The sequence below is a fragment of the Oratosquilla oratoria genome, chromosome 36 (genome assembly GCF_046742065.1).
Source record: "Oratosquilla oratoria isolate Oo_2021 chromosome 36, ASM4674206v1, whole genome shotgun sequence".
Classification (NCBI taxonomy): Eukaryota; Metazoa; Arthropoda; class Malacostraca; order Stomatopoda; family Squillidae; genus Oratosquilla; species Oratosquilla oratoria.
The window spans coordinates 18,173,500-18,280,992 of record NC_134812.1 but is presented as its reverse complement, the minus strand read 5'-3'; the positions used below and the strand labels follow the sequence as shown (position 1 = coordinate 18,280,992).

The following is a 107,493-nucleotide window of genomic DNA, read 5'->3' as shown; positions in this document are numbered from 1 at the left end:
CTTCCTACTGTTAGTGCTCCGATCCCATCCAAAACTGACGACGGTGACTGTGAATCCATCCCCCAATTATAAGATGATAAAGGAATCGCGGCTGCACTACGTATTCAGTCATAGGAGGACGTGGAATTGAAGAAAATGAAGAAGGAGAAAAAGAAGAAGAAAAATAGAACGAAAAAGAAGATGAAAAAGAAGTAGATGAAGAAGAAAAAGACGAAGAAGAATATGAAGAACTTTGTGTGTGTGTGTTTGTGCGTGTGTGCGACTTTATAAACACTCATACTATTACAAACTCCTCCCCTATCACTGCAATATTCATTCACCATTCCAACTACCTTCCACCACCACCATATTTTCCCTACTAAGACAGGTTCTCCTACCACCACAGTCTCCTCCATCACTACGAGTCTCACCCCGCCTCCCATATCACCTCTCGAATATCACAAGCCTCATTGAAGACTATCCAACCTCGACCAGCAATGACTTGATATTGCAACTCCCGTTAATGGACATTTGTAGCCGTTCAGTAAAATAGCCAAGATGACATGCTCATACGTCATCCATAGATCGGTGAATATTGACAATTTGTTGCTGTTTACGGGTGAAGATATGATTAAATGGCTTCACAGACTGTTTTCACGAGTCTGGAAGGAAGGAAAAACGCCTGGGGAATGGGGAAGGCAATTATTTGTCCCATATATAAAAGGGATAACAGAAATGAGTGTAAGAACTCCCGCGGAATCTATTTGCTTTCACCAAGGAACTCTGTTGAGGATATACTGGAAGTGTCAATGTGGCTTCAGACCAAACAGAGACGCGATGGCTTTAATATTTACAACGAAAATTATAATGGAAAAGAACTGGAAATGAGCAAAAGACCTGTATATGGTTTTTATTCGTCTAGAGAAAGCGTTTGATAATGTCCCAAAAGTTAAACTCTGGGAAGCACTGAGAGGTCCAATTTATAGAATGCTACCACCATTGACCATTGATGATAACTGATTGATGATGACCACCATTGACAAGAACTATAACAAGTTTATAAAAAAATGTTCGAGTGAGGGCAGGTCTGAAGGAATTGAAAAATTGTTCACAGCATATTTAGATGCGAGGCAAGGTGAGGTACTTTCATCCCTTTTGTTGATTATGTGCATAGAATCATAAGGCGAATAAATGTGAGAGAGAGAGGCATTGGCACGTAGCATTAGTCAAAAAACAGTCACAAAATTGCAAGAGGTATTTGATAAATGGAACTCTGAACTAGAAGACGCGGGTATGAAGATTAATAAGAAAAAGATTGAAGTAATGATGGTGAGTAGACAAAGAGACGAAACAGAGGTGAAATTGGGTGATCCTGTACTAGAACTGATAAGGAAGAAATGCAATATGAAATATGAAATAAACAATCGAATAGCTAAGTTCTCACAAAACGTCGGGCTAATGTACCCTCTATTTAAAAAAAAACATATATCTACCAGGTAAAACATTTACTTACAAGACCATACTGAAACCACAACTAACCCATGGATATGAGTGCTTGGTGTTGACGATAAAATTGAGAAGAAGAGTGAAGGCAACAAAGATGAAAGTGCTCAGAGACAGAAATGAGAGAAGAGTTGGACGTGGATCCGATACAGGGTTTCACAGAAAAATCCCAGTTGAAATGGTATGTTCATGTCATGCGTATAGATGAAAATAGAGCACCAGTGAAACACTACAAATGGACTCCAGCTGCTAAGAGACTCATCGGACGACCATGAAAGTGATGGAAAGAAGGAACACATAAAGAAGCTGCAACCCGAGGGGAGACACAAGTGACAAGAGCATATACCTACAAACATGATTTAATGGGCCAACATTGGCCCTAAGTTGGCCCATTTGCTACCAATATACGCCAACCTAGGGCCAATGTTGGCCCACTAAATCATGTTTGCAGGGATATATATATATATATATTGTATGCTGACAGTGGAGAGTGGAGGACATTCTCAAGGCACCACGACTGACAGGAAAACTTTATTTGGTGTATGGTGAGAATGATATGTATTTACCTAGTTGTATTTACCTAGTTGTATTTTGCGGGAAGGGGAGCTATGCTCGTGTTGTCCCGCCATTGTATCTCTCAGTGTCTAGTTTGCTTTTAAACTCGTGAATGGTTTTTGCGCATACTATTTCATTATCCAGTTTGTTCCAAGTGTCCAAAACTCTATGTGGAAAACTGTTTTTCTTCAGTTCTCTTCTATAGCTATGTTTTCTTAATTTCTTTCCATGTCCTCTTGTGTTTCTCTTGTCCCAGTTAAGTAATTCCTCTCTATCAAGTATCTCTGTGCCTTTCATGATTCTGTAGATGGTCAGTAGGTCTCCTCTCTCTCTTCTTTGCTCCAGTGTCGGTAACTCCAGTTTAGCCAATCCCTCCTCGTATGATAGGTTTGCAAGTGCAGGTGCCATTTTTGTAGCTGATCTTTGGATTCTTTCTATTTTCTTTATATTCTTTTTTGTACTGGGGGACCACAATGTTGGCGCATACTCTAGTCTAGGCCTTATCAATGTAACCATTTTTTTTTTATCATGTCTTAGTCCAAGTAAGCAAATGCCACTTTTATTGATCTTAGCAAGTTGTAAGTCTCCCCGACAATTTTGTTAATCTGTTTATCATAGGACAAGTCGTTTGTGATAATTACTCCCAAGTCTTTTTCGGATCCTACTTTCTTTACTTCCTTGGCTCCAATTGTATATTTTCCTGATATTCTGTTTTTGCTTTTTCCAAACTCCATTATGCTACGCTTCTTAGTATTAAAATCCACTTCCCATTTCTGACTCCAGTTCCATACCCTATTCAGGTCTTCTTGCAGTGCTTCACAGTCCTTATCAGTTTCTACTTTCCTTAATAGTTTGGCGTCATCAGCAAAGAAGCTCATGTAACAGTTCACGCCCTCGTCCATATCATTCATATAAATAGCAAACATTATTGGTGCCAGTACAGATCCTTGCGGTACTCCACTGATCACCTCTTTCCAATCTGAATATTTTTCTCTGAGCACTACTCTCATCTTTCTACCAGTTAGGAAGTCCTCCATCCATTTTAGTAGGTTCCCTTGTATTCCTCCTATGTGTTTCAGTTTTTTTTAGTAATTTTCTGTGTGGTACTTTGTCAAAGGCTTTTTGCAAGTCTAGGAATGCACAATCAGCCCATCCATTTCTTTCTTGCACTATGTCTATTAGTCTTGAGTAGAAGCATACTAAGTTTGTGGTGCATGATCTTTCTTGTCTGAACCCGAATTGTCTTGGGTTTAATATGTTGTTACCTTCCAGATGATAAACCCATCTATTCTTGATGATTTTCTCACAAATTTTGGCTATAGTGCTTGTTAGTGATACTGGCCTATAATTGGTGGGTTCTTCCTTGTTTCCTCCTTTATATATTGGTACAATGTTAGCATTTTTCCAGTCATTAGGTATCTTTCCTTCCTTGAGTGATCTATTTATTATGATGTGTATTTTGTCCGTTAGTTCTTCTTTGCATTCTTTTAGAATCCAATTTGCAATTCCATCCGGGCCATGTGATTTTCTGACGTCTAGTTTTGATAGATGTTCTGATATTTCTTTTTGTGATGTTGTAAATTCACTCATGTGGGGAGAATGTTTGTTATTATCTACGTCCCAATTTTGTATTTTCTCTCCGGTGAAGACAGATTTAAAGTGGTTGTTCATGACTTCGGCCATCTCTAATTCTTCTGTGTATTCTATATTTCCTTGGCGTAGTTTCACTAGTTCCTGTTTGGTTTTAAGTTTACCATTCACATACCGGTAGAATAGCTTGGGCTGTGAGAGAGAGAGAGAGAGAGAGAGAGAGAGAGAGAGAGAGAGAGAGAGAGAGAGAGAGAGAGAGAGAGAGAGAGAGAGAGAGAGAGAGAGAGAGAGAGAGAGAGAGAGAGAGAGTGAGAGTGAGAGAGAGAGAGAGAGAGAGAGAGAGAGAGAGAGAGAGAGAGAGAGAGAGAGAGAGAGAGAGAGAGTGAGAGAGAGAGAGAGAGAGAGAGAGAGAGAGAGAGAGAGAGAGAGAGAGAGAGAGAGAGAGAGAGAGAGAGAGAGAGAGAGAGAGAGAGAGAGAGAGAGAGAGAGAGAGAGAGAGAGAGAGAGAGAGAGAGAGAGAGAGAGAGAGAGAGAGAGAGAGAGAAAAGAAATATCCACAATTTGGATAACTACAAAATAAATGTCACCCCTAAATTATTCATACTCTCACATGTGCTAAAACTTCAAAGAAAATGAACCCGAAAACACAATTATTGTGTTTGCGGGTTCATTTTCTTTGAAGTTTTAGCATATGTGAGAATATGAATAATTTAGGGGTATTGTATTGTATTGGTATTGTAGGGGTATTGTAAAGGTATTGTGACAATACCTTGAGAGATGAAAGGAGAAAAAATTGTAACCAGCAGAGACAGTTACTGAACTGCAAGCCTTTAAAAAGACAGTATACAAAAATAGATAAATACACACATAAGAAAATAGAAAATAGAATCACAGAGAAATGGAATAAAGATGGAAAACAAAAATGAAAGGGTAATTATATGATGCATTATAACATGCGTGAGGACCACAAAAAAGACAAATACATGCTTTTTTGTGTTATCCTCGGCAATTGTAATTGATATTTCGAATTATGTGTTCTTTTCATTATCTCCACTTCACGTATATTGATTCAATGTCAAATAAACTTACACGAAAGACTACTTACTAAATTAGCTTTGCATGGAATAAGTGGTAGCCTATTAGGTTGGACTAGTAATTGGTTGAAAGGTCGAAAACAGAGAGTTGTTTTAAATGGAAAAACTTCTGGATGGAAAAGTGTTGCAAGTGGAGTTCCTCAGGGTTCCGTTCTTGGGCCACTTCTATTCATAGTATATATGAATGATATAGACCATGGACTAAAATCTACTGTTTCCAAATTTGCTGATGATACAAAACTGTGCGGAGTGGCAAATGATCACTCAAACCAATTAGATATTCAAGAAGATTTAGATAAATTACAGCAATGGTCTGAAAAGTGGCTAATGAAATTTAACACAAGTAAATGCAAGGTAATGCACATAGGTAAAAATAACAGCAAGTACGATTACAAGTTATTTGGAAATTCGTTAACAAAAGTGGATAGTGAAAAAGATCTCGGCGTAATTATCAGTAACGACCTCAAATCATCCAAGCAGTGTATTTCAGCCTCTGAGAAAGCAAATAAGATTCTAGGATTGATTGCGCGATCTTTTGATTTCAAAAGTCCATCACTCATTAACAAGCTATATAAATCGTTAGTTCGTCCACATTTGGAATATGCTGTTTCCGTATGGTCACCGAATCTCATTAAAGACATTGACAGACTGGAAAAAGTACAACGGCGAGCCACAAAACTGATTCCAAATATCAAAAATAAATCATACGAAAATCGACTTAAGCACATGAATCTGTTTTCCCTAAAAAAGCGTAGACTCAGAGGTGACTTGATACAGGTCTTTAAGATTTTAAAGGGAATTGACAACATCAAAAGTGACCAAATTTTCACATTGAATGAGAATCAGACAAGAAACAATGGTCTCAAACTGTCCGGAAATAGATTCAATTTGGAAGTAGGTAGAAACAACTTTGCCAACCGTGTAGTTAATGAATGGAATAAACTTCCTGCACAGGTAGTGCAATGTAGTTCAGTTCGAAGCTTTAAGAATCATTTAGATAAATACCTAAGTAAGATGCTGTAATTATTATAATTTATGTTATATTATTTGTTTTTGTTTTGTTATAATTTGTCTGTCTGATTTTCATTTATTATTAGTTATATGTCAATTTATTATCATTTACTATTTACCTGTTTGTTTGTTATTCAACTATACCAATGCATTTATTTATGTATTTTAATTGTTATTTACATTGTTATAGTTTTAATTTATAATTAATATTTTTTTTTTTTTTTTTTTTTTTTTTTTTTTTTGCTGCATCCGACCTAGATATGGATCAAAAGGTCTCCTGTCGGCATGCTTTGCCTTTGTAAAAAAACTACAGAATACCGTATGAATTAAGATATATAGACATGATATACACCATGAAAACTATGAAAGAGGAAATATTTTTTTGAAAATTGTTGTTACTGATCAGTGAAAAATGAAAATAAAAGTTTGCACATACTTTTTTCTATAAACACACACCACCCAGGACTGAAATAATTTCAGTATCGCTGCGCTGCGGGTTGTTACTCCAATTCTCGTGGGCGGGGAGTTCAGGGTGTGTGTGCGTGTAAAGTCACAGAATTACCCATAGATCGGTCATTTTCGAGCTCTGGGCTATTTTCCGTGTGTGTGTGTATGTGTGTTCACCTTGGTCTTTGGATCACGTGTTGGACTCGTGATCGACAGCTATTTCCCTTCCGTAAGAGAGCTCAGAGCTCATATGACCGATCTATGGGTAATGCACACACACATCCAACTCCCCGCCCACGAGAGTTGGAGTAACGACTCGAAGCGCAGCGATACTGAAATAATTTCAGCCCTGGGCAGGATTCGAACCAGGTACCTCCGGTACCTACATACTGACAGTCTTGGACCCTACCAACCGCGCCACCATATATATATGTGTGTGTGTGTGTGTGTGTGTGTGTGTGTGTGTGTGTGTGTGTGTGTGTGTGTGTGTGTGTGTGTGTGTGTGTGTGTGTGTGTGAACAAAAGAATGAAGGAGACTGCAAGAGACCATAAGGCCAACGCTAGGCAGTTCTATATCCATTACCACGTGTCATCCTCATCCATAAAGTTGTCTAACCGTTTTTTAAAATAATCGATAGTTTCAGTGCTCACTATATGGTTACTAAGTCTATTCCATCCGTTGACCACCTTATTAGTAAACCAATTCTCGCCTATTTACTTCTACAATCTAAAGTTTTCAATTTAAATCAATTACTGCGAGTCCTGCCCTGTTGTCTTAATATGATGACCTTGTTTGCGTCACCCTTTTTAAAGCCTTTGATCCACTTGAACACCTCTATTGGATCACCCCGGGTTCTGCGTCTTTCCAGAGGATGTAAGTTATGATGTCTAAGCCTCTCTTGGTAAGGTAAATTTCTGAGCCCATGTATCAAATTGGTCATTATCGGCTGAGAAGAAACCTGCACAGCGAAGCTATAGCGGTAATCCCCTACCACACTCCTGGCCAAATGGCCACTTCCGGAAGGGAGTGTGTGGTTGGACATTCCGCATAAATCATCGGAAATTTAAAATTCCCGGCTCTGTGCAGGTGGCGCAAGCGTCTACAACCCCACCTCCCCTCCCTTCTTACTCGGTTGCACGGATTGAGCCGTCACTTAGCATCGCGGAACCAGACGAGTCGGTCACTCAACAACCCACCTTCTTTCCATGCAGGTAAGTCTGGTTCCTGCTCGTGCTCGTGTTCTCGTAGGCAGTTCTACCTGTTCTCCTGCAGTTTTTCCCCTTCGGTGTTGTGTCCAGACACCTTTGGGACACCCCGTCTATGATTACCATTATTCTATTTTCAGACCAAACGCTTGTGTGTGGAATCCGGCTGCACAGCCAGGATCTCGTCAGACGGCCACCACGACCTCTGCTCCCGCCATACCCCTTGTTTCTCACAAGCTGGCGTTGTGTGCAAAGCGCGGGTTGAGGAGATTCGTGCTGCTCCTCCCAAAACCCGTTCCAAGCTAGCTGCCCTCGAACCCCTTCGGGAGGCATGGCGCAGAGCTCGGAAATTGAAATCCGCTGACGACCCCCCCCCTAGTGTGGGCGGATCCGGCGTTAGGCGTGGAATTGGGCCTCGTTCGCCCTCGCCATCCGTCTCCCTATGTCTCCGAGACTTCCGTTGGTGCACAACCTGGGCCTCTCGGAGTACAAGGGGACGAGTCTGATGTTGCGGAGTATGGTGTCCCCGAGCGTCCTCAGGCCTCTCGGCAGCCCCATACATCCGACCATCAAGGGTCCTTAAAACCCTTACGGCTTGCTTTGTCAAGCATCGCCACGAACTCGTCTTCCTCCCTAGTTCACTCGCGTGAACCCGGCAGGAAATCTCGCTCGAAAAAGAGGTCTGCCTCACCGAGGTCCAGGACGCTCAGCTTGTCCCCACCCTCCACAGCCTCTCCCCCCAACTCACCCTCCCTTCCTCGCTCTCCTTTTCCTCGCCGTAAATCCCACAAGGGCAGGGAGCCGGAGGACGAAACGAGGGGAGAGGGAACTCTGGCTGCCCAAGTGGCTGCCCTCCTTCCGTCCCTGATAGGCCCCGTCCTTGAATCGGCCCTATCACATTATCCGGCCTTTCAGGCCGCGCAAATCATAACGCACCCCTCTCCAGAGCAACCTCCTATTGAACCTACGGCTCTAGCCCCCCCTCCCACTCTCCCTCCTGGTCCTTCCCTCCGCCCCTCCGTGCCGGCGACAGGTATAGGACTACAAGGCCCCTCTCAGGAGGAACCCCCCAATCAGACGTCCGTCGGGTTGGACGGGGTGGAGGACCACTACAGTTCTTCTTTACCTTATCCTCCTACCATGACGGACTCTTTTGAGTTCCGCCCCTTCTCATGGTGTGACCTTCCCCGGTCCTGGGAGTACTCGTTTGGAGAAGGCCACAAGCTAGTGGCCTGGTCTCCCGACTACTCGCTACCGGAGGGCTGGAGGATATTTCTTATGTATTTATGTTGAATGTCCTTTTATCACCCTGTCAATTGTCATCCTTATGTATTTATGCTGAGTGACATTTTATCACCTGTTTCAATTTTCACCCATTTTATTCATTGTTTTTATTTATATTTTTGTTTCTTTGTAAGATAATCCTTACGTATTTACGTTGAGTGACCTCTCCTGTTTTCTATACTATTGTATTTAAGTTATACTTTGTTGTGACACTATGTACTTTGAAAATGTCTTAATAGACGAAAACGTTCAATATTCCGATCTTTAATTTCCTCGTGGTTACAAGCAAAAAAAAAAAAAAAAGATATATATATATACATACTGTATATATATATATATATATATATATATATATATATATGTGTGTGTGTGTGCGTGTGTGTGTGTGTAAACAACAACAACAGCAATAATAATAATAGTAGTAATAATAATAATAATAATAATAATAATAAATATGATAATAATAATAATAATAATAATAATAATAACAATAATAATAACAATAATTAAAAGAGGAAGAGGAGGCGAATCAAGTAGAGAAGAAAAGGTAAAAGGTGCAGATGGAGAGATGGTAATGGAAGAGAAGGCAGTGAGAGGAAGATGGGCAGAATATTTTACGGAGTTGCTAAATGCGAAGGGCGATAGGGAGGGAAAGGTAGTTGCAGTGGGAAGCGCTAAGAAAATGAGAGTGATGAGTGAGGAAAATGGAGGAGAAATAAGGAAAGATGAAGTGAAAGCAGCTGTTAAGATGATGAGAGCAGGTAAGGCACCTGGGTTGGATGGATGCTATGCAGAATGTCTGAAGAAAGGAGGTACAGTGATGGTGGACTGGCTGGTGAGGTTATTTAATGTTTGTTTAAGAGAGGGTAGAGTGCCGGAAGACTGGAGGAATGCCTGTATAGTTCCGCTTTACAAGGGAAAGGGGGACAAGTGTGGTTGTAGTAGTTTCAGAGGGATCAGCTTGTTGAGTGTAGCTGGGAAGGCTTATGGGAGGATCTTGATTGAGAGGATTAGGAGAGGAACAGAGGGAATGATTGGTGAGGAACAGTGTGGTTTTAGGAAGGGTAGGGGTTGTGTAGATCAGATTTTTGTGGTAAGGTAGATAAGTGAGAAAGCTATAGGAAAAAGTAAGGATGTTTTTTAGGCTTTTATGGATCTGGAAAAGGCTTATGACAGGATAGACAGGAAGGCACTGTGGGAGGTACTGCAGATGTATGGGATAGGAGGAAAGCTGCTGAGGGCGGTCAAGAATTTTTAAGAGAGTAGTAGATCTTGTGTCAGGATTAGAAATGGAGAGAGTGAATGGTTTGAGGTAAAAGGAGGACTTCGTCAGGGATGTGTTATGTCGCCCTGGCTGTTCAATCTATACATGGATGGGGTGGTGCGAGAGGTAAATGCAAGGGTAGTGGGTCAGGGGTTGGAGATGGTTAAAGAAAATGGAGAAAAGTAGGAAATAAGCCAGCTGTTGTTTGCTGACGACACTGCGCTCGTAGCAGGATCAGAGGAGGGATTGAGGAAGTTAGTGAGAGTTTGAGAAGATGTGTGAAAGAAAGAAGCTGAAGATAAATGTGGGCAAAAGGAAGGTGATGAGATGTACAAGGGGAGAGAGTGACAGCAGGCTGGAGGTGAGCATAAAGGGTGAAAGACTGGAGGAAGTGGATAGTTTTAGATACTTGGGTGCGAATGTGGCAGGAAAGGGAAGAATGGGGGTGGAGGTAGAATGTAGATTGAGAGAAGCAAGTAAATGGCTTGGTGAATTAAAAAGTGTAATGAGAAATAAACATCTGGGAATGGATGCTAAGAGGAGGTCATATGGAGGAGTGATTGTGGCAACAGCAGTGTATGGGGCAGAAACATGGAACATAAGAGAGGAAGAGAGAAGGAGTTTGAATGTGTTTGAGATGAAATGTCTGAGAAGGGTAGGGGTTACTAGGCTAGATAGAGTGAGAAATGAGGAGGAGAACAGGGATGGAAAGGGAGATGGGAGATAGGGTTGATGAAAGAGTATTGGGATGGTTTGGACACATTGAAAGAATGAGTGAAGAAAGATTAGTAAAAGAAGTGTGGAAGGAAGAGGTGGAAGGAGTGAATATGATCGAGGGGGCGTCCCAAGATGAGATGGATGGATGGGGTGAAAGGGGCATTACAAAAGAGAGGAAAGTGTGTTGAGGAAGGACGGGAGAGGACAGACGATAGGGGTGAATAGAGAAGGGTTGTGTATGAATGATGCTGTGATGCATGAAGGGGATGGGGGTGAGAAAGTATGTATGAGAAAAAAAAAAAATTGACGCAGCCCGAAGGGTTTTCTCCCCGTCTTCTCCTTTTCTGCATGAGGGGAAGGAGAGGGTCGCCGAATTTATGAAGCGGCCTTGCTGTGGATGTGCTGTGTCTTGCGATACTGTCTCTGACCCAAGGCAGTGGATAGGATGCAGGGATGACCCGTCATCCAGGAGGTGCCAAGATAAGAGGGAGGGAGGGGGGTGGAATATGTAGGGAATGGAATGGGTGGGAGTGGTTCCTATGCCTTTTTCTTTTTGGCTACCCCCCGTGTAAGGGGAAAAAGCATTTGGTATATGTTTGTATCAACAACAACAATTGGGACAACTGTACAAAATAATTGTCACCCCTAGGTTGTTCATACTCTTACTTGTGCTAAAACTTCAAAGAAAATGGACTAGTAAACAAAATTCCATTATCAAAGAAAAACTGAAAAAAAACCACCTCCACCACGTCCAAAACCTATTTGAAACACAAAATGCTTTCACAACTAAAAGAAGGACAGCAGACTACATCTTCATGCTACGATACAGCATCACAAAAAGTTATGTGAAACAAAAATCCTCTGATCGTCAATGCTTTTGATACTGTGAGAAGGGAAACCCTTATAAAAACACTAACAAATTCAAACATCCACCCAGACATCATATCTACAATAGCCAACATATAGAAAATGAGATGACACTATGATAATGATAAATAACGAGGAAACGTGCAAAATACAAATCACTAGTAGTATCAGACAAGGTTGCAACGGCTCCATCACACTTTTCCTATTGAAAACATATCTGATCATAATCAACTACTTAGACCTCCGTCTAGAAGGCTTTAAAAAACCATATCACACAAATTACATAAATTTTCCTTGCTGATGACGGACTCCTACTAACAAGTTTTGTAGAAGAAGCGGTACAAGCAGTCACATTACTAACTGAAATTGGAGAAGAATGTGGTTTAAAAATAAACAAGGCAAAGAGCAGTAGCGACGTCTAAAAATGCATGGAGACTGATTTCGCAGTTGAGGAACGGACTAAATTTTTTTATTAGTCTTATCATGTTATCAAGTGATAGGTAAAAAGAAAAACACTGAGCACAATTTCCTGTTGGTTAATGGAAGAATATTGGAAAGGTTTGAGCACATGGAAAGAATGAGCGAGGAAGGATGAGCAAAAAGAGTATGGAAGGCAGAGGTGGATGGGGTGAATTTGAGGGGAAGAACGAGAATGAGATAAATGGATGGGGTGAAGGGGCTTTGAGTGAAGAGGAATGTCTGTTGAACAAGGAAGAGAGAAAGCAAAGAATACTTGTTAGTGGAGAATGGTTGTGAGATGATGTTAATTTGACGCGGATCTAAGTAACATTAGAGCTCACTTTCTGTATTTTTGCATGAGAGGACGAGGAGGGAAGGGTCGCCATGTACATGGAATGGCTGGGGCTACCTTGACTGGCCACTTCCCGTTCATAGATGTAGAGGACTTTGGCATGTGGATAAAACATAAAAAATATCCCACTTCTTTCGTTAATATTCAAACTTCCCTTATCCAAACCTTCACTCGAACATATGTATTCTGTGATATTCTCATTTCTTATAATTTACATTCTAATGTTCTATGATGACTGTATTTCAACTAAGTTTGTGTAAATTCAACACTGCTTCGAATTTATTCTGGCCAATAAAAATATATATGATAGACCTGTATACTAAATTGAAATACTATGAAACTATTGTTATCGATGTACTTAATCGTATTGTCACAACAAATCATTTTATATAATTTCTTATAGGTACATCCAGGTCTGACTTTAACCCGATTCACATGTGTGTCGCTGGTACAATCACCTGTTCTTGACGTTCTACCTACGACAATAAGATAATATCATCTATATAAGCACCTCTCAGTACGAATGGTACCCTTTCTCGGCGAACCAACGAGAACCCTTTTTTCAGAGCTAGATTTTGAATACGAACATAATTGAATGAGAATGAGAGTCAATTATTCAAAATGTCGGACTTGTACATAACTTGTTATGCATAGCGATACGGTCAGTGTACCATGAAAGTTACAATAAAAACAACAACAACAACAAGTCAATTCATCAAGAAGTAGTAAGAAATGTAATGCAATATATATATATATATATATATATATTATATATATATATATATATATTATATATATATATATGTATATATATATATATATATATAAACGAGAGTAAAGTGTATCCCTCCGCGTCCTCTCGATTGTCAATGTCCGCATCTGAGGTTGGCGCGAAAGGGTGTCCACGTGCCTCTCCTACATGGCATAAAAAGATAAGAGTATAAGAATGAAGGACACTGTAAGAGACCATAAGGCCTACACTAGGCAGTTCCACGTCCATTACTACCTGTCATCCCCATTCATAAAGTTGTCTAATCCTTTTTTAAAACAACCGAGAGTTTCAGCGCTCATTACATGATTACTAAGTCTGTTCCATTCCATGGTGGAGAGCAAGCTCCCCTGTCACTACAGGTTCTCCCCACCACTACAAATACGAAATATACCCCTACTACCACAAGCTCACCTACCACCAGGCGCGGGTACGGTACACGTTCATAATCAGTCAGTACTTGTATGTGATGGGGTATGTTGTTTTCGTCAAACATTTGATTCATTTGTGAAGGCAGCCGCGAATTATATTTGTGAATTATATATGATTTTACATACAATTACGAGCAAAACAGACATAGGTTTCTGAATCAATCTCTAAGCCAACAGCATTATTCTTGGGGTTAAAATATCGGCGCGTTTCAAGTATCGGTTATCGGTTCGGCCCCCCCCCCCCCAATAACATTTCTGGATCCGCGCCTGCCAACCACCACCACAAGCTTCCTACTATTACTACCAACCTCTCCACCAGTAAAAGCTCCACTGTACCTCAAGGTTTCCCACCATCCCCGCCAAAAAAGCTCCCCATCTCTATAAGCTATCCAACCACCACAAACTCCTATCAATACAAGCTATACCACAGTCACAAGCTCCCATCACTACGAGTTGCACTACCACAACAAGCTCACCCAGCGGCGGAGCCAGGAATTTTTAGTTGGGGAGGCTAAGGGGGGGGCTGAGTAAATTTTTGGGGGGGCTAATAGTAATATGATAATACACATATTTTATCCTCATTTCAGAAGGGGAGGGGGTTAATGGTTGGGCTAGCACTGATGGCTGACAAATCTTTAGCCCTGGCAATTAAAAATTCCACTTAATAAAATTATTTCAGTGAGTGTTTTAAATTTTCAATTTGCTCATTTCAGTTGTGGGGGGCTAATGGGGGGGCTGGCCACTTTTTTGGGGGGCTAAAGCCCCCCCCCCTGGCGCCGCCACTGAGCTCACCCCATCAACATTAGGTTTTTCCGCCATCACAAGCTACTCCGGCCACAAGGTCTACCCACCACAAACCCCATCTGCCCATCACAAGTTGCTCCACCACCATTGCAAGTTTCCCTCACCATCACAACTACCTCCCACCACCACAAGTTCCCCCCACCATCACAGGCTCTCCCACCACGATAAGCTCCCCAACAGCACAAACTCCCCCATTATCATAAGCTCCCCAACACCACAAACTCCCCCACCACCATAAGCTCCCTGACAACACAAACTTCCCGACAACTACAAGCCTCCATTGAAGGCTCCCCAACCTCGACTGCTACTTAAAACCGCAAGAACTTACGTTAATGGATATTTGTAGCTGTTTGATATCAGATAGTCAAGATGACATTCATGGATCATCCATACGTTCCTGGTTATCGATAACGTTTTCAGAGAAACACGAGTCTTTTGTAAATAACTGAATTTTGGCCACACGACTATACACTATGCCCGTCACATGTTTGTATAATAGATTAATTAAATAGAATAAATAGTTAAATATGGTGGAGAGGGAGAGTCAACGGGATTATTCGTAGACGCACAAATATGGCCGTATCAGGACAATTGCCCCCGGAGGACAATTGCCCCCTGGAACAATTGCCCCCTAGGACAATTGCCCTCTAGGACAATTTCCCCCGTTGTCAATTGCCCCCTGGGACAATTGCCCCCTAGGACATTTACCCCCGGAAGACAATTTCCCCCGTTGACAATTCAACTAAACTTGTAAACCTACTGTAAACCTTGTAAACTTGTAAACCTACTGAATACCTCCTACGAAGTTTATTACTTCAAGTGATCTTTATTACTTCGAATAGTGATTGTGTCGTGTTGTGTACGTAATTGAACGTAATTGTACGTAATTACTAGAGCCCGGATTTCTAGCATTTATTCTATTATTGCTATTACGACTATAAATGCAAATAAAAAATTCCATTCATTGCAAAAAATGCTACTTTACTATATACGCTATTTTGACCAGACACAAAGGCAAAAAGTAGTCTGGAAGAACAGTATAAAAGAGCCCTCGATGGGCAAAGTTTTCTTCTTTATCATTCTGACAACTCTGTTGGTGAGCGCAGGCCAAGAATTCTAATTTTCGGAACTTATAGAAATGTAGAAATGCTATCTTCTTCTCTTCATTGGTTTATAGACGGAACATTTAAAACAGTTCCTCAGATTTTTGCCCAACTATATACTATTGATGCTTTGCAAGATAGTCGTACAGTACCTCTGATTTATGCTCTCCTCCCCGATAAAAGCCAAGCCACATATACAACTTTTTTTTACAAGAGCTGAAGAAATTAAATCCTAATTTATCTCCAGTCAGCATAATGGTCGACTTTGAGAGAACCATGATCAATAGTTTGCATGCGGTGTTTAACCGTACAAAAATAAAAGGCTGTTTTTTTTTTCCAGAAAGAGCAGTCACTTCAAGAGTTTAGTATCAGTTAGAGTGCAGCCGGCATTGCAAATGAAGGATCACGGAAAAGGTATAAAGATTGCTCCCAGCGAATAGTCGGTTTAGTGAACGATTACAACAACAGAGAGATTTTTGATTACTTAAGAGGAATTGCGTATAATCTAAGTTTTTAAACAAAACTAAGCTTATTTTCATTCTTTGCAACTAAATGTATTTTTACTCTTTGACTTTATAAATAAAGTTTTGAACAAAATTAACTTTGTATTTGTATTTATTTCAATTGTCCACGGGGGAAATTGCAACTAAAAGTATTTTCACTCTTTGACTTTATAAATAAAGTTTTGGATAAAATTAACAGGGTACAGTCTGCGTTGAGTCACAGTTTAGTTGAATTGTCAACGGGGGAAATTGTCTTCCGGGGGTAAATGTCCTAGGGGGCAATTGACAACGGGGGAAATTGTCCTAGGGGGCAATTGATTACGGGGGGCAATTGTCCTCCGGGGGAAATTGTCCTGGAACCAAATATGGCAACTGCTTCGTCCAATTTATAGTTCTCTCGCCTATTGGCTGAGCGGACTACGCGATATTTCATAGGTAACCGACTGTTTCGAGTTACTGAAAATATCAATATCGCATTTTATATAGATTTAGCATTTCACAGTACTAGAACGTTTACTAGTCCGATTCAGAATGTATTGAATTGATTTGTACATATATACATACATACACCAAGGTTTTTCCCCCTTACAAGAGAGGTAGTCAAAGGCATACTCGTAAATCCACTCCCACGTATCATCGCCACGTACTCAACTCCCATTCACCAGCCTTCCCTCCCTCTGTTCTTGGCTCCTCGTGGATGACGGGCCATCACTGCATCCAGGGCCGTTTCTAGTTCACCAGGCGCCCCAGGCAAGAATTCGTTATGGCGCCCCCCCCCTCCCTCCCTCCTTCCCCCCTCCGGGCTGGAAATAATAACCTAAACAATTTCGAACAGAACTAGCATCACAAGTTCCACAACAAAAACAACATACTTTATTAATAAATTATCTCCACGTATATGTATACACAGCAAGGAAAAGTATAGACTCAAAAGTGTACTAACGATTTTTGTCAATTTTAATAGAATAACACCATTATACATTTTTATTGCAAATTCTGCCTAAGATAAACTGAAAAGGTAATCTTGCCAATCTAAAACCATAGAACTCAATGCATATATGTTGAGGTCTATGCTAAAACTATTAAATAAAAGTTTTCTTCACTTTTTTCATATTTAAACCTGACTCTTCTTGACTTCCTTGCAGCAAAATCATCTATAGTGTCATCATACGAAACCTGTTTGGATATTTCTTTATTAATACTAATTATTGCCAGCCCATTTAGGCGCTCCTGTGACATAGTAGACCTTAAATATGTTTTAATGAGCTTAAGTTTAGAGAAGCTTCTCTCTGCAGATGCCACAGTCTCAGGTGTAGTGACAGCAATTCTTAAGATAGATCTCTTTCAGGCCTTTCTCCTCCAGAAAAACGAGAAGGTCTAATGTTGTCATATTTTGTTTTGGCCATTGTTTTGGAAATGACTGCATCTCTACAATCAGTTCATCATAATTTAAGTCAGCCAGATCCCCAGATGTGAGCGTATTACACAATCCTTTTGCCTGCTTTTCTAGCTCACTAGCTGGCAGATCAGGGAAGTTTATGAGAACACTGAATTTCTTTGCAACATCACTCATCATTCCAGTTCTCTCTCTCAGAGATTCAATGGCCACATCCACAACTACATTGAAAAATGAAAACTCCATTTTCTTCAAGGCATCGGTAATAGGTTCATCAGAGGCCTCATAGGAGAACTGCCTTTTAGTAGTTCTGAGTCTTTTCTGCTTTAGTGCAGCTTCCACATTCATCTCTTCACACACCTCTTTGGCAGATGTCTGGGCATCAGCAAACCCAGTGTCTCTGTAGCTAACAAGGGAGGTTTCAGCCTTCTTGAGAATGTCAACAGCTACATCCAGATGCATGCATTGTGATTGCAGAAGTTTATTCACAGTTTGGACTTTTCCAAGGATATCATACCACACCACCGTACAAATAGAGAACCGGTATGATCCCACCTCTTCTGCTAAGGCTTGTGCTTCAATTTTAATAGCTGGATCTGCAGTGCTTGCTCTCACCTATAAAAGAGCATCTTTCACTTTTGCAGCCTGGAATCTTACAACCTCAACACTGTTGATTCGACTCTCCCACCGTGTGTCTGCCCAGGATTTCAAAGTTATGTCCACATGTTTTTTTAGGGTCGACCACCTTTGAGTGGAGGCAGAAAAGAGATTAAATAGTTTTTACAGGTAGCTAAAGTAGCCAGTTGCATCTGAGGAGCTCTTTGCTGCATCACACACAACCAGATTAACAGTGTGTGCTCCACATGGCACAAATAAAACCCTGGGGTTTAACTGAAGAAGTCTAGCCTGGACTCCCTTGTTTTTTCCTTTCATATTTGCCCCATTGTCATATGACTGTCCTCTGCAGTCTTCAAAGGGGATATTAAGCTCTTTAAGTTTTTTGAGGATGAGTGTTGAGAGGCCTTCTCTTGTTGTCTGCTCGGCCTCAAGGAACCCCATAAAATATTCCTTAATTTGTGCAGTGCCTTCAGCTGCAACTATTCGAATTATCACAGATAATTGCTCCTTGTGACTTAAATCTGGAGTGCAATCTAAAATAATTGAAAAATATTTGGACTGTCTAATTTCGGTCACCATGCACTCCAGAACCCTCTCACTGATGCAGTCAATAAGCTCATTTTGAGTAATATTGCCTAGGTAGGATGTATGACTGGCACCTCCTTGCACCTTCGCAATATGTTCTTTGAGAACAGGGTCAAACTGAGCCATGAGTTCAACTTCTTTCAGAAAGTTCCTATTATTGGGCTGGTAAAGTGTGTCTGTAGACCCTCTGAGAGGAACATTTCGTTCTGGCAGACTATGAATTATAGCCACGAACCTGGTAAGTACCTCTCGCCACCTTCGCCGTTCAGTGTTTATTAGTGCCAGCTCAACTTTGACAATTGTTTGCCCCTTTTTAATACGGCTCTCCAGTTCTTTCCATGACCCCATATTCTTTGTATGTTCTGGACTGTTCTCATACATTTTGAGTGAGTCACTGCAGTTTTTCCAGTCATTAAAGCCATCTCTGCTTAGTCTAAATGTTTTCTGGGAAAAGAGTTTGCAACAAAAACAGTATAAACTATCTTTTTTCTTGGAATATGTCAGCCATGTTCTTTTGATTTTCTCACCGTTCACTAGCTGTCTGTAGAAGTAGTGGTGATGACTACTTCTTCCATCCTGTTTCTTTGGGAATGGGAACTCTGATTTGATTACATATGGCCCTCGACTTACCAACTCGATCCTCTCTCCATCAGACAACTCGGGTGACCAGTCAGCGGGATCAATGGGTGCTGCTGTAACAGACTCACTGCACTCACATCATACTGACGACATCTACCTATACAGTGTTGACAACTTTTCTGAAACCGCCAGATTGAGTCCATTAGTTAGCTAAATTCGACCGAAAACCGGCTAAAATGTGAAATGTGCTTTCAAACAAACACCGTTGCATCAAGTATCAACACTTTCATTATTCATTTATTTTCGCGTTTGCACTTGTATTTATTTTTTATTTGAATTATTCACGTACAAAAATACTTGTCTCTCATTTATTTCTATATTAATATTGGATGGCAATTTCGCGCCCCCACCCCACAGCAAATGGAGCCCCAGGCGACCGCCTGTGTCGCCTGTGCCTAGAAACGGCCCTGACTGCATCTCACCCACTGCCTTGGGTCAAAAGCAATGCAACAAGACAAAGGACATCCACAGCAAGGCCACTTCATTTAATCGGCGACACCCCTCGTCTCCGTCCCCTAATGCAGAAAAAAACGGCCTGCGTCAAAATATCATTCACACATACTCCCCCCGACTCCCTTTCATGCATCACAGCATCATCCATACACAACCATTATCCACTCCTATCTTCTGTATTTTCCTTTTCTTCCTCAACAGACATTCCCTTCTTTCCCAATGTCCCTTTTTATCCCATATACATCTCATCCAGCGGCGGCGCCAGGAATTTTTAGTTGGGGAGGCTAAGGGGGGGCTGAGCAAATTTTGGGGGGGGGCTAATAGTAATATGATAATACACATATATTATCCTCACTTCAGAAGGGGAGGGGGTTAATGGTAGGGCTAGCACTGATGGCTGACAAATCTTTAGCCCTGGCAATTAAAAATTCCACTTAATAAAATTATTTCAATGAGTGTTTTAAATTTTAAATTTGCTCATCTCAGTTGGGGGGCTAATGGGGGGGCTGACCACTTTAATGGGGGGCTAAAGCCCCCCCCAAGCCTCCCCCCCCCTAGCGCCGCCACTGATATCATCCTTTGTCGCCCCCTCATGTTCACTCCTTCCATCTCTGCCTTTCACACCTCTTTTAATAATCTTTCTTCACTCACCTTTTCCCATGTGTCCAAACCATCCCAATACTCTTTCATCAACCCTATCTCCCAACTCCCTCTCTACCCCCGCTCTCCTCATAAGATCATAAGACTGAAACAGTAATAAATACTATATATTCTCTTGTAGGCCATCATCTCGAATGCTCCGTTCAGTTCTGATCCCCAGATCTAATAATGCATAGACAAATTAGAAAGAGTATAACGTAGAATCACTAGAATTAGCCCAACTTTATGTAAAAAACCCTATGAATAGCGTCTAACTTGAACTCGTTAATTTAGATTATCCAAAAGTAGAATGCGGAGCAATTGAAATGAAGCCTTTAAAATGTTCCACGGATTCGTTGATATGGGCATATATAATTATTTTTTGTAGACCGTAGTAATATCATATGAAATTATTACAAAATAGTCTATAAGAGATCAAACACCAATGACTTTTTTTATTATTACTAAACCGTATGGTAAAGTTTTGGAACAAACAACCTATTCATGTTGAGTTAACATGCAATTGACACTTAAAAAAAAAAATAGATAAATATATGGAGTCCAGCCCCAAGTTAACTTAATTATCAGCATTGTGGGCTCATTCGCTTAGATTAAGTCAGTGATTCTCCGTTTTCACTGTTTATATCCACTTTTAATTCACAATAGCCTCATAAGTCTGCTGCTAATTGTATTCCTTTGTATTGCGCCATTTAGAATAAAGTAGTTCCATGTATGGAATTATTTTATTTATATACGCTAATTCCATACAAATACTACTAGTGTAAAATTAAAGTAAAAATGACCTGTGTTTTATTTACCAATTAAAGTTATCTAAAAATGTATACTATACAAAATTAAGATATCCAAATCGGCGAGTTGGGAGGCAGTGTCAACATAACACGCGAGGAGTATACTCGAATCAGCTAGTGGTGCAAGAGAGATGTGTGAATAGAGACCGTGAACATACCGCATTGAAAGGATACTCCAAAAAGAATTGGTCTTCTGCATTATCAACGAGTAAAGTCAATGGCAGAATCAGAGGTAAGCATACCTCTACAGTCAACTCCCTGCTTAAATTTGGAAATGACTCGAGAATTTGTGAAAAAAATGTACAGTTTGTGACAACAATGCTTGTCTTGTTTTATTAGGTCTGTCGTTATTATAGTTTAAAACAGGGGTGTATCTGTCAATTTTTCCAGGACTGAGCAATGTTAGGACCTACTAATTCGCAATTTCGAGTGCCGTAGTTTTCAAATCCACTGACTAGTCAAGTTTTGCGGTAACGGCGAACAAGATTGTTCGAGATTGCTTTTTGATCAAGGTGTTGAAGATTTAAGGTATTGAATGAATGACATGTCATGGAAATGTGACTGATTGATTGACATTTTAAGAATGGGTGAATGTGCCGAGTAGCTCCGGAGTAGCTAACATTCGGAACGGTTAGGTAGGTGCCCTGGAGGTAGCTGCCATTCGTTGTTTGTGTTCAGTATTTTTTCTAGTTTGTGCCATGCGCAATTTGTTAAAAATGGATTTTGTTCAGATTTGTATTCCTACTCGATGTTAACGTGGTCCATCAGAACTATCACCAAAATGTTGAACACAAGGTTGCAATTTTGGATTTGCTTGCAAGCGTCGCTCTCTGTTCCTGCAGGGTGCAAATAGCTTGTTTCTATCGTGACCGTCGCTGCTAGTCTGTCATCGGTAGTTCGGACTGCCGATTACGGGCGTTTTCCCCTATCGTTTAGGGCTACGGTATTACTAAGGTGACAATAATTTTCTTACGTATGTCAAAATGTATGCAGGTCTTGCTAATAAAAAAATATTAGCGAAAGTGTTTGGTACCTGTTGGCTTGAGCCGATGCTTGAGGGGTTGCGTGGTTGGATCGACGGTCCCGTATGGGCCGGGCCCGTAGACAGGATTTTGGGGGTTGGGAAAGTAGCGCCCAACCCCGCACCCAAGGGCATGTGGACTAGGTTTAACGTGTATATACGAGGGTGGAGGTAGCTTTTACGGTGGTAGGAGGGGGTATAGGCCGAGTTTGTTGCCTACTGCAGGAGTCTCCAAACTTTTCAATGTAAGGGCCACATTATATATTTCCCACATTTATGCGGGCCAAAGAAAAAAACAACAACAACTGTGCCAGTAATTTAATTTCCTCAATATTAGAGTATAAACATGGCAAAATAAAAACGTATCTTGTTGGAAAAAATCAGGGTAAACTAAATAGATTCCTGCCTGTAGTTTTATGCAACCAAATTAGTGACGAATGATACTGTCGTTTTGACTTCAAGATTTCATTGAAATCAGGTTCCAGATTAGATGAGCCAATTGTAAGAATTGATTTCAAATGATCATCAGACAAATTTGCTCGATAGTTAGATTTCACATACTTCATTTTGGAAAATGTTTGTTCACACAAGTATGTTGTACCAAAAATGGACACAAAACTACAAGCAAACTTTTTCAAATTTGGAAACTGATCTGGCTTCAGGCATTTATAAAACTCAATCAGATTTCCTTCTCTATACTTATCTTTGTCTGTCATCTGCCTGGAGATCAATAATTTCCATTTGAAATAGAGTTGGAAGATTTTCAGCATTGCAGTCAAATGGATTATGAAAGAGCCTGATTTCATTTGCTTTGGCATCAAGGTCAGCAAATCGCTCCTGAAACTTTTTTCAAATCTGAAATTATTTCATTTGCAAATGAGGAAGGATATTCAACTTTACTTTCTGCATGAAATTTTTCACAACATGGAAAATGAGCAAAATTCTTAAATTTCACCTGGTCTTCAAGTACCGCGAGTTTTGCTGAATGCCTTGACATGAATGAAGTAGTCACTGATCAAATTTGTTTTGCCTTGCAACTTCAGATTCAATTGATTCATATGACCTGTCATATCTGCAAAAAAGGCCAATTTCCAAATCCATTCACATTCTGATAATAATGGCTGAGGTTTATTTTTCTTTGTGAGAAATGAATAAATTTCTAATCTGAGCTCAAGGAAATGCAGCAAAACCTTTCCACAACTAAGCCATCTAACTGCTGTATAATAAGGCAAGTCAACAAACTCGGCATCAATTTCTTTCAAGAAATCACGAAACTGGCGATGGTTGAGTGCATGAGATCTAGTGAAATGAACCACAGAAACAGGTTTCATGACACAATACATATCAACATATTTTAGGCACAATGCTTGTTGATGGATAAGGCAATGCAGAAAAATGGGATTTGAGAATCCTCCAACCTCACAAGCTGTTGTAATTTGTCCAACCAAACCCTTCTTTGTCCCAGACATATTCTTTCCTCCATCAATTGTCACACACTGCACTTGTTTCCATTCCAGGTTATATTGTCATAGTTTTACTTGCTTCATTGAAAATGTCCTCTCCAGTTGTTGTGTGCATGCTGTGAACTGATGCTAATTCTTGGGTCACGTTAAATTCACTATCAACACCATGAATGAATACTAAGAGCTGAGAGGTATCACACACATCAGTTGATTCATCCAATGCAAGAGAATACCAACAAAATCTTTTTGCTTTTTCCTTTATTTGCCGAATTATGTTGCCACCTAAATCTTCAGTTCTACGAGCAACAGTTTTTGACCCAAGACTTGTCATTTTGAAGAGGTTTACTTTTTCTAGACATAACTCTCCCGCTGCTTCCACTATACACTCTTTTATGATACTACCATCAGTGAAAGGTTTTCCATTTTTGGCTAACACATAGGCAACTTTGTAACTGGCTCTAGTTGAAGTTTCATTTTCAGATTTTTTCTTGCTGAAAAAAGCTTGAGAATGCAGACTGTGCTGAAATGATTCAAACTTTAGTGCGTTCTGCTCCTGTGATGTGGGAATAACTTGAGCCATGTTTAGATTCATAGTGCCGATGAATATTGTATTCTTTCAGAACAGCAACACTGTCTTTACATGAGGCATAAAGCTTTATCATTTGCTTTCACAAAAAAGTACTTTATATTCCGTTCGTCATTGAACTGACGACACTCACTGTCCACTTTTCTTTTTTCTTTTCCATATCTGAAAACATAAGGGTATTTTAGGAATTTAAACGGATACAGAAAATTAATTGGCTTTATTAAAGTTCGGGTTTACCATGATTGCTTAACCCTGGCATGTTACCTATGAGCGCGCGAATTTGCACTATCTTGAAAAGCACCGTAGCATTCCATGGTTAATAAGCCTACTTATGAAATTAGGCCAAGACGAACTCGTTTAGATTCATAGTCCCTACGAATAATGCACTCCTTCATAACAGCAACAGTCTCTACATATGAGACATTAAGCTTAATCATTATGCTTTCATGAAAAAGTACTTTATTTTCCATTTGTCACTGAACTGACACTCGCTGTCCAATTTTCTTTTCTCCTTTCCATATCTGAAAACATAAGGGTATTTTAGGGATTTAAAGGTACTGGCTTGTCAACTGGTTATTAAAATTAAAGTTCGGAGCTAACTCCAATGTGCTTAACCATGGAATGCTATCTATGAGCGGGCGAATTTGCACTTCCTTGAAAACCACCATAGTATTCCACGGTTAATAGGCCTACATACAAAATTAGGCTACGTTGATCTTGTTTACTCGAAAATAAACTAGTCGAGGTGAAGTAATTTTTTTTTTCGTATCTACTTAAACATTTCAGTTACTCCAAAGTTTGTCTTAAACTTTGGAGTAACTGAAATGTTCAATATTTATATTATGATAGCCTAGTTTCTTAAACTTTAAGAAACTGGGCTATCATAATAAATACAAGTTCATGAACAGTACTAGTATCTGTGCGTCACACTATCGAGAGAGAGGGAAACTGACTCGGGCTGAGCACCGCCAGTAAGCAGCCTCAGCTTTGAATTCAGCGATGCCAGTCATGCAATAATTATCTTACAAATATGAAAATTTGAATGTGTGTACAATGTACAATAGTTTAGCAGCAGTACAATAATACAATAATTATTCATGAGTGTGCAGCATTTTGGGTTTAAATATATAATTAATAGATTTCAGTTTAATTATTGCAAATAGAGCAATCGGTAATAAAATATTTTTGATTTCTGCAAGGCCTGTCGCTCGTCTCCCTGCGTCTATCACTACCCCTCCTTCCAACCAACACCACCCACCCCCTCAAGACCCTCCCCTCCCTGACGACTGAGGCAGCGAGGCTATCCTTGTCAGTTGGAAACAGTTTGAGTTTTCATTACATTTTAATTGGTAGTCACAGCAATTAAACCGTGACAGAATTCTTGCCACTGCCTTGGTTAATAATAGATAGGTTGGTATGATAGTTTGGACAAATCCAACTGGCAACGCTGGCTTAGATCAGCAACACTGCAGCGTGCTCATTTTCAAGGCCACCACACAGGGATTTGTTTGGCGGGCCGGATGAAATCGTGCGGCGGGCCATAGTTTTATTATTATTATTATAGGTTTATTCAACAATATTAAATACAATTAGACATACATATATACATTTTTTTTTTTATAAAATTGGTAGTTGAAAAGGGAGAGCGAGAAGCAAAGCTTATGGGGAGTTGCTCTCCCTTAAGGAAAAATTTTTAATTTAGAGAGCCCTGGCCTACTGGTTTCTTCCTGCAAATGTCCTCGGATTCCTTTAGGCTTAGTGTTAGGAAATAAATAGTACAGTACTTGGTTTTAGTCCTTTTCTGGAAGAAGGGTCTACTGACCTGACTCTAGTTCAAAAGCCACTATATTAAGTGGTTGTGTGAGGTGGTCTTCATTCGTTACTTTTTATATTTTAGTTGTTGATTTTCCCAGAATTTGTTTGAACTTGGACCTCTTCTGTGGTCTGGAAACGTTCATACTTGAACAGAGGAAACTGTCCACGGCCACTGTAGTGACAATACCCGGAGGAAACTAGTGTATCACAGCAATATCACGAGGTCATCTAAGGCCCTAGGTGAGTTGCGGTCAAGCGGCAGTACGAGTCCATTCCTTTCCTAACCTCTGCGCCTTGGGCAGGTTTCTGATTCCTAAATCGCGCGGTTACCAGATTCGCTCTCTACCAACTGAGTCACGGCGGGTCTCGTTCCAAGGGTTGGTTACATGTAGTGGGGAACGAGTTTTCTTAAATTCTCTCTCGCTTCAAGATCTCCCAATCGATCCCTTTGGTGGGTACATATAAAAATGGAGACCTTCACAACATTCCTCATGTATCCCATTGATAATTAAAAATCGATCGTCTGTTTTATATGCTAATGTGGGCAGATTTGGCTTCCTGAGCCTTTCTTTGTAAGGAAATTGGTATTTTTAGAAGTTAACACCTATGCGATATAGTATTAAGATGTTATTTTGTAAATTATAATACATGAACATAATACAGTATACGTTTTTCTTGGAGGAAAGCAATAACTGAATGTTGTTAAAAAAATGATACCCAAACAGTCATGGCGACTCGTGACGCCATCTTTTTGATAGATTCGGAGGACGAAGACAATGACCCTGATGACCTAGAATTACAGGTACCGTATTACTAAATGAAGGTTAGGTAGGTTATATTAGACGAATTTATTATACTTTAATTTCTTCGACCTCGTTAAAAAAAGTTGAGCAGTCGCATAGGCCACGTTCGTTTGAAATAGCTTGTAGCAACTTTTTGTAATTTATTTCCGCCATGAAAAACTTGTATTACGTTGATGTATTATAATTTACAATATTTGTATTTTTTCTGTTGCTATATCACGTAGGTGTGTACTTCTAAAAATTACCGGAAATTTCTTCAGCTGTTGTACTCCTGCACTTCAGACTTCAGTACATATCCTTTTCAAGATGAGGATTCCATGTAGTTTGCGTATTTTATGTATCGATCGTGATTTTTTTACCCTAGTGGCTCGTACTGGCATGTTAATTTTATGCGGCACTGCCTTCGTTTGCGTATGGGCATACTTTTAGTGCCAAGATTCTTGCACAAGTAGGGTCAGGAGAAAGACGTCTCACGTGAAGGGTGCGGCGAGGGTGGCTCCACGTTGTCTAGCTGGTGGGGATGGGCAGCTGCACAACACTTGTGTAAAGGGACAAGAATGTTTAATTGTTGGGCGAGGGTCATCGTGGTTGCCAGGGTGATGCCAAGACGATGGCCAGTGACTAGCTTACCCCCCCCATTCATCCCTGATTGTGGGTGTTCCTGTCCCGAACTTCATCGGGGCATGGACTATTTTGAGCGATTGAGAATGGGCTTCATGGTGGTACATACATACACCAAAGGCTTTTTTCCCCCTTATAAGGGAGGTAGCAAAAAAAAAAAAAAGCCTAAAAACCACTCCCACACATTCCATCCCTATCACACTCCACTCCCCTCCACTGTCTTCCCTCCATCTTATCTTAGCACCTCCTGGATGATGGGTCATCCCTGTATCTTGTCCACTGCCCTGGGTCAGGAGCAATGTCGCAAGACACAGCACACCCACAGCAAGGCCACATCATTAAATCGGTGACCCCCCCCCCTCTCTGTCCCTTCATGGAGAAAAGGAGAAGACGGGGAGAAATCCCTTCGGGCTGTCAAATTTTTCTCGCACATACTCTCTCACCCCCTATCCTGCACCCATTCCACCTCATGGATCACAACATCCATATACAACCATTCTCCATTCACCTCTGTCTTCTGTCCTCCCGTCCCTCCTCAACAGACATTCCCTTCTTCCCCAAAGCCCCTTTTACTCCATCCATCCATCCATCTCATCATAGGTCACCCCCTCATGTTTACTCCTACATCTGCCTTCCACACCTCTTTTAATAGTCTTTCTTCATTCATTCTTTCCATGTGTCCAAACCATCCTAATACTTTCATCCACTGTTTCCCAACTCCCTTTCCTCCCCCGTTCTCCTCACTTTCTCATTTCTCACTCTATCCAGCCTAGTAACCCCTATCATACTTCTTGGACACCTCGTCTCACTTTCAAACTCCTCTCTTCCTCTTATGTTCCATGTTTCTGCCCCGTACAGTGCTGTCGGCACAATCACTCCTTCATACAATCTCCTCTTCGCATCCATTCCCAAATGTCTATTTCTCGTTACTTTTTAATCCACCAAGGCATTTACTCTCTCTCAATCTACATTCTACCTCCACCTCTACTCCATTTCCTGCCACATTCGCACCCACCCTACAGCGCTGACCTAGCCCCTTGTGACTTCTTCCTGTTCCCATGCATGGAAGACAGCCTTAGGGGAATCAGATTCCAGTCATCAGAGGAGCTGAAAGAGGCATTGGAAAGTTACCTGAAGGGACTACTGAAAAAGGACTTTGAGGAGGTCTTCCTGGATTGGGAGAGACTCATGCAGACGTGTGTAGATGCGAGAGGCAATTATTTTGAAGGAGACAAAGTTTTGTAAGCTTATGAAAATAGTTTCTCCTGACATTTTCTCATTACTTATTGATTTTAGGGGTATTTACCTCTCATACCACCCTATCCATGTATAAATTGAACAACCAGGGTGATATAATACATCCCTGATGAAGTCCCACCTTTACCTCAAACCACTCTCCATTTCTAATCTTGACACATGCTCTACTAATCTCGTAAAAACTCTTTACAACTCCTAAAAGCTTTCCTCCTATCCCATATATCTGCAATACCTCCCACATTGCCTTCCTGTCTACCCTATCATAAGCCTTTTCCAAATCCATAAGCCCAAAAAATGTCCTTACCTTTTCCTATAGCTTTATCACATGTCTTGCCACAAAAATCTGATCTATGCAGCCTCTACCTGTCCTAAACCCATACTGTTCCTCACCAATTACTCGGTTCCTTTCTTAATCCTCTCAATCAAGACCCATAAGCCTTCCCAACTACACTTAACAAGCTAATCCCTCTGAAACTACTACTCACACTTGTCCCCTTTTCCCTTGTAAAGTGGAACTATACAGGCACTCCTCCAGTCCTCCGGCACTTTACCCTCTTCAACAAATGTTGAATAAGCACCAGCCAGTCCACCATCACTGTACCTCCTTTTTTCAGACATTCTGCATGACATCGATCCAGACCAGTTGCCTTACCTGTTCTCATCTTAACTGCCTTCACTTTATCCTTCCTTATTTCTCCCATTTTCCCCACTCGTCGGTCATTTTCTTAGCACTGCTGCAGGATAACGCCCAAGCACATCCCCTCGACATGCAGACACATCTTCCCCAAGACCTGGATTTCGTCGTAATTAAATTCCTGCCTCCGAACACCACTTCCATTCTGCAACTGATGGACCAGCAGGTAGCTTCTAATTTCAAGAAGCTGTGCACGCATGCTCTGTTTGAACACTGCTTCAACGCTACCACCAACATGGACCCCTGCAAGAATTTTGGAAGTCGCATTTCAACATCTTGCACTGTCAAGATGATTAGCAAGAGCTGGGAGCAGGTTACCATCAGGACTCTACAGGCAGCGTGGAAAAAGCTTTGACAATCATTTGACAGGGAGTGGGACTTCCAGGGCTTTGAGTCTGCTGATCCATTGGTCATCTTGGACATTGTTGCACTAGGGAGGGACTTGGGCCTGGAGATGGAGGACGGGGATGTTGAGGAGATAGTAGGGGAGCACAAAGATGAACTGACCACCAAGGAGCTGAAGGAGCTGCATAAGGAGCAGGTTGCCAAATTGGCCCAGGAACAGCAAGAGGTTGAGGGAGATGATGGTAGTGTTCAGGGCCCCTCCATGGAGGTGAAGGTCTCTGTGTAATGTGGAGGAAGCTCTTAAGATTTCGTTGAGGTCACACACCTGGACCAGACATTAGTGAGCTGTGTTGCAGGCCAGTTCAATGAACTGGTCATGCCTCACTACCTCTAAATCCTGTACACGATGCCGTCAAGCAACCATCACAGTTCTTCCAGCTTTGTGCCAAACGACAGCATCCTGATGAGGGTGCCACTCCTGCTGAAGGAGAACCTCCTCCTTCAGAGGGGGCTCAGTAAGCCCCCACCACTCCACCACCTCACTCCCATCCCCCTACACCAGCTACAAGCCTTACCATCAGTAGGTACAAAAAATTGCTTTTTGAATTATTTTTTACCTTGTAAATGGCCTTTAACATTGATTTTTTTTTGGCATTGATGGTGCAGGAACATCAGAATCCCTATATATGTCCATTTGGTGACAGGCTTTATCCTATCAGAGGGGGGAAAAAAGTAGACTTTTTCAAGGTCTGGAATGGATTAATTGAATTAACATTGATTTCAATGGGAAATAGTTTCAATTATGAATTTCTATTTATGCGGAGGTGTACAGAAGGGATTAATCACGTAAATAGAGGTACCACTGTACTCTAAAAAAAAAACTTGCTTTTTTTTCAGTCTTCTCTAGTTTCCTTCATTAGCTTCATTTCTTAGTGCCCTATCTTTCTCTATTTCTTCATCTTTCATTTCCTTTTTTATCCACATTTTTGTAATTTTTATTGTTTGCTAGTTTTGTCACTTTTGATAGTATCTCTTCAGCTGTCATACGAGTCCTTAGTTTGATTTTCATTGGTTTATAGTTTTTTCTTTAGTGTACCCATCCTATGCACATCGTTGATTTCCTTCTCCAACTTTTCTTTTATACACTCGCCCAATTTTCCTTTTTTGATTAACTTAATCACTGTTTCTTTTGCATTCCCCTCTACCAGCTGTTGTATTATTATTTTTTTTTTTTATCTTTTCACAATCCTTTTTCCATTGAATTTTTATTTCGGTGAGATCACTCTTTGATTCTCCCATCTTTTTGGTCACTGCTTGTAATTGATCTTTGATCTTTCTTTAGTTCCTAGTTTTTTTTCTATCCTGGTTTTCCTTTCATTTTCTTTCAATCATATTTAGTTCACATTTTGGATCATTTAACTCTGATTATCTCGTAGTTTGCTCTGTAAGTTTGATATCTATATTTGCAAAGCTCTATGGTCTATCTTTAAATCAATTCATCTACCAAGTCGTTGATGTCGGGATTCTTTGGTGCCCCGCCAACCCTAGTTTCTCATTCTGTGTCCATAATTTTTCCTATTGCTCCTCTTTCCCTCTGAGATCCCCCAAAAAACCTTACTTTCATACATACGAGTTGTCTTCAGTGGCACTTGTACATGTTCTCTTTGGGATCACTCCCAGTGGTGACTCCACTCCACTTGTATCTAATCATCTTTGTTGATTCTTTTCTTTTATTTTCCTCCATTTTGTGCTAAAAACTATTTCAAATACCGGATTAGATACCTTACCGGTCACTTGAGAACACAACAACACTACATCCCAAAAAATGGGAGTTTTATCTGATTCAAACAACAGTGCCAATTCGGAGCTTAATTGCTGGACGTCCTTCCTCTCTGATGTGTATGTACCTAGTTGTATTTTGCGGGAGGAGAGCTATGCTCGTAGTGACCCACAGTTGTATATCTGCATCCAGTTCTTTCTTAAAATCATGTATAGTTTTAGCACTTGCTGTTTTTTTTTCCAATTTGTTCCATGTATCTATTACTTTGGAAAGCTTTTTTCAAATTTCTTCTTACTGTCCTTAAGTTTCTTTTAGTGTCCTCTTGTATTTCTTCTGTCCCATTTAAGTAGATCATCCCTATCAATGATTTCCATCCCTTTCATAATTCTGTAGATGGTTATCAAATCACCTCTTTCTCTTTGTTCGAGTTAGTAAGTTTAGTTTGTCCAATCTTTGTATGTCAACTTGCTAAGTGTTAGTGCCATCTTTGTCAATGCTCTTTGAATTCTTTGTAGTTTCTTTGTTTTTTATTGTACTGGGTGTCCATAGTGACGCTGCATGTTCTAATTTTGATCTTATCAGTGTAACTAGTGTTTTCTTTACCATTTCCTCATCCACTTAGTCAAAGGCCACTTTCATTGATCTTGTTAAATTGTAAGTTTCTTCAACTATTGCTTACATGTTTGTCTGGTGTCATGTCATTTGAGATAATTACTCCTAGGTCTCATTCTTAGTTTACTTTTGTAGCTTCCTTTGTACCAATTTTGTATTGACCAGATATTCTATTTTTACTTTTTCCAAATTACATTATACTACATTTCTTAATGTTGAAATTCACTTCGTCTTATATACTCAATTTCCAGACTTTGTCCAGGTCTTCTTGAAAATATTTGCAATCTTTACTTTCTTCAATAGTTTCACATCATCGGCAAAGAAGTTTATATAACATTAGATTCCTTCATCCATGTTATTTATATAAATGGCAAACATTATCGGAGCCAATATGGAGCTTTGGGGGACTCCACTTATGTTTACCCAATTTGAGTTAATTTCTCTTAAGTACCACTCATTTTTCTTCAGTTCAAGAAGTTGTTCATCCATTCAAATTTTCCCTGTATTCCACCTATTGTTTCAATTTTTCTTGGTCGCTTTTTGTGTGGTACTTTGTCAAAAGCCTTTTGCAAGTCCAGGAAGGCACAGTCTGCCCAGCCATATTTCTTGTATTATTTCTACCAATCTTGAGTAAAAGCGTTTGAAGTTTGTAGTACATGATCTTCCACTTCTAAATCCAAATTGGTTTAGGTTTAGTATGTTGTTCTCTTCCAAGTGTTTATTCCATTTATTTTTAATTTTTGCATATTTTTGCAATTGTGCTTGTAATGCCGCGTCCACACGGTCGACCTGTGCCTGGCAGACTTTGCCCTTACCGGGCAAAGTCCGCAGACTCTGCCCACAAAGTGTCCACATGGCTGACGATGGTGGTTGGAGGTTAGTTGGCTGCAAGCAGAGGTTGGGAGGGAGTGATTCAGTGTGGTACGATAACCATGGTTCCCGCCATACTTGGAAAGAAGGTAGCACTTTACAGCATTATAATTGCTGCCTGCATTAAAAAGAAAAACAAGAAATCACGGAGACATGCCTGATGCCGGGAGTGGTTACAAAGATGTGATTTAATGGGAAGCTTGGTGACAACCCTACGTGAATTGCAGGATGAAAATGAACAATGGTTTTGCAGTTACATGAGAATGAACATAAGCAGCTTTTCTTTTCTCCTTTCGAAAGTGGAGCCATATATACAAAGGCAAGAGACAAATAGGAGGAAAAACATAGCACCAATAGCACGTCTTGTCGAGACCAGTACACACTAGTACTAGGTGCGGACATGGTAGTAAGGTAACTTCGGTCTGTACTGAGCGGGTTTGCTAACTTTGCTCGCACCTCACCTCATGTGTTTGGCAGCGATGTCAGCCCTCCATCCAGTGCCTGCAAATGGCGCTGGGAACGGACAGTTTGATGGTTTGCCCGATGAAATTGCCCGTTGTCAAGCAAAGCCCTCGTGCCCGGCGGACAGTGCTCGACCGTGTGGGCGTGGCTTAAGGGATACCTGTCTATAGTTTGTTGGATTTGCTTTTTCCTCCTTTGTATATTGGTACAATATTTGTTTTTCCAATTTTGTGGTACTTTTCCTTTGAGTGAGAAGTCAATTATCTTGTATTTTATCTGAGTTTATCTATACATTCTTTTAATATCCAGTTTGCTGTTTCGTCTGGCCCATGTTACTTTCTGACATCAAGTTTCTTTATTTGGTCCCTTATTTCTTTGTCAGTTATTTCTTTCATTTTGGGGGGGATCCTTCTTGGTGACCATCATCCCACTTTTGAGCTTTCAACTGTAAATACAGACTTGAAATGTCTGGTCATTACTTCAGCCATTCATCTTCTGTTTATTCTTTATTTCCTTCATGCAGTTTCACTATTTCATGTTTCTTTTAGTTTATCGTTTACATATCTGTAAAATAGTTTAGGTTGATCTGTTTTTCTATTACAGTGAGACCCCTCATTAACGGACGTTAATTAGCTGTGTTTGCGGCGTTTTCGCTGTGTTTTGGAGTGGTTTTTGGGTGGCATAGTGATTGCACGCATTAAACAACAGCACCAAAAACACCAAAAACAGTGAAAACACAGCAAACACGGCTAATTAACGTCCGTTAATGAGAGATCTCGCTGTATGTCTATTTCATAATTTTTTTCCTCTCTGCATATGTCTACATATTCATTTTTCAGTTTGATGCATGTTTGCCATTTAGTCACTTTTTTGTTTTCCATCTTTACCAAGCTTTGTCTCGTCTATCATTAGCCTTGCTACACTTTTTATTATACCAGCACTTTAAGTACACCCTTTTCCGTTTCTGCTTAGGCACATGTTTATCTGTACCATCCTTATATATTTCTTTAAAAATGTTTTATTTCTCTCCATCTTTGTTTCATTATTTGCAAATTTTTCTCAACTAGCATTTTGAACATTTTTTCCAAGTTTTACAAAGTCAGTTTTGTTGTACATTAATGCTCCTTCTGTTTCTTGTTCCTTAAGCTCAATCTCTATTAGTATGTGGTCACTTTCCAATTGGTATCTTATAGTTTATTTCTTCCACAATTTCAGGCTCAGAGGTGAATATAGTCTAGTCTCAATGTTTTTTTTGTTTTGTCTGTATCTAGGGTTTTCTTTGACCCATTGAGTCAATGTGTAGTCAGTGGTCATATCCAGTAGGATGTTGCCCCAGTGTTCCTCTCCACCTCCCATTGTCAATTCTTCCCAACTTGTTTCCCTTGCGTTAAAGTCGCCCACAATTACGATTTTCTCCCTATTTCAGTGTCTCGGTTCATTCTTTGTGTCTTCTAGTAATTCTGTGTTCACTGTCAGTCCAAGTTTTAGTTTTTGGGGGCACAAATATAACTGAACTTTCTACTTTCCATACTACTATTTTTTACTTTGTGATCAATTCCACATTATCCTTTCCTTCTGTTGCCTTTATTGCATTTAGATCCTTTCTAGTCAATAGCATGACTCCTCCCCCTTGTTAGTCCATACTATTTTTGACCAAAGGTTGTATAAACCTTGTCCCACCATACTTGATTGTATAGGACATTTTAGTTTTGTCCCCACAATTCCCATTGTCTGGTGTCTCTATTGACAAATAGTTGTTTAATTTATTCCAGAAATCATACCGTCCATGTTTGTATATGCCATTATTAATTTTTTCTTATATTTTTTGGTTTTTACATTTTTCTGGTGTACCATTTTCTCAATCTCGTTTTTTCCTTGGCTTCACTTCTCAGTGCCCTATCTTTATTTCCTCTTCATTTCCTTTTTTATCCACATTTTTGTATTTTTCACTGTTTGCTGGTTTTGCGGCTTTTGATAGTATTTCTTCCGCTATCATTTGAGTTCTTAGTTTGATTTCATTGTTCTGTAGTTTTCTTTTGAGTATGTACCCATCCTATGCACGTCATCGATTTCCTTTTACAGATTCTGTCCCTTGTCTTGAACTGCTTTTAGTATCTCCTTCACAATTATTCTCTTCCCTTCTTTGGTATTTGTGCACATTGTTTTTCGTTGGTACCGTAAACCACAATGCATTTCTTTTTGTCCACTGTGTGTCTCACCCAATTTTCCTTTTCTTTGATCACCTTGATCAGTTTCCCTTGCATTCTCTTCTACCTGCTGCTGGACTATTTCTTTGAGTTTTTGATTTTCACATTCCTGTTTCCACTGATTTTTTATTTCATTCAGATTGGTCTGTTCAATTGATTCTTCCATCTTTTTAGTTACTGCTTGTAATTGTTCTGTAACCTCTTTCTTCAGTTCTTCGTTTGTATTTCTAACCTCATTTTCCTTTCATTTTCTCTTTATTGGGCTTGGTTCACATTTTAGATCGTTTAATTGCCTTAGTATCACATTTGTTGTGCGTCAGTTGGGTACCTCTAGTTGTAAAGCTTTATGGTCTAATTTTAAATCAATCAATTCTTCTGCTAAGTTATTATTTTCTATATTCCGTATTGCTCTGCTAATCCTAATATATCTATTAATGTCCATAGTTTTATCCATTGATTCCCCTTGCCTCCTAAACCCCAAAAATTAATCAGTGATGTACCTGCTAGTCATCCTCTGAGTATTGTTTATTTTTTTATTTTATTTTTTTTTTAACTCCCAATGGGGACTCGACTGAATACAGGTAAACGTCGACTTACGATGGCCGCGACTTACGATTGTTCGACTTTACGATGACGACGACATGATAATTTAACCCCTTCCATACGGTGCCGCACACGTATGCGTCATGAGGAGCAAGTGGATTCGCGACGATGCCATATCGGCGTCTTGATTATATTTATTGTAGTCGCCCCTGTGTTTTTACATTCTCTCAAATGATTCATTCTCTGTGGTTTTCAAAATTCGCGGGTGAAAGAGAGAACGATCAATATAAGCGGTGACTATATTTTATGATGCGAGTATTATTACGTCACGTCGTACGGCTGGCATTGGCTGCTGCCCGCGAGATTTAAGTTCCGTACTGAAAATACATATTATAGTGTTTGAATATGGTAAAAAGGATAAAAATAATTAAATAAACTACTGTACATGTTTAATAGGCTATATTCAGTATCTCTGGTGGTTAATATACAGGTAGGCTAGGTACAGTGACCACGGAACAGAGTGGGGATCGACTTACGATGAGATCGTCTTACGATGGCTCTATCGAAACCTAATGCCATCGTAAGTCGACGTTTACCTGTATATCCAATCCCCTCTTGGTTGATTTGCTGATCTTTATTTCTTTACTTCCATTTTGTGCTAAAACTATAATTCAAAGAACTGGACTGGATACGTACCTTGCTGGTCACACACAAACATTGTTGTATCCCAAAAATGACGAGGCATTTATCTTGTGTGTGATTCACTATGGTCTTGGATCATTTGTTTGACTCGTGATCGACAGTCATTAACCTGCCAGACCCCCTGCTGGGGCTAGGGGGTATATAGAATATAGCCCCCGCACAGGGCTTCCTCTTGGACTTCCTTTTCCACTCTTCTCTCCTCTTCCGCTTGCTGTCCCCTCCCTCCGACCTAATTTTCAGCCGCCCCTCTCAGTAGCGGTGCTACACCCATCCTACGGTAATGTGTCCCTGCCAATAGGTTCGTTGGTGGCAGGGTATCATGTCACCTCGAAGGGCGCCTGCATTGCAGCATGGTAAGCCGGTGCAGTAGGATTTCGATCCAAGTCCTAGCCCAGGCGTGAGGCTCCGCCTGGTGCCGTCCTCCCTATCCTCATTTACAACCTGGCCTTGGCAGCCAATCATGAAAAGGTCCCCTTTTAGTGGGGTGGCCGGCCCCCTAAATCTGGCTCCAGCTGACGCAGCTGGTAAGACAACGTCGTCTACCCCGAATAAGACTCCTTGGGATCGAACATGCCCCAAGGCGCCTAAGCTTTTTCGAACTCGTGAAGCTAGTTACCCCTTTTGGTACTGTCGAATGTATCTCTCCGTGTTAAGTCAAATTATAACAACTTTTATGTGTTTCTTAGCTCCATCAGAATGCATTGCAGCCAGCGTTGCCCTCAATGGTAATAAAATTGTGGATTAGATCTTAAAATGTTCCATCCTAAAAATATCAAATATTGAAGAACAAGACGATGATTTCGTCCCTAATGATACATACCTTACCCCCGAGCTCCCTGAACGTCCCCATCCTTATGCTTTAGCCCCCGTGTATAACCTGGTGACTGTTGAGGAGGGCAGTAATGATGTCCTAATATTTAATATGATCAACAATGATCGCCAACCCTCCACTCACTCCAGAAACCTTCACGTGCTTTGGTCGCAACACCTACCTAGTGAAGGTAAGACCCCACCAGGGATTTATGCTCCAGGGTTCGTCCGGAGATTTTTATGGCAGCGGAATCCTCAAGATTTCTCCATATGATGACTATAATGGCTCAAAGGGTAAGATTTTTAACTCTTCCCTTAGTAGCCTTCCAACCACTATCCTCCTTAACATGTGCCCCCAGAACGTTTTGGATACCCACGTAGTGTCCAAGTACAGCCCAGAAGAACAAAAGTTTGTCCCAACGCCACTAATAATATTAAAGTTCTCCGACCTGAATCCCCCAGACGTGATCGTGATTGGACCCCACCGCTGTACGGTTAGATCCTACGTTCAATCGCCAAGGACGTGCACCCACTGCCTGCGATACGGTCACTCCTCCAAGATCTGTGGTTCTCCTACCCTCTGCCGCAACTGCGCCAAACCATCCCACGTCACTGAGGGGGAATGCTGCGATCTTGCGCCAACCTACGCTGCTTGTAATGGTGCTCACCACACATTCTCGAAGGAGTGTGAAGAACACTCCCGGCAGAGACTGGTCTCGGAAACTGCGTACAATAACCGAACCAGCTTTCGCGGTGCGGCAGCCATCCTACAGTGGGGTCAGTGCCCCGCGTCTTGCGCGTCGGAAACAAAGACTTCAGTAAAGGCTAACCCATCGCTCCATCCCTCATCATCACATCCGGATGCCACATCATCCGCTGCGACCGTCCCTGTGCAACCTTCTCAATCTTCACACCAGTTGACCTTCCAGCGTATCATATCTCGCGTCACCGATGGTAATCTTATGCTTGTTTCTCCCCCTCCACATCTGACAAATACATCCGATCTTGGCACTCTGGATCCAATTAATCCTTCTTCTCGACCCGTGATGTCTTCTGATAGATCACCGAAGAAGCGCCCTGAAACCAGTAAGTCACGATCGCCCCGGAACAACTCTAAACCCAGCAAGTCATCTTCTCCTACCAAGGTCTATAGATTGCCCACACCATCCTTTGAAAAAAAAAAAAAGTCCCCCTCTTTGGGGCAATTGAGCTCTCGGCCCCCAATGGCGCAATCTAGCGCCAACTCTTCATCAATGAGTGACTTCCCCCAGATGACATCCATCTCTACCCCATCGTCTGTGCAGGATGGGGAGATTCCTGGTACCGAAGATGTTGTGATGAAGAGCCCAAGCAACTCCACAACTTTGCTTTTGGACCTTCCATCACTCCCGCTGTTACCTAAACATCCCCCTGCCCTTTCCGGCAAGAAGCTTCCCCAGAAACGACCTCTGCCTGATGGTGACTCGAGCGACCGCCCGTCCAAGACCGCGCCCTCCAACACCTCCCTTCAACCTCCTCCTTTAGTGTCCCCCAGATCCAATAAAACGTTTACACAGCCTCACCCTATCAAAGCCACGCCAGATCTGTCGAAGAAACAACCGCCTTCTAATCCTGATCCATCTTCTAAATCTCCAGAACAAAGACCGAAAGAAAGAGACCAGAGAGCAAAGATCTTGCCTCAAAAAACTACTATGGGACGCGAATCTCGTGAACCCCATGATGGCCAACATAAGCCGTCCCCCATCAGGGGGCAGCACTCTAATTAATCCCTCAAATTCTCGCCTCCCACGACACTCCTTCAATGGAACATCCGAGGTCTCCGTGCGAACGGGGAGAAGTTGAAGTGCCTCCTCCGTGAGCACAACCCCAGAGTTGTCTGTCTTCAAGAAACTATGCTTCCCTCCAGTCACTATAATCCAGGTATGAACTACAGGTTTTATGGTACCGTTCCTGCAGCTGGTTCTCCAAGCAGGGGTGGTGCTGCGATAGTCGTCCACGCAAGCGTTCAACACACTACCATCCCTTTGCGCACAACTCTCCAGCTGGCCGCTGTATGGGCCATCCTTAGTAAGAGCTACACAATCTGCTCCCTATACCTGCCGCCAAGCTCTAGTGTTCGTGCTTCCGATATTCAAGAACTTGTCGATGCACTCCCACCCCCATTTATTATTCTTGGTGATCTGAATGCACACAGTCCTTTGTGGCATAGCTCTTCCCGTAACGAGAAGGGCCGTGCCATTGAAAAACTTTTAGAGGGGAACGAGGTCTCCCTCATGAACGATGAAAACCCGACTTATCATAACATCTTCCTCGACACTACTTCTGTCCTGGATCTTGGGATCTGCACTTCAGCGGTCCTCGTGGACTTCTCCTGGAGGGTGTGTGCGGATTTACACAGCAGCGACCACTACCTGGTAGTAGTTTCTCGTGTTTCTCCTCCCCCTATCTCCCAGCCCCAAAGGTGGAAGTTGAAAGCGGCAAATTGGCCACTCTTTGGGGAGCTGTGCTCCGAACTAAGTGACTTGCACATGGATTCAAGCTTGTAAGCAATTTGTCTCGATTGTTCTTAACGCCGCTGGTGGTTCTATACCGGTTAGCCGCCTGCCGATTGGCAGGCCGCCTATTCCTTGGTGGGACACCACCTGCTGGAACCTTCGTGACACCGCTTGTTCCTGCTACCGGCGTTTCCGTCACCTCTGACGTAGACCAATAAGATGGTGTACCAGAAAGCGGTTGCGAACAAACGAAAGTATATGAAGGGAGGTGAAGTGCATGTCATGGCAGAACTACGTATCGACCATTAAAATGACGCCTTTGGCGTCGGTTTGGAACAGAGTGAAGAAGCTTTCCGGCAGGTACATACCATCTCCTCAGCCGTCCCTCCTTATAAATGACACCGTTGTCTCGGACCCGTGCGAGGTAGCTGAGGAACTTGCCACACACTTCTCCCGTGTTTCCAGCTCTACTGCCCTACATCGAGAACTCCAGCTACTGGATCACATGACGAATTTTGATGACCACGCTCCCACTGACACTGAAGCTTACAATCTGCCCTTCTCCCTCCGCGAACTCGAGCACGCCATTGACCAGACGCTGAATACTAGCCCAGGCGATGACACGATTAGTGTCGACATGATCAACCACCTTCCTTCGGAGGCTCTCGCAACCCTTCTGGCGATATATAACAGGATTTGGTACTCTGGTCTCTTACCATTATCTTGGTGATCGTCTACGTGATCGTCCCCATAGCCAAACCAGGCAAGGATCACCAGATCCCTTCTAGTTACCGGTCGATCACCCTGAGGAGTGTTATGCAAGGTGTTTGAGAGGATGGTCAACCTTCAACTTACCCAGTACCTGGAGAGTAGAGACCACCTCACCCCTTACAAGTTCGGCTTTCGCCAACACCGCTCCACCTTAGATCCTCTGCTCCATTTTTCGACACGTGCAGGATGCCCTAGTGCGCAACATGAATACCATCGCCGTTTTCTTCGACCTGGAGAAGGCGTATGACACGACTTGGAGAGGGGGTATCTTGATGAGCCTCCTTGAGATGGGAGTGCGGGGTAGGATGTTTTCCTTCCTTCGAGCTTTCATGTCAGATAGGACTCTGAGAGTGAAGATCGGCAGAGCATATTCGTCGCCCAAGCCCCAGGAGCAAGGTGTCCCCCAAGGCAGCAGCAGCAGCCCCACCTTGTTCTTGGTCAGCATCAATGGGATAGTCCAGGTGGTTGCTGAGGCAGACACCTCACTCCAGTGCTCACTCTGCTGATGACTTCCTTGTGTACTTCTCCTCCATAAACCTTTTCACGGCAATTACACACACTCAGCACGGTGTGAATGCTGCTACTTCCTGGGCCTCTCGCAGAGGCTGCCAATTCTCCTCATCGAAGACGGTGGCGATGCACTTTTGCAGGCCTTGACAACGACCACGCCAGAATGTTCCTCCACATATTATCCTGGGAGGCATTCCAATACCCTATGAACAGTTGACTAAGTTTCTTGGGGTAATTTTTGACCAGCACCTTACGTGGAACAGCCACATCCTCAGTCTTGGACGATCTTCCCTCTCCGACCTCAACATCTTAAAGGCGGTTTCTGGATGAGACTGGGGAGTGGATCAGCCTCGTAAGATCACGGCTGGATTACGCATGCCAGGTCTATTCCTTGGCAAGTGGGATGTCCCTCTGCTCCCTTGATACAGTACGCCACCAGGCTTTGCGACTGTGCACTGGTGCCCACTGTACCTCTCCTGTCGAATCCCTCTACATCCTCTCTGGCGATTTGCCGCTCTCTAACCGAAGGGAGCAACTGTTACTCTCCTTTTACTTCAAGTGCAAATCATTCGGAAATATACCATCTTTTGATGTGGTTAATAACGCGAGACTCTGGGATACATACAACACCAAAAGATCAGCTTTAGTCCCACTGCACCTACACACACTCCGTCTACTTGAGGAGGGAAGCAGCTGTTCCCTTAAGGTGTTCGAGTCCAGGAACTTTGATACCCCGCCTTGGTGCAGGCCCATTCCTGAGTTCTGCCCCATGGAACGGTAAAAAAGTGGGCACCTGCCCTACATTGTTGCTGCCTTGTTTGAGGAGAATAAAAAATTACATGCAGACTCCATCATGGTCTTTACTGACAGGTCAAAATCTCCCACTGATGTGGGCTGTGCAGCCGTTACATCTCAAACTTTCACGGCAAAATTACCCTTCACCTCGTCTGTTTTTATGGCTGAACTTTACGCAATTTTACTCGCTTTGAAGCATTTTATTTTTAAATCGGATTTTAATGATTTTACCATCTATAGCGACTCTCAATCATCAATTTTAGCACTTACTAATTTTATTCCGTCCCACCCCGTGATATTTGAGATCCAAGAGTGGCTAACGAGAACAGCGGCCAGGGAAAAAACTGTCCGATAATGCTGGTCCCCTGGACACGTTGGTATCATTGGCAGTGAGAAGGCGGACAGGGTGGCCAAATTGGCGGCAGCCTGTCCCTTGCCATCGTGCGGGGACTCTCCCTTTTCCGACATCCACACTATAATCTCCCGCGTGCATAGAAATTTTGACACCACCTGGGACAATATTAGAATGAACCAAAAGCTACGGAGCATGAAATGTTCTGCAGATCGCTGGCCATTCCTTTCCCACCACAACCGTTTCTATCCGAAACTTTTAAACTGTTTACTTGTTGGACATACAAAGGTAACTCATGAATTTTTATTCTCTTCTGGATTCCACCTTCAAGCAAGAAGTGTGGCTCCCCCTTTTCCGTCCGTCATTTCCTGCTCGAGTGCAGATACTACGAGCCTTGGCGGCGGAAGTGGGGCCTTCCTCCTGACCTCCGTAAGATGCTGGGTGCTACACCCATGATACAACCCCTTGTAGGATTTTTAAAAGATGTTAATTTGTTTTATTATATTTAATTTTAATTGTGTTGTACCTATTTATTGGTAGTCTTACTTCTTGTGTAGTTCGCTGCTTAATGTCTAGGTTTTGTATATATTTCGTAGGTTATTTTAATAATTAATCAGGCGGTAACATTGTAGTAGTTTTAATTTTTAGAATTTAATATTTTAACCTCATTATCTATTTTATCTGGTGGCACGAATGGTCTAATGACCCTGTGCTGGGCTTTTGCCCACTCTAATTAATCAATCAAAACCAATTTTATATTGTCCTGATATTCTATTTTTACTTTTTCCAAACTCCATTATGCTACACGTGTATTTACCTAGTTATATTTACCTAGTTGTATTTTGTGGGAAGGGGAGCTATGCTCGTGATGTCCCGCCATTGTACCTCGCAGTGTCTAGTTTGTTTTTAAACTCATGAATGGTTTTTGCACTTACTATTTCATTATCCAGTTTGTTCCAAGTGTCCAAAACTCTATGTGGAAAACGGTTTTTCTTCAGTTCTCTTCTATAGCTGTTTTTTTATTTTCTTAAGTTCTCTATCAAGTATCTGTGCCTTTCATGATTCTGTAGATGGTCAATAGGTCACCTCTCTCTTCTTTGCTCCAGTGTCGGAAACTCCAGTTTAGCCAATCTCTCCTCATATGATAGGTTTGCAAGTGCAGGTGCAATTTTTGTAGCTGCTCTTTGGATTCTTTCTATTTTCTTTATATTCTTTTTGGTACTGGGGGACCACAATGTCGCCGCATACTCTAATCTAGGCCTTATCAATGTAACCAATATTTTTTTTATCATGTCTTCGTCCAAGTATGTAAATGCCACTTTTATTGATCTTGGCACGTGTGTGTGTATGTGTGCGTGTGCGTGTGCGTGTGCGTGTGTGTGTGTGCGTGTGTGTGTGCGTGTGTGTGTGCGTGTGTGTGTGCGTGTGTGTGTGCGTGTGTGTGCGTGTGTGTGTGCGTGTGTGTGTGCGTGTGCGTGTGTGTGTGCGTGTGCGTGTGTGTGCGTGTGTGTGTGTGTGTGTATTTACCTAGTTGTATTTACCTAGTTGTATTTACCTAGTTGTATTTACCTAGTTGTATTTACCTAGTTGTATTTACCTAGTTGTATTTTATGGGAAGGGGAGCTATGCTCGTGGGGTCCCGTCTTCATATCTCATTTTATCTAAACTATTTTTAAATTCGTGTATTGTTTTTGCACACACCACTTTCTCATCTAACTTGTTCCAACTGTCTATTGCTCTGTGAGGAAAGCTGTTCTTTTTCAAATCTCTTCTATAGCTGTCTTTTTTTATTTTCTTTCCGTGTCCTCTTGTATTTCTGTCATCCCATTTTATCAGATTCTCTCTATCAGTAATTTCTATGCCTTTCATGATTCTGTAAATAGTTATCAAATCTCCTCTCTCTCATCTTTGCTCTAGTGTCTGTAGTTTAAGTTTTTGTAGTCTCTCTTCATATGATAGTTTTGAGAGTGTTGGTGCCAATTTTGTAATTGCTCTTTGTATTCTTTCAAGTTTTTTTATACATTTTTTTGTACTTGGTGACCATATCGTTGCTGCATATTCCAATCTTGGTCTTATCAGGGTGATTAGGATTTTCCTCACCATTTCTTCATCCAGGTATGTAAATGCCACTTTGATTGTTCTTATTAAATTATAGGTTTCTCCAAAAATCTTATGTTTCTCAGGTGACATATTATTCATAACAATGACTCCCAGGTCCTTCTCGTTTTCTACTCTTTTTATTCCTTCTTCTCCCAAATTATATGATCCTGTTATTCTGTTTTTGCTTTTTCCAAATTCCATTATACTACACTTTTTTGTATTGAACTCCATCTCCCACTTCCTACTCCATTCCTGTACTTTATTTAGATCTCTCTGTAGTGATTCACAATCTTCTTCAGTTTTCATTCTTTCAGTAGTTTTGCATCATCTGCAAAGAAGCTCATATAGCTTTCAATTCCTTCATCCATATCATTAATATATATAGCAAACATTATTGGGGCCAGAACTGTTCCCTGCGGGACACCGCTTATTACTTCATTCCATTTTGAGTGCTGATCTCTTATCACTACTCTCATTTTTCTGTCTTGCAAAAAGTCTTCCATCCAATTTAGCAATTTACCTTGTATTCCTCCTTCATATTCTAATTTCTTAAGCAGCTTCTTATGTGGTACTTTGTCAAAAGCTTTTTTTAGGTCTAGAAATGCACAATCAGCCCATCCATCTCTTTCTTGTATTATATCTATTAGCCTTGAATAGAAACATATTAAATTGGTGACGCATGATCGCCCTTGTCTGAATCCAAATTGCCTTGGATTTAGTACGTTGTTTTTTTCCAAGTATTTTACCCATCTACTTTTGATAATTCTTTCACATATTTTTGCTATTGTACTTGTTAGAGAGACTGGTCTATAGTTGGTAGGTTCTTCTTTATTTCCTCCTTTATATATAGGTACTATATTTGCTTTTTTCCAATCTTCTGGAACTTTTCCTTCTTTTAAGGAACTGCTTATTATGCTATGTATTTTGTCTGCCAGTTCATTCCTGCATTCTTTCAGAATCCAGTTTGCTATTTCATCTGGCCCATGCGATTTTCTGACATCAAAATTACCCAAGTGTGTCAATATTTCATTCTTTGTTACTTCTATTTCTTCCATAGGGGGGACTTTTTCCTTCCACTCAATCTCTTCAGGTTGTATATTTTCCCTTGTAAACACTGATTTAAAATGTTTGTTCATAATTTCTGCCATTTCCATTTCCTCAGTGTATTCAACTCCTCCTTGTCTTAATTTCTCCAAGTCTTGTTTGTTTTTCAGTTTATTGTTTACAAATCTGTAGAATAGTTTTGGTTGATCTTTACACTTTTCTATAACATCTTTTTCATATTTTCTTTTTTCCTCTCTGCACTTTTGTACATATTCATTTCTATAACCAGTATATATTTTCCATTTTTCAGGTCTTCTGTCTTTTTTCCATCTGGTCCAGGCTTTGTCTCTTTTGTCTTTTAACTCCCTACAACTTTTGTTGTACCAGCATTTTACATATTCTTTTTCTTGTTTTTGTCTTGGGACATACTTTTCCACTCCTTTTTTGTAAATTTTTGTCAAGATATTCCATTTCTCTTCCACTGATGTTTCTTCTTTGTATATTTCTTCCCAGTTTTCTTGTTGGAAGAATTCTCTTATTTTATCAAAGTTTGTTTTTTCATACATCATTCTTCCTTTTCTATATTGTTCATTTCTTTTCATATATTTTTCTTCATCAAGTTCCAGTTCAATCAATATGTGGTCACTTTTACCTATTGGTGTTTTATATTCAATCTTGTCCACTATTCTAGGTTCAGATGTAATTATTAAGTCTAGCCTCGATGGTTCTTCTTCATTTCTATACCTAGTGTTCTCTTGTATCCATTGTGTCATTGAATGGTCAGTAATCATCTCAAGTAGAGCATTTCCCCATGAGTCATCACCACTCTTTACTGTCATTTCTTCCCAGCAGATTTCTTTGCAATTAAAGTCGCCCATCATAACTATTCTTCCTCCGTCTTCCATTATTTTAGTTAATGCTATCTTTGTGTCCTCTAACATACTTTTATGTTCACTCTCCTCCCATGAGGCTGTTTTCGGAGGCACATAATTGATCACAAATTTTCTGCTCTTCTTATCTCGGTCTTCCACTTCTATCATAATCATCTCTACTGTATTCTTTCCATATATGACACCTTTCACGTTTATATCCTTCTTAGTCAGGAACATAACTCCACCCCCTTGTTTTTTCTCTCTGTTTCTAATCCAATAATTGTAAGTATCATGTCCTACACTGTTGGGTGGTAGTGGGCCTTTTAATTTTGTTTCTACAATTCCCATTATGTCCGGTTCTTTTTCTTTCAAATAATCATTCAGTTCATTCAATCCTGTTATCAATCCATCTATATTTGTGTAAGACACTCTTAGTTTTCTGCCACTTCCATTGTGTTCTCTGTTTCCCTTATGTTTTTCTTTAGTATGTCGAACTGCTTTATTTTCATGTTCACTACTCTCCAATAGAATCTCTCTTTCTCTGACTCCGTTCTTTCCTCGTTTTTTGCCTTAGCTTCAATTCTTTTCTTCTTTTCTGCCTCTCTTTCCTCCTTATTCATTTCTCTTTTTATCCATACCTTTTTATATTGATCATTTGTTGCTAGTTTCCCCGTCTTGGATAGAATTTTCTCTGCCGTTGTTTGTGACCTGAATTTAATCTTAATTGGTCTGGTCTTATCTGTACTACATTTTCCTAGTCTAAATTTTTCCTCAATTTCCTTTATAATTTCTGGTTCATCTTCCTGGACTAATTTTAATAAACTGCTTACTCTTTCATTTTCCTCCTTGATTCTTGCGGTTCTATCTGGGTTATGTTTCTCTTCCATTCCTAATATAATTATACATTTCTTTTTGTCAGCTAATTCTCTTACTATATTCTCCTTCTGTCTCATCACTTTAATAACTGAGTCTTCATTATGTTCTTTCAATTGCTGTTTGACTATGTCAGTGAATGAAACCTTATTCCCTTCTTGAGTTATTCTCCAATTTTTAACTTCTGTAGCTATTTTCTCTCTATTTTCATTACTATTCTTCTTCAATTTCTCATTCTCCTCCTTTACATTTCCTAACTGTCTTTTTAGGTCCTCTATTTCTTCAGTTAAGTTTCTGTTAGCCTTCTCTAGTTGTTCCAACCTTTCAATTCTCTGGAAAATGGAGTCTACATTACCTAACTTGCGTTCCAAGTCCTCGATCACCTTATCAACTCTCTCCTCTAGTCTTATCAGTCGGGGGGGGGGGGTTGTGTCCCCCCCACCCTCTTTAAATCCCTGGAACATATTCTCGTCACTTTCTTCTGTATTGCTCCTCTCTATACTTCTAATCTTTACATTTTTATTAGACATTTGATCTTCGCTAAGTCTTTTGTTTACCTTCCGCTTGTCTGGCTGGGCAAAGTCTACTCCCTCCTCATTTCCTTCCATTTCCCTCAGTAATCCCTCCCCTTTTCCTCTTTCCCTACGTTCCCACTACTCCACGAGCAATTTCCCCCCCACCCTGCAAAAACACTAGGCACTTCTCTTTGCGTTGGGATCCACAGACTTCAATTTTCTTCAGAACGTCTTCTAAGCCGTCCATTCGTTGAAGTGTGTGTGTGTGTGTGTGTGTGTGTGTGTGTGTGTGTGTGTGTGTGTGTGTGTGTGTGTGTGTGTGTGTGTGTGTGTGTGTGTGGTTTAAGAGTTTTACTTTTTGCTGTTAAGTGCGTGTGTACCCTGGGGGTGGAGAGATATGGATGGCCTAGTTTGATGCTATGGTTCTTCTTTCCAGGATCAACAACGCAAGAGCAGTCCACAGGCTGCTCCTACGCCACAAGCACAGTCACCCTCTGCCTTTGCTCCTGTGGATGGCACTGCCTTAGGCCCCTTTGACAAAAGGTACAATATGCATGGTATTCTACAAAAGGGTGGCTTTGGTACTGTGTACTATGGGTATCGGATTAAAGACAGTGCCCCCATCGCCATCAAGCAAGTGGCCAAGGCAAAAGTTGTGGCGTGGGACGATGTAAGTACCCTTTGTATCATTTGCAATTTTGAGAGCGTGTTTTGACTATTTAAATGTGCATGAGTAAGCTTAAGCTTACATGTCCAGAATTCTGTTTGGTATACACTCCTCCCTCTATTTACGAACTAGTTACATTCTTGAAAAACCGTTCGTATATCGAATATACTTAAATCGAGCACTTAACCATATAAACCCATTATATTATGTGAGATGGGTTCTTGCAAACAAATTTCATGTCCCACAGACAACTTAGTATCCAGAGATATTGCTTTCCTAGCCCTCTTAGGCTTGTCACCATCCTTAATAGGGCTTCCTGGATGCTTAGGAGGCATAATGTCACTTGAAATAATGCTAATAATCCATGATTAACTGAGACTGAGTGAGTAGACCGAGCAGTACACAGCGTTGTTTTGAAAACAATAGTACGTATCTATTTTCCCTTTTTTTTTTTTACCTGGACTTATGGCAGTTTTTATTTATGATGTAGAAATAATTTTCTTTTTAATAATCGATTTAAAAAAAAAATTCAACAGGATTTTATTCGTTATGGCAAATTTTTAGTTTGTATTTCGATTTTTGGGACAATTTGTTATAGCGAAAATTCGTATATGGAGCATTCTTAAATTGAGGGAGGAGTGTACATGTTTGTGTAAGCGATGTATCCATCTTGAATTTACGAAATTGTAGTATACAGGAAAGGACCAATGCTCGTTGGGTCCAGTCTCCTGTTCTTCAATTTATCAAATGTGTGTGAATGTATGTGCATATTGTGTATACATGTGCACAAATGTGTGCCTTGTGCACCTTGTGCTTGCATGCATGAGTACTGGTGTTCTAGAGTGGATATGTAGTGCATTGAAATGCACAAGTGTCTTTTGCATCTTACGTTTCTGGGGCTGTCGACCCACGGACCCTAACCTTGTTGCGGTTCGGAACAGTTCACACGCAAAACTGGTGGTGTCCATGTGATGCCAGGGTCAGGAGTGATGGTCCCCAGGAGATCATGAAGCGAGGGTGTGTGTACCCAACCTCTGGTGATGCCAGGGGGAAGGTGTGCCCCCCCCCCCCAAAAAAAAAAAAAAAAAAGTGCTGCCCCTAAGGGGAGACTGTAAGGTGCCGAGCTGCCCCTGCCACTGCAGCCCCACAGAGTCTGCAGCACTCTTGATTCTTTCCCTGCACATAACACTTGCAACCCACAATGTCCAAGGCAGATCCCTTGGATATAGATTCCTCCCTTCTGCCAGGAGACAGGTGGACTTCTTCCTACCTAGTGATGAGGTAGAGCCACATCACTGATTCTGAAGTATGACGATTGCTGCTGTGGTTGTCCCTAGTCATCAATCTGGCCTTTTTGTTGGTGATGCCCTTGATCTTTGTGATTGTGGGTCCCAGGGGCAGCGTGATCCTGCTGAACCTCATTACTATCTTGGCATAATCATCCTTGGTAGTGTTCCCTAGAATCCCAATATGGCTGGGGATCCAGTGAAACTTGGAGACCTGGATAGCTCAGGCACTGGGGCAGCTTGTAGATGTACAAGTGTGTCGGCCTAGCTGGTGGCATTGGAACTGGCCATTTGCCTCGGCATGGTTGGAGGGGCGTCTTGTTTAGTACGTGGTCAGGAGAGTGCAGTATTATTTTCGATTCTGACTTCCTCTTCTGATGTACTATGTCTGGAGGACTATTTTCAGATAGTATTGTAAAGTTGTGAATGTGTTGTTGTTGTTCCCTAGACTCTGTCCGAGCAGTCCCGTCTCCCCAAGGAATGCCATAGCCGAAACTGGGTTTTCCCACAAATCCTTTATAGAGTGTATGTTGTGTTTGCGTGCATGATTGTGTATAATGCAGTCTTCCATTATGTGTTGTATGGTATGGGGTGAAGTGTTACATCCTTGGCAGCTGTTCACAATGTGGTCATCCAGCCTCTTCTGGTAGCTTAGAAGTGCTGGGTGGTGACCGCATCGCAGTCTGGCCAAGTGGACTCTGTCCTTTCGTGGGAGAGAGGATTCAGAAGGGTGGATATCGGGGGGGGTCTGGCATGCAGCAGTGTGTTGTCTTTCAGTGTGTTAATGGAGCGGTGAGTGATATGATTATGAATATGTTTCCGGAGGCTGGTATTTGGTGGTTGTGGAGGAAGAGAAGAGAGTATGTGCGTGATAAAGGTCTTTGGGTGTTGTTTTAATGTTTCTTGGTGTGTGTGGGTGTTCTGCTATGTAGTGTAGCGGGTGTAATGTGTTTGTGGTGGCTGCGGCAAGTGTTTGTGTGCCTCATGTCGAGGTGGTCCTTGACTTTGAGGACTTTTGTTTCATGGTGTAAATGGTCTGTAGGTGTTGTATTTGTGCAGCCTGTAATTGTTTTTAGGGCTTTGTTTTGTATGATTTGAAGGGTGTTGTGTTGTCTCACTGAGATTAGGAGCCCATGCAGGACTCGCATAATTCAACACTGAGCGTATGCATTGTTTGTATATTGTTATATTAGTTTCTTTTTGTCCAAATGTTGTTCCAGTGATTGACTTGAGTGCATTAAGTCTGGGTGTGCATTTGTTTTTTATGTTTGTGATTTGTTTGAAAGACATGGATGTATCGTATGTTACACCAAGAATTTTCGGTGTGTTTGTGTGTGGTATTAGTGTTGATGTAGAGATGAGGTATGTATTTGTGTTCTTTTGTCCAGTTTGTGAGAAGTGTTGCTGTAGATTTGGTTGGAGCTATTTTGAGTCTTTGTGATGAACCATGTGTTGAGTGTGTCAAGGTATGGCTGGATTATTTCTGCAGCTTTGTGTTACGATGTGTGCATGTGATTATGTTGTCTGCGTAGGAAGAGATTTGTATTTCTGAGGTGTCTGGCGTGGGTAAGTCATGCATGTATAGATTAAATAGTGTGGGGGATAGAACTGAGCCCTGTGGTACTCCGTTCTTAATGTTTCTGATGTGCGATGATTGGCCATCATATGACACGTAAGCATTCCTACCTGCCAGATAATTGGCCAGCCATCTTTTGGTGTTATTGTGCATGTCTGTGTTATATATTTTATTTGTTAGGTTGTGGCAGGGGATAGCATCAAAAGCTTTACTAATGTCTAATGTTATAAGAAGTGTTCTTTGGTGGGGCCTATCTGAATTGATGCCATCTAAAATTCTTTGTGAGGTTTGACAGAAGAGTGTTTGTGGAGTGTAGTGGCCTAAAACCGTGTTGTGAGTCAGCAAGGGGAATATGTGGTGTGACGAGTTTAAGTATTAGGCGTTCAATGACTTTAGAGGGGGTGCAGAGAAGTGTGATTGGGCGGTGCGATGTTGGGATTGTTGGGTCTTTGTTCGGTTTTGGAATGGTGATTATTTTACCATGCTTCCAGATGTCGGGTATAGTGTTGTGTGAATAGCTGTAGTTTGCAATGTTTGTGAGTGCGTGTATACCTTGTGGTCCAATGTGTTTTAGGTGGATGTTGCTTATGTTATCAGGGCCACAGGCAGATGAGTGCTTGAGACTATGTATTATGAGTTTTGTCTGACAGTCTATGAAGGGTGTATAGTCTGAGTCTGTGGGAAAGTCTTTCTTACGTCGATTGGTGAGTCGGTCGTCAGGGTGAGAAGTGAGATGGCTTGTCTGTGCAAAATGACGTATGAGTGCGTTTGCTTGTCTGTTTGAGGGTAGATTATCTGTTGTGATTATTGCTGCGTGAGAGCGTGTAGTGTTACTGTTGGATAGTGTAATGCTGTTGAGTGTTTTGTACAATTTGCTGGTGTTTGTTTTGTAATCAAGTGTATTGATAAAGTTTTGCCAATTTTGTGTTTTTTGTTCATGTATTTTATTGGCAATCAGTGTTTAGTGTTTGTATTTGGTCTGCTATGTTTTGAGGGATAGGTGTGGGGGTACTGTGTTTAAGTGTGTCACGTTGTCTGATGAGGCTTTGGATTTCTGGTGTGAAGTTGGGGTTGTGTGATTTTCTGTTGCCTCTAGGTAATGAGAAATAGACATCTGGGAATGGATGCTAAAACGATGTTATATGAAGGAGTGATTGTGCCAACAGCACTGTATGGGGCAGAAACATGGAACATGAGAGAGGAAAAGAGGAGTTTGAATGTGTTTGAGATGAAATGTCTGAGAAGTATGATAGGGTTTACTAGGCTAGATAGTGAGAAATGAGGTGTTGAGGAGGATAACAGGGGTGGAAAGGGAGCTGGGAGATGGGGTTGATGAAAGAGTATTAGGATAGTTTGGACACATGGAAAGTGAGTGAAGAAAGATTAGTAAAAAGTGTGGAAGGCAGAGGTGGAAGGAGTGAATATGAGGGGGCATCCTAGGATGAGATGGATGGGTGTGATGAAAGGGGCATTACAAAAGAGGAATGTCTGTGGAGGAAGGGCAGGAGAGGACAAGATAGGGGTGAATGGAGAGGGGTTGTGTATAGACGATTGTGATGCATGAGGGGGAGTGGGTGGGGGAGTGTTGGTGCCATCTTTGTTGGTGCTCTTTGAATTCTTTCTAGTTTTTCTTTTGTACAGGGTGTCCATAGTGCTGCTGCATACTCTAATTTTGGTCATATCAGTGTAACTAGGATTTTCTTCATCTCTTCGTCAATGTAGTCAAAGGCCACTTTCATTGATCTTGTTAAGTTGTAGTTTCTCCAACTATTTTGTTTACATGCTTGTCTGGTGTCATGTCATTTGAAATGATCACTCCTAGGTCTCTTCCTGAATTTACTTTTGTGTGTGTACCTAATTTTCTTAATTGTATTTAACTAATTGCATACAGGAAAGGAGCAATACTTGTTGGGTCCAGCCTCGTATTCTATAATTTTCTAACACACTCGTGTAGCCTATGGTTCCAACGTAATCTATAACTGATTTCCAATCCTTTTTTTCTTAGTTTTTTCTTTTTCAGTTTTTTTCTTTTTGTTTTGTTTCTTTCGTCTTTTCTCTTTGCCTTTTCTTTTCGGTCGCTCTATTTTTGTCTGTCATCTTGTCTTCTGTCTTTTGTCTGTCTTTTGACTTTTTCTCTTGTCTATCTTTGCGCGTCTCCTTTTGTGGGTCTTTTTGTCTATTTTTGTTCTTCTTGTCTTTTTCTTCTTGTTTTGTTCTTCTTGTCTTGTTCTTCTTGTCTTGTTCTTCTTGTCTTGTTCTTCTTGTCTTGTTCTTGTCTTGTTCTTGTCTTGTTCTTGTCTTCATGTCATCTTGTCTTCATGTCTTGTTCTGGTCTTCTTGTCTTGTTCTGGTCTTTTCTGCCTTTTCTGTCTTGTTCCTGCCTTTTCTGTCTTGTTCCTGCCTTTTCTGTCTTGTTCCTGCCTTTTCTGTCTTGTTCCTGCCTTTTCTGTCTTGTTCCTGCATCTTCTGTCTTGTTCCTGCCTTTTCTGTCTTGTTCCTGCCTTTTCTGTCTTGTTCCTGCCTTTTCTGTCTTGTTCCTGCCTTTTCTGTCTTGTTCCTGCCTTTTCTGTCTTGTTCCTGCCTCTTCTGTCTTGTTCCTGCCTCTTCTGTCTTGTTCCTGCCTTTTCTGTCTTGTTCCTGCCTTTTCTGTCTTGTTCCTGCCTTTTCTGTCTTGTTCCTGCCTTTTCTGTCTTGTTCCTGCCTTTTCTGTCTTGTTCCTGCCTTTTCTGTCTTGTTCCTGCCTTTTCTGTCTTGTTCCTGCCTTTTCTGTCTTGTTCCTGCCTCTTCTGTCTTGTTCCTGCCTCTTCTGTCTTGTTCCTGCCTCTTCTGTCTTGTTCCTGCCTCTTCTGTCTTGTTCCTGCCTCTTCTGTCTTGTTCCTGCCTCTTCTGTCTTGTTCCTGCCTCTTCTGTCTTGTTCCTGCCTCTTCTGTCTTGTTCCTGCCTCTTCTGTCTTGTTCCTGCCTCTTGTGTCTTGTTCCTGCCTCTTGTGTCTTGTTCCTGCCTCTTGTGTCTTGTTCCTGCCTCTTGTGTCTTGTTCCTGCCTCTTGTGTCTTGTTCCTGCCTCTTGTGTCTTGTTCGTGCCTCTTGTGTCTTGTTCCTGCCTCTTGTGTCTTGTTCGTGCCTCTTGTGTCTTGTTCGTGCCTCTTGTGTCTTGTTCGTGCCTCTTGTGTCTTGTTCGTGCCTCTTGTGTCTTGTTCGTGCCTCTTGTGTCTTGTTCGTGCCTCTTGTGTCTTGTTCCTGCCTCTTGTGTCTTGTTCGTGCCTCTTGTGTCTTGTTCGTGCCTCTTGTGTCTTGTTCGTGCCTCTTGTGTCTTGTTCGTGCCTCTTGTGTCTTGTTCGTGCCTCTTGTGTCTTGTTCGTGCCTCTTGTGTCTTGTTCGTGCCTCTTGTGTCTTGTTCGTGCCTCTTGTGTCTTGTTCGTGCCTCTTGTGTCTTGTTCCTGCCTCTTGTGTCTTGTTCCTGCCTCTTGTGTCTTGTTCCTGCCTCTTGTGTCTTGTTCGTGCCTCTTGTGTCTTGTTCCTGCCTCTTGTGTCTTGTTCCTGCCTCTTGTGTCTTGTTCCTGCCTCTTGTGTCTTGTTCCTGCCTCTTGTGTCTTGTTCCTGCCTCTTGTGTCTTGTTCCTGCCTCTTGTGTCTTGTTCCTGCCTCTTGTGTCTTGTTCCTGCCTCTTGTGTCTTGTTCCTGCCTCTTGTGTCTTGTTCCTGCCTCTTGTGTCTTGTTCCTGCCTCTTGTGTCTTGTTCCTGCCTCTTGTGTCTTGTTCCTGCCTCTTGTGTCTTGTTCCTGCCTCTTGTGTCTTGTTCCTGCCTCTTGTGTCTTGTTCCTGCCTCTTGTGTCTTGTTCCTGCCTCTTGTGTCTTGTTCCTGCCTCTTGTGTCTTGTTCGTGCCTCTTGTGTCTTGTTCCTGCCTCTTGTGTCTTGTTCCTGCCTCTTGTGTCTTGTTCCTGCCTCTTGTGTCTTGTTCCTGCCTCTTGTGTCTTGTTCCTGCCTCTTGTGTCTTGTTCCTGCCTCTTGTGTCTTGTTCCTGCCTCTTGTGTCTTGTTCCTGCCTCTTGTGTCTTGTTCCTGCCTCTTGTGTCTTGTTCCTGCCTCTTGTGTCTTGTTCCTGCCTCTTGTGTCTTGTTCCTGCCTCTTGTGTCTTGTTCCTGCCTCTTGTGTCTTGTTCCTGCCTCTTGTGTCTTGTTCCTGCCTCTTGTGTCTTGTTCCTGCCTCTTGTGTCTTGTTCCTGCCTCTTGTGTCTTGTTCCTGCCTCTTGTGTCTTGTTCCTGCCTCTTGTGTCTTGTTCCTGCCTCTTGTGTCTTGTTCGTGCCTCTTGTGTCTTGTTCGTGCCTCTTGTGTCTTGTTCGTGCCTCTTGTGTCTTGTTCGTGCCTCTTGTGTCTTGTTCGTGCCTCTTGTGTCTTGTTCGTGCCTCTTGTGTCTTGTTCGTGCCTCTTGTGTCTTGTTCGTGCCTCTTGTGTCTTGTTCGTGCCTCTTGTGTCTTGTTCGTGCCTCTTGTGTCTTGTTCGTGCCTCTTGTGTCTTGTTCGTGCCTCTTGTGTCTTGTTCCTGCCTCTTGTGTCTTGTTCCTGCCTCTTGTGTCTTGTTCCTGCCTCTTGTGTCTTGTTCCTGCCTCTTGTGTCTTGTTCCTGCCTCTTGTGTCTTGTTCCTGCCTCTTGTGTCTTGTTCCTGCCTCTTGTGTCTTGTTCCTGCCTCTTGTGTCTTGTTCCTGCCTCTTGTGTCTTGTTCGTGCCTCTTGTGTCTTGTTCGTGCCTCTTGTGTCTTGTTCGTGCCTCTTGTGTCTTGTTCGTGCCTCTTGTGTCTTGTTCGTGCCTCTTGTGTCTTGTTCGTGCCTCTTGTGTCTTGTTCGTGCCTCTTGTGTCTTGTTCGTGCCTCTTGTGTCTTGTTCGTGCCTCTTGTGTCTTGTTCGTGCCTCTTGTGTCTTGTTCGTGCCTCTTGTGTCTTGTTCGTGCCTCTTGTGTCTTGTTCGTGCCTCTTGTGTCTTGTTCCTGCCTCTTGTGTCTTGTTCCTGCCTCTTGTGTCTTGTTCCTGCCTCTTGTGTCTTGTTCCTGCCTCTTGTGTCTTGTTCCTGCCTCTTGTGTCTTGTTCCTGCCTCTTGTGTCTTGTTCCTGCCTCTTGTGTCTTGTTCCTGCCTCTTGTGTCTTGTTCGTGCCTCTTGTGTCTTGTTCGTGCCTCTTGTGTCTTGTTCGTGCCTCTTGTGTCTTGTTCCTGCCTCTTGTGTCTTGTTCCTGCCTCTTGTGTCTTGTTCCTGCCTCTTGTGTCTTGTTCCTGCCTCTTGTGTCTTGTTCCTGCCTCTTGTGTCTTGTTCCTGCCTCTTGTGTCTTGTTCCTGCCTCTTGTGTCTTGTTCCTGCCTCTTGTGTCTTGTTCCTGCCTCTTGTGTCTTGTTCCTGCCTCTTGTGTCTTGTTCCTGCCTCTTGTGTCTTGTTCCTGCCTCTTGTGTCTTGTTCCTGCCTCTTGTGTCTTGTTCCTGCCTCTTGTGTCTTGTTCCTGCCTCTTGTGTCTTGTTCGTGCCTCTTGTGTCTTGTTCCTGCCTCTTGTGTCTTGTTCCTGCCTCTTCTGTCTTGTTCCTGCCTCTTCTGTCTTGTTCCTGCCTCTTCTGTCTTGTTCGTGCCTCTTCTGTCTTGTTCGTGCCTCTTCTGTCTTGTTCCTGCCTCTTAAGAACATAAGAAATAACATAAGAAATAAAGGAGACTGCAAAAGACCATAAGGCCTACACTAGGCAGCTCCGTATCCATCACCACCTGTCGTCCCCATCCATAAAGTTGTCTAATCGTTTTTTAAAACAACTGATAGTTTCAGCGCTTACTACGTGGTTACTAAGTTTATTCCATTCATCGACCACCCTATTTGTAAACCAATTCTTGCCTATTTCCTTCTTAAATCTAAATTTGTCCAGTTTATACCCATTACTGCGAGTCCTGCCCTGTTGTTTTATTATGATGACCTTGTTTGCATCACCCTTGTTATAGCCTTTGATCCACTTGAACACTTCTATTAGATCACCCCTCACTCTGCGTCTTTCCAGAGAGTGTAAGTTTAGGTGCCTAAGCCTCTCTTCGTAAGGCAAATTTCCGAGTCCTTGTATCATTTTGGTCATTCTTCTCTGTACTGATTCTAGTGAATTTATGTCCATTCTGTAGGACGGAGACTAAAACTGTACTGCATAGTCAAGGATGGGTCTAACTATCGCTAGATAGAGTTTAATAATTACCTCTGCACTTCTATTCGTTACCGTCCTAGCAATGAAGCCTAATGCTCTGTTTGCTTTATTTCTGGCGCTAATGCACTGCTTCCTGGTTTTAAGGTCCGGACTCACCAGAACTCCCAAGTCACTCTCGCACTCAGATTTTTCTAAAAACGTGTCATCTAAGTTGTATCTATTTTCGGGGTTGTGTAGCCCTACGTTTAACACGCTACACTTAGAGATATTGAAGTTCATTTGACATTTCACCGACCATGTTAACAGTTTATTAAGATCATCCTGCAGAATCTGGGCGTCTTCTCCTGACCTAATTAGGCGTCCTATTTTAGTGTCGTCCGCAAACTTACTAACATCACTATTTAACCCATCGTCTAAGTCGTTTATATACATAATGAACAATAAGGGATCCAAAACCGAGCCCTGGGGGACCCCGCTAGTAACATTGCCCCACCTAGATTTTATTCCATTTATGGTGACCCGCTGTTTTCTGTTACTAATCCAAGCTCTAATCCATTCTAACACTTTTCCTCCTATGCCATGGGCTTTGATTTTATTTAGTCTCTGGTGTGGCACTTTGTCGAACGCTTTGCTAAAGTCGAGGTAAATAACATCGTAATTTTCATTGTTGTCTGACGCCTTGTATACCTTAGTGTAAAAGGATAGAAGATTAGTCACGCATGACTTACCTTTGGAGAAACCATGCTGTGAATCACGAATTAAATTATGCCCTTCAATGTGTTCTCTGAGTCTATTTACTATTATTGATTCAAGCATTTTTCCTATAACCGATGTCAAACTGATTGGCCTGTAGTTGCATATGGTCGATCTATCTCCCTTCTTAAAAACAGGAACAACGTTTGCCTGCCTCCAAGCAGTTGGAACAGAACCAGTGTCTACCGATTTATTGAATATTTCAGTTAACTGGTCGCAGATTTCAAATTTACACTCTTTAAGCATTCTTGGAAAAATTTCGTCCGGACCCGGAGATTTTGTAGCTTTAAGTCTGTCAATCTGCTTGATAACTTCTTCTTTACTAATGCTGATATTAGTTAGGCTATTTTCTTCATCCCCTATGAAAATCGGATCGCAGTCAGGTACTTTATCTAACCTCTCATTAGTAAACACCGATAGAAAATAATTGTTAAACTCCTCACTCATTTTTTCTTCCGATTCTATCATGACATTTTCATCGTTTTTAATTGGTCCTATTCTTTCTTTATTTTTTGTTCTATAGAGGTGAAAGAAACCCTTTGGGTTGGATTTTGCTTGAGTGGCAACCTTGATTTCATAATTACGTTTCGCTGAACGTGTATTCCTTTTAACCAGCTTTGCCATTTCGTTATATCTTGATCTAAGGTGTGATTCCCCGTTTTTTATTTTTACGTAAAGTCCTCTTTTAATTCCGATCTCATGTTTCAATCTGTCCGTCATCCATTTGGGAGTATTACTATTTTTCCGTATTGACTTTAGGGGGATAAATGTGTTTTGTGCATTAATAATTAGATCTGCCAGATTGCTATACATCTCATCCAAAGTACTGACCTGATTTTTGGGCCGTCGCCCCGAATCGACCTGACCCAAGGCACGCGCATCACTCTTTGACCCAGACCTGACCTAAGGTATGCGTATTTCTCTCCTTGACCCAGACCTGACCCAAGGTACGCGTCTCCTCCTTGACCCACTTCTGACTATCAGCCCCGCAACGAGAATCAAGAATGTTTGAAACGTCCGGATTGTTTTTCGTATTCAATTTCAAATAGGTTTTTATATTGTCAAAGTTTGCTTTCCTGAAGTCTGGTACTTGAACGTTATTTGTACTTTTTATTTTTTCCCAAATAATATTAAATCTTATTTCTTGATGATCGCTAAAGCCTAGACTATCGCCCACTATTATGCTGCTAATTTGGTGCTCATTATTTGTTAGAATTAAGTCCAGGGTATTTTGTCCCCTCGTAGGATCGGTAATCATTTGTTTTAGGAAATTATCCTGCACCACATCTAGGAATTTTTTCGCTTCATGATCTCCTATTAAAGTTTCCCAGTCAATGTTTCTATAGTTAAAATCTCCCATGATTACAACGTTTTTGTACTGGGACGCTCTGTGAATTTCATGAATTAGGGAATCGGTCTGCTCAATGCTAAGGTTAGGAGGTCTATACAAGACGCCAATAATAACTTTATTATTCTTGCCTATAATCTCTACCCAAATAGATTCCGTACAGTCCTCTTCCTTAATCGAATTGTTGATAATACAGTTTAATGTATTTTTAACGAAAAGTGCTACACCTCCCCCATTCCTGCCGACCCTATCCTTATGAAAAAACTTATATCCTTCTATTTCGATTTCCGGAAGGAAATGTTTATCAGCCATGTTGATCCAGGATTCAGTAATGGCTATAATATCGAAATTTTCTACGCATGCTTTACCTCGCAGCAAATCAATTTTGTTAATTATGCTCCTACTATTTGTATAGTAAACTTTAAGTTTATCTTCCCTCCACCTGCTTTGGTGATTTTTTGTACAGTCCTCTAAGTTGTTTCTATTTCCTAAACTATATTCCGATACTTCCCCCCCTACTCCCACATAATCTACCCGAAAAAACCCTGTAGGATGCCTACTTCTAGCTCAAGGGATTCAGCAAGGAGCCGAAATCCTTTGGGAGACAAGTGCACTCCGTCCCTTGTGTATAGGTGATTCTTACCATAAAAGCGGTCCCAGTTGTCGACAAATGCCCATCCATTAGCCTTACAATGTTTTGCCAGCCTGCAATTCATTGCAATAGCCCTGGAATGCCACATGCCTCCAACTCTACGCCTCGGAAGGATTCCACATACTACAGGAACACCTCCCCTATTTCTGATCTTGTCTAGCGCATCTCGGTACCGCGCAAATAATTCCTCACTCCCTACCTTACCTATATCATTTCCTCCGGCACTTAAGCAAACTACTGGGTCCTTACCTTCCCCTACTAGACACTCTTCAATCCTATCTCTAACATCACCTATGCCCGCGCCGGGGAAACACACCTGCGTCCTATGCTTCCTATCTTTGTCGCAGAAAACCCTGTCTAAATACCTCACTTGACTGTCTCCTACTACCAAAATCTTACCTGTGGGCAGGGATCCAGCGTCTGGCCTTTCCTTCTTCTCTTGGATTTCATTAGTTCCTTCTTCCTGCAGATTTGCCAGCACTTGAAACGGGTTATTGCATTTCAGTGGGGCTGGTGAGGACTTTTTTCCACTTTTCCGCATCTTATTTCTCACCGTATTCCATCCATGCTCATCGCTAATATTGCCTTCTGTATCTGTCTTGTTCCTGCCTCTTCTGTCTTGTTCCTGCCTCTTCTGTCTTGTTCCTGCCTCTTCTGTCTTGTTCGTGCCTCTTCTGTCTTGTTCGTGCCTCTTCTGTCTTGTTCGTGCCTCTTCTGTCTTGTTCGTGCCTCTTCTGTCTTGTTCCTGCCTCTTCTGTCTTGTTCCTGCCTCTTCTGTCTTGTTCGTGCCTCTTCTGTCTTGTTCGTGCCTCTTCTGTCTTGTTCCTGCCTCTTGTGTCTTGTTCCTGCCTCTTGTGTCTTGTTCCTGCCTCTTGTGTCTTGTTCCTGCCTCTTGTGTCTTGTTCCTGCCTCTTGTGTCTTGTTCCTGCCTCTTGTGTCTTGTTCCTGCCTCTTGTGTCTTGTTCCTGCCTCTTGTGTCTTGTTCCTGCCTCTTGTGTCTTGTTCCTGCCTCTTGTGTCTTGTTCCTGCCTCTTGTGTCTTGTTCCTGCCTCTTGTGTCTTGTTCCTGCCTCTTGTGTCTTGTTCCTGCCTCTTGTGTCTTGTTCCTGCCTCTTGTGTCTTGTTCCTGCCTCTTGTGTCTTGTTCCTGCCTCTTGTGTCTTGTTCCTGCCTCTTGTGTCTTGTTCCTGCCTCTTGTGTCTTGTTCCTGCCTCTTGTGTCTTGTTCCTGCCTCTTGTGTCTTGTTCCTGCCTCTTGTGTCTTGTTCGTGCCTCTTGTGTCTTGTTCGTGCCTCTTGTGTCTTGTTCGTGCCTCTTGTGTCTTGTTCGTGCCTCTTGTGTCTTGTTCCTGCCTCTTGTGTCTTGTTCCTGCCTCTTGTGTCTTGTTCCTGCCTCTTGTGTCTTGTTCCTGCCTCTTGTGTCTTGTTCCTGCCTCTTGTGTCTTGTTCCTGCCTCTTGTGTCTTGTTCCTGCCTCTTGTGTCTTGTTCCTGCCTCTTGTGTCTTGTTCCTGCCTCTTGTGTCTTGTTCCTGCCTCTTGTGTCTTGTTCCTGCCTCTTGTGTCTTGTTCCTGCCTCTTGTGTCTTGTTCCTGCCTCTTGTGTCTTGTTCCTGCCTCTTGTGTCTTGTTCCTGCCTCTTGTGTCTTGTTCCTGCCTCTTCTGTCTTGTTCCTGCCTCTTCTGTCTTGTTCCTGCCTCTTCTGTCTTGTTCCTGCCTCTTCTGTCTTGTTCCTGCCCCTTCTGTCTTGTTCCTGCCCCTTCTGTCTTGTTCCTGCCCCTTCTGTCTTGTTCCTGCCCCTTCTGTCTTGTTCCTGCCCCTTCTGTCTTGTTCCTGCCCCTTCTGTCTTGTTCCTGCCCCTTCTGTCTTGTTCCCGCCTCTTCTGTCTTGTTTCCGCCTCTTCTGTCTCTTGTTCCTGCCTCTTCTGTCTCTTGTTCCTGCCTCTTCTGTCTCTTGTTCCTGCCTCTTCTGTCTCTTGTTCCTGCCTCTTCTGTCTCTTGTTCCTGCCTCTTCTGTCTCTTGTTCCTGCCTCTTCTGTCTCTTGTTCCTGCCTCTTCTGTCTCTTGTTCCTGCCTCTTCTGTCTCTTGTTCCTGCCTCTTGTTCCTGCCCCTTCTGTCACTTGTTCCTGCCCCTTCTGTCACTTGTTCCTGCCCCTTCTGTCACTTGTTCCTGCCCCTTCTGTCACTTGTTCCTGCCCCTTCTGTCACTTGTTCCTGCCCCTTCTGTCACTTGTTCCTGCCTCTTCTGTCACTTGTTCCTGCCTCTTCTGTCTCTTGTTCCTGAAACAACTTAATCTTGTTCCTGCCTCTTCTGTCTCTTGTTCCTGCCTCTTCTGTCTCTTGTTCCTGCCTCTTCTGTCTCTTGTTCCTGCCTCTTCTGTCTCTTGTTCCTGCCTCTTCTGTCTCTTGTTCCTGCCTCTTCTGTCTCTTGTTCCTGCCTCTTCTGTCTCTTGTTCCTGCCTCTTCTGTCTCTTGTTCCTGCCTCTTCTGTCTCTTGTTCCTGCCTCTTCTGTCTCTTGTTCCTGCCTCTTCTGTCTCTTGTTCCTGCCTCTTCTGTCTCTTGTTCCTGCCTCTTCTGTCTCTTGTTCCTGCCTCTTCTGTCTCTTGTTCCTGCCTCTTCTGTCTCTTGTTCCTGCCTCTTCTGTCTCTTGTTCCTGCCTCTTCTGTCTCTTGTTCCTGCCTCTTCTGTCTCTTGTTCCTGCCTCTTCTGTCTCTTGTTCCTGCCTCTTCTGTCTCTTGTTCCTGCCTCTTCTGTCTCTTGTTCCTGCCTCTTCTGTCTCTTGTTCCTGCCTCTTCTGTCTCTTGTTCCTGCCTCTTCTGTCTCTTGTTCCTGCCTCTTCTGTCTCTTGTTCCTGCCTCTTCTGTCTCTTGTTCCTGGTTCTTGTCTCTCTTGTTCCTGCCTCTTCTGTCTCTTGTTCCTGCCTCTTCTGTCTCTTGTTCCTGCCTCTTCTGTCTCTTGTTCCTGCCTCTTCTGTCTCTTGTTCCTGCCTCTTCTGTCTCTTGTTCCTGCCTCTTCTGTCTCTTGTTCCTGCCTCTTCTGTCTCTTGTTCCTGCCTCTTCTGTCTCTTGTTCCTGCCTCTTCTGTCTCTTGTTCCTGCCTCTTCTGTCTTGTTTCCGCCTCTTCTGTCTCTTGTTCCTGCCTCTTCTGTCTCTTGTTCCTGCCTCTTCTGTCTCTTGTTCCTGCCTCTTCTGTCTCTTGTTCCTGCCTCTTCTGTCTCTTGTTCCTGCCTCTTCTGTCTCTTGTTCCTGCCTCTTCTGTCTCTTGTTCCTGCCTCTTCTGTCTCTTGTTCCTGCCTCTTCTGTCTCTTGTTCCTGCCTCTTCTGTCTCTTGTTCCTGCCTCTTCTGTCTCTTGTTCCTGCCTCTTCTGTCTCTTGTTCCTGCCTCTTCTGTCTCTTGTTCCTGCCTCTTCTGTCTCTTGTTCCTGCCTCTTCTGTCTCTTGTTCCTGCCTCTTCTGTCTCTTGTTCCTGCCTCTTCTGTCTCTTGTTCCTGCCTCTTCTGTCTCTTGTTCCTGCCTCTTCTGTCTCTTGTTCCTGCCTCTTCTGTCTCTTGTTCCTGCCTCTTCTGTCTCTTGTTCCTGCCTCTTCTGTCTCTTGTTCCTGCCTCTTCTGTCTCTTGTTCCTGCCTCTTCTGTCTCTTGTTCCTGCCTCTTCTGTCTCTTGTTCCTGCCTCTTCTGTCTCTTGTTCCTGCCTCTTCTGTCTCTTGTTCCTGCCTCTTCTGTCTCTTGTTCCTGCCTCTTCTGTCTCTTGTTCCTGCCTCTTCTGTCTCTTGTTCCTGCCTCTTCTGTCTCTTGTTCCTGCCTCTTCTGTCTCTTGTTCCTGCCTCTTCTGTCTCTTGTTCCTGCCTCTTCTGTCTCTTGTTCCTGCCTCTTCTGTCTCTTGTTCCTGCCTCTTCTGTCTCTTGTTCCTGCCTCTTCTGTCTCTTGTTCCTGCCTCTTCTGTCTCTTGTTCCTGCCTCTTCTGTCTCTTGTTCCTGCCTCTTCTGTCTCTTGTTCCTGCCTCTTCTGTCTCTTGTTCCTGCCTCTTCTGTCTCTTGTTCCTGCCTCTTCTGTCTCTTGTTCCTGCCTCTTCTGTCTCTTGTTCCTGCCTCTTCTGTCTCTTGTTCCTGCCTCTTCTGTCTCTTGTTCCTGCCTCTTCTGTCTCTTGTTCCTGCCTCTTCTGTCTCTTGTTCCTGCCTCTTCTGTCTCTTGTTCCTGCCTCTTCTGTCTCTTGTTCCTGCCTCTTCTGTCTCTTGTTCCTGCCTCTTCTGTCTCTTGTTCCTGCCTCTTCTGTCTCTTGTTCCTGCCTCTTCTGTCTCTTGTTCCTGCCTCTTCTGTCTCTTGTTCCTGCCTCTTCTGTCTCTTGTTCCTGCCTCTTCTGTCTCTTGTTCCTGCCTCTTCTGTCTCTTGTTCCTGCCTCTTCTGTCTCTTGTTCCTGCCTCTTCTGTCTCTTGTTCCTGCCTCTTCTGTCTCTTGTTCCTGCCTCTTCTGTCTCTTGTTCCTGCCTCTTCTGTCTCTTGTTCCTGCCTCTTCTGTCTCTTGTTCCTGCCTCTTCTGTCTCTTGTTCCTGCCTCTTCTGTCTCTTGTTCCTGCCTCTTCTGTCTCTTGTTCCTGCCTCTTCTGTCTCTTGTTCCTGCCTCTTCTGTCTCTTGTTCCTGCCTCTTCTGTCTCTTGTTCCTGCCTCTTCTGTCTCTTGTTCCTGCCTCTTCTGTCTCTTGTTCCTGCCTCTTCTGTCTCTTGTTCCTGCCTCTTCTGTCTCTTGTTCCTGCCTCTTCTGTCTCTTGTTCCTGCCTCTTCTGTCTCTTGTTCCTGCCTCTTCTGTCTCTTGTTCCTGCCTCTTCTGTCTCTTGTTCCTGCCTCTTCTGTCTCTTGTTCCTGCCTCTTCTGTCTCTTGTTCCTGCCTCTTCTGTCTCTTGTTCCTGCCTCTTCTGTCTCTTGTTCCTGCCTCTTCTGTCTCTTGTTCCTGCCTCTTCTGTCTCTTGTTCCTGCCTCTTCTGTCTCTTGTTCCTGCCTCTTCTGTCTCTTGTTCCTGCCTCTTCTGTCTCTTGTTCCTGCCTCTTCTGTCTCTTGTTCCTGCCTCTTCTGTCTCTTGTTCCTGCCTCTTCTGTCTCTTGTTCCTGCCTCTTCTGTCTCTTGTTCCTGCCTCTTCTGTCTCTTGTTCCTGCCTCTTCTGTCTCTTGTTCCTGCCTCTTCTGTCTCTTGTTCCTGCCTCTTCTGTCTCTTGTTCCTGCCTCTTCTGTCTCTTGTTCCTGCCTCTTCTGTCTCTTGTTCCTGCCTCTTCTGTCTCTTGTTCCTGCCTCTTCTGTCTCTTGTTCCTGCCTCTTCTGTCTCTTGTTCCTGCCTCTTCTGTCTCTTGTTCCTGCCTCTTCTGTCTCTTGTTCCTGCCTCTTCTGTCTCTTGTTCCTGCCTCTTCTGTCTCTTGTTCCTGCCTCTTCTGTCTCTTGTTCCTGCCTCTTCTGTCTCTTGTTCCTGCCTCTTCTGTCTCTTGTTCCTGCCTCTTCTGTCTCTTGTTCCTGCCTCTTCTGTCTCTTGTTCCTGCCTCTTCTGTCTCTTGTTCCTGCCTCTTCTGTCTCTTGTTCCTGCCTCTTCTGTCTCTTGTTCCTGCCTCTTCTGTCTCTTGTTCCTGCCTCTTCTGTCTCTTGTTCCTGCCTCTTCTGTCTCTTGTTCCTGCCTCTTCTGTCTCTTGTTCCTGCCTCTTCTGTCTCTTGTTCCTGCCTCTTCTGTCTCTTGTTCCTGCCTCTTCTGTCTCTTGTTCCTGCCTCTTCTGTCTCTTGTTCCTGCCTCTTCTGTCTCTTGTTCCTGCCTCTTCTGTCTCTTGTTCCTGCCTCTTCTGTCTCTTGTTCCTGCCTCTTCTGTCTCTTGTTCCTGCCTCTTCTGTCTCTTGTTCCTGCCTCTTCTGTCTCTTGTTCCTGCCTCTTCTGTCTCTTGTTCCTGCCTCTTCTGTCTCTTGTTCCTGCCTCTTCTGTCTCTTGTTCCTGCCTCTTCTGTCTCTTGTTCCTGCCTCTTCTGTCTCTTGTTCCTGCCTCTTCTGTCTCTTGTTCCTGCCTCTTCTGTCTCTTGTTCCTGCCTCTTCTGTCTCTTGTTCCTGCCTCTTCTGTCTCTTGTTCCTGCCTCTTCTGTCTCTTGTTCCTGCCTCTTCTGTCTCTTGTTCCTGCCTCTTCTGTCTCTTGTTCCTGCCTCTTCTGTCTCTTGTTCCTGCCTCTTCTGTCTCTTGTTCCTGCCTCTTCTGTCTCTTGTTCCTGCCTCTTCTGTCTCTTGTTCCTGCCTCTTCTGTCTCTTGTTCCTGCCTCTTCTGTCTCTTGTTCCTGCCTCTTCTGTCTCTTGTTCCTGCCTCTTCTGTCTCTTGTTCCTGCCTCTTCTGTCTCTTGTTCCTGCCTCTTCTGTCTCTTGTTCCTGCCTCTTCTGTCTCTTGTTCCTGCCTCTTCTGTCTCTTGTTCCTGCCTCTTCTGTCTCTTGTTCCTGCCTCTTCTGTCTCTTGTTCCTGCCTCTTCTGTCTCTTGTTCCTGCCTCTTCTGTCTCTTGTTCCTGCCTCTTCTGTCTCTTGTTCCTGCCTCTTCTGTCTCTTGTTCCTGCCTCTTCTGTCTCTTGTTCCTGCCTCTTCTGTCTCTTGTTCCTGCCTCTTCTGTCTCTTGTTCCTGCCTCTTCTGTCTCTTGTTCCTGCCTCTTCTGTCTCTTGTTCCTGCCTCTTCTGTCTCTTGTTCCTGCCTCTTCTGTCTCTTGTTCCTGCCTCTTCTGTCTCTTGTTCCTGCCTCTTCTGTCTCTTGTTCCTGCCTCTTCTGTCTCTTGTTCCTGCCTCTTCTGTCTCTTGTTCCTGCCTCTTCTGTCTCTTGTTCCTGCCTCTTCTGTCTCTTGTTCCTGCCTCTTCTGTCTCTTGTTCCTGCCTCTTCTGTCTCTTGTTCCTGCCTCTTCTGTCTCTTGTTCCTGCCTCTTCTGTCTCTTGTTCCTGCCTCTTCTGTCTCTTGTTCCTGCCTCTTCTGTCTCTTGTTCCTGCCTCTTCTGTCTCTTGTTCCTGCCTCTTCTGTCTCTTGTTCCTGCCTCTTCTGTCTCTTGTTCCTGCCTCTTCTGTCTCTTGTTCCTGCCTCTTCTGTCTCTTGTTCCTGCCTCTTCTGTCTCTTGTTCCTGCCTCTTCTGTCTCTTGTTCCTGCCTCTTCTGTCTCTTGTTCCTGCCTCTTCTGTCTCTTGTTCCTGCCTCTTCTGTCTCTTGTTCCTGCCTCTTCTGTCTCTTGTTCCTGCCTCTTCTGTCTCTTGTTCCTGCCTCTTCTGTCTCTTGTTCCTGCCTCTTCTGTCTCTTGTTCCTGCCTCTTCTGTCTCTTGTTCCTGCCTCTTCTGTCTCTTGTTCCTGCCTCTTCTGTCTCTTGTTCCTGCCTCTTCTGTCTCTTGTTCCTGCCTCTTCTGTCTCTTGTTCCTGCCTCTTCTGTCTCTTGTTCCTGCCTCTTCTGTCTCTTGTTCCTGCCTCTTCTGTCTCTTGTTCCTGCCTCTTCTGTCTCTTGTTCCTGCCTCTTCTGTCTCTTGTTCCTGCCTCTTCTGTCTCTTGTTCCTGCCTCTTCTGTCTCTTGTTCCTGCCTCTTCTGTCTCTTGTTCCTGCCTCTTCTGTCTCTTGTTCCTGCCTCTTCTGTCTCTTGTTCCTGCCTCTTCTGTCTCTTGTTCCTGCCTCTTCTGTCTCTTGTTCCTGCCTCTTCTGTCTCTTGTTCCTGCCTCTTCTGTCTCTTGTTCCTGCCTCTTCTGTCTCTTGTTCCTGCCTCTTCTGTCTCTTGTTCCTGCCTCTTCTGTCTCTTGTTCCTGCCTCTTCTGTCTCTTGTTCCTGCCTCTTCTGTCTCTTGTTCCTGCCTCTTCTGTCTCTTGTTCCTGCCTCTTCTGTCTCTTGTTCCTGCCTCTTCTGTCTCTTGTTCCTGCCTCTTCTGTCTCTTGTTCCTGCCTCTTCTGTCTCTTGTTCCTGCCTCTTCTGTCTCTTGTTCCTGCCTCTTCTGTCTCTTGTTCCTGCCTCTTCTGTCTCTTGTTCCTGCCTCTTCTGTCTCTTGTTCCTGCCTCTTCTGTCTCTTGTTCCTGCCTCTTCTGTCTCTTGTTCCTGCCTCTTCTGTCTCTTGTTCCTGCCTCTTCTGTCTCTTGTTCCTGCCTCTTCTGTCTCTTGTTCCTGCCTCTTCTGTCTCTTGTTCCTGCCTCTTCTGTCTCTTGTTCCTGCCTCTTCTGTCTCTTGTTCCTGCCTCTTCTGTCTCTTGTTCCTGCCTCTTCTGTCTCTTGTTCCTGCCTCTTCTGTCTCTTGTTCCTGCCTCTTCTGTCTCTTGTTCCTGCCTCTTCTGTCTCTTGTTCCTGCCTCTTCTGTCTCTTGTTCCTGCCTCTTCTGTCTCTTGTTCCTGCCTCTTCTGTCTCTTGTTCCTGCCTCTTCTGTCTCTTGTTCCTGCCTCTTCTGTCTCTTGTTCCTGCCTCTTCTGTCTCTTGTTCCTGCCTCTTCTGTCTCTTGTTCCTGCCTCTTCTGTCTCTTGTTCCTGCCTCTTCTGTCTCTTGTTCCTGCCTCTTCTGTCTCTTGTTCCTGCCTCTTCTGTCTCTTGTTCCTGCCTCTTCTGTCTCTTGTTCCTGCCTCTTCTGTCTCTTGTTCCTGCCTCTTCTGTCTCTTGTTCCTGCCTCTTCTGTCTCTTGTTCCTGCCTCTTCTGTCTCTTGTTCCTGCCTCTTCTGTCTCTTGTTCCTGCCTCTTCTGTCTCTTGTTCCTGCCTCTTCTGTCTCTTGTTCCTGCCTCTTCTGTCTCTTGTTCCTGCCTCTTCTGTCTCTTGTTCCTGCCTCTTCTGTCTCTTGTTCCTGCCTCTTCTGTCTCTTGTTCCTGCCTCTTCTGTCTCTTGTTCCTGCCTCTTCTGTCTCTTGTTCCTGTCTCTTGTTCCTGTCTCTTGTTCCTGCCTCTTGTTCCTGCCTCTTGTTCCTGCCTCTTGTTCCTGCCTCTTGTTCCTGCCTCTTGTTCCTGCCTCTTGTTCCTGCCTCTTGTTCCTGCCTCTTGTTCCTGCCTCTTGTTCCTGCCTCTTGTTCCTGCCTCTTGTTCCTGCCTCTTGTTCCTGCCTCTTGTTCCTGCCTCTTGTTCCTGCCTCTTGTTCCTGCCTCTTGTTCCTGCCTCTTGTTCCTGCCTCTTGTTCCTGCCTCTTGTTCCTGCCTCTTGTTCCTGCCTCTTGTTCCTGTCTCTTGTTCCTGCCTCTTGTTCCTGCCTCTTGTTCCTGCCTCTTGTTCCTGCCTCTTGTTCCTGCCTCTTGTTCCTGCCTCTTGTTCCTGCCTCTTGTTCCTGCCTCTTGTTCCTGCCTCTTGTTCCTGCCTCTTGTTCCTGCCTCTTGTTCCTGCCTCTTCCGCCTCTTCTCTTTTTTCTTTTTTTTCCTTCTCTTTTTTTCTTTTTTTTTCTTTTTTCTCCTGCTCTTTTTTCTCCTACTCTTTTTTTTCTCCTGCTTTTTTTCTCCTGCTCTTTTTTTTCTCCTGCTCTTTTTTTTCTCCTGCTTTTTTTTTTCTCCTGCTTTTTTTCTCCTGCTCTTTTTTTTCTCCTGCTCTTTTTTTTCTCCTGCTCTTTTTTTCTCTTTTTTTCTCCTGCTCTTTTTTTCTCCTGCTCTTTTTTTCTCCTCTTTTTTTCTCCTGCTTTTTTTCTCCTGCTCTTTTTTCTCCTGCTCTTTTTTTTCTCCTGCTTTTTTTCTCCTGCTCTTTTTTTCTCTTTTTTTCTCCTGCTCTTTTTTTCTCCTGCTCTTTTTTTCTCCTGCTCTTTTTTTCTCCTCTTTTTTCTCTTTTTTATCTTTTTTCTCTCTTTTCTCTCTTTTCTCTTTTTTCTCTTTTTTCTCTTTTTTCTCTCTTTTCTCTTTTTTTCTCTTTTTTCTCTTTTCTCTTTTTTTCTCTTTTTTTCTTTCTTTTTTTTCTCTTTTTTTCTCTTTTCTCTTTTTTCTCTTTTTTCTTTTTTTCTTTTTTCTTTTTTCTTTTCTTTTTTTCTCCTCTTCTCCTCTTCTCCTCTTCTCCTCTTTTTTCTCCTTTTTTCTCTTCTTTTTTTCTCTTTTTTTCTCTTTTTTTCTCTTCTCTTTCTTTTCTCTTTTTCTTTTTCTCTTTTTGTTCTTTTTTCTTTGTTTTCTCTTTTTCTCCTCTTTTTTCTCCTCTTTTTTCTTCTTTTTTTCCTTTTTTTCTTTTCTTTTTTTCTCCTCTTTTTTCTCCTTTTTCTTTTTTTCCTTTTTCTTCTTTTTTCTTTTTTCTTTTTCTTCCTTTTTTTTCTTTTTTTCTTCCTTCTCTTTTTTCTTTAATCTTTTTTTTTTTTTCTTTTCTTTTTTTCTTTGCTTTTTTTTCCTTTTTTTCTTCCCTTTTTTTCACTTTTTCCTTTTAGTTTCTTTTTGTTCATGTTTTTTTTTTTCTTTTTCCATTTTTAGTTCCTTCTGTTTCCTCTTATTTTTTCTTCTATTTTTTGGCTTATTTTTATTGCTCCTTGTTTTCTCCATATCTCCACCAGTCTGATTTGTTTTTATTTAATTTTCTTTTATCCATTTTTTTACATTTTATTTTTTTTCACATTTTCCTTTTCACTTTTTCCTTTTTTTACTTTTTCTTTTTCCTTTTTTCTTTTAGTTTCTTTTTGTTTCTTTTTGGTTCATGTTTTTTTTCTTAATTTTTTTGTTCATTCTGTTTCCTCTTATTTTTTTTTTTTTGCTTCTATTCATTAGTTTATATTTCTTGCTCCTTGTTTTTCTCCACATCTCCACCAGTTTGATTCTTTTTTATTTCTTTATTTTGTTTTATCCATTTTTTTTTTGCATTTTATTTTTCATCTTTACTTATCTTGTTTACCTTTTTCATTTTCTTTATTTGTTTTTTCCCTTTCAGTTTATTTTCTTTTTCTGCTTCTGTTTTTCTGTTTATTTGTCTACCTCACTGGCCAGCCAGGGATTTGAACTTTGGTCCCCCATAGCCAGTTGGAGTTCCTGGCAATTGGAATGGAAGTGTTAGGATCATGCTACCATTATCATTTCGTGGATTTACTTGTTTATACAAGAAAGGAACAATTGCACATTACTGCATGGAAGTCTTGTTGAAATATTGTTAAAAGTAGTCTTATAGTACTGTGATGTGTTGCCTTTTCCTGGAATGTTCCTTCCTGTTTTCTTTGCACAGGTGAACGGGGTGCGTCTACCCAGGGAAGTGTCTCTGCTTCAGAGGGTGGCCCACATCACCAATGTCATCCGGCTTTTTGAATGGATTGAGCGTGAAGACTCATTCTTGCTCGTCTTCGACCGGCCTGACCCGTGTCAAGACCTGTTCGATTACATCACGGACCACCAACGTATTCCAGAAGAAGAAACGAAGGGCCTATTTAAGCAGGTTGGCAAGGAGCTTTAGTATGTTTAGTTCTTAAGTGTATGGTGTCACGTGCTAGGCCCTGTATTTGCGGTGATGCATCGAATCCTAAACTGTGACGAGAGTAATTACTGCACTCCAGAATCCTAGACAGACATTTAGCCTCTTACAATCAGTTTAACTTCACTGGGATAAAGAAAAATGGTGGGGTGCAATCACTTAATACCTAAATTATATTACAACTAAATCTTACTAGTTAATTGGTGTGAACAGAGTGTAGGTGCAATAATCAGGAGAGGGCTCAAGAGTGCCCGTGCATCTTTTTTATGCTACAACTGTACACCAGTGCCATGGCACAGGTGCCAATGTATGTCTATGTAACCTATCCTATTTCTATTTACCCAGCTCCACACAATTTACCAGTATCTTTATTCTTGTGTGAAGAGGACTTGCAATATAGTCACTAATAGCTATCTACTATGTATAAATGATGGGGCATGGAAGTGGGGGTCCTACTTCTTTTCTTCATTTGATTTATGTACCCTCTGACCTCTGCTGGCAGGAGGCCCCGATTTCATATTCCTCCGCTGCCAGCCTCAGTCTTCCACATCACATTTGTGTGCGATGCCTGTGTTCATTGTGTAAGGTGTCATGGTGGAAATGTGAGTCCGTTGTGTAACATGTCATGGTCATGGTGGAAACATGACGTATCCCCCTTCAGAGAAAAAGTTCAGACCTGTGAAACAAGGCCTGAACATTGTCAGGATGCAACAAGGCGTCGGATACCACATTTGATTTTCCTGGAATATGTTGAATACTTAGATCATACTCTTGGAGTGCTAATGCCCATCTAGCTAATGTCATTTTTTGTCACCATCATATGCTTCAATGGGTTATGGTCGCTTAGGATAACTACTGTCTTGTCTAGGAACACATGCAATTTCCTTGAAGCTAATATGAGGCCGAGGGCCTCCCTTTCAGTGGTAGAATACTGCGTTTGATACTCCTTGAGAATCTGAGACATAAAGGAGATGGGTCTCATGACACCATCCTTTTCCTGAGCAAGCATGGCACCTACAGCTACGTGGCTGGCATCCCAAAAAAGATAGTCTTACTATAATCTGGGGCTATCAAGACAGGACAATCTGAAAGAAGCTTTTTGCAGTCTTCATTGGCTGCACCAGCACCCTCATCCCACCTGAAATGATAAGGGAGCATGCGGGTTAAAGGAGCAGCTATCTCTGCAAGGTTTGGACAATACCTCTGATAGAACCCAAGCATTCCCATAAATCTTCTGATGCCTCTCTTCGTCTTCAGGACCTGGAAATCCATGATGTCTTTCACTGTGGCCTCTAATAGCATGATGCAATTTTGGCCAACTTGGTGTCCCAGGTAGTCAATGGTACTCCTCCCAAAGGCACTTTTTTCATGTTCACAGTGATATGGGCTTGTGCCAGTCTGTCAAATAAATTCCTCAACTTGTGCAAGTGAGCACTCCATGTGTCAGAGAACACTACTATGTCATCCGAGTATACCCTAACACCCGACAACCCCTCAACTAGCCAATTGACAAGGTACTGGAAGGATGCTCCACTATTTTTCATCCCAAATGGGATCACTTTATATTGAAAGTGCCCATGTGGGGTAACAAAAGTGGATACCTCGGTGGCCCTGCTTGTAAGGGGGATTTGATGATATCCCTTCATCAAATCCAATTTTGACAGGTACTTTGCAGCAGTGACCTCCTCAATGAGGTCATCAATTCTGGGGAGAGGGTAAGGATCCGCCTTTGACTGCATTGACCTTCCTATAATCAACACAATCTCCACTCACCTCCAGGTTTTGGTACCAGCACAGCTGGCGAGGCCCAGGGACTAGTGCTAGGTTCCACTAACCCTTGGTCCATGAGTTTTCTTTCTTCCCTCATGATTCTTCTTCTTAGGTGACAATCTGTACGGTGTCTGCTTCACTGGCTTGACTCCATCTCCTAGGACAACATCATGATATACTGCTTGAGTAACGGTGGGGCATTCTTGCTCTTGCAGAGAAGTGCTCGGACTTCCTCCTGCATCTCTCCATCCAGTAATGACAAAGATTTCTCCAATGCCTCACTGGTGTCTGATCTGCCTAAATCGTAAAAGAAGGTTAGAGCCCCGATATCTGAATCAAGGCTCTTGTCAGTTCGTTCTGTCTCGACCATGCCAATCACTTCTTCCTCTACTGTTCCCTTGAATTCTTTCAGAAGGTTAATGTGCTTGTTGCACCCCAGACCTCATTGGGTTTCTCAAAACATAATTGACCCTATTTCCTCTCGAGTGCTTTGAATGGTCCCTCATATTTTGGATGAAATGAGGTTTTCTGAGGGTACAGCACAAGCACATATTCCCCAACTTTTAGTTCCCTCTTAACCGATTTCCTATCATAATAATCCTTATTACCCTGCGCTATTTCGAAGTTTCTTTTTGCTATTTGACTGACCCTCTTCACCTTCTCGAAATTGGTACCCATTAACCAGGGCTGTGGAGTCGGAACACAAAACCTCCGACTCCTCTATTTTTGACACCACAGACTCCGACTCTATTTTTGGCACCACTGACTATGACTCCTCTTCATGTACCGTATTTTTCGGACCATAAGGCACGGGCAAAATCCTTAAAATCGGCCAAAATCGGGTGGTGCGCCATATCGTGCAGTGCGCCTTATGTGTGGCTTCAGTGCAAAAAAATGCCTCGGATAGTGACGTACTATTTTGACACGTTTCGTAGCTAGCCTGACGACGGCGACAGTGCATAGGCTTAACAAAAGTTACAACCAAGTTATAACCAAGGTGCATGTATCTTGACAAGAAAATTGCGAAAACTTTGACAGTTTTCGGGTCCATGCCACTGCATTCATTTACGCTATCATGGCTACGACATGATAGCGTCCACAACACACACAGCCATTTTGCATTGGTCTAATCTCGCTCCACTCAGACTGTAGTCATTTGGGTATTTTTTTAGTTTCGATCATGGGCGCAATATAGCAATATAAGATTAATTATTGATTTTGTAAATTAAAATGTATCAACGTAATATGCTAATGAAGGAAGTCGGTAGCATAGGATCGGGACGCCAACGTCTCTCACGACGACGACAACGAGGACGAGCTGGATGACATTTAATTTGCAGGTAATGATTTATTAAACACAGGTAAGATTAGGTTAGACGAATTTATCACCCTTTCATTTCTTCGACGTCTGCATCTATCATAACAAACATGGCGTACCATTCGTCCGACACGACTTTGTTACTTACGAAATCCGTTTCAGCATTTTTTTTTGTTATTTCCGCTCACAAAATTGCATATTATGTTGATACATTATAATTTATATAATTTACAAAATTAATAATTAATTTTCTATTGCTATATTGCGCCCATGGTCGAAACTAAAAATTTACCTTCATTTGTAATCTTGTGTTTTTAAGTGAATAGAGAATTCCAGGAATAAACTGCTGTTGGTTTTATTCCCCACAATTCCCGTAACATGTTTGTTGTTTTATAGGGGTATTGGCAGGGCAGACCGTCCATGGAGGTGGTATGATTTCACTGACCAAAAAAAAAAGTATATCATTTATTTTTGTAATTTTGCTAAATCCCAACCGATTTTTCTCATTCAACAACGAAAATGTTCAGTTCTGAATGCACTCACATTTGCATGATTATCCGATGAGACCAGGTTAGCTAGGTCAACATGAAAATGGAATTCCTGATATTTGAGCTGAAGTAGTTCTCATGGGATGCAGAAAGTCGCTATGAGTACAATGCAATTTGAATTATCCATCTAGCTGTCCTAGTTCTCTAGATATTGCATTTTGAAGGGAAAAATCGGGCCGAAACGTGCGGTCTGACTAATCGCCGATCAAACGTAAACAATGACGGTTTTTACTGACAGGCACAATTTTATATAAGAATTTAGCATATGGTTGCATTATTTGACCTATTTTCTTTAGAAAGTGTGATTTCCATGTAATTTAAACAAAGAATTACGTTTTTATCCTCTGTAAAATTACCCACCACAGCTACGAATACCGTCAAATTACATGAAAATCACACAATTTAAAGAAAATAGTTTGAATAATTCAACTATATGCAATCTATTACACTAATAACACAACAGTAACAAACTTAATAGTGTAGCTTGATCCATACCACCAATGATCATAGATAGCGGGCAGGACGAATCGTAGCTGTGGTCCGTAATATTACGGAGGATAAGAACGTAACTTCTCTTTGATCATATTACATGAAAATCACACATTTTAAAGAAAATAGTTCAAATAATTCAACTAAGTTTATTACACTAATAACATAATAGTAAGAAACTTAATAGAGTGAAGTTTGATTCATACCACCAGTGATCATAGATAAGATGGCGGGATGGACGTTGATGTTGTTATCTGATAATCCGACCCGATAGAAAAAAAAAAAAAAAAAATAGTACCACCGATTTCTCGGCTCTTCCGTAACACGCTGCCTTTATTTTGGTATTAGAATAATCCGCGAGACCAGTAGTTTTCGTTCATTTTGGTCAGTTGCCAATACACTGAATTTATTTAGCTCATTTTTTACACTGAAACATAAACCAATGTTCAATTTACTGCTGAATGCAAGCCGCCATGTTTATCTTATGTTTTTATGTACCGACATGTAACTGTTGATGTAATTGTTTGAAATTTACTACGATCGTAGTAAATACACTTGCATAACATTTGTATGAATGAAATTTCCCGCGGTATGTAAATTTGGCCGTTTGCATGGCGTGCGCATAAAAAGACGCGCTATTGTGCTCGTCATCGACGGTGGCGCCTCTGGTGGTGTTTGACCTACCTAACCAGGTGCGCCTTATGGTCAGGTGCGCCTTATGGTCAGGTGCGCCTTATGGTCAGGTGCGCCTTATGGTCAGGTGCGCCTTATGGTCAGGTGCGCCTTATGGTCAGGTGCGCCTTATGGTCAGGTGCGCCTTATGGTCAGGTGCGCCTTATGGTCAGGTGCGCCTTATGGTCAGGTGCGCCTTATGGTCAGGTGCGCCTTATGGTCAGGTGCGCCTTATGTAAGGACGGGGAATAACAAATTAAGGGTGCGCCTTATGGTATGAAGCGCCTTTTGGTCCGAAAAATACGGTAATTAACTGATTATGGCCTACATATTTTATAAAGCCTATACAACACACTTACGCTCCAATCTTGAGTAGACTTGTATCATTATAACTGGTTTTATATTCAAGAATAAAGATATGTTATAGCACACTGTGGCTTTCCTATGTTTGACATCGTCATTAACAATTTATTCCTAAATATTTTTTGAAAGGATATTAAAGAAAATTCAGTAAAATAAGGATTCTATAATGTACCTCTTGATTTAACTACATACTAGTACTGCTATGCGATTATTGCAATGGACATTACTCTGGTTCTGGAACCGATCTTATTGATACGAGTACAATACAAGATGCAGCTTCCATCCCATGACTGAAGGTTCCACAAGAATAGCACCTCCTAGCTTGGTCTGCATTCATTTCACTTTCCTCCACACACATTATTCCTTGCCTAGTTTGCTTGCCTCCCATGTCCTGCCTATACACTTGTTCACTGAGCCAAGCATAGCAATCCTGAGTTTTGTGCCCATCTCTCACATCTGAAACATTTGAGTGGTTTTCTCCATCTATCCGCTACTTGTGGTCTTGTGTATCTCTGACTTGGAACTGCAAATGCGCCTCTGTTCTCACCTCTGAGTTTGTATTATGCTTCTCTTTTTACTTTGATTTTTGCTCATTCTTAGTGCAAAGTTTTCAGCAAAAATTGCCACATCTACTAATGTCTCGTATTTTTGTGTGGTTACATACAGCTTGGCTTCATTGCTTAGTAGGTTAAGAAATTGCTCAATCGCTATCACTTCTAGGAGTTCCTCAGTATTTACTGCATTTTCTGCTCGCATTCATTTCACTAGGTCACTCCTTAAATTACTAGCCAGATCCATATATCCATGACTGATATCGTTCCTATCTTCCCTAAAATTCTTTCTGAAATACTCTGGGGTAAATTCGTATACCATTGGTATTTCACTCTTAATCTGATCATAATCATAAATACCATCTCTATCAGATTATATACACCTTTAAGGCTCTTGGAGTTAGGCTAGATCTTATTATCGCTGACCAGATATCTCCTCTCCATCCTAACTGTTTGGCTAAGCCCTCAAATGAGGAAAAGAACAAATCTGGATCCTCTTCAGCAAATTTGGGGATAAGATGATTCACTTTTATGATGCTATCCATTATATTTCCTTTACTCATCCCCATTTGTCATTGCATAGGCTGTTCTGTTCCAACCCTATTTGTTTCCCTTTTGGTGTCTATCCCTTTTCCTTTCCAGGGTAAAGCTCACTGCATGACTGGACTCTAGGGTCCCTACTTCTTCTATATATCATAATATCTACCTCTTTCCTGCAGGAGTCTTTCATTTTCAATTCTACTTTGCTCCATGACATCTCCCTCCTATCCTTGGCACCACCTCTATTTATTCAGTTTTTCTCTCTATCATCTTCCCTATGGTGTCTGCCCCTTATTTGTGGGGATTTCTCAAGGTAACTCGATTCTGACCCCTGTCTGCAAGTAATTTCATAGTCTCATCCTGCTTCCAAATTTGTTCTCCATGCGATATCTATCACCTAGCCTAACTTCACTCTTGTTATTTCCTGCATCATAGTGCCTGAATTGTGGGACTTCCTCAAAACTGCGAACTTCTGTTTCTTGTCTTCGGGATATTTCATCTATTTTGCTTTCATTGATACTACTACTCGCGTTATAATACCTGACGCTCACACTGCCATCCTCCCCCCGATTCCTAATGTCATTCCTATTTCGTCCCAATTCCCCGTCGTAGGCATAAAATCCCTCTCCTATCATCCCCTACATCATGAAATTTATCTTGTCATCCCTATCATAATCTCTCTCCTACCTGTGAGAATACCTTGAAGTTATAGCTACTTTCAGAGCTGCTTGGAGAATTTGAATGTGACATCTTGGATATACGACGAATAAGAAAAAACAAATGGCGTGGCACTGGTATGTAAACAAGGTAGCAAGACTTTGTTCCTACGATCGATCATGAGTTTAATTGCTCGGCGGCCTACGTCTCTGCTTTATCTTCAAATTTCCTATCAAGTGCTTTACACACACCAATCTCTCTATCCAGTGAAGAAGGAAATTGATCCCCGGTTAGGCCCCCATTTATGTCACGAGCTAGGCCCTGTATTTGCGTTGATACATTGAATTATAAACCATGACTTGAGTAGTTCCTGCAATCCAGAATCCTAGACTGACATTTAGCCTCTTACAATCGATATAACTTCACTGGGTTAAAGAAAAATGGTGGGGTGCAATCTCTTAATTTAATACCTAAATATTACAACTAAATCTTACTGGTTAATCGGTGTGAACAGAGTGCGGGCACGGTAATCAGGAGAGGGCTCGAAAATGCCCGTGCTTCTTTTTTATGCTACAGCCGTACAACACCAGTGCCATGGCACAGGTGCCAATGTATGTCTATGTAACCTATCCTATTTCTATTTACCCAGCTCCACACAATTTACCAATATCTTTATTCTTGTATTCTTGTGTGAAGAGGGCTTGCAATATAGTCACTAATAGCTATCTACTATATATAAATGATGGGGCATGGAAGTGGGGGTCCTACTTCTTTTCTTCATTTGATTTATGTGCCCTCTGACCTCTGCTGGCAGGAGGCCTCAATTTCGTATTCCTCCGCTGCCGGCGTCCAAGTCTTCCACATCGTGTGTGTGTGATGCTCGCCTCTGTTGTGTAATGTCATGGTCATGGTGGAAACATGACAATGGTCTGCTTTATACACCACTGCTTTTGTACTGTATTACTGGCTTCCAATAATTTTCTTGTTTTCCTTTTCATATAGGTTGTTAATATCTTGCTGGACTGTCATTCTGCGGGCGTGGTCCACCGCGATATTAAGGATGAGAATCTTCTGGTCACATACGACACGGAGGGGAGTCCTTCCCTACGCCTCATTGACTTTGGGGCAGGGGCACTCCTGACTGAAGAATCTTACACGGACTTTGATGGCACAAGGGTGTACTCCCCACCAGAATGGATTCAGTACAGCAAGGTAAGTGTCAGTGGCCAAGGAAGGGATCACTATAGCTCCCATTCATTTGATGGGTTGAACAATGGTGTACTCGAATATATATCACATTGACACTGTAGGTTGCCTTCAATTAACATGTTGATATTTATTCTTGGCAGTATGAGGGTGTTCCTGCAACAGTGTGGTCCCTGGGTGTGCTCCTCTATGACATGGTTTGTGGCAAGGTCCCATTCGCGGATGATGCAGAGATCCTTGCAGCACAACTGACCTTCGAGGTAGAGTTGAGCGAGGAGTGTCGGCAAGTTATCAGGTGGTGTCTCAGCATCCCTCCTTCAGAGCGGCCCTCCCTGGAACAGCTCTTGGAGCACCCTTGGCTTAAGTCACGTCCAGCAGTTGCCCACAGCGCATCATCCTCCTCCTCCTCCTCCTCCGCCTCTACCCCTGCTTCCGCCTCCGCCCCTGCCTCCACCTCTGCCTCCGCCTCCTCCTCCTCCTTGTCTTCTGAATCATCTGAGGGTCGCAACAAATGCTTATTATTTCGCAGTCTTGAACTTGCTCTCCGACTGTTGACCTGTTCTTGGTGTTCTGGTCCCTTGCCTCTTTGAGACTGCTGGTCTTTTCACCATACTACCCAATTCCTTTTCCTTTGGTTTATCCATATCTTGGGCATATCCTGTGATCTGGTCTCTTCCAGCAGAACCTGATACCACCATATAAATAGCTCATAAAAACTACACTTAATGTATCCTCAACACAGGCAACAAACATTCTACAAATAACAAACCTTTGAGATTTTATTGGGGCAGTCTAAAACAAAAGTGAAAAAGCATTAGTGGGAGATCAAAGACCCCATAGGGTTTGTACTTATGTTCAGCTTGGTGTCCCCTTACTAAGTGGTACCATTATACACTGTTGTACATGTAAGACGGCACCTTGTACTACATTGTCCTACACTCTATTTCCAGACACTGTCTCTGCTCCGCATGACCTATGAACTGAACATGTGGCCTTACCCTTTCATGAAAGCTGTGGGTTTCCTGTAATAGAGAACTGGAACAATGGATTCGATGATCTACCTCATTTCCTTGATCTTCAACCAATATCCCAACCCACCCTACCTCCCTTATACATTCTGCTGTTTCTATAGCTTTTGGCATGCATGTGTGCATGCAGTTGATGGTAGGAGCAAGGGAGAAGCTTATCAGTGCCTGTGAGAAACCCCCACTTCCCAAGCAGTTCCAACGCCACTAATGCATGTCATTCTTAATCTTTGTAGCCCAGCATCGTTGATGAAACCAATTTTATCTTTTTACAGTAGCAAGTAATGATAGTGGCATTTTAATTTATTTTGGTGCTTCAGCATGCATGATGGGTGTGTAAATATTGTACATTAGAGTATCCCATGCATAGATCTTAAGACTTGAGTTATTGCTGAGGTGTGTTTGCTTTAGGAGAGATGGATGGTGGTGATGAAGTAAGGATGAAGACTTGCTCAACAAAGATACAACCAACCAAAAAACTAGAGAAGTCTGGCTTGATTTAGGCAGTGTTTGAACTAGGTGTCATTAGAAGGGTTGTGTATGGGGAGCATGGTGATGTGATCATCGGTTGTGCAAAGTGTACATGACAAATAAGATTGCATTAGAATGTGACTGCGATTCCAATTGATTCAGCACAGTGCTCATAGTTCCAAGGACTGCTATTTTTATTGATCTTCCAAACTATGTCCATTGGCATTTGGTTACTTTGGTTCACAGTACCTTGTGCACAATCTTGCATAACGTTTCCATGTGTAGTTCCAACCCAGGACCTATGACAACTTAAGAGGTCATCTGAGATGACTGTTGACACCCTATGAAGAATCCCTGAAGCAAATTGACGTCTTGACAAAAACAGAAAGCTGTTTCCTGTTTCTTTATAGCTCTGAAGCAACAAACATTAATGAAAAGGGCACTGTACATCTCCAAAATGAATGTTTACAAAGAATACATAATCTTTCCTAATTGAGTGTACAAATAACTTGAAGTGGTATGGTGTATTGACCAGGTATGGCCAAATGTGCCATGTAGCAAAGGTATGGTGGGTACTCTAAATGAAGATGAGGATTAATCTATGCAGTGTGTGGAAGGGTGGTTACAACTACAGTATTCACTATTGTAATTAAAATCTTCAAATTAGGATAGCAGTGAGGTGTCATGATGGTCAAATTAGATGAGATTGATGCAGCACCTTCTTACTATCTGTACTCGCTTGTTCTCTAGGCTAGATCATTTGCAGTCAATTATTCAGGATATTTAGCCCTACCCATGTGTGTACATAGTCTTCTCAGCTGATTGGTAAAAATTATGTAATCTATGTGAACTCTTAAGGGAATTGCTAGTGTCACAAGAGTCCTAGTGCAGGTGCCAGCCCCTGTGTAAATGGTGTGGTATTCTGCGTCATCAGTTTGCCAGATGATAGTAATTTGTCATATGTATAGAAAAGACTACCCTTCCTACATCTTTGATGCATTGCAGATGGTTTTGTCCATTACACTACTGTGCCTTAAAGATAAATTGAGGGACTGATTTTTGTAGGTGTGGGTTTTAATAGGAAATAGCCAATAGGCAAGTGCCAATATCTTAACTGGCCAGTAAAGTAATTGAAAAGGGTCTTAGTAGCTTGTGCATTGGTCTTTCAATGGAATTTTTTTTCATTAGGTAGCCTAAAGTCTGTTTTATCTCCCAGGTGTAGAAGTTGTATTCATATTTTGTGAGGGCAGAAAACTTGATAAGTGGGTGGTAATGCAAGATGGGGAAATGAGATGATGCAAGGTCATAGCAAAAGTGCAACATTAGAAAACCATTGTGGGATCCATGTATTGTGTATGTATTTGTGAGTGGTTGATGGCCTGCACTAGGACATAGTTTGAGGGTGACATGTGAACACCTTGTTTATTGTGGAAAAAAAATGACCTGTTTTATTAAATAAACTTTACAATTCTAGCATTTTAAAAGAAAATTGCCTTGATAGATTTTAGCTCTTGCTTGGGTGACGGACCTAATGGGGTTTGTACTGGATGGGTGATTATATGCATCAATTGGATTGAAGTATGGTCTCTTTCCCATGTAGAAATCTTTTGTCCATTCCACTCCATGTCCTACCTCTTAATTATAATTTCTATCTCCCATGCCTCTTGTTTATTATTAAGATCCTGCATCAGTCACCCTGTGCAGCTACCAACAAAATGCATGTCACCTCATCAGACCGGGCCGAGACCATGCCCTTCTTGCGTAGAAAGGTGGCCCATCATGAAACCAAAAGGACATTGTAAGGAAAGCTGGGAAGAGGACGGGTGCCTGCCATATCTTTCCCCTCCATATAATTCTTCCCCCTACTATATATATATATGATACACACACACTCACTATCCGAGTTCCGATCTAGATCGGTTCCGACCAACCGGTCGTAACTCGGACTGTATATATTCGAGGTGTATACTCAAGAACGTATGATGCAGAGCGTAAATCCAGCTCAAATGTTTCGTTTGTGGCCTCATTGTAGAACATTCTCGGTGTATGCAAAATATCCAATACTATTTGATTGTTATAATAAATAATAAATTAATAAATTAATAGGATAGGGTAAAGAAAGAAAATATATTACACAGGATTCTTATTAGACTGAAAATACAAATTAACAGATACAAAATATAAAAAATAGAAAATATGCATGTAAAAAACAAAAAAATTAAAATCCACTCTTTGGTTGCACGTCATCTACACTTTCTTCGTGCGTACGGTCGAGGGAAAGATCAGGCAGTAGGTCTGGCGAGGCACCATGGGGGATTCGTTGGTATCCACTGGTCAAGGCATAATTAATAAAGAGGAAGTAATAAAGGCTAAAACCGTTTAAAATAATTCCCTCAAATGTACATGAAAACGAGTACAAGATTCGCTTCTATGCACTGGGTTCAATTGTCGCCTCCCATGCGAAAACGTTTGGTCTCTTCGTAAGAAAAGAGTGATAATCATAGCATAACGTTATTTCATCAAATATTTTATGCATGGAATAGTACATACATATACAAAGGCTTTTTCCCCCTTCCAAGGGAGGTAGCCAAAAAGGGAAAGGCATAAAAACACTCCCACCCATTTCATCCCTAAATACACTCCCACCCATTTCATCCCTAAATACACTCCACACCCCTCCCACCCTCCCTCTCATCTGAGCAGCACCTGGATGACGGAATGATGATGGAATGATGGATGATGGAATAGTACAGTGAGATGTATTGTCTTGTTGAATATAAGATATTATACTTCAGAACTCCAGGAATATCATAGACTTGGGTTAAAGCTATTTGTATCCATGTTTGTACACTACAGCTTTCGACTTTCGACCAATAGAAAACTCGAACCAGAATGAAAAGTACGAATCCAGGACTACTGTAAACCGACTCTTGGTTTTCGGGGAAGCGTGCATCACCGATCTGGCAAAACTGCCCTTTCTGACCATTCCCACCTGCCCTGATTATTGGTGGGAACTGGGAATCGAAATACGGTATAATTTCAATTCCAGTAAAATTATGGTACATGGTAGATGGTGGACACACACTAAATTATGGTAGAAATACCATAATTATATCAGACAGCGCAACCTTGGTGAGATGCTGTGCTGTGCTGCCATAACTGTCATACGGGATGCTGGACGCCACGTGCAAACGTACAGTAAACCAGTAAACTCGTATGTGCATGTAGGCATCTGCTGAATGTGGTTGTAAGTATGGGTGGACGCAAGTCGCGCAGGTTGTAACTCGGATAGTGAGTGTATGTAATGTACAGTATCTATATATACAGTATATGCTCACCCCACATGGGTAGGGGGGCTAGAAAAGGTGCCCTAAAAATAGTTTGTCTCGCATCCACCTGACTGGGGAACCGCCCCCAGTAATGTCACCCTCATTGCAATAAAGATGCAGAAAAATCCCAAGCACAGATGACCTCGTGCTCGAAAAAAGACCATTCTTTGACACCCCTAAATACTGATAGTAATATAAAACAATTGAAAGTTGTGCACATAAGATATTCCAATACAGTGAAACTATGATGATATATCTACTCCGAGCAAATTTGGAACTAATAGAAATTCAATGAAATTTCTTGACATTGAGAAAAAATGGGAAGCTTGGGTAACGTTTCATAAGCATGAAGATGCCTTTAACCTGTGCAGAAACTTCATACCCTGAAAATTTACAATCAAGTCAAAGGAGCCTTAACAGATAAGGTTTCTAGAAATCTAGATGTATATAAACCTGCAGAATGGAATTCAGATAACTATCAAGATAATACTATAAAAGAAAATCCCCAACATCCTATGTTGATAGTAATTAAGGCTAAGGAAGAAAAATTTAATTACTATAAATTTGTGTACTTATGCTTGACTTTCTTCCTAAACACCATTTGCTACCATCAACTCTTTCAAGACGCATCACCATCAATTCTCCACTACGACTTTTTACCTGGAACTCCGTACTTCCCAATCACTGTCTATTGGTTCATTTCCTACCCTAGCATTAAGGTCTCCCAATACAACTACATTGACACTTCACCCTAATCCCTCTATGCACTCATTTACATCTACCCAAAAAGCCTCCCCCTCTATGCTCTTCTCACTACCAGGTCCATACGTACTTACAAAAACCCACATCTCCCTTCCCAGCTTGACCTTCATCCACATCAACCTTGATGAAATCTCCTTCCACTCCACTACCCACTTACTTATCTCTTCACTCCTGAGTACCTCCCAGCAACACTCCCAAACTTGGTTGCCCTTTCCTTTCATTTTAGTTTCACTCAAAGCCATCACATCCATCTTTCTTCTCACAAACATACTGCCTATCTCTTCCCTTTTACTCATCTGTACCACATCCACACACATTAAAAGACCCAAACCTTAGGGCACTGGTTGGAAAACTCCCAGACCCACTTAGTTTTTGTTGTTGTTGTTGTTGTTGAAAGACTTGGTGATAGCATTCTCTTCCCCCACCACAGGGTAGGCGAAGAATGGAAATGAATATTCAGAGAAATGGTACAGGACAGTAACAAGGGGTTGGGGACAGCATAACGGAGGGATAGTTGTAGTATAAAAGTGTTGTCATTTCTCTATGAACAGATTTTTCCTCTATCAGATGAAATGTGTGGCTCTGGTCTGTAGGGGTGTCCCATATAGACCCCAAAGTATCAACTGCATGCTATTTTGCCACAATAACATGCAGCCAATACCCCCAGATGGGTAGTGGATGGAAGGGTGACAGATAAAGCATTAATGGACTATATAGTGGTGACCAGGAGTATGGTAGGAAGAGTTAAGGATGTACATATTCTAAGGGGAGAGAGTGGGGGAATATCAGATCATTTTCTGGTGGAAGGTAAATTGAGTGGAGAATAGGTGGAGAAAGAGGAAAAGGGCAGAAGGTAGGGAGGTATTTAGTGAACTGCTTAAATGAGAAAAAAAGTACAGTAGAACCTCTACTTACGATGCCTAAACATACGAATTTTCCAATATATGATATGAAATTCAATCTAATATTTGACTACACCCGAAGTAATTTCCAACATACGAAGTTGTCAAAGTTTCGCATATATAAGCTACGTTAGTTTAAAGTTCACCTAGTGTAAGTTAGAGTAGCCTAAGTTACGATACGTATCTCAGTCACAACCTCTACCCACATCTACCGTCTCCTGCATCGCCAAGCCTTCACCTCCGTTTGCCTGTCTAAGGTAGTGACAATAAAAACCCCTTTTTATTGATTATTTCCTTATAAATTATTTTTTTACATCTTATATACAGTAATGTATTTGTTTTATTGCTGTGTAATTATCTGCAGTACAATATTTATTAAGGAGTTATAGGTTTTTGGGCTGTGGGACGAATTAAACGAATTAGTGTATTCTTATGGGAATATTTGATTTAACATACGACCATTTCAACATACGAAGTAGGTCCTGGAACGAATTAAATTCATATGTAGAGGTTCTACTGTATAAGAAGCTGAGAGGAGTGGGAGGGAGTAAAGGATAGAGTAGAACTAGGAGTGGAGGAGGAATGGGGATGGTTCAAGGAGGGAGTCATAAGGTGTGCAAAGATGGTGTGTGGAACAAGGAGGGCAGGAGGAAATAGAAGGGTAGTGAGTGGTGGGATGAGGAAGTAAAGAAAGGTGTAGAAGAGAAGAAGCAGGCATTCATAGGTTGGCTACAAATTAGGATGAGGGAATCGTGAGGTACAAAGTAAAGAGAAGGGAAGTTAAGCATAAGATAAAGGAAGCAAAGAGGAGAGCAGATGTATTTACCTAGTTGTATTTTACGGGATGAGAGCTATGTTCATTGTGACCCATTTTTGTATCTCCACATCCAATTTATTCTTGAACTCGTGTATAGTTCTGGCATTCACTGTTTCACTGTTTAGTTTGTTCCAGACATCGATCACTCTGTGCAGGAAACTGTTCTTTTTCAGGTCTCTTCTGCAACTGTCCTTCTTTAGCTTTTTATCCTGTCCTCTTGTTTCTCTCTTGTCCCATTTCAATAGGTCATCTCTATCGAGAACTTCCATACCTTTAATAATTCTGAAGATGGTCAACAGGTTGCCTCTTTCCCTTCTCTGCTCCAATGTTGCCAGCTGTAATTTCTCCAATGGGGTAAGAGTATGAAAGGAAATTTTGAAAGTAATAAAAAGATGTTTTGGAAGGAAATTGAGAGGAGGCAAATTTGGTAGAGAAGAAAAGGTAAAAAGTGCAGATGGAGAGATGATAATGGAAGAGAAGGCAGTGAGAGGAAGGTGGGCAGAGTATTTTAGGGAGTTGCTAAATGTGAAGGAGGATAGGGAGGAAAGGTGGTTGCAGTGGGAAGGGCTAAGAAAATGAGTGATGAGGAAAATGGAGGAGAAATAAGGAAGTGAAAGCAGCTGTTATAATGAGAGCAGGTAAGGCACCTGGGTTGGATGGATGCCATGCAGAATGTTATGGTGGACTGGCTGCTGAGGCTATTTAATGTTTGTTTAAGAGGGGGTAGAGTGCCGGAGGACTGGAGGAGTGCCTGTATAGTTCCGCTTTACAAGGGAAAGGGGGACAATTGAGTTAGTTTCAGAGGGATCAGCTTGGTGTAGTTGGGAAGATTTAGGGGAAGGTCTTGATTGAGAGGATTAGGAAAGGAACAGAGGGAGTAATTGGTAAGGAACAGTGTGGGTTTAGGACAGGTAGGGGTTGTGTAGATCAGATTTTTGTGGTAAGACAGATATGTGAGAAAGCTATAGGAAAAGGAAAGGATGAGCTTTTATGGATCTGGAAAAGGCTTATGACAGGGTAGACAGGAAGGCACTGTGGAAGGTACTGCAGATATATGGGATAGGAGGAAAGCTGTTAAGAGCAGTCAAGAGTTTTTACGAGAGTAGTAGAGCTTGTTAGGATTAGAAATGGAGAGTGAATGGTTTGAGGTAAAGGTGGGACTTCTTCAGGGATGTGTTGTGTCGCCCTGGCAGTTCAATCTTTACATGGATGGGGTCATGCGAGAGGTGAATGCAAGGGTAGTGGGTCGGGTTGGAGATGATAAAAGAAAATGGAGAAAAGTGGGAGGTGAGCCAGCTGTTGTTTGCTGATGACACTGCGCTTGTAGCAGGATCAGAGGAGGGATTGAGGAAGTTAGTGACAGAGTTTGAGAAGGTGTGTGAAAGAAGGAAGCTGGAGACAAATGTGGGCAAAAGTAAGGTGAGATGTAGAAGGGGAGAGAGTGACAGCAGGCTGGAAGTGAGCATAAAGGGTGAAAGACTGGAGGAAGTGAATAGTTTTAGATACTTGGGTGTGAATATGGAAGGAAAGGGAGGAGTGGGGGTGGAGGTAGAATGTAGATTGAGAGTGTAATGAGAAATAGACATCTGGGAATGGATGCTAAGAGGAGGCTATATGAAGGAGTGATTGTGCCAACAGCACTGTACGGCACAGAAACATGGAACATGAAAGAGGAAAAGAGAAGGAGTCTGAATGTGTTAGAGATGAAATGTCTGAGAAGTATGATAGGGGTTACTAGGCTAGATAGTGAGAAATGAGGAGGCGAGGTGGAGAACAGGGGTTGAAAGAGAACTGGGAGATAGGGTTGATGAAAAAGTATTAGGATGGTTTGGACACATGGAAAGAATGAGTGAAGAAAGATTAGTAAAAAGTGTGGAAGGCAGAGGTGGAAGGAGTGAATATGAGGGGGCATCCTAGGATGAGATGGATGAATGGGGTGAAAGGGGCATTAAAAAAGAGGAATGTCTGTTGAGAAAGGATGGGAGAGGACAGAAGATAGGGGTGAATGGATGATAGGGGTGTATAGATGATGCTGTGATGCATGAGGGGGAGTGGGTGGGGGATGGGGGGAGAGGAAGTATGAGAAAAGTTTTGATGCAGCCCGAAGGGATTTCTCATAGTCTTCTCCTTTTCTGCATGAGGGGACGGAGAGGGGGGGTCGCCGAATTTATGAAGTTGCCTTGCTGTGGATGTGCTGTGTCTTGTGACACTGCTTCTGACCCAGGGCAGTGGACAGGATGCAGGGATGACTAGTCATCCAGGAGGTGCCAAGATAAGAGGGAGGGTGGAGGGGAGTGGAATATGTAAGAAATGGAATGGGTGGGAGTGGTTTCTATGCCTTTTTTCTTTTTGGCTAACCCCCCCCCTTGTAAGGGGAAAAAGCCTTTGGTATATGTATGTACTATGAATTTAACAGATACCTTCAATAGAGGGTAGGTGGCATTAAGAATGGAGATATAACAAGATTTGGTACGAATTCAATACTTGTTTATGCCAAATCGGACACCATCCAAGATGCTCTGTATGATGAAATGTTGAAAATAGTGATATAATAGAAAAGATTAGTCCCCACCAAAATTTTAATTATGAGGTGTTATCCATGATAAAGACTTATATGAGTTGACTGAACTAGAAATATTAGAAATGTGCCCCACATCTATTTGGAAAGTGAAAAAGATCCCAAACAGTAATGTAATTATACTTACTTTTGAGGATAGCAATATACCGACTTGTATGGCAATTGAAAATGAAAGGGTGAGAATTAGACCTTTCCATCCCAAAGCTTTACAGTGCTATAATTGTTTTAAATTTGGCCATCCATCAAAGATATGTAAGAATAATGAGATATGTGGTAATTGCTCTGGCCCAACACACGGCCAATGCTTAGATACTCCCAAATGTATCAATTATCAATTGGATCACAAACCAGTTAATAGAGTATGTGAAGAATACAAATTTGAAACAGCAGCTATAAATAAAGCTTATACTGAGTATGTCATGATAGGACATACTAAACGACTCTTAGGAAGAAAAAAGAGCTATGCAAATGCTCTTACCACCCCAAGAAATCCACCTCGTTCTACAAATCTCTCCACTACAAATGAGACTTCAACCTCTGGTGTAGCAACCCAACATTCAAGGCCAGATAATCAACATACTATGGTGAGAACACCAAGCACAGAGATATTCTACCTCCAGATTACAAAAACACTTCACATAGAAAAGAGGTGCAACCCTCAAATCCCCCTTCACAACTCCAGTGTAGTGTCTCAGGCAGAATCCGCAAACGATCTTACCACCCCAAGAAATCCACCTTGTTCTACAAATCCCCCCACTGTTAATGAGACTTCAACCTCTTAGAAACACAACACTCATGGCCAGGTGATCAACATACTTTGATGAGAACACTAAACACTAAGACATATATACTACCTTCTGATCATAAAAACATAATGCATAATAAAGAGGGCAACCCTCCAATTCACCACCACCTTCTAGCGAAATATCTCTGGCAGAATCCGCAAATGCTCATACTACCTTAAGAAATCCACCCCATTCAACAAATCCCTCCTCTGTGAATGAAACCTCAACCTCTGGGGTAGCAGCCCAACATTCAGGGCCAGGTAACCAACATACCTCGGCAAGAACACAAAACACTAAGGCAGATATCCTACCACCTGTTCATAAAAACACTTCATATAGAAAAGAGGGGCAACCCCCCAATTCTCCATCTTCCAGTGTAGTGTCTCAGGCAGAATCACTACTGGACTCAATGGAGATTGAAACAAAAAACAAAACAAGAACACCCTCACCCTCTCCATCAACTCCAAAGAAATGTATTACAAGAAAAAGATAAAGGAGCAAAAGCCAAAACTACCAAAATAGCTACTGAAGAAAAACCATCTTCACAAAAAGCTCATAAAGACAAACTCAAAAACGACCTTGAATAAAGGACCTCCCCCCAGAAAATAGATACATTCACATCACTAATACAGTGGAACTGTCAGGGACTTCGAGCAAAGTAGGTGTATGCATACAAGAAACAATGTTGGATGAACATACACCCTGTCCAAGAGAATAAATATCTTTTAGAACTTCATATAATATAGAAGCGGGAAGTCCTGGAGGATGTCTCGTTTATGTACGAAGAGATATTCCTCATTTTCCAATTAGTTTAAATACAACATTACAAGCAGCAGCAGTTCAAATACAATTAAAAAGAAAATGCACCTTATGCTCTCTTTACCTGCCCCCAAACACCATGGTTACCCGGGAGGGAATAGTAACTTTGATTAATCAACTCCCGTGGCCGTTTCTCATTATGGGTGACCTAAATGGCAGACACCCACTATGGGGAGATGTTACTACAAACCAAAAAGAGAATATTATGGCTTCAGTTATAGAATATGAAGATCTAGGACTTTTTAATACTGGGGAGTCCACCCATTACCATATTCAAACAGGTACTGTCTCTTGTCTAGATCTTACAATTTCTAGTCCCAACTGCACAAATGATTTCAGATGGAGACCAAATGATGACTGGCATAAGTGACCATGCATCGATAATAATTGAAACCAATGGTGACCCAAAGATGACTCAAAGGTCACCAAAGTGGAATATTGACAAAGCAGATTGGATAAGTTTAAAAAACTAAGTGAAATCGATGGCGATGCAAATGACTTTCCAACTCCAGAAGATGCTATTGACTTGTTAAATGGAACTTTTCATACAGCAGATATGCACTCTATACCAAAAACTACAGGGCTCTTTAAGTGGTGCCCAGTTCCATGGTGGTCTGAAGAGCTCAGAATTTTACATCAAACTACAAGAACATCACTTACTCATTACCGCAGACATTGAACAATTGAAAATATGATCATCTATAAACAATGCAGAGCTAGATTTCTTAAAGCCATGAAAGCTGCCAGAAGACAATCATGGGCATCCTTTGTATCTACCATCAATTGTCGAACACCCATCCACAGTATTTAGAAAAAAATTAATAAGATAGCAGGGAAATTTACACCCAACCCTCCACCGGTGCTTAGTTAACAATATCCTTGTCACAGATTCAATAAAAGTTAGTAATATTTTGGCTGACCATTTTGCTCGTCTTGCCCAAGACACCAATACAGAATAAAAGAAGAACAACAACATTAAGATTTTTCATCAGACAAGACAGAATCATACAACATACCCTTTACAGAAAGAGAATTTGATGCTGCCCAAGATAGATGCAGAAATACAGCCCCTGGTCCAGATATGATCCCCTATGAAATGTTTAACCCATTAAACTCCGATGACAAGATGTCTTGTCATTTGGTCAAATAAAACAAACAATCATAAAACACCAAAATGTTTGATCAAACACCAGAAAAATATGACGTCAGTCCTCGCTTCGCTGCGAGCGAAGCGAGGACTGACGTCATATTTTTCTGGTGTTTGATCAAACATTTTGGTGTTTTATGATTTTTTGTTTTATTTGACCAAATGACAAGACATCTTGTCATCGGAGTTTAATGGGTTAAACATACTACAAGGAATACAAAACTTTGTGATAAGTATTATAGAGTGTGGCGGGAGCACAAATACCCAACCAAATGGGAAACGGCTTTTGTATTATCTTTTCTAAAGCCAGGAAAAGACCCATATTCAGCTTCCAGTTACCGTCCTATTGCTTTAACCTGCTGTCTAGGCAAAATAATGGAGAAAATGGTAAATACAAGACTTGTGTGGTATCTCGAGCGTAATATTATATCACCATCACAATGTGGATTTAGAAAATTGCATCCTACAATAGATGTCCTAATGCAGCTGGAGACCTCCATATGTGAAGCATACACCTCAAAGCAACATCATATAACTGTATTCTTTGATATAGAAAAGGCATATGACACTGCATGGAGACATGGAATTCTTAAGACCATTCATGATTGTGGTCTATGAGGAGAATTACCCCTATATATTAAAGCATTTTTATCCCATAGATATTTCAAAGTTAAAATTGGTAATACTCTATCAGATAAGAGATGCCAGGAAGAGGGTGTTCCACAAGGGAGTATACTTAGTGTAACACTTTTTGCTTTGGCAATAAATGGGGTAGCAAATATTATACCAGATAAGATATTAAGCACATTCTGTATAGATGACCTCTCGATATCCTTCACTGCTACCTATATGCCTGTAGCAGAAAGGAAGCTACAACTCGTTATCAACAAGATCATCAACTGGGCAGAAAAACAAGGATTTAAAATATCTACCAGCAAAACAATAATCATGCACTTCTGTCGCATTAGAGGGATACGCCCAGACCCAGACCTTTATCTATATGGCAATAGATAAAGGTCTCGTATTTGATAAACTTACTTGGATCCCCCATATGAAACATATTAAAACCAAATGTCAAGAGGCTTTAAACATTTTAAAAGTTTGATCAAATACAAACTGGGGAGCAGATACAGACAATATTAAGAATACATAAATCTCTGATAATTAATTACCAAACTACAATATGGATGTGAAATTTATTCTTCTGCATCAAGCAAACATCTAAAGATCCTAGATTCAGTACACCACAATGGCATACGTTTGGCAACAGGAGCTTTCAAATCTTCCCCCATCCCCAGTTTACTAATTGATGCTGGAGAGATTCCTCTAGAACTATACCAACAGTCATCTATCATCCGGTATTGGTTTAGGACAGACTCCTTGAATCAAGAGCATTTACTACAACCAACAGAAATTATTTTAATAACTTATGAAAATCATCCAAGATATCCTAGACCGTTTAGTTTTAGAATAAGAAAAATACTGGAGACTATAAATATCACAAATTGGATCTGCCTGATTAAATTACCAGTTACCCCAACATGGAAGTTACCCATAATTAAATTTTGTAGATATTTTAAAGGTTTTAAAAAAGATAAATCGGATGCAACCCCCTGGGGCTAGGGGGTGTAATATAGAATATAGCCCCCGCCACGTCGGCTGCGTGTCGTAAGAGGCGACTAATGCCGATCCCCGGGCGGGGCTCTTGTTTCCCCACACAGGGCTTCCTCTTAAACTTACTTTTCCACTCTTCTCTTCTCTTCCGCTTGCTGTTCCATCCCTCCGACCTAATTTTCAGCCGCCCCTCTCAGTAGCGGCAAAAGAAAGCCCTATGGCGATGGCTAGTGACGATGGGGGCAGGAGAAGGTGATCTCTGGAAGCCTCTAGTCACGAACTACACATAGGCGGTTTGGGCAAGATAAATCGCTCTCGTATTGGGATCGAGGCAACAGCACGGTTCGGTAGCTACCCACATGACTGAGCAGCCCTACTCAGGATCCACTCTGCTCACCCCACATGGGAGGGGGCTAGAAAAGGTGCCCCAAACATAGTTTGCCTCAAAACCACCTGACTGGGGAACCGCCCCCAGTAAGGTCACCCTCACTGCGGTCAAGACAAACCATTAAGAGAGAACTCTCCCAACGCTGACGACCTATGCATGACCAAGGATATGAGCAAGGCCTCTACTGGTTCTAGAGATGAAAGCCCACAGTCTTTCATCACACTGGAACCGTATTCCGCTAAACCACAGCGGAAAAATAGAAATAAAGAAAAGTCTTCACCGGGACACCAGGATGACTAAACAGGTGTCAAAAATGTAAACAAAAATTTAAGAGTCATATTCAGCCCTAATGTTGGTTTAGACTTAAATTACAAAGTTTATGAGACGGCAAAGAATTTTGGACCTGTAGAACGAATGAAGTTAAAGGTTTCTTGTAATGAGCAGTTTTTTAATCTCTATATTACATATGAAAAGGCTTTTTCAGCCCAAGAAGTAATTGAATATATAAAGAAAAAGGAAGACGAGATGGTGATTTTATTCCTAAAATTTCTGAACCAAATGGCAAAGATCCAAAGAACAGGAAAATGCAAATTCCCATTTGGCATATCGCTACATATAAAGAGGGACAAAGTAATCTAATAAAGGCCTGGGAGAATCTGGAAGAATTTGTAGGATCCATTCCAGATGGAAATGTAAAAAAGTATGGAAAGAAAATATTAAGGCAGTCAGCAAAAGTCAGGCTATTTTATTATCATCTTTTAAAGATCAACCTAGCAATGTTGTAGAGGCCATAACCCCTCATAGATCATTTAACACCGCTAGAGGGGTTGTATACTGCAAAGATTTGTGACTTTAATGAAGAAGAGATCCTTAGACGATGTCCTGATATTATATTAGCTGTAAAAAAACTTAAAGGAATTAATGGTGCCATACAGCTCACTTTTCATTCACCTTACCTTCCAGACTATGTAAAGATTAGTCGTTTAAATTTACAAGTTAAGAAATTTAAAGCACGACCTATGCAATGTCATCATTGCTTTGACTTGGTCACATTAAGGAAAAATGTCCTAACAATGCACAATGTTATATATGTTCAGGTATGCATGCACTAGGTGAAACTTGTGAAAAAGAAAGGTTCTGTTTTCATTGTAGAGGTGGCCATTCACCAAATTGGCGTCGCTGCCCAATCTACAAATTTGAAGGTGAAGTGCTAGAAACAGCAGCCAATGAGCACATCAGTTTTGCAGCTGCTAAATATAAACTTAAAAGAAACAAAAATCCACTATTTACCTACGCAGATGCTGCCAAGAAGTCTAACAATGATCCTAACGTTCAATCTGGAATGAATAAAAGGGATGCCCCTGTTTCATTAGACAACACCTCTACAGTTCATAGCGAGAACACAATTGTAGTTCTACCCACCACCTCTTCCAAGCCTAGTGTCCTTCCAACAATCTCCTCATCTTCAGTCAAGCAGAAAACCAACATCTCGAAATCCAAAGATGGATTCTGGACCCCCCCTAGACCAAAGAAAGGTAGACCAGCTTCTCAAAATTTTGTATTAGAAACATCTAATAAGTTTACCGCCCATGATCCTTTTGGACCATCACATTCTACTACACCTTTTAAAGATATGGCATCATCCAGCTCGTGCTGTGAATTGAATTTGGTAGGTGCAGACAACTCTAATCAAATGCAGAGTGGAACATCACATTTCAAAAGCAGTATTAAACCTTTGGGCTCTTCTGAAATGGAGATTTCTACTGACAGTAATTCCGGGGTTAGACGGGTAAGTACCTCTGAATTGAAAGGAAAGAAAAATGAAAAATCTAACCCTCAAAAGAATAAACAAGACATAAAGAGAAAGACATTATCGCCTGATTCTAAAAGTAAAGATCAGGGCTCCAAGGTAAAGAGACTAAATTACAACTTCAAGTCTTTTAATAAAAATACCCCAGAATTCCAGTCCAAAGATAATTTGGCTGTATCCAAGAAAAAATAAATTATTTTCACCTTCAACATCCTCCAATGGAACTGCCTGGGTCTTCGTACTCGAGCAGAGGAATTGAAAGTGCTGATGAAGGATAGTAATCCAGGTATCATTTGCCTCCAGGAAACAAACCTTGGAAATACATATATTAATCCTGGGTTGAATTACAATATTTACATCACTCCTCCTGGAGACAGGGCACATGGAGGAGCTGCAATTATAATAAATAAAGGCATTCAGCATGCAGTTGTGAGATTAAATTCACCTCTTCAGGCTGTAGCAATTAAAGCTATATTGGGAAAATCAATTACTGTTTGTTCCATCTATCTGCCTGGTGCAGCTGGTTTCACTAATGTAGATCTACAGAACCTTATTAATCAGCTTCCTCCTCCATTCTTAATATTAGGAGATTTTAATGCGCACAATCCACTATGGGGTGGAAATGATCGAGATATGTATGGCAACATTGTTGAAAACATTTTGAATGCAAATGACATTATCCTTTATAATGATGGATCAATGACATATCATAATATCCATACTAATACATATTCAGCGATTGATCTAAGCATAAGCTCATCAAATATTGCTATGGATTTTAATTGGTCAGTTGACAATTATTTGCATGGCAGCGATCATTACCCTATACATTTGAAATATATAGAAAATATCCCTACTTGCTCTCCACCCAAGTGGAAAGAGGAGGAGGCAGACTGGAATAAGTATAGGCAGGTTTTACAAATAGATAGGGAATTTGATTCTTTTGACTCTCATTTGGAGGCTTATTCATACCTATCAGAGAAAATCATAAATAGTGCTGAAGAATCAATACCTCAAACAGGAAACCAACCCCGAAGGCCTGCAGTTCCTTGGTGGGACAAGAAATGTAATGTTTTTCGTAAGATAACAAGAAAATGTTATAGGAGGTATAAAACCACTGGATCTCAAACATCCAAGATAATTTATCAGCGTGCATTGGCTAAGAAACGCCGATATTATAGAAAAGCTAAAAGAGAATCCTGGTTATATTATATCTATGGAATATCTTCAAAAACACCATCTCGATTTGTTTGGAGAAAGATTCGCAAACTTAATGGAAAATTTATACCTTCACCTCTTCCAACTTTGAAAATAAACAACAATCTAATCACTGACCCTGGTGAGGTAGGGAACACTCTAGGGAAACATTTCTCAGATGTCTCGAGTCCAAACAATTATTCAGAAGAATTCCAACAAATAAGAAATTTTCAAGCTACCATAAATTTCGCATCCAACTCTTCTGAAGAGTATAATACAGAGTTCTCTCTAGAAGAACTGCATAGTGCGTTGTCTTCAACTGAAGACACGTCTCCTGGAGAGGATAGAATTTTGTACTCAATGATACGCCAACTCCCTGCTGAAGCTAAGCTCTTTCTCTTAAAAATCATCAATAAAATATGGAAAACAGGGGCTTTACCTAGGAGCTGGAAAATTTCCATCGTCATTCCAGTTCAAAAACCTTTCAACCAACCAGCTATCGACCTATAGCACTGACTAGCTGCGTATGTAAATTAATGGAAAAAATGATAAACACTTGTCTGGTATGGTACTTTGAATCTAAGAATTTACTTTCTCCCCATCAATACGGATTCCGAAAAAACCGAAGTACCCTGGATCCTCTTTTAAAAAACTCTAATGAGATCCAACAAGGTTTTGCTACAAGCAAACAAACTATTGGAGTGTTTTTTGATATGGAGAAGGCTTATGACACCACTTGGCGACATGGTATACTTAAAAAGTTTTATAAAATGGGTGTAAGGGGAAATATGTTGAGATTTTCAAGTTCCTTTTTATCTAATCGGTATCTCAAAGTACGAGTGGGAAACACTTTATCATCTTCCTTTTGTCAAGAGGAAGGGGTCCCACAAGGTAGCGTTTTAAGCGGTACTTGTTTTGCTGTTGCTATAAATGGAATAATGAACACGCTTGGCCCCCGAGTTAAAGGGTCATTATATGTTGATGACTTTGTCATATATGTATCATCATATGATGCCCTTTCTGCATGTCAAGACCTACAAAGATCTATAAATAATACATCAAAATGGGCTTTGAATAATGGTCTTAAATTTTCTACCACCAAGACTGGCAGTACGTTTTACCAGAGGTAAGACGTCAGGAGGAAGTTCCAAATCTGATTTTAAATGGGGAAATTTTACCTTATGAGGATGAAGTTAAATTTTTAGGGTTAACATTTGACAAAAAACTAACTTGGGAAAGTCATATAGATAACTTGAAGTGAAAAGTAAGAAAATCTTTGGATATTTTGAAAGTCGTGTCCAGTTTTGATTGGGGGGCAGATAAAAAATCATTACTGCGTCTTTATGATGCTTTATGTCGCTCTAAGTTGGATTATGGTTGCCAAATATATTCTTCAGCATGTAAAACAAGACTGAAAGAACTGGATGTTATTCACAATATGGGTTTAAGGATCTGCTCTGGAGCATTCAGAACATCTCCTGTGGAGAGTATTTATGTAGACTGTCATCAGCTTCCTTTAGACCTTCGTCGGGAGGAGCTAGGTCTACAATATCTAGTAAGAATTAAAAGTTCTCCAGAGAATCCAACCTTCAAACTGATAAATCGGAACCTGTCAGTAAACTATAGAGCTAATACAAAGCCTCTCCATGTTCGTTCTAAAGATCAACTGGGAAATAGCAGTTTACTTGATGAACATATTTTACCTGTTAAATATCCAGACAACCCTCCATGGCTGGTACCAGAAGTTGAACGCTGCTCAGTTAATATTGTCAAAAAGAATTCTCCTCCAGAAGTGGTTCGAGCAAAGTTCTTAGAACATGACCGACAGCATGTCAAAGATTTTAAAATTTTTACCGATGGCTCTAAATTGAATGAAGGTGTTGGCTGTGCAGTTGTCACCAGAGACCACTCGAGATTGGGACGGCTGTCCAATGCAGCGTCGTCATTCACAGCTGAACTAACAGGAATTGTCCATGCCTTAAAAGAAGCTTCATTAACCAAAGCTAAGAAATTTGTTACATATAGATTCAAAAAGTGCCATAGATGTTGTATGCCAGTTCAACACTTCCCACCTGCTAGGACAAAAAGCAGAAGAGTGGCTACAATTCATTTACTCCCGTCATAAATCTGTATGTTTTTGCTGGATCCCTTCCCATGTGGGAATAAGAGGGAATGAAATGGCTGATGAAGAAGCTAAGGAAGCTAGTAAGAAAAGCAGAATTGATGTGCGAAAATTGCCCCATTCTGATCTGTATAAACCTATCAAGTCTTACATCAGACAGAAGTGGCAGGACCGTTGGTCTGATCCTCTTCTTGCCACTAACAGGAAATATAAAAGCATTAGGCCTAACACATCATACTGGCCTTCTGTGTTCCATGCTGATAGGAGAACTGAAATAGTCCTAAGTAGGTTGAGAATGGGTCATACCCATCTGACACATAAGTTCCTGTTAGAAGGATCAGATGCACCCGAGTGTGATTGTGGCAGTCCTCTGACAATTGGTCACATTCTGATGCACTGTCAGTTGTATGCTAGAGCTCGACGTAAATATGGACTTGCTGGCAAACCCATGCCAAATCTTTTAGGAGATGACGCAGATGTAGCTGGACTAGTTAAATTTTTAAAAGAAATTAATTTGTTTTATAAGCTCTAACTTTTATGTAAATATTATTTAGATCTTACTTTATTTTATGTATTCGTTAATTCATTATCATCATATATATGAATTTAATTTTTTCAAATTTGTAAATTCATTTTGGTTTTTATCCATTCAAATTTTTAAATTCATTTTGGTTTTTATTCATTCAAATTTTTAAATTCATTTTGGTTTTTATTCATTCAAATTTTTAAATTCATTTTGATTTTTATTCATATGCATAGTCTTACTATGCAACTTATCTTTATTTTAAATTCATTCCATTAACATCTCACTAATTTCAATTTTCATAAATTCATTGTGGCGCTGAATGATCATTTTGGTCCCAGTGCCTGGCCGTCGGCCAAATAACTCATAAATCAAATAAAATCAAATCATAAATCAGATGCAGAAATTAAAGGACGGTTTTTAGAACATATTACTGAACATACGCGTGGATGTGGTACAGATGAGAGTAAAAGGGAAGAGATAGGTAGTATGTTTGTGAGAAGAAAGATGGATGTGTTGGCTTTAAGTGAAACTAAGTTGAAAGGGAAGGGTGAGTGTAAGTGGGAGGTTATCAGGAGTGAAGAGAGGACGAGGGAGGGAAGGGGTGGCTATTCTAGTAAGTGAAGAGATAGGTAAACGTGTAGTGGAGTGGAAGGAGGTTTCCTCAAGGATAATGTGGATGAAGGTGAAACTGGGAAAGGAGTTGTATTTACCTAGTTGTATTTTGCGGGAAGGGGAGCTATGCTCGTGTTGTCCCGCCATTGTATCTGTGTCTAGTTTGCTTTTAAACTCGTGAATGGTTTTTGCGCTTACTATTTCATTATCCAGTTTGTTCCAAGTGTCTAGAACTCTATGTGGAAAACTGTTTTTCTTCAGTTCTCTTCTATAGCTATGTTTTCTTAATTTCCTTCCATGTCCTCTTGTGTTTCTCTTGTCCCAGTTTAGTAATTCTTCTCTATCAAGTATCTCTGTGCCTTTCATGATTCTGTAGATGGTCAGTAGGTCTCCTCTCTCTCTTCTTTGCTCCAGTGTCGGTAGCTCCAGTTTAGCCAATCTCTCCTCGTATGATAGGTTTGCAAGTGCAGGTGCCATTTTTGTAGCTGCTCTTTGGATTCTTTCTATTTTCTTTGTTCTTTTTGGTATGTGGGTCTTTGTAAGTGCATATGGGCCTGGCAGTGAGAAGTGTAGAAGAAAGGGAGGCCTTTTGGATAGATTTAAATGAGTGCATAGAGGATTTAGGGAGGAATGTCAATGTAATAGTACTGGGAGACCTTAATGCTAGGGTAGGAGATTACAAAGGATTACAAAGGCAAAGCATGCCGACAGGAGACCTTTTGATCCATATCTAGGTCGGATGCAAAAAAAAAAAAAAAAAAAAAAAAAAAAAAAAAAAAAAACAAAAAAAAAAAAAAAAAACTCACATTAATAATAAATTAAAACTATAACAATGTAAATAACAATTAAAATACATAAATAAATGCATTGGTATAGTTGAATAACAAACAAACAGGTAAATAGTAAATGATAATAAATTGACATATAACTAATAATAAATGAAAATCAGACAGACAAATTATAACAAAACAAAAACAAATAATATAACATAAATTATAATAATTACAGCATCTTACTTAGGTATTTATCTAAATGATTCTTAAAGCTTCGAACTGAACTACATTGCACTACCTGTGCAGGAAGTTTATTCCATTCATTAACTACACGGTTGGCAAAGTTGTTTCTACCTACTTCCAAATTGAATCTATTTCCGGACAGTTTGAGACCATTGTTTCTTGTCTGATTCTCATTCAATGTGAAAATGTTGTCACTTTTAATTTTGTCAATTCCCTTTAAAATCTTAAAGACCTGTATCAAGTCACCTCTGAGTCTACGCTTTTTTAGGGAAAACAGATTCATGTGCTTAAGTCGATTTTCGTATGATTTATTTTTGATATTTGGAATCAGTTTTGTGGCTCGCCGTTGTACTTTTTCCAGTCTGTCAATGTCTTTAATGAGATTCGGTGACCATACGGAAACAGCATATTCCAAATGTGGACGAACTAACGATTTATATAGCTTGTTAATGAGTGATGGACTTTTGAAATCAAAAGATCGCGCAATCAATCCCAGAATCTTATTTGCTTTCTCAGAGGCTGAAATACACTGCTTGGATGATTTGAGGTCGTTACTGATAATTACGCCGAGATCTTTTTCACTATCCACTTTTGTTAACGAATTTCCAAATAACTTGTAATCGTACTTGCTGTTATTTTTACCTATGTGCATTACCTTGCATTTACTTGCGTTAAATTTCATTAGCCACTTTTCAGACCATTGCTGTAATTTATCTAAATCTTCTTGAATATCTAATTGGTTTGAGTGATCATTTGCCACTCCGCACAGTTTTGTATCATCAGCAAATTTGGAAACAGTAGATTTTAGTCCATGGTCTATATCATTTATATATACTATGAATAGAAGTGGCCCAAGAACGGAACCCTGAGGAACTCCACTTGCAACACTATTCCATCCAGAAGTTTTTCCATTTAAAACAACTCTCTGTTTTCGACCTTTCAACCAATTACTAGTCCAACCTAATAGGCTACCACTTATTCCATGCAAAGCTAATTTAGTAAGTAGTCTTTCGTGTGGGACGGTATCAAAAGCTTTTGCAAAGTCTAGATATATTAAATCTATATTGTTTCTTTTGTCATAATTCGAGACAACTGTGTTGTAGAATTCGAGTAAGTTAGTCACGCAAGAACGTTTCCGTCTGAAACCATGTTGGCTATCATTTATCAAACGGTTACTTTCTAAATGATATTCGATAGCATCTCTGATGATAGTTTCCATTATTTTTCCTACGATCGAAGTCAAACTAATAGGCCTATAGTTATTTGGTTTCTTTTTGTCACCTTTTTTGAATATGGGAGTAACGTTAGCTAGCTTCCATTCTCTTGGGACATCTCCGGATATGATGGATTTCTTGAAAATAATTTCTAATGGAACAACAATCTCATTTTTCATTTCCTTTAAGATTCTTGGATGCCAACCGTCAGGCCCTGGTGTTTTATTAACTTTGAGTTTGTCTATACACCTTTTAATTGTTTCTTTTGTTATATTTACCGTAGTGAGTAAGTTTACCCCAGACTTTTCACAGGTTTCAGTTTGGAATTCACTTTGAGGTGTTTCGTTTACGAATACCGAGCTAAAATAATTGTTTAAGAGATTACACATTCCTTCATTTGAATATTCAAGTTGACCGTCAGCAGATAATAGAGGACCAATGTGATTCCTAACAACCTTTTTATCTCTAATGTAACTATAGAATTCTTTGGGATTCTCTTTGGATTTCTCAGCGATGTTCATTTCGTATTGTCGTTTTCTTTTTCTTATTGTCTTTTTTAAATCTCTCTGTATTGATACATAACTTTCATAGTCATTAGATGCACCCGAGCACTTATATTTCTTATAAGCCTGTCTCTTTTTAGCAATACTTTTTTCAGTTTCTTTGTCGAGCCACTTTGGGCGAGCCTGATTTGGGGGACGTCTGTCCTTAAAAGGAATGTAAGTTTGAATCATCTTAGTGAGCGTATTTTGAAATATTTCCCACATCTGATCTACAGGCCTTTCGTTTAATTTTTCCTCCCAATCTGTAAGCTGAAGCTCCTGACGTAGTTCTATGAACTGAGCTTTACTGAAATCGGGTATTTTAGAAGCACAAGTATCTATTCTAAAATTGTTTAGGAGTTTGAATCTGACTAAGTTGTGATCGCTATTTGCAACAGATTCACCGACTTCTACATCAGTTGCCATGCTTTCGCGGCTAGTGATCAATAAATCGAGTAAGTTTCCATATCTTGTGGGCTCTTTTACATGCTGAATTAAGTAATTGTCACCAAGAAAATCAATCAAGCGACTACCTATATGGCCATGTTCAAGGGTCATCCAATCAATGTCAGTAAAATTGAAATCACCCATTATCAATAAATCCCGGTTGCAGAAACTAGACAGTTCTTGAAATAACAGTTTGTCGTCTGCTAATGATAATGTCTTTGGCCTATATATTACACCTATATTCATTTTTTGTCCATTTGTTTGGGTTAACTCAACCCACAAACTGTCATATGCATCCTGTTTCACTTTCTCTAAAACACAAGCATGAACATTGTTTTTAACGTACAATAGAACACCCCCACCTTTCTTGTGGTTTCTATCCTGATGAAAGTGTTTAAATCCCGCAATATTAAATTGATGGAGTGGTTGAGAAATGTGGAGTTCCAGGAAAGATTCGTAGTGGATAGTTGGTGGAAATGTGTCTAGAGAGTTGATGATAGCAAATACAGTGTTTTGGAAGAAAGTCAAGCATAAGTACACATGGGAGAGGGTGGTGGAGGGAAGGGTGGTAGATAGAGCGTTAATGGATTATGTAGTGGTAAATAAGACTATGATAGGAAGAGTTAAGGATGTACATGTGCTAAGGGGAGAGGGTGGGGGAATATCAGATAATTTTTTGGTGGAAGGTAAGTTGAGAGTGGAGGATAGATGGAGAAAGAGGAAAGGGACAAAAGGTAGGGAGGTGCTTAGAGTGAACTCTTTAAAGGAAAAGGAGGAGTACAAGAAGAAGCTGAAGGAGGAGTGAGAGGGTGTGAAGGATAGAGTAGAGCTAGGTGTGGAGGAGGAATGGGAATGGTTCAAGGAGGGAGTCGCAAAGTGTGCAAGGATGGTGTGTGGAACAAGAAGGACAGAAGGAAATAGAAGGAAGGGTAGTGAATGGTGGGATGAGGAAACAAAGAAGGTTGTAGAAGAGAAGAAGCGAGCTTTCACAGATTGGTTACAAAATAGGACGAGGGAGTCATATGAGAGGTACAAAGAAAAGAAAAGTAAAGCAAAAGGTAAAGGAGGCAAAGAGGAGAGCAGATGTGAAATGGGGTAAGAGTATGATAGAAAATTTTGAAAGTAATAAGATGTTTTGGAAAGAAATTAAGAGGAAGAGGAGGCGAATCAAATAGAGAAGAAAAGGTAAAAGGTGCATATGGAGAGATGATAATGGAAGAGAAGGCAGTAAGGGGAAGATGGGCAGAATATTTTAGGGAGTTGCTAAATGTGAAGGAGGATAGGGAGAGAAAGCTGCAGTGGGAAATGCTAAGAAAATGAGTGATGAGTGAGGAAAATGGAGGAGAAATAAGGAAGGATGAAGTGAAGGCAGTTGTTAAGATGATGAAAGCAGGTAAGGCACCTGGTCTGGATGGATACCATGCAGAATGTCTAAAAAAAGGAGGTACAGTGATGGTGGACTGGCTGGTGAGGTTATTTAATGTTTGCTGGAGAGAAGGTAGAGTGCCGGAGGACTGGAGGAGTGCCTGTATAGTTCCACTTTACAAGGGAAAAGGGGACAAGTATGAATGTAGTAGTTTCAGAGGGATTAGCTTGTTAAGTGTAGTTGGGAAGGCTTATGGGAGGATCTTGATTGAGAGGATTAGGAGAGGAACAGAGGGAGTAGTTGGTGAGGAACGGTGTGGATTTAGGACGGGTAGAGGTTGTGTAGATCAGATCTTTGTGGTAAGACAAATATACGAGAAAGCTATAGGAAAGGGGAAGGATGTTTTTTTGGCTTTTATGGATCTGGAAAAGGCTTACGATAGGGTAGACAGAAAGGCACTGTGGGAGGTTATGCAGATATATGGGATAGGAGGAAAGCTAGGAGCTGTCAAGAGTTTTTATGAGAGTAGTAGAGCTTGTCAGGATTAGAAATGGAGAGAGTGAGGGGTTTGAGGTAAAGGTGGGACTTCGTCAAGGATGCGTTATGTCGCCCTGGCTGTTCAACTTATACATGGATGGGGTGGTGCGAGAGGTAAATGCAAGGGTAGTGGGTCAGGGATTGGAGATGGTTAAAGAAAATGGAGAAAAGTGGGAGGTGAGCCAGCTGTTGTTTGCTGACGACACTGCGCTTGTAGCAGGATCGGAGGAGGGACTGAGGAAGTTGGTGACAGAGTTTGGGAGAGTATGTGATAGAAGAAAGCTAAAGATAAATGTGGGTAAAAGTAAGGTGATGAGATGTACAAGGGGTGAAAGTGGCAGTAGACTGGAAGTGAGCATTAAGGGAGAGCGACTGGAGGAAGTGGATAGTTTTAGATACTTGGGTGCAAATGTGGCAGGAAAAGGTGGAGTGAAGGTGGAGGTAGAATGTAGATTGAGAGAAGCGAGTAAATGCCTTGGTGGATTAAAGAGTGTAATGAGGAATAGACATTTGGGAATGGATGCTAACACGCATCTCCCCCCTCCCGCCACACGCATCTCCCTCCTCCTGCCACACGCATCTCCCCCCTCCCGCCACACCAAGCATCTCCCCCTTCCCGCCACACCAAGCATCTCCCCCTTCCCGCCACACCACGCATCTCCCCCTTCCCGCCACACCACGCATCTCCCCCTTCCCGCCACACCACGCATCTCCCCCTTCCCGCCACACCACGCATCTCCCCCTTCCCGCCACACCACGCATCTCCCCCTTCCCGCCACACCACGCATCTCCCCCCTCCCGCCACACCACGCATCTCCCCCCTCCCGCCACACCACGCATCTCCCCCCTCCCGCCACACCACGCATCTCCCCCCTCCCGCCACACCACGCATCTCCCCCCTCCCGCCACACCACGCATCTCCCCCCTCCCGCCACACCACGCATCTCCCCCCTCCCGCCACACCACGCATCTCCCGCCACACCACGCATCTCCCCCCTCCCGCCACACCACGCATCTCCCCCCTCCCGCCACACCACGCATCTCCCCCCTCCCGCCACACCACGCATCTCCCCCCTCCCGCCACACCACGCATCTCCCCCCTCCCGCCACACCACGCATCTCCCCCCTCCCGCCACACCACGCATCTCCCCCCGCCCCCCCCCACCCGCCACACCACGCATCTCCCCCCTCCCGCCACACCACGCATCTCCCCCCACGCATCTCCCCCCCTCCCGCCACACCACGCATCTCCCCCCCTCCCGCCACACCACGCATCTCCCCCCTCCCGCCACACCACGCATCTCCCCACCTCCCGCCACACCACGCATCTCCCCCCTCCCGCCACACCACGCATCTCCCCCCCTCCCGCCACACCACGCATCTCCCCCCTCCCGCCACACCACGCATCTCTCCCTCCCGCCACACCACGCATCTCCCCCCCTCCCGCCACACCACGCATCTCCCCCCTCCCGCCACACCACGCATCTCCCCCCTCCCGCCACACCACGCATCTCCCCCCTCCCGCCACACCACGCATCTCCCCCCCTCCCGCCACACCACGTATCTCCCCCCCTCCCGCCACACCACGCATCTCCCCCCTCCCGCCA

At 41.8% G+C, this 107,493-nt stretch overlaps 2 protein-coding genes across 2 annotated transcripts; one reads left to right on the top strand and one right to left on the bottom strand.

Annotated features, from left to right (window-relative positions):
• Positions 1-17,244: 17,244 nt before the first annotated feature.
• LOC143019040 (uncharacterized) lies at positions 17,245-18,885 on the bottom strand. The gene is made up of 2 exons (XM_076174741.1): positions 18,274-18,885; positions 17,245-17,949 (listed from the first exon to the last, which is right to left on the bottom strand). The coding sequence occupies exons 1-2, from the start codon at positions 18,883-18,885 to the stop codon at positions 17,245-17,247; spliced, it is 1,317 nt and encodes a 438-aa protein (XP_076030856.1).
• A 334-nt stretch (positions 18,886-19,219) lies between these two features.
• LOC143019039 (serine/threonine-protein kinase pim-3-like) lies at positions 19,220-83,016 on the top strand. The gene is made up of 7 exons (XM_076174740.1): positions 19,220-19,321; positions 21,096-21,309; positions 42,923-43,020; positions 48,432-48,665; positions 71,504-71,710; positions 79,657-79,866; positions 80,004-83,016. The coding sequence occupies exons 1-7, from the start codon at positions 19,220-19,222 to the stop codon at positions 80,448-80,450; spliced, it is 1,512 nt and encodes a 503-aa protein (XP_076030855.1). The 3' UTR covers positions 80,451-83,016.
• Positions 83,017-107,493: the final 24,477 nt, after the last annotated feature.

Bases quoted from the DNA above. Each gene is read 5' to 3' on its own strand.
- LOC143019040 (XM_076174741.1), bottom strand. From the start codon at position 18,885: ATGGGGTCATGGAAAGAACTGGAGAGCCGTATTAAAAAGGGGCAAACA. The intron at 17,950-18,273 runs GCAAATATGAAA...GCTCTTTTATAG, and splicing joins GACAGTCATATGACAATGGG to GTGAGAGCAAGCACTGCAGA.
- LOC143019039 (XM_076174740.1), top strand. From the start codon at position 19,220: ATGGGTGCTGCTGTAACAGACTCACTGCACTCACATCATACTGACGAC. The intron at 43,021-48,431 runs GTAAGATGCTGG...TCTTCTTTCCAG, and splicing joins GGGCCTTCCTCCTGACCTCC to GATCAACAACGCAAGAGCAG. The intron at 71,711-79,656 runs GTTGGCAAGGAG...CTTTTCATATAG, and splicing joins CGAAGGGCCTATTTAAGCAG to GTTGTTAATATCTTGCTGGA.